Consider the following 141693-nt stretch of genomic DNA (forward strand, 5'->3'; position numbering starts at 1 on the left):
ATATATATATATATATATATATATATATATATATATATATATATATATATATATATATATATATATATATATATATATATATATATATATATATATATATATATAAGCACAGGAAACAAGTCTGCACCTTTTTAACTTTAGAAGCGGGTCGTCAGTTTGACTCTCTGAATTCCCTCTTAAGCAGCTTGGGTTGAAACCGTTGTATGAAATAAGTGTAGTTTTGTGCTGAGCAAAAGACCTAACTAATACATGTTCTAGTGAGTCCACTAACATAATGATAAGAGAGCCAGTCTCTCCACTCAGAGGGCTGCGTTTGACCCAGCGGCCGCAGTTGAAATTTGTGCACTGACATTTGTTGCCCTCTACTGGGCATAAATCTGAACTGCAATAAAGGAATGTCTTCTGCTAGATTAGACTTTGAATGTTATATATTTAAATCAAGATAGTGTGTGGTTTATGAGAATATTTAGATAGTTTTAATGTAATGGGATAAAACATACAATCGTCATGCTGTACTCCAAAATTTAAAGTACAGAATACTAAAAGAAAATACTGTTCTTTGTATTGTAATTGTATTGTTGTTACAGCAGCAGTCAGAGCAGTTTCACTGTACAGACTGTCCTCTCTGTGGAGTTAACTCTAATCATCCAGCAGTGATACTGCAGGCTAAATGATAACGTCAAGAACTCGCTTATTTCTCATGTAGCATTTGCTCACATGGTCTGTGTTAGAAACTGCGAGGACATTCATGAGAAATTCAAATTGGTATCGTTGAATTGGCTTCTGCACAATGTGATGGAAAGTCTAATTGTGACGGTTCTGTTGGTCGCCAGCTAGTTTAATGTGCTCAGGTTTGAATTGTCCCAAACAAGGTGAGCTTGTTTGAAACATTTGTTTGATAGAGTCATTCATGTATGGCCTGTAGGTACGATTATTTCAGAACCTGAAATCCCCTTCAGGACACGTTCGCTGTCTTCGACACAATCAACACCTTGTAACTCCATCGACCAGACCGACTGCATTTTTCAGGAGAAAAGAACCAAAAGTAGGCAAGATTAGATCACAACCTAAACAATGCGTGCCCACACCCCAGGTCACACACCCTGAGGGGAGATAAGGGGCCACATTTTTGCATCAGGGCCCCAAGCAGTACATTCTGGCTGTCAGACCACATTCAGCCCCTGTGCAGATAGCAACACTGTTCAGACAGCAAGTTGTAGTTGCCACTTTGGATACATTTTCTCAAATCAAACACAGAAGAACACATTATGGTGTCCAAACGTCTGAAGTCCAGTTGCCTACGATATAGCACTTAGAATTACCATGACCTGGATGACTGAGAATCTTCATCAGCACGAATATCAGTTCAAAAATTTGAAAGAAGAAAGTTAGATCGTTGAAAAAAATGTCCATGAAATTCAGAATATCTTGTGTTTGCGTTAGTGTTTGGTAATTCAAAGACAACATAAGCGAGCTGGCAGGGCCTCCAGTTTGTGTAAAACCTGATGAGATATGTTATAATGCTAATCCAGCATGACTCAACAGATTTCCACAAAGCCTTTTTTTTTGTGATGTCACAGAACACTTGACCATCTCAGTCGTCAAGCAGCCTCATGAACGGTGGAGGAAAGTCCGCGACGTCACGACTCGCTGGTCTTCAGGTAGTTCTGTCAGAGCATCGAGGTGCGTTTGGGCTCTCAGTATGAATCCTTCTCCACACTGATCAAACCAGAGGGTGAAGCCTGTCTCTGGAGAATGGAGTGGTGCTTCTCCTTAGAGGTCAGTGTGGACTAAAGTGTCCAACTCCAGAGGGGCCAAAACATTCAAACATTTGGCCTCGTTTCCATCCTGAGAAGTGGTTTAAAAACTGCTACTTGTCCTCTGAGACGCCACAAGACAGTCTTCTCTTGACAGGCCTTTTGCTGATTGTCGAGCGAATTCCCGTCCTTGGATGAAGTTGCTTTTCTGTCTTTCAAGAAACTAGGTGTATTGCCCTTGACGCATCCATCTTCTGATGGTGTGTTTGTCTGCCTGATTGTACTTTGGATGCAACTGATCCAGTTTCCTGCAGTGTGTTTTTGAGCTACACCCACCACCTTCTTACAAGCCTTTGGTCTCGTTATGGTTTGCCCCACGAGGAAGGCCCTCTTAGTTCTGATGCCTTTTTTCCACTACCACAGTGCTACACAGTAAGCAATGACCTGCCGGAGACTTAAGGCACGATCGTACTTATAACACTGGCCTGACATCTGAAGATGTGCTTCGGTGGATACAGTTCAAGGAAATACAAACAAGAAAAACAAGAAATTTGCTTAAGATTGTTTCTGACCAGGAAGTAGTGCAAATCAGGATCTTAAAAACATCTGCATTTTATATGTCCTAACATAACTCTGTGAACGTTTCCTAATCCTCAGACTTTGATTATTGCCAGGTTTACATAAAGATATACGAGATTTTTAATGTGGTCTCCAGTGTTGGACCCCACTGTACATAAAGCACACACATAGCATCATTATGAATAAACTATTACACATCAAATAAAACTTACAAGCAAAAGCCAACGGGTTTAGTTGTGAATCCACAGGTGAACTGAACTGTAACACAATTACAGAGACTAATCTCTGTCTTTGGCTTGATTAAACAGTGTGTAAAATGGGACTCATCCGTAATGATGTCATGCCGTGGTGATTTGTGCCTGCCAGGCTCTGGAGGAGTTGGTCATGTTGCCACTGTTGACCACAGGTTGGTTAAGTCGTCCAACATGACATCGACGAGGAGGCGGCCTGTGATTGGTCGCTCCGTCATCAGGAAGTGATGGGCTGACTGTTGACAGCTCTCTAGTAAAGTAAGATGGTGTAACATTATTATCTAATAATGGCGAGGCTCTGATCCCACGGCAGGTCGCTGCGCTCCAACTTTGTGTCGTCCCCTGTAACGTTGTGGGTACAAGGTAGTGTGGGATACAGGGGTGGCTGATATTACGCTTTGTGTTGAAACATGCCTCACTGCTAGCTTAGCTCGCTAACTAGCTTAACAGTAGCGTAGAGGGGGATAGCTCACTGTGAATGTTCTAGCATCTGGCTCCGTCACCATTCATCCGCTTACAGCAGCTTTGTGTGTCGGTGGAGCTCTTGTTGTAGCTAACGTCGATGTTATGTTTTCGGGAAACTTATGATTGTCAAAGCTGGCGAGCATAAATGACAACGAGGCTGCTAACCTCGCCCAGCTGTAACATAGTTATTAAACTCTCTGTAGCTAGTTATAGCTAGCTGTTTATCCAGCCGGCTAGCCAACGGTACGTTATCCTCAAATGCTGGAACTCCTAAAAACTTCATTGTAATACTTGAACTCCGCCATTGTGCTGCCCGACACTGTACTTAAGCATGGCTTTAGAGTTCCTTGCATTGTAAGACACATTTTTGTCGCCTTTATTACAAAAATGATGTAATGTTCGACTTAGAGTTATTTTAAATGCAGCAGTAATGCCATTGCTTTTCTGTTCCTAATTTGGCGACGACATGATATCAAATCAACATTAAAAGTTGAAAATTTGGACAAATTTGTTAGGCCTGTTGGATTGCATATGTGCCGAATTATAGACGAATATATATAACTGTAATTTATCAATGTTTACTCTACATAGAATCATTATTTGTGAGGCTTTTATAGAGCATCAATTAAAATGCCTGCTTTTTTCAGTTGAGTTTGGATCTAAGTTTCCACCATAGCTGGCAGATTGGATCAGGACTGACTGTCATTGTATCAAAGTTGCCACATGACTGTATGCCTGTAAACATCAGGCTCGGGGTCTGTCAATGATTGGTGTGGCCTGTCAGTTCACTTGCAGCCTGGCCGTCTGAGATGGACGGTGGAGAAGAGATGAGAGTAGAAGCTGCCCCATATTGCTGCTCCACCTGTGATGGAGGGGAGGTCTCTGGCCGCAGCCTGGCTAGACGCAACAGGAAGACCCGCAGCCTGAGCACCTCCTCGGCCGGCAGCGCCTCTGAGTACAGGTGGGTGATGAGCAGGGGTCCACACGCGGAACATGATTCTTCTAGGTGATGTTAAGTCATTTTCTTTGGAGGTTATAGGTCATAGGAATTTTATGAGCAGATAACTAAGGGATACCATCCTTTCCAAGACCATAAACAAAAGCTTTTACTAACTCTACTTTCTATACTGTTTTGCTGCTTATGTGGTTATGCTGTTAATGTGTTGCCATAGAACGATGAGCTGAACGAACATGTCTAGGTGTTCCTGACAGGTAGACCACACAGCTACAGCACAGACGACTGACTATTGCTGTGTGGTACTTAAGAGCAGCTGCTGTTGCTTTAGGTTCCATGTAATGAGAAGCATTTTCAAAACAGACTTGTGACATGATCTGTGTTGCGCCACCTCGGGCTGTCGAGAAATGCAAATGCATGCGTACAACCCCTTTTACCGGTCACAGGAATTGCGTCAGGCAAACATAACGCTTGTGGCCTGAAATGTTTGTTCACTGTGGATGTGGCAAGAGCTTTGTTTGTGTGTTTTAGCAACAGCGATGGGGTTTGCCATCAAGGAGAAGTGAAAAGGCATAACATGTCCTACGGGCACGAATCGTCCCAATCGTTCAGTTACTGATGAGGAAACACGGAAGTGAGCGGTCATTTAAAGATTACACTTTTCCAAGTTGTTGAAATACCCTCCCACAAACACATTCATTGAGTACATCCTAATTTTGGAAAAAGCCACTCATTTTGTGACATTTAACAGAAAGGTGTGGCCATGAATCTAGGTCAACAAACTACCGTACTGTATCTGCTTAGAAGGGTGATGAATTCTCTTGGGTTACTTCCTGATTATAGGGCAGTGACTCACAATAAGAAGTGGGAAGGGAGTTCACTTTGGCTGAAAGATGCTATGAGTCTGTGTGAGTTTAATTAAAAAACCTGAAATAAAGAGTTTAAGTCAAGCTGAGTGCAGTCTAACATTTTTATTATTTAACATGGCTGGATAACCTTTGATTGTGGGTGATATTTGAAGAATGTCATTAGCTTTTGTACAAATTAGCCTGTTCTTACATTTATGGGATGGGATGAAACATTTTAATAGCAAAGAGGAGATAAAAATAAGATGATGGAGATCTAATTTTGGATTGGAATATTTTTATTCTCTGGGTAGACGGTAAAAATGCAGGCTTCCTTTTCTCTCTGATCACTCTGATCCCTCCAGATGATTATATCAGAATAACATTCGGTGTGGATTTCAAGTGTGAGCATCATGACGTTCAGTAATACGACAGGCCCATGAACCTGCCTTTGTATTTGTTTGCACCAGAATCTAAAGTGGCGGACAACTTTCAGCACATTCTCATGTTATACAATACATTAGATGGTCCACAGAAATGACCCTGGTCGTATAAAAGAGTCTGACTTCAGCTGGTGGAAGTCCCTCGGCTCACGCTCAGTCTCTATGTCTCGCTGTGGCTCCACTTCTCCTTTTTCTTCAAAAATGAAGAAATGAAAGTTGGATTCATTTGATGAGAAACTTTGTATGTGTAGATGATGATAGAGACCTCCATTAGCAGCCAGCATCGACAGTTCTCCAGTTCGTCCCGTAAATAACGGAGAAGTGATTTTACATATCACAGCTGAAACAAAATTAAGCTTGTGCTTCTTTTCTTTTTTTTTTTTTACTACCTGTTTCTATGTTGTCGAAAGCTGTCTTGTTTTTGTTCTTGTGCATTCTTGTCTGACAGCTTTGGTTATTAAAACCTGAATGTTTGTCTTTGTCATCCTGTCTTTCAGGAGGACTCAGTCTCTTCATGGACCAAGCCCTGTGACAACGTTTGGGCCAAAGGCATGCATGCTCCAGAATCCACATGCAGTGATGTAAGTCAGACAGAGCAAACAGGTTATGCGTCAGTAGGAATGTTTGTGTGTTTGTTTGTGTGTTTGTGCGTGTGTGAGAGATCATGGCACAATGTAGTCCTGGGGACAACAGTAGTAACTGAATCTTTGAAGTGGCTTTGATTACTTGTACCAGGTGTTACATGTCAGTCTGTAGACACGATAGCATCTCAACCACAGGATGCCATCACAAACCTCGAATGGTGTGTGCTTAAAATCATAATATAGGCCAAGTTAGAAGATGGTTATGGTAAACAAGTTGATAGTTATTTTTTTGTTACAGTCACAAGGCGGCGTCGTTTCCAATTCTCAAGTGTCAGTTTATTCTGTGCAACAACAGAGATCATGAACACCTCGCTGTCTCTTTTAGATCTTGTTGGGCCAGTAATGACTCTGAGATGTGGGGTCAGTTGTGACACTGTTAATAATGAACTTTTCTTTGTGTCAGCACTGATTTACTAACTCTCATTTTAACTTAAACAGGTAGCTGTCAAATGCAGATTACTTATTTGGTAAAGACATGCAGTTTCCCCAGACCACATGAAATAGCAGATGTAAAAAAAAACCCAAAACATTCAAACATGCAAAATGTAAAATCGTTGCAGATATGGACTGATGAACAGTCTTCTTTTGATTAAACTTTTGCTTGACTAACAAGGAAAATCCAGTTTTAAGTGGATTAGTACTCAGGCAATATATTGATATTATATTGTGATTAAAAGGATTAAATGTTCAGTCAGTGGTCATTTTAATGCACTAGAGGCCTCATTTACAAAAATAAATCTTAAATTGCACTTTCTTTAGACAGTTTTCTTATGTTGGATTCATAAAAAATGCTGAGCATGAGAAAACTTGTGTCAGCAGATTCTAAGAATCCCATTGGTGACTTATACACCTGTGATCAACAAATATTGTCTCTTGAAGGTGGTAGAGTTGCATTAAAGCAATCTTGCCTGTAATTAACATTTTAATAAACCTTATATATTTGTGTTTTTATATTTTTCATATGATCTATTTTATTATTAGAATTCATATTAAAAGGACTTAGAACTCCTGTAACTGAATGCAGTAAACTGATCTATATGTTATACTTCTACGATACTGTTGATGAGAAGCTTTTAACCTCACGAACCCAATCTTCCTCATACATTTCCTAATATCCTCTCATGTCACTTCAGAGTTTGAAAAACAAAGTATTGCACACTGTTTGGGAACGTCACATACTGTACTGTCCCATCTAAAAGTAATTAAGTGTCATCTTTAAACCAAGGCCGTGATTTATAGCTGCACTAATACAACTGTCAAAGGCGCCATACTTATATTAAGGAAGTGTTTATCAAGCTACTATGTTACAGAACTGCATCTGAGGTCATTCTTTTCTTTTTCTCTTTTCTGTCATTTTTTTTCATTTCAAACTGCAAATCAAGCCGTCAAACATGTTTCATTTTTAATATGATGCCGGGTCAAGATGCCAGGTAATATATGAAGGCTGTGATGTGTTTTTCATTATTTTAGCTTGACTAAATCTAACTGTTAATGTGAGTTCGGAGTGCAGCAGGACAATAACACTAAACATTCAGACGAGGCAACCAAGGAATTTATAGGGTTAAACAGGCGAAACGGTCACCTGATCTCAGTCTAACTGAGAATGTTATTGATTTTCCGATTACCAGACAGAAAGCAAACAGCACCCGGAACCAGTAGAACAGCATGTCTTGGACCTTTTTGATTCCATTTTGAAATGTCAAAGTTTGCATTGAATGCCTGCTCAGATTCGGTATTTGATACCATGCTCGATACAACGGGCAAAATGAACATAACCTTGTGACCAGCTTCAAATAATCACTCTCAGTATTAATCCATATTTCAGTATTTTTGACAACACTACTTCCTACACAGTTTATGTGATGTGAATGTAAACACTGTCACATTAAAGCTGACACTTTTAACCTCACAGTTCAGTTGGATCCACTGTGCGAATCAGTCATTGTGTAATATTTAGTGAAAGCACATCTAAGAATTCCTACTTCATTGTCTCTTGTATCTTGCAGTTGCAATCTTGCAATGCATGATATTGAGGTATTACTTAGTTGAAGTTGTTGTGATATTTGATTTTGAACCCAGTCCGACCAGATTTCAAAATATCATCACACTATGATATTACTTAATTTATTATATGACAAGTAAATGAAATAAATCCTCACATTTCAGACACTGGAATAACAAAAAATGATTAATTATATATAGGTCAGCAAACTACTAATTGATTATTTTCCAGTTTTTATTAAACTCAGATATGAAGTGATTTAATGAAAAAGCCCTGCAATAAACATTTCATTGAATCCATGTGTTACCTTCTGACCAACAGCACCCGCACTTAGCAATGTAACAAATGTGGTGTGATGCAATACAACATGAATTACTACAGAAACATATCAAGATCATTCTGACACATTATCGGTAAAAGCTGAACGCACCTCCTGGAACTTTTGCATAGATCTACTTAATAAGTCAGTGAGCAGAGTTGAGAAAGACTCTTGGTGTTTTCCCCTCACAGCGTGGTCAGACTGTTGTCCTCATGACCCCTTCAGTCACATAAGTGTCTCCCAGCCATGTTTGCTTTTAGCAGCGGCAGTTGACAGATTAGTTTCCCCAAAGCTGCTAGACAGGTTAAAAGTAGCCACCAGGCTATTTTTGTTTCAAGCTAAAGGTGCTGCTGTAGTGCTTTCAGGTAGAGGAAAGGGAGGAATACTGACCACTTCAGTCTTTTTCTGTGGAAGGGTGTGGTTGTGATACAGATGAAGCATTTGTTATGTGACCACAGTGTGTCCACCCATCATGACTGTCCCTGTCCCCAAACACACCCTGAAACTTAACACAGCATTAACCAAAGGGATTATTTCAAAGCGAGCCCTGTCAGCGAACTACGGTCCACATTCTCTGTCATTATGCATTGCTTAATGTAATCGGCTACTCAAACAAAACCATCACGTCACCCCTCTGTGACTCGTCATGATGAATCAACATTTTTGATTATTTAATATCCTCTGTTCAGTTAACAGATTTTATTGTCAAAATATCTCCATGCAAAAGAAACTGCAGTAGTTTCCACATTGGATGGATTAGATTGGATTGTTCATTCTAAAGCAATTCTGCTTTTTTTTTTGATAACCTTGAGTTCTCTTCTTCACTCCTCAAATGGTTTAATATAAATAGATATCTGAGGCTCTGAGAGGTAAAACTCAGAACTGTTACACAAAAAAGCCAAGATTAGTCTAAAGTTCTGGAAAAAAAAATAATACAAATTTGGGTAGGGTACGCCATCAACAATCTCAGGACCCCTCAGATTTATCTTGTGATACTTCGGAGGGGCCCGACCCCTAGGTTGGGAACCAGTGAATTAAACTATTTCATAGTATTTAAAGTACTGACAACTACAGCAGAATTGATGCAAATATTAATGATCTATTGATAAATTATCTGATAATATATCAGCCACAGGGCCAGTTCTCTACAGGATACATTTTCTTTGATACTTTAAGCTGATAATACTGTACTTTTATTTTCATAGGATTTTGAATGCAGGAATTTCACATTGTTGTATCGCTACTTTGACTGTAGTAAAAGATTTTAATACTTCTTCCACCGCTGGGTATTTGTGATGAAATTCCTGCATGGCACCCTCCTAAAGCTCATCAAAGTGTAATATATTTAATTTGTAATTTTCTCACTGGCTTTGTTTATTGGTCAAATACTATTTTCTAATGGTTTCTTTCTAATAAACCTTGCATTGGGTAGGTCACTCAGGTCATGCTATTGTGCTTTGTTCCCACCTATATTTGAATTATGTTGTAATGATAAGGAACAAACTGAGACTGGTTAGTTGTGCTATCTTACATGAGGTCTTAGAATGAATGGATAACTCTTTAAAGGTACTAAATGTAACTTTAGCATTCCTGCATACACCCTGTAGTGCCAAAAGTGCTTCTCAAAGTAAAAAAAAACAGGATCTCTGGAAGACAGTAGTGTAGAATAAACACTCAAAGGTCAAGCCAAACACAGCGAAGCCTAGACTAAGGAGAAGTTAAAAAAAAGAAGACAACATGCAAAATGTCAATATGATATAAATAAAGAGATAAATACAAGAATAAGAGCAATAAAAGACAGTAAGAAGATGGGAATAGGTACAGGTATGTTGCTGTCCTGTGGAAATAATCACTGTCATGCAAATGTGCAAGAATATTTTGCAAGAGAGGAAATAGAAACCGGGATACTGGAGCACATTTATGGCATTTTTGGTCCAATTAAAGTGAATAACACTGCATGCTCCCTTTGTTACAGTACATGATCTCATGCACCCACTCCAAGTCCATAGTTCTTCAGATAAAGTCTGTCAATAAGTTATGCAGGAACGAGTTTATTGTTTACCAATGAACACGTGGTCACGTTTAAGTCATTATATGGTGACTGTGGCAGGTCAAAAGGAAGCTCATCTCCATCCTGTCGTATTCCCATAACATGTGATGACGCAATTCACCCACAGAGCTCAGTTGATACATTCTTCTTGCCCCGTACTTCCCCTGTCTGCACATCAGCTGGCTGCATTGTCTTTTCTTGAAAACGGTCATATAATGGAAAGGACGTTTCGTTATCTTTGCTTTAATAAACAGGGAAATATCAAGCTATTTAAAAAAGTATGAATGTGAACCTTTCAGCGTTAATCACGGTGATAAAATGTGTGATTGGACAGATAGCTTATTGTGTGGTCAAAGCTCTCATCACAGTGGATATTCTAGTTCTAGGTTAGAGTTGTATTTCAGTAAATCACACCTGTCTAATAAGGAAAGCCCTTCCCTGAAATGGGCGTGCTCAGCCCTGGTAGGCGGGTGCTGAGATGAAATCATGCTTTAAGTTGAGTGAGAGCTTTAACACCGCAGCACAATGCACCAGGAGGGTTTTACTGTTAAGTCCTGAGCGGGGATAAATTTAGCCGCGGTGAATCCCGCTCGAGGAGCTGTCAGCTGATCCCGGAGCCCCACCGCAGCGCATGGAGACACCCTCAGCCTCTCAGAAAACCGGTGGCTGACTCAACAGCTCGGCCGCAAGAAGTGATCTGACTCAGTCGCTCCAGCTGCTCTACGATGTGCAGCATTCGAGGAAGTTGTTAGAGGCAGAATGTGCTTTTGTTTTGCGTGCACGTGCCACCGGGACAGAGCCCCGTTCTCCAGCTGAGTTGACCTGACGCAGCATCGTTGTCGCAGTACATGTGGACAGCCATGAAGTTCGACCAGTGCATACAACAGGACACTGCTGGGAGCAACAGTGAGAACAAAGTGTGGAAATGGTGAGAGGAGCGTCCCAGTGTCTTTCTTTTTTGTTTTATTGGTGAAATATTTACTGGCAGCACCAGGCAGCGTGTGGGTCACTGCTGCAGATGTTCAGAGGGCTTCACAGCAGGGAGCAATTAGTAATATCAAACTGGTGTGTGATGTCAGAACCGTGTTTAAAAAGTTAAGTCTAGGCTCTTTTGAATTGAGAAAATGATTGTGTGAAGATGTGTGCAGGGTTGGACTGATATGGTTTCCAGAGGCTGAATTGATGTAAAGGTTCAGTGGCTGTATCAAAGCGTAATCGCAGTTCAGACATGTTCCTTGTGGCTTTGTTTGCATGTTATCACAGCCCGGCTGTTGTAACAGCCCGGCCCTGTGGTTTGGACGGAGCGGGGTTGCTGAATGAAAGGGGAAGGTCAGGGCTGTGATGCTTTGAGGTTGGTCAGAGGAGAAGTTGTTCATGAATAGATCACAGCTCGTCGCCGCTTCACATGCTAATGAAGTTTTGCTTTGTGTCCCGCGAAACCGGGCCTGCACACAGCTTCACTTTGCTGTTTGTACCTGTTCAGGTTTGGATCAAACAGGTTCACTGCATTGAGGAAGTGTTGTATTAGAGGTGGATGTTTGCCTCAAGCTAGTGTAGCCTGTGCAGTATAATACAGTCTGATTCTAGTAATTACTGCCTCATGTAAATAATCCCTGGCAATTTTCCAGCTGTAGCTGTACATTGTATATTTTGGGTGGTTTTGGTCCTTTTTGAGTCATAAAAGAAACTGGAACAGAATATCTTAATGTTCTGCTTTCTTGTGTCAGAACAAACTATATTCAGTCTCATAAAAGAGAAGTTTTATTCCAAACAGTACAGCAGCAGATTGCACTAGATGTAAAATGTTCTCCTGGTGATTTCCACAGGTGGGTAGAGACTCACAGGGTCTGGGTGGCATTTTTTCAACCTGTTCAGTCAGTTTTATGGAGTGAGATTGTGTGCGATAACTTTAAGATCTATTCAGAGCCGAAGACAGTAGGCATTGACCAGTCTGTTATTTCAGAGCCAATACTGGTTATTAATGATCGAGGAGACAGAAAACCAATAATTAGGAGCGACATGCATTTAGAGAAAAAAATCAAAATCTTTATTCATAGATTTATTCAGCCTCAAACACCACCTATTTCAGGTCTCATATAAGGCGCTCTAGGAATCCAAGCAATTATCATTATTATTTTTAATAGTACTTTAATTCCACTCCATTCATTTGATAACTAAAGCTACTTGTTACTCTGCAAATTCAGATTATTCAGTACTGATCGGCTCTTACTCTTGACATGAGATGGTGTTGTGGGACCACAGAGTGGTGACCACTAACAGAGAGAGGGTGCTGCATCAGAGCCAAAGTACTGCATTTTAAAATGTATTTATTTATCTGCAGTCAAACACAAAAAACACAGATACTAATAATAGGAAAAGTGCTTCGGCCGCGATAATTAACCACACAGATGTGACCATCTGTGACCACATGTGCTAAGACACTACAACAAACTGTTTGTCTGCGTAGAGATATCATAGCCCACAAAAAATACAGTTTAATACCAACAATACTGATACGGTGTGGCAGTCACCGTTTGAAGGCTAAGGGAAGGGGAACTGCTTGTGTTCACAGTAAAGCCAGCAAGACAGCACATTGGTCTCGGTGACGTCCACTGATAGCAAGGCACGAAACTGCCATTCTCCACGAGTGATCGGTGTGATTGTCCTCATGTGATACTGATGCTAATTTGCCAGCAGAGATTACTGATTGTTGTCAGGTACCATATCGTGCGTGTCGGCTATGTGTGCCGCTTGCATCGGAGTAACCCTTCATAGTAAAGGAAGTAAAGAGATGTGTATAAGTGGTACGTATCAAGTAAGTTAAGGTAACACTTTGAAATACCCATCATTTAAAAATGGCAAATTTATAGTTTAGTTAGTATAGTTTCTTATGCAGTTGTAAAGGTTTATAAACAGCAACTACTTAGTATTCATTTAACCATTTTCCCAAGTATAATAAACATCAGCTGCAACCTTACAATAAACATTTGATAATCATTGATTAGTGAGACATGCATGCAGCGGTTCTACCTTTTAACGCTGACATTTAACCAATACAAAACCACTCTTTAGAACATGATTGCTTCGAGGCTGCAACAGTGTCAACAAAAATAAGTTCTTATATAAGGTCTTGACTGAGCCTGTTGTCCAATCAGTAGCTGCTTAACATGTATGACAGAGCTGAGACTGAGAGGCATGAACAGACTTTGGTATCGATACATCAGCCCAGAGTTGTTCCCCTTGGCTAGGTCCGCCTCATTGTCCATATGATTCGGATTCGTTTCAGCCCCTTGGCATTTCACTCTCCCTGTTAGTTAAGTCATTCTTGTGTAATGTTTTGAAAATATCCTCACAAGTTTTAGAGAGATCTTTGCCCCTTTTTAAATCTCAAAAGACCACTCCAGCTTTTCTTGCCTCAGTCTTTGTGTAAGGCCATGACCCTGCAGGAGACACGTGGGGTCGGCAGTATCTGGCAACAGAGCCAGACTATAAGCCAGAGACACTAATTGGACAGCTAGTTGGCAAATCCTGGTTATGAATGATTCTTCAGTTGGATAAGAGATCTTACATCAGCCAGGATCTGGTTCAGGTCTTTGCTGATATAAGTAAGAGGGGGGGGATCCTTATCAAGTGAGCCTTGAGTCTGTTTTGCCCTCCTGAGGTTAAAGTTGTGTTTGTGTGATCAGGCACATTCAGGACCCCGCCAGCCAGAGACTGACGTGGAACAAGCCACCCAAAAGTGTCCTTGTCATCAAGAAGATTCGAGATGCCAGTCTGCTGGAGCCTTTCAAAGAGCTCTGCATGTTCCTCACCGAGGTAAGACACCTGTGTTCATGACAGAATTAGCAGCGTTTGCTGGTGGGAAGCTGGTGAGGGATCACTGTAACACCACTGTGTGTGTTGCCCTCTTGCATTCAAGTCCTCTTTTCAAAATGAAAAAAAAAAAAACAAAGAAGAAGAAACCAGTTGATCTTGATTAACTTGCGACCATTCCATGAATAATAAAAGCGTCTTTGTGAGCAGAGACACTGACTTTTGTAATATTCTGGGGTGGCTGGTGCTAATCTTGTCTTTCTGTCGTGTGTTGCTGTAGGTGAAAAACATGATTGTTTATGTAGAAAAGAAAGTTTTGGAGGACCCAGCCATTTCAGGTGATGAGAACTTCGGGGCCATTACTAAGAAATTCTGCACTTTCAGAGAAGGTACAAAATCTAACCAGTCTCTTTGAAATGGATGTTTGGACACTATATATTTAAAAAAGCCAGTAAAGATCTTTGTTAGGATATTTAAAAGGTTTGTTGTCCTTGTATTTCTCAGATCTTGACGACATCTCCAATCGCGTAGACTTCATCATCTGCCTTGGTGGAGATGGAACTCTGCTGTATGCGTCTTCGCTCTTTCAGGTGTGTGTTCACTCCCCCAGGGTTTTTTTGTTTTTTTTTAAGACAAACAGCTTTTGTGGGTATTTTTTAAACGTAGTGGTTCTATATGAGAATCGTGTCATTCCTTTGTTGATTGCAGGAGAGTGTTCCACCAGTTATGGCCTTTCATCTGGGCTCCTTGGGATTCCTGACACCTTTCAAATTTGACACATACCAGTCTCAGGTCACCCAGATTATTGAAGGTAAAGAATGCTCTTAAATCCTTCTGTCAGCCCCTGGCTTTATACGGCGCTCCTGATGTGTTTACAAATGCTTGTGTTCTTCCAGTTTTTTAATCGCAAAAGAAACGTTGTGCATTTATATCTATATATATTTTTGATTTGAATAAAGGTAATGCTGCCATTGTCCTACGAAGTCGCTTGGTAGTCCGGGTGCTTAAAGAGAACTGGGAGAAGAAGGCCAGAATGGACGAGAAGGGCATCATCCTGACCAATGGGGATGTTGAAAGTAGCCGTAAAGCCATGCAGTATCAGGTAACGTCTGCACCACACACCATATGGCAGTATATCAGTATGTCATGACATTTTAACTTTTAACATTGGTAATCTCACATTCCTTGCCAAGACGTAAGGCTCTAATTCTTCAAAACAAACAAACGTAAGGTTATGAATAAAAATAGGAGCAGCCAGTCAGGGAATCATAATAAAGCAACGCATGCTGCAATTTTACATCTGTCAACAGTCAAAACCTGGACTGTGATTAAGTTAAACAGGTTACCCGTGTTTTGTCATAGTGACTCGGCTCTATTTACGCTGGATGTTTGAGTGCTTTGAACGTGTTGTGAAGGGAGCACTTGAGCAAGAACTGTCATTAGCGTTTCAGGTATGAGGTTGAAAGTCTTTGTCAGTGTCTCGTCTCGTGTAGACGTGGCGTTAACGAGCATGTTTACATATAATTATTCTGCTGGTGACCTACTTTGGAACATGACATTTGTATGGAAAATGAGAAATCTTTGTGTGCATAATTCTTGATTTCTCACCGCTTCAATTGTTTTCTGTACAAAAGAAGAATGGTTGGCACTCTGGATGTGGTGTTTACAAGCCGCAGTATGTTTGTTTCTGTGGGAGTACGAGGACATCCAGGTTTCTCAAAACTCAAAAGCGGAGGTCACAAATGTTAACGCGTGTTCCCTGTGTGTGTTTCAGGTACTGAACGAGGTTGTGGTCGACAGAGGACCGTCCTCCTATCTCTCCAATGTCGACCTCTTCCTTGATGGACACCTCATCACTACAGTGCAGGGAGATGGTGAGTGGGCACACAATCTGTCTTCATGCTGGCTGGTCGATAAATGTAATACTTACAGTGCACGGGGTCAGTCTGGTCTGCACTGTACCGCCAACATTCAACGAGTCCAGAGTCTGAGGGTGCTGACACACAAATCAGACCAGTGTTGTATGTTGATACTGTATGGCAGCCAGGCTTTGGACCCGGTGGTGTTAATACGCACTGACAGCCCAAACAAGAAAATCTGTGGATAGTGCAAAGTTTAGTATCTGAGCTTCTGGCTGACATTCGCCTCCCAGCATGCAGTTGGACTTTGCACAGATGTTTCTAGATGTTGCTGTTGTGTTAGAGAGGGCAGCCATTCAAAATGCAAATCCAAATATAATGAAGTAATACATAGATTTAAAAAAAAAAAAACAGCCATTCGAAAGAGTCTAAAAAATTGTCACTGGTAAACAAACTTTTGACGATGATTCATACGCATCGTGTCGTGTCCTTGAGTTTCTTGGGCTGGCTGCAGACAACCTGCAGGTTGCATCAGTTTCATGCAGCTTAACAATTACACACAATGTTTGAAAACAGCATGTAGCAGATTAACACCCATGGTGGGTCAACGTATTGACGTACTTGCAAATGAAGATACCATCTGTTAAATTGTAAGCTCGACACCAGGGAAGTGAGTCCAAGCTAAACTACATGAAGTGACATGACTTTTGATTTTTTTAAGAGCAAAACCAAAGTGCCCTTTGTTTTCTTTCTTTATTTGATTAAGTCCCTCGAGTCCTTCAGATCTCTTTTTCTGAGGATGACCCGGGTGAACTGTCACACACTGAATTGCTGATACTTTGCAACTTGAGTGGAAATTAAATGCATACATGTTTAGTCTAAATTAGTGCTAAAACAATCAAGTGACTAAAACAGAGTAAAATAGGGAGAGTACACTTTTGATACTCAAATAATTAAGTCAGTTATTAAAGTTGTCTTAAATTTCTTTGTGTTTTTTTATAGGTTTTCAGATCATTATGTAGCTCCCCAGTAGTGTTCCTTATGTATCCAAATCTGAAAAATTCAAATCTTTGTTTTTTAGTCAAAATGGCTTGAGGTATCTTTGCACAGGATTGTTTATGTGCCGTAGAAAGTAACCGCCGTCTCACAGTGAGAAAATAACAACTAAATTTAACTGCTGTTACTAATGGCTGATTGGGAGCGTCCTCCAAATAAAAAGCCCAGAAAAGAACTTTTAGTAAAATGCCAAATGTTTTCTGGTTCCAGCATGAAAATTTGATGTTTTCTACCATTTTCTCACTTTCTGACAATTCATAGTCAAAAGAATAAATATTTAAAAATATATATATATATATTAGTGTGAGATAAAACACTGGCCAACAGGAGATTTGTTAACATATCATTTGTTTCTGTGCCGTAAGCTTTTAGAGTAGTTGACATTTGTGGAGATGATGCTTTTATTGTGAAGGATGACTAACTAGCTGCTTTTAGGAGTAATATACATAGTGTTTGTAACTTTGCCCTGATATCATGCTTTAATTCACTGAGTGCATGTGTCTCTGCGCCCACTCAGGTGTGATAGTATCGACACCTACAGGAAGTACAGCGTACGCTGTGGCAGCAGGAGCCTCCATGATCCATCCCAACGTCCCAGCCATCATGATCACCCCCATCTGCCCACACTCGCTCTCCTTCAGACCCATCGTGGTGCCTGCTGGGGTGGAGCTAAAGGTGTGTGTACATCCACTGTTTGTAATTAAAGAATGAAGAATTCTCATTTCATACTTTCTCTGTGATAAAAAAAATAAAAAATCGTGTTCCTCCTGTGACTTTTCTGTATTCATCGCTTGTCTTTTTTCTTTAGATAATGCTCTCTCGGGACGCTAGAAACACAGCCTGGGTGTCCTTCGATGGGAGGAAGAGACAAGAGATCTGTCACGGAGACAGGTTAGTCCACATACCTGCTGGTCAGCACACCTCAGCCAAACAAACAGCCTGTGAAGCCAAGCAAATGAAGCAAAGCGAAGCATGCAGATTCTGTAACAGATAATAAGTTTAACTGGTCCTGCAGCTGCCTCGACACTTGCAGGCTTTGTTATGTAACCTTATCAACCTGTTAATAGGCTTGTGGCCAGTCAGTCTTTATGTAACGCCTCCAGGTGTAATCATCTTCCTAGTGCGTGAAATGAGCTGCCCGTCATTTCGAGCTGTGGGACCCTTCACAGAGAAATACTCAGTGTTTCTTCAGAAGGAAGTTGCTGAATCTGATTTCAACACCTTCCCTTTGCTTTCATGATTGCAAATACCTGGACTTTCCTTTCCTCATTCAACCATTGTGACACAAAACCTTGTCTGGTTCTCTCTTTTTTTTTCTCTCCTTCCTTGTTCCAGTATTACCATCACCACTTCCTGCTTCCCCGTTCCTTCCATCTGTTCACGGGACCCGGTCAACGACTGGTTCGAGAGCCTGGCCGAGTGTTTACACTGGAACGTGAGGAAGAAGCAGAACTACCTCAGCTCGGAGGACGAGGAGTTCTGAGGCCGTTTCCAAGATCTTAGAGGTCTTGTCCAAGGTCTCCAGGACTCCTGAGGTCCTGGTCTTAGCTTGACCGTGCTCTGTGCCATTTTGTCTTTCACGGATATGGTCGGGGGGTGGGGCAGGGGTAGGGGGGGGTTGGGGGGTGTCTCACCAAACTCCATTCAACAAACCATCACTTTAATGTTGCCTTTCATAAGAATTTAAATGCTAAAAAAAAGTTTGGGGGCCAAACAGCACTTGTGCTGCGGCCTGCCATGTTTTATTTTGGTGGTACACAAATGTGGGAACTATGGAACTCCTAAGTGTCCAATTAAATAAAATGAAAACAACATGAAATTTTATTGTAGGTATTTTAAGATCCATAATAGCATGAAAAAAACAAAATATAAACCAATTCATGTTAAAATAACTTCTAAAGCCTCAGCTTCTGTGGCAGTGGAGTAACTCCACTCTTCAGAGTTGACATTTTGAAATGAAATTCAAGATTCAAGATTCAAGAAGACTTTATTTATCCCGAGGGAAATTGTCTTGCAACAGTAGTAAAACAAAGTGAGAAAGGAATACAAAAGTAATAAATAATGGTAAAGTAATAAATAAACTAGTTACTAAGTACACAGAATGCAATCCAACCGTGAGCAGCATAAAACTGAGTAAAAGTAAGTACACAATAAGATTGAATAAAGTGACAAGTGGTATAAAGTGAAAAAATAGTAAATTTAGCAGCAGCATGAAACAGCAGCAATTTACTAAGTTAAATTACCACCAGGAAGAAATTCTGACATGTCATAAAAACAAAAGACAAAAAAAGTTCATAATTTATCTAAAAAAATGAAAAAACATTATCAAAAAAAACCCCAATGAATTTCAGGGGTTACAAACATGAACGCCGAGCCTCATCAGACTCATCTATTCTATTCAAAGAACCAGGGTCACACATGTAACCTACCCAAGTTTCTGTGCTAGTATGCAACATTAGAGAGGAGTCTTTAAAATTCCCCAAGGATAATATGTCCTGCTCTAATGTGTAAGCATGTTAAAGTGGGGGATTTCTGAATGGAGTTTGGCCACACGATTGTTCCAGGACTATCCCTGTGTTTTCTTTCTTTATAATGTAAAAAACTGGCCCTCTGAGCTCAGTTTGTAAAGAAAAGAATTTTGACTCATAATCAAAAGGAAATGCAGGGGTCTGGACGCACAGGGTCAGTTGTGGATGGCAGTTATTGCAATACTCTCGATGGGTGTTATCAGGTCTGTTCTAGCACTTTTTAATCTTGAAGACAGATTGCAGGGACACTTCCACTACATATTTAACAACAAATGATAGTTCTCTCAGTAAAGCTGAAGGCCACATTGCAGTGCTCTGGAAAATTTAACAAAAAGATTCCGTCAAATCAAAATTTCCCTATTACTGTTACTCAAATCAGAAAAAAACAAATTTAATTCCATCAACAAATTAAACGGTTTAGATGATTTTAAAGTGGGGAAGAGTAGATTTACAGTGCATCTATAGTGGCCCGACTGTACAGACTGTGCCTTAAACACTGGTATCTTTAATGTACAGAAATCTTATTTTTCAAGGTTTACATCATGGTAATGTTTTTTAATCTCGCACAGATCTGTGATTTATGCGTTTCCATTTTAACCACGTGTTGACGCTTGATGGGCCAGCCGTATTACGCAGCGCGGCCCACAGTGTGTGGTCAGTGCGTCGGGATGGCGTGTCAAGAGTGAGACGGGTTGATTAATTCCAAGCACAGTTTGGATGTCTTCAATGTATTTTTAACGTCTCCATTTTAAAATGTCTCCTAAGCCATAGCTGAACTCTGTGTAGGTTTTATAGACCAGGATGTGTGTGTGTGTGTATGTGTGTGTGTGTGTGGGGGGGGCTGTGGGTGATTTAATACTCGGTGTATGTATGTTGAAGAAAATTGTTATTTTAGACATTGGTGCATCCATTCTCGTCAGTTTGCTACTTCACAGTCATTGCTGAATACTTTAAGGTGACCCACCTTAACCTTACATATCTGTTCACACATAATGTCTCGATGTTAATATACACATTGGCTCAACTAATTGTGTCAGGGTAAAAACACATCACCTGTTGTAACTCTCAAGTGGACCAAGTCAGTTTTAAAAGGCAATCATTCCTTTAACACTATATGTGTATATATAGTGTACACTATATATATACACACACACACACACATCATATATATATATATATATATATATATATATATATATATATATATATATATATATATATATATATATATATATATATATATATATATATATATATATATATATATACATACACACACACACACACACACACACACACACACACACGTGATGCTTGAATAGGATGTATTTTGTAAAGTCTATATGTTTATTTACCAGTTTACAATGTATCATTGTTGAAAAATAAGTCTTTGGTACTTTTTTACATTAATTTCTCTAGTTGGTAACTCTGTTGATGAAGAAAATGTCTGTTTTTAGAAGTTATCAGTCTCAGTCTGCAGTCGATCAGAGTGCAGCGAGGTCCAATCAGATAGAGCCGAATGCATTCCACGACAACTTGAATGGTCTAATTTTCAGATGGAAGCTCTCGTGACAAAACAGAAACTGGCAAAGCGATTTGTTTGTTTCCAGTCCAGGTCGTCAGAGTAAAAAAACCCAGTTCTACAAACAGCTTTGACTTCTCCTTTCTATGAAGCGTTGTCAACTCTTCTCTTGAAGTGCTTTTCACTTTTGTAACTCTGAGAGCCTCTTACTCTGACTTTTGTATCAGTGAGTTTGTTAATATTTCTAATATGAATACTGCTATTTTTTTCTCCAGAGCACTTTAATAAACAGAGAGAAAACGTACACCAAGAGTGTGTGTGTTTTTGTGTTCAGTCAACGGGCTTCACGCCTGAAACCAGTCACTCTGAAACTTAAGTCTTGGGAGTGTGACGGAGGTCATGTATCCTGAAAGCAAAATCCACCAAGTTAGGATCAAAGTATATAAAAATATATTTTTATGGTAACACATTAATTAATGGTAAATGTATTGTTATACCTTAGTGAATAGTTATTACCATTAATTACTTTATAAATGGTTAAGAAATACTGTGTAGTTCATCTATAACATTATTTGGATCACCTTTGTTTATGAACTTTATAATTGCCTAATAAAAATATAATATAATATAATAACTATTAAATATGCAATATGTAAGAATTGACTATTATAATAAATAGACAAGCATTATTGAAAGTGCTTAAAATTGATATATTATGTGCAAGTTCTTTTAATATTTCTTGATAGTTGTCTATGAGCTTCTGTAAAGCTAGTTCTCATAAAAAGTGTTTTAACAATTAACCTTGATCCGTGTCTTCAACTATAGTTCCTGACACGTGAGGGTAAGGGGCCTGGATAAGAACTGAAAAAGTCCCTGAATTGGACGTTAAAGCAGGTGTTGGAACCCTAAAAATGCAAATAACTTCCTCCCCTGTCAAATGAAAACAGTCAGTGTTGGTTTGATAGTTTATTAAAAATGATGATGAAAAAACACTTGGTTAAGTGCATTAAGGTGCTGCAGAAAGTTAAGTTAAAAAATATCCCAGTGTTGCTCTAAGAAGTGGTCGAGTGCACAAGATTCAAGTTCAACAACAATGATGATTTAAAAAAGGCAGACTGAAGTTGGTCAGCTTGGAGCATAATTTACAGGAAGGAAAGAAATGGAAAAAAAGGCCTTTTTAATAAAAGCTCCTTTTCAAATGGAGGCTGCTTTAAAAAAGTCTTTGGTGATGCCTACAAACACCAATGGAGAAAGATATTACAGTGCATGGAACAGTAAAAATAGGAGACCTATATGAATCCAAGTACAAAGGCATTTGATGGAGTTTCATATAAAAATGTTTAAATGCAGCTAAACTGCGGAGCTGTACCTCCTGTGTTCAGGCACGCTGACAAACAAGTGTCGAAATGAAATGGATACAGTAAACAGCACAGGGCTGAACAAAATGATGAGCTCTACAGTCGGCACCACCGGGCTGAGCTTTCTACTTGAGGCCTTCAACCAGCAGCTGTGTCCTTGTTCCACCACCACCGGAGGTCTTATCACTTGCTGGGTGCCGACACTGGGAAAACAAAAAAGAAGGATTAACGCCAACATTGTGTTTTTTCTGCTGCTTTCTAGTCAACATTAGACGGGCTCGAGGCCAGTCCAGGTTAAAGCCAGGTTTGAAGACAACATAATAACGGGAAGTAGCTCTGGATAGAGATACAGTCCAGACTCTACTCATGTAGCGTCTGTTTAGTCTTCTGATCAGAGACACATTTGACTGAAACCAAGACCAAACCAAGAAAGGCGGTTTACTCACTCCTCTCCCTCAGGCCTTGTCCGAAGCTGTGCACCAGCCTGATGAGGCCCCAGAATAAACCCACTTTAATCAGCAGTGAAATCAAAGCGCTGGTGACAGCAGCCGCCTCCAGGATGTACACGCTGTCCTCGGACCACTTCTTTATCACCTGCAATTAAAGCAAAAACAGCGTTTTCCAGCTGGAATCCATGCTGAAGCTCAAAACACTTGATACCACTCAAAAGTCCAGTGATATTCAATCAGGTTCTGTGCTCGAGTACAGTTCAGAGGGTACCTGTACTGTACCATAATATATCACTTTTCTGCTACTTTATACTTCCACTCTCCATTCTGGAGACAGATATTGACACTTTTCATTCCACTCCATGCATCTGATAACTTGAGTTACTAGTTATATTGCAGACTGCTGCACCAGAGCTGAAAGCAGCACTTTTTTCAAACAACTGATTTTGTCTGTGACAAAAACAAAAACAAAACACTGGTTCTAAGAATCAGAAAATTACGCTAATATTTAATCACACAATGCACCAGGCCGATCATAGGTCCACACACAAGATGTAGTATATACACACATGTAAACACAGTACACTGCATGAAAAAAATGACTTTTACTTTTGTCACTTAAAAAGGCGCAAGAGGTAACAATGACCACTGTCAAATTCATACTTAAAGCTAACAGGTGGCAGAATATCACCAGAAAAACTGCTGTTAACCGTTGCTGCTGTTAGCTAGTTGGCTCAGTTAGCCGTGCAGCTAGCTAGTGGTTTGGACTGGGAGCTCGGGAGCAGGGGAGTGTTGCTGCTTACACTGTTACAACGAGAGCTTTTTATAACCCTGCAGGCCTGAGATAGCTGTTAGCATCATCATTTAAGTGGATATCTCCATAACAACACAATAACGTACTTACAGATGTTATTTCTGATTCTGATCATTTGAGCTTTGTTTGCCAATGATTTAAACTTTACCTTTAAGTACATTTAATATCAGATACTTTAAGAATTTTGCTGAGGTACTAATGGCTTGTCACCTAAGTAATGTTTCAACATTAATGTTAACATTGTTTCAACATTACATCTTTATTTTACTACGATATTGGCCCAGTCACACATACATCAACCTGCTGATGTCAATGCACACGGAAATTTCAAACACGTATTAATACCCTGCAGAAAATAGTCCCCAACAAATACTCTATTTGTGCCTTTTCTAGCACCTTTTGGTAAAAATGACCAGTTGCTTTAGGTTGTTTTTTCAAAGGGATTTATACATTTGTGGTCCATATTTAAAGACGTAGATTCAGAGAGAAGCTCACCGAGTACATCAGATATACAAAGAAGGCAACTTGAGGAAGATTCTGCACCATGAAGACCCAAACTAACGCCTTGGCTTCCTTTAAAACCTGAAAAACAACAAGGAGTTCATAAAATGTAAAAGGAACCACAACTTGTATATTGTATATTGTGACTATAGTGACTTGTATATTTCACCATGTGTGCTTTCGACCATTTATTGTACATCCTGTATGATATTTTTCTCATTGGTTTATGGTGAAGATGATGGATGAGCACTCACTGCAACAGCCCCGACGGCGGCCGTCAGGCAGGCCCAGAACACCCCGACGCCCAGGATGATGTAGTTGTCAGCAGACATGGCAGAGTCTGACGTCGTGATCAAGATGCACAGACACAACTGAAAACACACCAGCAACACACCGTGAAGTCGGCAAGTCACTCAAAGAGACAACTGTTGGTTTCCCGAGCGCTCCATTTAGTGCCGACACGTGAGGAACAGCGAGTTGCAGTAGCATCACACCTGAGCGTCTGTTGTGTTCTCACTGACATGACACACACTTAAACCAGAAATGCTGCAGGTCCAGAAATGTTCTCTTAAGAGTGTGAGTGGGGCCGGGGAAATAAACCTTGGTTCATTGCAGAAATCAAGTTGTCCAGCACAAGGAATGTACCAAAATACTCTTGTTGACTTGTATGATTGATTAGTTGTAAACACCTCATGGATGTAAAAAAAAAAAAAATCACTTTTTAGGGATGAAGCACATCCAATAATAACCAGCCTGTCACATTTTGTATAGTAAAATGAACACGTACCTGAGCCTGCAGGTCAAAGGTCACCATGGAGAAACAGAGGTTGAGCAGGAAGTACTGCTCCTGCAGGCTCTCCAAGGCTCCGCCCACGCGGAAGGCCATCATGTTGGGCCTCCTGATGAGCAGCGTGGTGCAGGCAACGTGGATCACGCCCAGACACATGATGCACACGAAACGAACCTGTGACCCAAAACACACCACAGATGATTTCAGGCGAAGTCGTCAAGGTTACATTACATTCTAAAATTAAAAAAAGATGAATTTGTTAATTACGTAGCTGTCGTGGGTCGCGGGTCTACAAGTCGAACATCTACTATGCAGTTGGGATTAATGTACCGAGCAAACCTCTGGATACATACGGAGCTGGTGTTCATAAACCAAAGTGCTTGGATACATTTAAATTCTGACATGATGACGGCACTAAACGAAAAAAGTCAGATCACCAATGCTGCAACAATTCATCCTGAGGGGGACATGAATGTGTGCACTGTAAGTCAGAGTATTTAAAAACTGAGATTTCACTGAAGAAAACACAAATGTCAACCTCATGGTGGTGCTCGAACAGTTTCTGCTGCAGGGTGTCAGAGCCTGTGGAACATTATTCAGGCCAGGTGTCAGTCACTGTGTGTCCTGGACGGTGGAACAGCCACAGGAGATGCAGCACCTGGTTGTACGTTCAAACCTGTTTGGCTTTACATTCCGCTAACTGGAAGAACGGCCGCTGCAACCCATGGTGGCGTTTCCTCCTTCTGTACGAGCCAAAATCAGTTTCTCACACATTTCTATCAGTTCACGTTCACCTCATCAACACGGCAGCTGATAAGACGGTTCAGCATCAGCTATCAGCCACAACACCCAGTCAGAGATATTGTTTGGTTTTTTTTTACATTCACTTCATCCACAAACACTTCCACACTCCTGCCCAGATGCGACTCGTACATACAACAACAGTGACATCAAGTGGTGACACCGCGACTCCTTCAGACAGGATGAACGCTGTGGGGATCTACAGTTATTTCCCCTGGCCCCAACAGAGTGGGATTATTAGAGGAAACCAGAAGATAGTATAAAATGTTGATAGGTTCATCCCAGTTCCTTTCACTTGTTAGGAGCTCACATCAAAAAGGGCTTCACTAGCAGTGACAGTGGGTTTTAGTCACATTTGCCCTGGGTTTTGCCTCTCAGGCAACACCCCGGCTGGCTAACTTCTTCTAAAGATGTATATGCAGCTGGAGCTATTTGTAGTCTTCAAAGAAGCCTGCAGACAAAATCTAGAGCTGAAAATTTACATTAGCCTTGTCTGCATGTTTTAGGGCGACAAAAAATTAGTTATGTGTTTATTTGCAGTTGATTTTTGCTGAGAAAAGGCCTTAGTGTTTAACCTCGTAAAGTGCAGCTTGAATGCATTAATAATGTAAGGCAGCATTTTACATTTTTGTGTGGCTGTTTTTACAGAAAGCATGATAATTACTTTCAACATAATTTGTAATTTGCCAGACTGATACAAATGTTTATAAATGCACCAAATGCATTCCCTTTGTGCTGGCCAAAGAGCATCTGATGACACTGCATCTCAAACCAAAACGATTATGTCTTATCTCATATTTACCATCGAAGGACGCAGTAGATACATGGTTTTCGAGGATTCTTTGCTTGTTCTTTTAAATCCACATGTGAAAATCAATAAACCAGTCACAGGAAGAAGAATCCGGTCTTTGAAGGATCTACAAACTGTGTTATTCAATATAAACACGCAAACCATTGTTAATTCTCAATATTCCACATGCAGTGTGTTGTCCCAGGGCGTCCAGCAGAGGGCAACCTACCAGCAGCTCCTGCTTGCCCTTCGACCCCAGCACGGAGAAGTTGACCACCGATCGGACCATCACTCCCAACACACTGAGCACGAACGCCACCAGCTCCTGTCTGTTCTCCTGCAGCACGCCCCGGCTGATGTAGTAGATGCAGAACACTGCAGACAGACAGACCACACCAGGCTCACATACCACAGGAAGGATGTGTTCTTTATGAAGCTTCATTTCTGTATTGGCACTATGACAAGTGGTCATCAGTAGTTTTTATTCCTTTAAAACCAATTTCCATAATATTTCTTGCCATCTTATTAACCCCATCATCTCTGTATGTCTGACTGTACAGCCCTTACACTGTGGTGATTATTCACACTTTCTACTTAATACCCTAATACCACAGGCAACAATTACTTTTCTTCTTATCAATCTTAAGGATCTTCTCTATTAGCTGTTTAGTGTTTACACATTTGGGTAACAATGATACATGCTTATTACAGGCGACTAAAGCCCCCACTTTTACTTAATTTTATTTATTCATAACTTAGTCAAATCAGCAGCAAACAAACAAAAACGGTATTGATTTCAAATCAAACTATTAATTATGCTGATGATCAGCTTTCTTGCCCGGTGTGTGCTGTGACGGGCTCCGGCCCTTCATCACTCTGCACCGTGATTACTGAGTACAGAGGCCGGCTAATTAACAAAAATCAATACCTTGCTGCTCTTTGACCACATTTCTCCACAGAGGTCGTCCCGCAGCACGTTACCATGGTGATCTTCCCCCAGCTTCATGATAACAGAAAACCTGAATTAAGAGGACAGCTGGCTAACGTGTCTCGCTTTGTCATACAAGCCTGAGGTGTCTGAAACCAAGATATGAACTCTATGTGCACAAAAACAAAACAGGATCGACCAAAACATGAAAAATATACACGATGATTGTGCACTCACAGAGTGATGTGCCCCTGTAACTAGCATAGTATAAAAGAAGATGTGGGAAAAATAGCGAGCGTGTATGCAGAAGTTGAACAGTGTGTGTATTCAAGTTTCCGGTCACATGTCAGACAGCCGCTACAGGCAAAACATCTGAACTCAGGACTGTTAGTGAGATTTAAAAAAGAAGTGCATTTTGAAGGAACAGTTCACTCAGAAGTTGAATTCAGTCATTACTCAGCCCAACGCTGATGGAAAGTCAGGTGACGTTTCGTAGTCCACAAAACATTTCTGGAGTTTCAGAGCAAAACAGTTCGGCAGCATTTAAACAGCTGAAGTAGACAGGGACTTAAACGTTTTGAAACAGGTGGAGAAAAAAAACAGAACAGAGAATGGCCGGCATGATCTAGGTCTCAGGGAGCCCAGAGTTCCCCAATTGATTTGAAAAAACAATATGAGCACCCGCCTACACATGGTGAATTTCGTGCGCCCACGTCATGCTAATGTTTATAGCTTGGCATTGTTTTTCCATTCTGCTTTTTAAAAAAAGGCCCAAATAATGTCTTTTCAAATCAATTTTGTGATCTCAGGGCTTCTGGATACTTGGATGAATGTTTTAGCGACTGCAAAACTTCACCTGACTTCACATCGGCATGGGGATGAGAAGATACTGCCAGAAATTTCCCTTTTTTGGAGAACTGTTCCTTTAAGACTTTACCATGGGCTCTATGAACCTGTCAAGTGCAAGACCAAAAGATCCATGGAGACAATAATGAATCATTGGGACATGATGAAATCATTACTGGGAAATACCAGTTGAAGTCCCTGCATTAATTTCCTCCTGAGTCTTCGTCACACCACAGAAACTTCTTCTTTTTGCTAACTTGCAGGTGTCTTCCTGAAGACGCTGACAGTGAATGTCTTTCTTCGTGCCGATGGAGTGATGGTACTCACGTATTCCGATCAGCTGGATGAGGGATACGGTGAGGTTGTCATCATCCGTCACCTCTGTGTCCATGTGCTGCTTGTAGACGCTGGATATGGTGAGGCCAAGCAGCGCCAGCAGGGACACGATGGTGAAGCAGAAGTAGAGCTTGAGCAGACATGAGAGCTCCGACCAGCGCTTTATCTACGGGAGGATGGAGATGGAGAGACAGCCCGTCATAAGGACGAGTCTGAACAAGACTAATGTCCTGAGTGAACACAGAAATTCAAGTAGCGGAGAGACTGGGATCTCTGGGACTTTCTGACCTACTGTTTTTTTTCAATTTATTTTATTTGTAGTTGTATTAAGTGAATATTTAGATGATATTTGAGTCCAAAGTACGTCACCACACCCACAGGATTTGTTTCAGTTTCCCTCCGGTTTAACACGCTACAGTTTACAGTTTTTGTTTTTGCTGCAGCGGCTCACCGGTCCACATGGTGTTGGGATCAGTTCCTGGTGTCTCGGCCTCAGGTTTGGAGAGAGAAGATCCGGACCCTCCCGTGGTTGACCAGAGGGCTGGTTGCCCAACAGAGGACTGCGTGCAAAAAAAAAAAAAAAAACATTATTATTATTATCATTATAAGGGAAGTTTCTTTAATGCATTGCAAATGACTGCAAATATGTCTTCTATAGCGCTGCATTAGAGATGTGGACGGATTATGAGACCAAACCATGTTGAGAATATGGGTGACCCTGGAGAGTCCCTTATTATTTATTGATGTTTTAATATGTTACTTTTTGCGGAGAACAGCAGCCGTAAATCAACACACAAACTGAAAACGGAGATATTAAAACGCTAAATCAAAACGTATGAAAGGAGCAAAGCTACAAACCACAAACCCAGGATAATAAACATCAATCAATGGCATAACCATAAGCACAAGAAAAAGAAACATTTACATGCATGTGTGTAGTTTAGAAACAGTTCAGACTAAGAGGAAATACAATAGGTCTTTACCACGTGTCATGTCAGAGCAGGAAAAGCATGGGTGATGATGATAACTGTGCTTCTCCTACTGTGACATGTCAAAATGTCTTCTGAAAGAACGTACAAATAATGAACAAAATGAAACGATCATGTACTTGTGACACAGTGTGTTACCACTGAACAGATGGACTTTGATACAAACTAAGCAAATAACTAAGCCTTTATGACAGGTATCTAGAGCCAGCGTCATATATTGATTGCACAAGCTAATCAAATGAGAGCAGGAGACACTGAACAGACACCAACACAGCACACGACCTGTCAATAATAGCTGTATCTGTACAAAAGGATTTCAGGCACAATGTAAACAGTCTACACTGCTGATCGACCCTGTGTGTAATAGGAGGGCCCCACAGAGCTCAGGGGCCACAACAGTGAAGGCTTAGTCAGGAAAATTCTCAAGTAACATCAGACCCATGACTGACTGTTACAGCATGGTGAGCTGGAGGGTTGTGCCATTTGGGGAATTTCCGTTGCTCAAGGTCAAAACAGTGCAGATCTTTACAGGATCCGTTTTGAAATCAAATCATCAGCATTGCTCATGATAACCTGAAAGTCTTCTTGTAAATGATTCACTGAAATACAATCAAAATGCAATATTTAAATCACAGAGGCTGCAGTCATAACGTGCCGTGGAGACGCCAATGGCAAACAAATCTTGTTTTCCAGATGCAAGAAAAGATCTGGTTGGTAGAAACCCTAGCACATGGATGATGATCATTCTCACTAATCTTGAGTAAAATTCCAATATTTGTCAAAATAATCTTTTGAGGTGATTAATAATGATTTTTCCTTTGCAGCCCTGGAATTTATTATGAGTGCACCACGAGGCTGCAGCTCTTTGGACCGGCACACAATGGTGGTTTTCCTGAAACTGACTGAAGTGACAATTTTGCAAAAGAAAACTAAACACATAATGAATGAATGAAATGGCCAGATACATAAAAAGAAAGTTTTAACACAAGTACAGACAGACTAATAATGCATGGTTGCAAATATATTACTGACACACACGAATTACCAAACCAAAAAATAGGCATTTATGTTTTTTTATCTTGAATACACAAGTCAAGGCAACGCTTTCTTTCATTTACATGTACAAACTTGGTCAAGGTACCACAAGCCTTTTGTTTGATTTAATCAGCTCAGTTACTGTAGGAAACTACTGAAAACACTATCCCCTATGCAATAGCAATTAAAAATATTTGCAGGGCTAATAATTAACCTCAACTTGCCTACAGTGTCTGTATGGATGGAGGAATAAACTAGGGAGTTGTCTGCCCACTTAAATAAAGCCCAATAGTAGTTAGAAGGCTAAATAACTATTAAAATGGACTTAACTCTCACTTGCAGATGTTTCCCAGCGTCTTTAAGCATTCAGTGTGTTGTGTACTGAGCTACTACACCACTGAAATGAATATAATGGTAATTATTTGACAGTTCTGTGGCACCATCAGTTTTAACAGCTGATGTTAGGTTTCGTCCTCCTCCAGCAACATGTGGTACTTTAACAGAAGTCAACAGACACTAGAAATAACGACTTTGACATGGACAAATCTTTTCACATTTCATTCAAGTGAGCTGCTGCCTGACACAAAGTTGTGACTTCCCGTTATAACAGGGTAATAACGACCAGATTTCATTACCATGACGCAAACGTCACATAAACTGAGAGAAGTGAGTCGAGAAACTTGTCTACTGACCTGAACTCGTCCATGTCTTTGCGGACAAGACTGTGGGTCCGGCAGTTTACATCCCTGCGACTTATCTCTGTCTGTCCATCTCCAGCTGTCACAACTTCAGTTTCTCTTTCGACAAGGTAAACAGGAAACAAGAGCCGCCTCCTCCTCCTCGTCCTCTTCTTCTTCTTCGTCTTCTTCCTCTTCTGCTGCTGCTGCTGCTGCTGCTGCTGCTTACAGTTCTTCTTCTCTGGTTTGGCGTGGCTGCTCCAAAGTGCTGCCCCCCCCCCGGTGAAGAGCAACAGAGAGGCATTCGGGACATTAGCAAGACGGATATTTGTCATTTATATGTCTTTAAAAACGATTATGAGTTTGTTTTTCGTGTGTTTATTTAGCGGTTGGTCACATATTAGCATACTACTGTTTCATTTGAGTGTTTTATTTATTCATTTATCAAATTAAAACCAATTAAAAATACGACACTTTACTGCTATCTGGTGGCCATATAGAGAAACTGCAATTACACATTATCATGTAGGTGTTAATAATCAGTTAACGCTTAACAATCCGTCTGTAAAAGTTTTAGAAATCACTTGGTTATCAAACAGTATAATTTGATTAATTTAACAGTTCTGTAATAAATGCCCTACTATCACTGTTACAGTTTTTATGTTTTTTACACTGAAAACTCTTCACATAGTCAGAACAGCTGCGGTCAGTGTGGATTCAACTGTGGGCCACTTTTTATTGCTTTAACACAAACTGGATTGAAATGCAATGAACGGTTTTCTCATTCAAACTCTGTATTTACATTTCACATTTCACACATACTGACATACACGCTATTCTCAAAACTGTGAAATCTTCCTTAAAAAAAATGACCCCAACATAACAAAAGATTAGTGTTATTTGCCACATTCTGCATTTGCAGAATAAAATAAAGACAATACAACTGCATAAGCTCCAGCTGAGACATGCTGACTGTCAGTGAAGCTTAATCCACAACAATTTTGTAATTATATGGTGTTTGGTTTCACAGCCCCTCAGGATGGTGTCACTTTTCCTTCAAACTTTCTCTCCATTCCTCAGTCCTACTGGGGAATTGTGTATATCATGGAGATGGAAAGTTTGTAAACATCAGATAGGGGATCAAATGTCCCTCTTGGATGCACAGGATGAGAGAGAATGTCAAAACACTCCCGGGTGTATAGAGATGTTGGCGTGATGTGGACGACCACTTGAGGCCAGATGCAGAAGACAGGGTGGACTAGCACTGTTGGATGTCTTTACTTGTTAGCTCTCCTATACAAGTGTCTTGTGAATATGCATAGTTGTATATTGCATCACCAGGAACATTGCTTTTGTTTCATTTTGTAATGAAAATAAACTGTTGTTAGTCAGTTTTATAATCATTGAAGAGTATTCACTCCCCTCTAGTGGCCTAGTGGAGAACTACAACAGAGCTATAATACAGCTCCCATTTGCCTAATTTATCTATTTAGTTATTTTTTAAAATCAACAATGAAAAATGGAAATTAACTTTTTTTGAACCGCCACGCTGCCAGTATCCCACGGGTTCCTGAAGGCATCTTTTTGAGAACATCTATTGTGTCTCGTGGCAGCTGCGTCAAGTAAGAATCACCGGAAACGCCGCGATTGTATCATGTAAAATAAAAGCATGTATGTCTTTTTGTTTTGCTCTGGCGACAGTTAATAAATGAGAACCAACTGTCACTCACAATTAAATATACAGCTATAGGAAAAATCACAGCAATCATTAGGTTAAAATAGATTTAATTCAGGGTTAGTAGTGACTTTGTTTCCACAATGGAGGTTTTAATCTGAAGCTTTGTCATTCGCATTCGGTTGTAGTTTGACGCTAGCTTGACGCTGCGACTTCATTGTTTTTAGCAGCCACGTCTCGGGTGGGCAGATATGGACAGCCCGGATAGATAGCGACATATTAGTTTGTTGTAGGTGTAGCCTCAGTGAACACTTCCTCGGGCTGTGTAGCATGACCTGTAGCACGGCTGGCTTTGCAGGCTCCTCTCGTTTGGGTCCCATGTCCCATGCTAATGTCAATGTTGAACTTCCTCTTTAACGAGACTCGCTGCTGTGTCGTTGACCGGCTGGGTTCACGGTGTTTTTTGGTCCTCACTCAACCACCCGGATTCAAAGACAGGTAAGAGTTCGTCTTCCTCAACTACATTAGCAGTTTACATGTCACCCTGAAAGAGTCCTCTGCGTGCGTATAGTTAACGTTACATTGCTTTGTTGTTGTTAGCACTTGAGACCAAAGCTAAGCACGTCTGTACACTTAACACACCACACAGCACATAACGTTATAGACTCCAGGGTCGTGTCTGGTTCACGTCTAATGTTGGTTTCTTTTCAGCATCATGCACAGTTTTGGCTCAAGCCACTGCTGCCTCGCACACGAGGAGCTGCTGTACCAGAGTTTGTGTGGATTGAGAATCCGAAATAGTGATTGTAACTAGGTGTTTGCAGCATCAGCCTACTGTTACGGTCAGTAGCATAAGACCTAACACAACAGAGCATAGTGAAGAGTGAATATGGATGTCAGTGCTAATTATGCATGGTTTTAGTAATAATAAATATACGAATCCTAATGTTAATACATTTATTTTACCTATCACTTGTCAGGGTGCACAAAGACATTTTACAGGTTAAAAGAGATAGAGAAAAAGTTTGGTGAGGGTTTTTAAGGTTGTTAGGTCTGTACAGTCTCTGATGTGTTTGGGGAGGGAGTGCTGGTGCTAAGTCAAATATAAGACCAGTGTGAGATAAGAGACACTTTGTTTGATATTTCAAAAGCTGTTACAAGTGGATGGGCACTTACTATATGTATGATTAAAAGAATAAGTGAATTTCAAGTGTAAATATCACATTTTTCCTACTGGTGACCTCCAGTGTTTCACATGACAGAAAATTATTTTTGGTCTTCCCCATCTCCTGCAGATCTGGGGACACCAGAACTCAAAGCATTTGCATCCTTTCCTGTAAGACTGAAAGCTGGATCAATTGCCAGACCAGTCAGAGGATGGACTGACATTTTAAGCTCTCATCGACCCCCCTCACCTCCCTCCCATCACCCACCTGTGGGGCCCACGGGGGCCCTCGGGCAGTGGACGAGATGCCAGGCGGCAGGCACTCTGCCAGGCACTCGATGTGGCGCCTCCTGTCGCCGTTCGCCACCCGCCAGGAGCGAGTGGTGCTGGCCCGTAGCGAGAGCCTGCCAGGGGAGCAGGTGCTGAAGATCACGGTTACAGAGACGACGGTTATCGAGGCAGAGTCGGGGGTGTGGAACTGGCGCTCCATGACCTACCTGGGCTTGTGGTACTTCTTCAGTTTCTGCACCCTGTTCCTCAACAAGTACATCCTGTCGCTGCTGGAGGGGGAGCCCAGCATGCTGGGTAAAAAAAACAAGAATACTACACTTCTTCTTATTAGACCATACCAGTGTTTCTGCAAGTTTTTATCTCTTAAACCATAAATTGTGTATGTGCTTTCAAAGCACACCATGAGTCCTAAGATTGACTTCTGTCTTTTCAGGCATGAGAAACAACTTCCAGAAACAAATGAATGAAAAGTCTTGTCTGTGTCTGAAATATCCACTGCTTTCAACAGGAGCTATACAGCAACAGATTTTAAGGACGAACTTGTTAAGCATACACCCTGATTGTTTTTTTAGTGGCCACTTGATTCATGAGATTACATTATCATGTGATCATGTGAACCACACGTACGTACAAAGATGTTTCCCTTTGTTGATCTTGCTGTGACTGAGCAAAGTAAATGTAAATATTTGGTCGCCGTTGCAGTTCTAGTTGGCAAAGTTAATTTTTATATTCATGCTGCAGGTGTGCATTGTCTTTCTTATGCTTCCCAGGTGCAATTCAGATGCTCTCCACCACCGTCATAGGCTGCATAAAGATGTTTGTGCCCTGTTGTCTGTACCAGCACAAGTCCAGAACCGAATATCCGCCCAACTTCATCATGATCATGCTGTTTGTTGGACTCATGAGGTGGGTCCCCACCCTCTACAAATATATTTTCTATAGATCAACAAGTGAACGCCCACTTTTTGAACTAGTTCCTTAAATGTATTTTCCATCCTTCCCTCCCACTGATGTTTCAGGCATAACAAGTTTTAAGGCCAGAGCCAGGCCAACCAACTACAAGGTGAATCATGACCATAACACATTGATTCAGGACCATAAAAACAAATTGAAATCAGGAAAAAAGGCAAAGGTGCAAGACTGGTCATAAGTATTAAAGAATGAAGCACTACTCTTCCGTTAAACCATTATGAATCGTGTCAAAAACGGAAATCATGGATGCTCTTTGTTAAATGTAGCATCATAGTTCTGATCATGGTAGTGGTAACTTGCTAGCCATCATGGCTATTTTGGATGCATCTCCATGGTAACAGTGAGCTCAACCAATCACGGACATTGCTGTTACACTTGAAGAAGTGGAGAACTTCTAAGTGACAACAGTGATTTCAAACGACACTGATGTGCATATTTATGGCTTCTACAGGTGCATATATCATAGTTTCATAGTCTCATAGCTCATCGTAAGTCTATTTTCAATTATAGCCTATAATCAACATCCTCAGTTTAAAATATGAAAGGGACTTTCACTTCTGCAACCTCACTGTTGAATTATGCAGTTTCTCTTGATAAGTGGTGTCACCATCGTCCAAAATCCTCGATTCAATTTGATTCAATTCTCTGCCATTTTTTAAAGCCATTTTTAGACTAGTCTAATCTAGGATCATTGTTTTTTTTATAACTTTTTAATTCTTATTCAAAAGATGGTCTTCATGGTGTAGTGGGTAATCTCCTTCATTCATTTGCAAGGTACCACACTAAGGCTTTATTGTCAAAGGTTTACTTATGTCTTATACTTTATAATGCCTGCGAAGATGTCCTGCCATATTTGTCATTTGTTGCCTGTGGACGCCTGTGCTACACGCACGTAGCGTAACGTACCAGCTGTGGTTTTGTCGACAATGACAACTCAACCAGTACACAAAATACTTCCACACCACTGATTTCAGAGAAGCAGGAGGGGGCTCGAGTTCAGTTGATATGTCTCCTGTATCCAAATTGCATGGTGTCTTTTAATTGGTTGCAGCTTCATGGTAACGTTAACTCACTTCATTACAACATACTGTGTTTGTTTTGTTTTGTTTTGTTTTGTTTTGTTTCCATCTTGGCATGCCTGTCAGCTTCCTTGATTGCAGGAAATCCTGGATCCTTTGATTTCCAAGGTCGAAATTGTGACACCCCTTGTTTTGATACTATGAAATGTCTTCATAAATGTAGAGCAGAGTAACAAAATCAATTATTGCACATTTTTTGGCCAAATACCTTTTTTCAATAATATAAAATATTGTAGGGATTAGTTTTGTTGCTTTGAACAAAATATCAACATGATGATATTTTTGATCAATAAATATCAGTAATGTGGATATAACGATTAATTAAAGGAATATAGAACAAGTAAAAGAGTCTGCTGAGTTAAGAAAATGACATCACTTTACTGTGCTGCAGCCTTTATAACCAGGAGAAGACGACACACAACACATGATGATCTAACAATATCCAAATTTTAAGACGAAATATAGTCAGATATAATGATAGCAATATAATACTGACGTATTTCCCTGCTCTGCTCTGCTACTGAAGGTTTTACTTCAAAGACACCCCCTGTATTTGTTGGTAAATCACCAGAATGGAACTGGTGGCTTCGAAGTAAATAGCACATACTTGGATTGATTTACACATGCTGATGAAAGCTCAATGTTGATGCTTTATTTAATCAAAAGTGCAGTATTAATGAAATATTTGCCTCCATTTGTCAGGTTCATAACCGTGGTGCTGGGCTTGGTGAGCCTGAAGAATGTGGCGGTGTCTTTTGCAGAAACGGTGAAGAGCTCAGCGCCCATCTTCACCGTCATCATGTCCAGGCTGATCCTCGGAGAGTACACAGGTACATAGTGCACTGACGTGCTGGACGGTTAACACTGCGTTGTAGGTGTTGGGATAATTGGCTGGCTGACTTTTTGTATTGTGTGTACTGTCTACCTGCAGGGCTATGGGTGAACCTGGCCCTGTTCCCGGTTATGGGTGGCCTGGCTCTCTGCACAGCTACGGAGATCAGCTTCAACATGCTCGGCTTCTCGGCCGCTCTGTCCACCAACATCATGGACTGGTACTGCAGCACTCAGCACAGCTGTTCCCTCAGCAGTGTGGTGCTTCTGATGTTTAACCCTTTGTCTCTTATCTCAGTTTACAGAACGTATTCTCCAAAAAACTGCTAAGTGGAGACACATACCGCTTTAGGTAAAATAACTGTGAATTCTCCTATTACAACTGTAACAAGACATAATTTGATGCACCCAGACATTTGTTATAATACTCTGTTGATTTATTTCAGCCCTCCTGAACTGCAGTTTTATACGAGTGCAGCAGCAGTCATCATGCTTATCCCTGCATGGGTGTTCCTCCTGGTAGGTCAACGCACAGCTGCTACAGCTATTATTGTATCGAGTTACGTTAAGGAGAATTGTGTACGTAAAGTTGGTGGTTATTAAATGAATAACAGCTGTATGATAGCAGTTGCTGTCAGATGTTGGACAACACAGTAACAACAGTGACAACAGGCTGGAAACTGTAAAACAGATTACTGATAACAGATACAGAAACGTGGCAGGCCTGAAGGTAAAGGTCGAGGTTGTTGATGTTGATGGTTGTTGTGCTCCGTCTCCATGTCTCTAGGACCTCCCGGTGATCGGGCAGAGTGGGCGGAGCTTCATCTTCAGTCAAGACATGATCCTGTTGCTGCTTTTCGACGGCGCCCTGTTCCACCTGCAGAGTGTCACTGCGTACGCTCTGATGGGACGGATTTCTCCCGTTACCTTCAGGTAGGATAAAGGCACAAAACCTATTTCTAACATAATTCTTAATTTGCAGTGAAACAGCTGACAACCCTCAGGTGTACCACTTAATTAAGTACATCTGCCTAGTGCTGAAGGCAATCTCTTTAATCTCCAGCACAGTTGAGTTCTTGCTAGTGATTATCAGCATGGTAGATAAAGCTTGTGCTGCTGCGATCAGCTGAGTTGTAAGGTACTTGAGAGTACAACGGTATATATGAAAGAGTTTCAAAAAAGGCCTCTTGTGGCTCCAGGGGGAGATGACATCAAGTCTGTGGCTGAAGACTGCAAGTTTGAAAAGGAAGTACCTGGGGGTATGAAGTTTGAACAAGCTGAACCTGCCAGACCTCTAGCCTGCTTCTATAAACTGTCGAGGCTCGTGGCTTAATGAACCACTGCTCACACAGCACGCAACTGTGGACTGTTACGTCAGTAATGTAGGGATCAGGTTTTGACAAGCAAGTGCGTGGAATAAGAAAAACTGATATTTTGGGTTCTGTTGAGCCGATTTTGATGCCTCATTAAAATAAATATATGTCCATTTAAAAAATTGACATTTGAAAAATTGGTGCTGAACTCTGCTATGAAAATGTTCAAGTCTTTGAATTAAACTGAATTCTGCTGCTTCTGATGTTGAAACCACCACATGTGGCACCAACAGTCATTCTGTGTTCAGAGTCACTCATTCAAATGCAGAGGTGTCAGACTGAGGATGAAAGGACAGAGGTGAGGCGCGAGCCATTACACCAAAAGACTTGATTCCTTTTTGAGGACATTTTCAGATTCGCTGTGCTTTGCACCTCCAAAGAATACCGTTATCAGCTGTTGTCATTGTGAATAAACATCAATGAATCTGTTTTGAAATGATTTAGAAAAAAAAAAAAGAAAAAAAGATGAATACTCCTCTTACTTCAGAGCTTGTCTGTGAATAATCCGGTTTTCTAAGTCTCCTTCAGTATTAAAGTGATCCAGAGGTGGTTGTCTGTACATCTGTGGAAACAATGCAAACAAGAACTAAAAAATAATAATACCCATGATATGAATTCTCATATTACTGTGTGTGAAAGAAGTTACAGTGACCAGTTTAAAACAGGTGTCCTCACCATGTTTCTCATAACAGATAATGTTCTCTTTCAGGCTGTAATTGTATTAATTTGATGTTGATTCTGACAGTAACAGCCCTCATCTCCTCCTTAGTGTTGCCAGTACTGTCAAACACGCCCTGTCGGTGTGGCTGAGCATCATTGTCTTCAGCAATGAGATCACCATCCTCAGCGCCTTTGGCACAGTCCTTGTGTTCATCGGGGTCTTCTTGTACAACAAAGCCAGGCAGATGCAGAGGAGAAGCTTACAGGCCATGGCTGCTGAGCAGAACCACAAGCCACTACTCCAGGACCAGGACTTTCAGTCCTCTCAGTCTCACTGAGGACTCTGCACTAGAGACTGAAATGCTGCCTAAAGTGGGATCAAGGTATTAATTGAATTCAGGCTGTCAAGAAAAGATGACTGTATATTTGTTTGTCCTTCACCATGCACACCACTCATGCTTATGTTTCCCTGTTTCCACTTAGTGTCACTGTCATGTCTTAAACTCTGGTGACTGGCTTGGTAAACGTCAGTGCTTGTTTAACTAAGCCATCACAAGTCCTGTAGAACAGTATATACAGTATTTTTTTGTCCCTAACCTATTAACATAGTTTCACTTTAAGCATCGTTGATCCTTTGTTTTGTCTGTGAATAGTCAGTAAAAGGAGAAGCTCAGGGTGTCCTTCAGCTCTGTGAAGGAAGTGACTTCTGTAAGCTTTTTTGTCTTACATTTGCATTCCAGAGTATGCTGGTTTATCTCTCATCTGTGGTACAGCTGCTTCTGATTGTATGCTATTGTGAATATCTATAAAGGTGTAGGATTTTAATCATGTGACGGTGTGTCGCACTGTATTATACAACGTAAAAATTGGTCTTGATTGCCTCAGAATATAAGATGTAAAGATGGCCCCAGTGCCTGAGATGGGAGGCCTTGTGGAGGCTCGTCCAGCCAAAGCTTAGACTAGCCGTTTGACACATTGTTTAAAAACAATGTGTGGAACACTTAAAAGCCACATACTGCATTCTAGGAATGCTCATCGTCTATCATGAACTGTAGGTGTAGGTGAGGTTTATGTACCTGCCTTTTCTTCTCGTTTATTTCTTTGTAAACTGCATGCTGGGATGGCAACCCTGAACAGGAGAGGGGCCTCAGAGAATGAATGGAGTGATGGGCTGCTGTATGTTACACATTCATAATCTTGGGGAAAAAATAGACCACTGGGGCTTTATTTTGGTTGCTTGGCCCATCGGCTCTGTTGCTTTTGTCCGCCAGTCAAAAGATCAAACAGGTTTTAAACAAACCCCCTAAGGTATTGAAATAGGAAAGTAAATTGTAAAATGTTACACAAGCAGCCACCAGTTTACAAACCAAATAGCTCGTTCAACTTTGAACATCTGTACTCATTGTACTTGAGAAATGAGGGGTCATACGCAACACAAGCTCACATTTGGTTCCACTGGTTTAGGTGCTGATTGCCTGACTCTTCAGGTTTCTCACTCTGTTGGATCTACTTTCAGCAGTGTCATCACGGTAACCGCAAAACCAGTGGGTCGAACAACAAAACATAAAAAACCCACCGCATTATGAAACCAGTTGCAGGATTTCTGTAAAACCAATGACACTGATGAAATTGTCAATTCTATGACTTATCCTGTGGTTGTTGTCGCTGCTACTAGCTTCCCATTAATGACTTCATGTGTTCACAGACTTGCAGTCTCAGCTCCTGTGGTGAATGTGAACTTTCCTCCACAGATGCCTTTCAGTCATAGCAACAAATGAGTACCATTTTGTCAGCTACATGGTGCCTATAATCCAACAAATACGTGAATCCTATTCTCACTATACTGCAACAGCCATACTGCCTCTAATGCAGTCTGGTCCAGGCTTCTTGATTGATTTTTATTATGTTCTGAGGTCAGCGACAGACAAAGTCCATCAGGTGTCTGATAGAAATAATCTGTGTTAATCATTCCAAGTCTCGCAGATAAGTGCTTGATTCTTTTATGTTTTTAATGTCCTTCTTTTGCTGCAGTGCCCAAGAAGCAGTCTTTTATTTTATTTTCTGACACATTTTGAGCCTACACTTAAACATCTCTTTAATGGAACCAAAAGGGTTGTCTGACCTGATTTTTTTTTTTTTTACATTTCAAATGTGCTCGTAATACCTGATTGATGTTTCTCAGTCAAGTGCTTATAAAATCAAGGCTTGTGCATACATAGTTTTTCAGTGTATTTGTATCATTAAAGGTTTTAAAAGTGGAAAGCATGGAGGTAGGAGAGGGAGTAGTCATGAACTGTCTGTTTGGGAAAGTGCAAATCAAGGATGTCAAAATATTAATTAAGACCAGTCTTTAGCGAGGATGTAATGATGTTTTGATAAGACTGCAGAGAATAAAATATTTTCTCCTCAGACATTGTGGAAGCCTGTTTTGTATTTGGAGTGGTCAATCAGTGCTGATCCACTATCCGGATTATAACTTGTTTTGAGAAATATCCTTTCTTAACCTGCATCATGTATGCCATTAGCTTTGTCAGCTCAATCAAGAGAGAATCAACCTGTTGCCACAAGAAAAGAAGGGTCATCAGATTACCTAGGTCAAAGTCAAGTGTGATCAGATGATCATGACACTGCTTTTGGAATTCTCTCTCTCCAAAGATTGTCAGAAAACACAAGTCGTTTCATTGTGATGAATTATTCCAACCTTTCATACATTAACTCGTCCTCACAAGAAACTAAAACAATCATCTCAGGTTTTACCTCGAGATTACGGCATGAGAAAATTATTGAAAGGATGGCCCTTCTCGGCTTCTGTAGAATTGTTTATTTATATGGAAGCCACTTTCACAGTGATAAAATGAAATTAAGAAAAAAAAAACTATTGTGAAAACTTAACATGTTTACATTCACATTTCCTCATCTTCCATCATAAGCGTTTCAAGTCACAGGAGACTCTGCTGGAGCTGAATATGAACATTTTTATCACATAAATATCCATCATAAAGTGTGTTGAGGTTTCTGACACTAGCTGCATTAGAGTTGACTTAATCCATTCAGACTTTAAAAGTTTAAAAACAATATTTCAGATTCAATATTTAAAAAAAACTAAAATTGAGACTGTTTCAACTGCGTTAAAATACCCTGAGATTGTCTGACCCACAGTCAGTTTGTGTACTTAAAGTGAAATGTCCAAACCATGGGAAGACCTGCAAGAAAAGGAGTGTCATTGTCAACAGTGAGGTCATGTCGCCGGTGGACAGAAGAGCCTCATCAGTCTCTCGTAGCTGAGGAAGGTGACGGCGTTGACGGGGAAGGCCCTCAGACCGTTCAGTAGGAGGCCTTTGAAAAAGACCCTCACTCCCTCCTCTCTGACGCTCACTCTCATGCAGTGGATGAAGCCGGTGTACACTCGGCCGCCGGCCCCTGACATCTGCAGCCGAGCTTTCACAACATCCATGGGGGTAGCGAAGGCCCAGGTGATCACACCTGCCATGCCACCAGCCATCAATATTGCAAATGTACCTAAGGACAAAAAGGTTTGGTGCATAATGTAAATATGTTAAGTCCTTAAGAATTATTGTAAATACCACGATAAACCAAGCTAAACTAAAACCAAACTTTCTCCTGGACCGTAGTTAAAGTGAAACTCTCGCCAAAAAGCAACCAAGGCTTTATTTGTGTATGTATATGAGTCAAACCTTCATGTAAAAGCATAATTACAATCAAAGAGGCACTTTTAAGATTTACCGTAGTTTCGTTTTTGGGCTATTTTTAAAATGCTAAGAAGGCTCGACACAGCATCAAACTTTGCTCGTTGTATCACCAGAGTCTCTACACATGAACACGAGCATTGAGAACATTTCAAAAATAGCAATTACAGTACGGTAAATCTTTAAAGTGCCTCTTTTGTCGTAATTATGCTTTTACGCGAAGGTGTGACTCCTATTCAATTGCAAATAAAGCCTTGATTGCTTTTTGCCGTGAGTTTTACTTTAACAAAAGCTCTGTCCAGCTTGACGTTGATCAGTGAGGTTTCTGTTTCATCCAGAAAAAGGACAAAACTCAAAGAAAATTATTCTAGAATACACAAAAGTGTGCGTTACTAAAACGTGAGATACTGTGTAAATAGGTAATACATGTATTAAAATAAGGAGATTTACTAAATTTACTTTACTCTTAAGTCCAACTTTAGCATCTTATAATTAGTCTTGAATCGTAACGATGTGTCAACTTATGATCTCTACTTAAGTATCTCACGGTATTCTCATAGTATCAAATCAATTTTACGAAGAAAGTTAAGCGTTTGGTTTAGTTTCTCATCATGTTTGATTTTGTATTATCTCAAACATTTCATCTGTTATTTTGACAGAAGGAAACTGGCTGACCTGGCTCTTTGCCAGTCTCAGTCAGAGCCTTTCGAGTGACCTCGTAAGGCAGGAAGTAGAGTCCATAGCAGGGTACGTCCCTCAGGGCGAGGGCCAGCCCTCCTCGGTACAGACCCCTGGGTCCCTCCTCCCTCAGGATGACACCAACACAGTGAATGGATCCACGGTATCGCTCAGCTGATGTTTGACCCTGCAGACGCACCTTCACCAGGTCAATGGGTGCACATACAAACACCTGAAAGCGATCACATTAAAGGGTCAGTCCACCCAAATTATAACTAGACTTAATCTGCATAGCATATTTCATACTGTGTCACTCTCAGCTAACACTTAGATCGATGACATAGTATCTCAAAGACTTATGGGCCGATTTTCCTTAAGTTGCACTTAAAGTATAGTATTCATGATTTTCTTGGAACAAATCCTAATATTTTGGTGCCCCCTGACTTAGTTTTTCAGCCCAGACATTTCCCTGAAAAGCAGCAGGCAGTCTCTGTACAAGTGGCCCAGTGAAAAACAGACGGCAGACCTCCAGGGGACGTTCTGATTGTGAACAGGGCTAAAATACTGTGCCAACAAAAAGACTGTCCACACACTCTTGGACTTGCTATCTGGTTCTTCAAAGCCGTCATTGTGGCTGATTCACAGAAAACAGGCTCAGGCTGCCAATCTGGAGCCGGTGCCAGTTCTGAAGGGACTGTTGAAGGCCCGACTGCGGGTGGAACATGCTTATTATCGAATGATGGGGACTTTTAAATCAAGTACCAATTTTCCCCTTGAACTCACGCACTATTAAAACTTACATGGGTGATTGCTGAACTTTTGATTCTCATGAACCCTTGGCCTCTACACTGATGCCTGTCTCAGGTCAAACAATATTCGTAACCCTGTTCTGAACCATGACTTTTTTTTTGTGGGACTGCAACCTCTTGAGGGCAGTAGCACTCTACTTTTATTTTCACACAACATCTGAGCGCTCCTTAGAGGTCTCTAAAACAAGGAATAAAACTATAAAACTACAAATCATTTGCTGTTCTCTCTGTGAATGAAGAGGCTTAACACCCTGAGAGTGAATATCTGCACCTATGATCCTGCAGGGGGCTTTGGATGAAGCCAGCCAGTGAACGTCAGGTGTTGTTACCTGCACCAGGCCTGAGAAGCAGCCGGCCGTGAAGATCTGTGCAGCAGTGGCTGGTTTGACTTGACTTCTGTCACTGCGCTGAGACTGCGTGAGGTAATCTAAAGCATTACTGTAACTGCCAAAGACAACGGAATTGACGAGGCCTGTAGTCATCACTGGAAACGCCATGCCCTTGAAGAATCCACGGAGCTGAAATCATACACAGATAATCATGCATCAATCCTCTCCTGTGATTTTTAGTGGAGACTGAGTGTTTATGCAGTGATATCTGGTGAAACAAGTTAAGATAACAGGAAACCTACCCCTTCATGAGAGTATGTTTTAGCAACACAGTGAAACATCCCTTTATACACAGACTGGGCCTGCAGACGCACCTACAAATTAAACATGAGGAGTTTGAAAAAAAAAATGTTTAGCGCATTAGACATGTTCATTTTTTTCAAGTGTTTTACAACCTTCACAGTGTCTATTGGATGTCCAACTGCCACTCCCGCTGAACCTGCAATAACCAACAAGGACATATCAATTCTCCTCATATAAAGGCATCAGTGTTTCCCCTACATATAATCAGAAGCTGATGAAAACTGACCGCTGCTGCTGAGGAGGGGGAGAGAGGAGAGTGTCACCTCTGACGTTATATTATTTTGCGCTATGGACGCTTCATATCTCAGTCAATGAACACACCTGTGAGTAAAAGCAAGTAAAACAAAGGAAAGGAGACGAGAGGACTCCGTCTCATAACTTTAGAGTCTTAAGTTACATTTTTATTCTTGCTACTGATGCTTCATAAATGGGATTCAGGATTCATAGAATATAACCATGGATTTAAGTTTCATTCATCACTGAAGTAAATCAGCACTGTTTGATAATGCTAATTCATTTTAGAACAAAAGGAGCATTAACAATGAATAACTGGGAGGATGAATGAGTGACAGTGGATATAATCTGTCACCGACTGGTGGTAAACAGTCAACCAGCAGAAATAAATGACTACCACGTGGGTGATAGGATCGAAAAAAAAATTAAATTGTTTGTCAAATCGCATAGGCGTAAGTCCTGAGGGGTTTGGGGGGGACAGGACCCCCCTATCCTGGAAAACAAATTATTTTCCTCGCCAGTTTTCTGCTGTAAACCCAACTACCAGTGTTGGCAGTATGAATGTAGTTCATTCATTTGTTATCTGACGAGGTGTTTGATATTCACCACTACATTTGGTGTCCTCTTCAAGTCGCTCTTGAGAAAATGTGATGCAAGTTGTCCCATCTGAAGGTGATATCAGGTTTTCGCCCGTGCAGACTGACATTTTCAGATGAGTTCAAAAGACTGGCTCATCACAACTCATATGTGCTTTATGTACCCCTGCAGAGTTCCTCTGCTGTCAGCAGACACATAAAATAGAGAAAACCTCCAGTTTATTTTGCAAAGTGCATAGACTTTGCAAAATAAACTGGAGGCGTGTGACACCACCTACAAACTACTTCATCATGGGGAAACACTGACTACAATATATTTACTGTTACAATAACTATTATTATATTATATTATATTATATTATATTACATTATATTATATTATATTGCTTTTACCTGAAATGCTTCCAGCTATGAATTCCAAAAAAGGCATGACTTCCACAGCTCCACAACCTGCAATGACCAAGTGTCTGACCTGTTACAAAGAACACCTGAGGATGCAGATATACAGCAGGCAGCCTATAGAGCGACCTGACCGGTCTGGCAGCCGGATAGTTAGTACTGTTTATGACTGGAGGCAATGTCCGGCTTCGAGGTGTTGATGACACCAAAGTACTACAGAAAACAAGATTTAACAGTGACAATTAATTATCGAAACATTTTCCACAACTCGTCATTTGACTTTACCTCCGTTAGTGCTATGCTAGCCTGTCCAGTTGTAGTATTGCAGCGGCACAAAGGAGTTAGCCCGGGGTGACTTTATTGTGAGTCTGTTAACACATTAGTTAGCAATGAAAGAGCTGCACTTAAAGCACACAGAGGACCAAACAGTGCATTAGCTTAAAGCATTAACGTGCACCGGAAGACTAGCAAAATCTCAAAACTATTGGACACACATGAATGCAATGAATTTACCTGTGTGACCCTCTCGACTGATGCTAGACTCCTGTTACTCTCTCTGTGAGTTATCACCGCCTCTCCCTCCATGTTGTCACTTTCTCAGTTTGCAGGCACATAGGGCACTTTCAAAATAAACTTCCGTTTTAAAAGGAAGTAGAACATTTACTTGTCTGTTTTTGGATTACCACTACTGCTGCATTGATGTGTACGTGTCATTTTACCTCTGTAGATGTTTAATGTTGTGCTCGTGCTCAACGTTGACTAGGTTGATCTAGAGCAATGCATCATATTCTCTGAGATCACTATGTTTGTAGCTTCACTGTCCTGCTGAGAACCACATTATCTATAAAGTAAGAAAAAAAAAGAAACGCTAATGCCAGAGGGTGTTAAAGAGTTTATTTATCTTAAGAAAGAAGATAAATTTTACACAATTCATCACTGGCATTGTGAAAGGATTTTTCAGGTGAGTGGTTGGACTTGTCAGAGCAACACAAGCTCCAAGCTGATAGTATGAGGTCCAAATTGTGGAAGTTTATTTATTTAGACCATCACCATTGCCTCTGCAAGGACATCGGTTCATGGCTGATATCTGCTTGTGGATGTTTTGCAGGATACAGGTCTAACCACAGGTGTGACTGGGCATAGTTCATGGCTGTAGGATGTAAATGTATTTAGGGGATCAAGTTCACCATGATTATCCTGTGATCTTAAGAAAACAACATTTATTTTTTCATGATACATTAAGTTAGCTCGACAAGCTTTAATTTTTTTCAAGAAATTTTTTTTTTTTATCATTTGAAACTAACATAACGACTTTACAACATACTTAACATGGGATCTCAAGATAACGTCATTTTAAAAAATTTGCAAGAACAACCATTCTCAGTTGTCACAGTATTTATAAAGAAAAAATCACTTTTACTTTTTCTGGCCAGTTGACAGAATTAAAATTATTTTTGAAAAAAAAAAACAACAAAACCTAAAGTTACCACCTGGCAGTTGTTTGCCTCAGCACACTGGTTGAGTCGCTGTTCCTGAGCGATGATGCAGAAAAATGGCCCGAACATTTTTTGCAGAACATCATGATGTCACTGTAAAACTGACCTTTGAAGTTTTGGATATTAAATGTAATTGTTCCATCATTTTATCCTATTAAGCATCTTGTACTCATCATATATTTCATTAGATAAAGGTCACAGTAACCTCTGACCACCAAAAAGTAATCTATTTCATTCCTCAGTGCAAGTGCACATTTGTGCCAATTTCAAGACATTACCTAAAGGTGGTCTTGAGATATTGTGTTCACAAGAATGGAATGGTCAAACTGAAAACACAAAGTTATACTGTTTGCATTCACATTTTGTCAAGTCAAATTGAAGTGATTTCCAGTAAACATGAGCATCTTAAACCTGATAATCTTCCATCAAAAGACTCTGGAGCTGGAGCCATTCATTCAGACTTTAAAAAGTTTAAAACAGTATTTCAGGTTCAGTAACTGAAAACAACTAAATCTGGCACAGTTTCAACTAATGATGTTGAAAAAACACAGGGAATATCTGAACTACAGTCAATTTGTGTATGTATGGGGAAATTTTCACACCATGGGAAGTCCGCTCACTTTGTATAATCAGGAGTGTCATTGTCAACAGTGAGGTCATGTCGCCGGTGGACAGAAGAGCCTCATCAGTCTCTCGTAGCTGAGGAAGGTGACGGCGTTGACGGGGAAGGCCCTCAGACCGTTCAGTAGGAGGCCTTTGAAAAAGACCCTCACTCCCTCCTCTCTGACGCTCACTCTCATGCAGTGGAGGACCCCGGTGTACACTCGGCCGCCCGCCCCCGACATTTGGAGCCGGGCTTTCACCACGTCCATGGGTGTAGCAAATGACCAGGTGGTCACGCCTGCCACGCCACCAGCTATTAATATTGCAAATGTACCTGAGGACATAAAGGTTTAGTAATTTAAATCTTTGAAGTCACGTGTGCTTTTTTTTTGTACTACCAAGCAAGTAGTCTTCACTTATTTGTTGATAACACTTATCTGGTAGAATTCAAATCTAGAGATAAGCAAATACACATTGTAAGGAAAAAAGAAAAAAGCTTAACATGTCTCCTTTAATACATCTTAAGGTCCCTTAGAGAAGCTGAGATGAACCAGGTGAAAGGAATCTCCCTTTATGTGTCAGCAAAGGTGACCACCGAAACCCCTGGGGCCCTCACGGAGCTCTGCAAGCTTTTTCATTTCTTATTCTAATGTGATAACATACCCGGGTTGCAGATTTATATATTGGAGCATACTGTCACAAATTTGCACTACTTCTGGCTTTGAACAGTTTTGATGCAAAGTTTTGGGTTATTTATTCTGTCACGTCCACAGTGAGTGATATGGCACTGCTGGAGTGCATCGTCAATGGTGGTCTGTGCTGTTGTCTCCAAAACTGACCTGGCTCTTTGCCAGTCTCAGTCAGAGCCCTTCGAGTGACCTCATAAGGCATAAAGTAGAGTCCATGGCAGGGTACGTCCCTCAGGGCGAGGGCCAGCCCTCCTCGGTACAGACCCCTGGGTCCCTCCTCCCTCAGGATGACACCAACACAATGAATGGGTCCACGGTATCGCTCTGCTGTTGTTTGACCCTGCAGACGCACCTTCACCAGGTCAATGGGTGCACATACAAACACCTGAAAGCAGATCAAGTTAAAGGGGCAGTCCATCCAAAGTAATAATCGTTATCACCCTATCTAGTTTCAAGCGTTGGCAGTTACAACAAATCCCATGAAAAGACTCAAACCAACTGAGACTAAAAACTAACTGACCTCTCCACTGGCTGCTGTCTTGGTCAAACACATTCTTAACTGACCAGGACTTTTGTTTGTTGGTATGTAATAAATATTGCAACCTCCAATGGCCATAAGTACTTTACACTTTTCTCTGAACTTTTTTGTGGTGCTCTTCCTCTACACCTGCCTTATAGTAGGTGGGAACACAGAATACATGAAACTAGAAATAATTTGCTATTCTCTCTGTGATTGAAAATGTTTCACACCCTGAGAGTGGTCAGTTTCATAGCACTTGTTGTCCTTAAGAGCCCTAACAGACATCATGCCTGTAATATCTGCACCTATGATCCTGCAGGGGGCTCTGGAGAAACCAGCCAGTGAACGTCAGGTGTTGTTACCTGCACCAGGCCTGAGAAGCAGCCGGCTGTGAAGATCTGTGCAGCAGTGGCTGGTTTGCCTTGACTTCTGTCACTGCGCTGAGACTGCGTGAGGTAATCTAAAGCATTACTGTAACTGCCAAAGACAACGGAATTGGCGAGGCCTGTAGTCATCACTGGAAACGCCATGCCCTTGAAGAATCCACGGAGCTGAAATCATACACAGATAATCGTGCATCAATCCTCTCCTGTGATTTCTAGTGGAGACTGAGTGTTTATGCAGTGATATCTGGTGAGACAACTGAAGAGAACAAGAAACCTACCCCTTCATGAGAGTATGTTTTAGCAACACAGTGAAATATCCCTTTATACACAGACTGGGCCTGCAGACGCACCTACCATGGAAACACGAGGAGTCAGAAAAAGATCATTTTATGCATTTAGTCACGTTTATGTGTTGTGTGTGTCATGCAACCTTCACGGTGTCTACTGGATGTCCAACTGCAATTCCCACTGCACCTGCAATAACCAACAATGGGATGTTAATGTCCCAATTCTGTTAGCTTGTGTAGTAAAGTAAAATTTAATTTAATTATTTTCTTTTTACCTGAAATGCTTCCAGCTACAAAGTCCAAAAAAGGCATGGCTTGCACAGCTCCACAACCTGCAATGACCAAGTGTCTGACCTGTTACAAAGAACACCTGAGGATGCAGATATACAGCAGGCAGCCTATAGAGCGACCTGACTGGTCTGGCAGCCGGATAGTTAATAAATGGCAGACAGTATGTGTTCAAACTCAAAGGTGAGGGCAAAACCCTGTTAAACTAATAGAAGTGGAAACACCGAATGGCTTTTTTTCCACACAACGGCTATTCTAAGCGTGTTATTTTCCACAAGTCTTTATTTGACTTTTGTGGTGACAACGTTAGCCTGTCTTAAATCCTAAATCTATCTATCTTATCTATCTTAAAAGATACCTGTCGCGTGTAAAAACTGTTAAACTGCACATATAGTTAACCAGGTTATATGTGCATTGGCAATACGTCATTAAAAAAATAATGTTTGTTGAATTAGACCACCCTGCCTATCGTCTGAAAGTGTCACCTCATTGTAAGAGTGTCCCTAGTATTAGTCTTGTCTTTGCCAGTGAACACATTAAAAGAGTCAGACTTTGTCCACATAACTGGAGTGAATCAATAGCGTTTCAGTAAAAAAGCCAGTGGTGGTGCACCTGACCCATCACCCATGACATCACTAAGGGATGATTTGGGGCTGTCACTAAACAACATAAACATCTCTCCCTTGAATAGAGCTTTTATTTGGGTGTGTTCATTTGTCAATCCTGCTGCTGAATAAAGAAGAAAATTATGTCATGTCACGGTCCGTAACCGCTCATCCCTTTCCATGGGGTGGCAGGGTGTTGCTGCTGGAGCCAATCCCAGCCTTATCTCAGGGCGAGGGCAGGGTACTCCCTGGACAAGTCAGCATCTCATCACAGGGCCCTCACTGATGAGCAACATGGGGTTCAGTATCTTGCTCAAGGACACTTCGACATACAGCTCAGCCCTGCCTGGAGCCAGGATTTGGACCAGCGACCTTCCGATCACTAGTCGACCTGCTCTATCTGCTGAGCTACAGCCGCCCCAGAAGAAAATTATTTCAAATAAATACAAAGTTTTAGTGAAATTAAAACAAATAAAAGAATAAAGTCAGCTACACTGCAGGATGAAATAAATCGAGCACAGAAGAAGAATTAAAATACAATTAAATAGTCATGCAACAGTGATGGTCTGACTTTGTTTCATTCACTTTGAAAGAGGTTTAACAAATAAATGTGGCTGCATTAAGAAAAAAAGATGCTTTTCTATGGAATCCACATCCGAGTCTGGTGTACTGAAGATGTATTTTCTGTCAATTGTTCAATAAAACTTAAAATAACCTCCAGAATCACAAAACAATTGTAAGGGGCCACCATGCAACGTCATCACTAGTGGGCGGTAAGCAGCTTGTAAACACAGTGACGTCAATGTAGTGCGCCTCGATGCTCTAAGCTTTTGTAACGGAGGGAAAAAGCCGCGGATCGCGCCGTGAAATTAATTATATCCTCAGTTCGTTTTTAAGTCTGCATTAGTGTTTTTATTCATTCACTGTTAATCGTTGTTAAAACTGGCATTTTTATCTTCCTTTCCCAGTGGTTGTCATCGTCGTTCTGACAACAAAAACAAGTCGATAATGAACGCTTGACGGACCGCTGCTGTGCTAACTTTAGCTAGCTAGAAAATTGGCAGTTTCATTTGACAGCTTTTAGGAAAGAAAATATGACAACTCTGACAAGGCAAGACCTCAATTTTGGACAAGGTAAGATGACCAAACTAACCATTTGCGTGAAACTGTGAACCGTCCTACCTCTTGCCGTGGTACATAGCCCCTATTTTGTCAACGAATATCTCTACAAGATCCAGTTAATTTCTTTGGCTATTAAATTTGACCCTGCTTATGAGTAGAAAAGCCACTAACATAAATGAGATCAATCATGAATATATGCTGGTTCATTCGGCGTAGCTCAATACAAGTGGGCTGTTTATATCTGTAGATTCTCCCTAAATTTACTTGCTGTACCCTGTAATCTTAAACCAACATGGAGGTACTAAATTGCCGGAAATTTGCATTGAGTTTGGTGGAAACCTGTCACAATACAAGAACAAACTTCTTGCAGAAGAGATATTATTATACCGTTAATTCCTCTTTTCCAGTCGTTGCTGACATCCTGTGCGAGTTCCTGGAGGTCGCTATTCATCTCATCCTGTATGTCCGTGAAGTTTATCCCTCTGGAATATTTCAGAAGAGAAAGAAATATAATGTACCTGTGCAGGTAACACATGAATTACTATTTACCTGTAATTGTAAGGCTTTCCTATTTGTATCTCCTCATACTGCTCTTTTTGTTTTTTCTGTGTTTATTTCAAGATGTCATGTCACCCAGAGCTGAATCAGTATATCCAAGATACACTTCACTGTGTTAAGCCACTTATTGAGAAGGTAAGTCTTGACCTGATGCTGAGGTAAATGTAAGGGTCAAGTGTCATCTCTTACCACATTTGTGTGCACACTGCTAAAGTCTTCTGTTTCTCTGTCAGAATGATGCAGAGAAGGTGGTCGTTGTCATCATGGACAAAGAGCATCATCCAGTGGAGAGATTTGTGTTTGAGATTTCCCAACCAACACTGCTGTCTATCAGGTTTTAGTAATTTGTCTTTTTGTAATCAATTGATATTGAGTATAAATGCTTATCATGTGGTACATTTGTTGTGGTTATCACGGTCCTTAACTGCCTGTGGTTTTGTTGTTACAGCTCAGACACATTACTGACACATGTGGAGCAGCTGCTGAGGGCATTCATCCTGAAGATCAGTGTGTGTGATGCTGTTTTAAATAACAACCCACCAGGTAATGGAAGTAATGTTTACGTAAAGAGAAGTACATGACAGACACATACGACAGACCTGTGAGGTGTAGTTTAGGACGTGACATTTGTCTGGCTCCTACACAAGTCTCTGAGACACCTTATTGACCATTCAAAGAAGTGAGTGACCTCTCATAAGCTAGATGAGCTGAAATTTCAGCGAGCAGTGATTGAGAAGCAGCTTGCAGTGACAGTGACTTGATTAAGTAGATGATATGACATGTAAAAGATGTTCAGGTGTGACAAGACTTAGTTGTGACCTGTGGTTGTTTTGTTTTTGTTTTTTTTTGTCACAGGTTGTTCCTTTACAGTCCTAGTACACACCAGAGATGCCGCTACACGCAACATGGAGAAGGTTCAAGTCATCAAGGTGAGGTTTTTAAATAAACCTTAGGATTAACTTGTGATGTACAACTTCTGATATTAACAGATCAGCATGTTTGTGTATTGATAGTACTGTAATCAGCACTGATGATATATAAACAGTAAATGGTTACACTGATGTGTTGGCTCAAATTTTTGCTTTTCCCCTATTAAGGATTTTCCGTGGATAGTTGCTGATGAGCAGGAGGTCCACATGCAGGAGCCAAGATTGATCCCACTAAAGACAATGACATCTGACATAGTAAAAGTGAGCAGAAACATCCCACTCACTGTTCAGTATATCTGGTCAAAGACAAATATCTAAGTCACCAAATTTAAAGCGAGGTTTAACTCTAATTCTTCTTCTTTTTCTTTCCTTCTTAAATTTAATGTCTTTTCACCCAGTTTGCTGATATTGATTGCCGATCATTCTCTGCCTTTGACAGATGCAGCTCTACGTGGAAGAGAGAGCCCAGAAAACGTAGCTCCTCGCTCTTTAGAAGGAAGTGACTGTCACGGTGGAACAAAGTGTAAAAACATCATACAATTTTGAAACACGTTTTTGTTGACATCAAGAAGGAAGTGTGAGGTGTGCACATTATGCTGCAAGGTAAAATTGATTGAAGGACACAGCTGAAGTTTCACTGAGAATCAAATCTGTCCAAGACTATTTGACATCTTCATGTGATTTGACTGCAATCCATACAACTATGCATGTACATGCTTGTTTTTTATTGTCATGTATTGTGATTAAATGCTTTCAGTTCAGATCTTCAGTGTAACATGATGATCCAAATGTAGTTGTTGCACCATGGCAGTAAAATTACAGGGGACATTGAATATACTGGTACAAAAATACTCTTCTACCACCACCAGCTTCTACAGCACAAACCACTGGTGTCAGTTCAATCCTCAGCTGTGTGGTATCTTCACTGTAAAAATATCCTCCCTCTGTGTCTCTTTTGCTAATGCTCCCTAGATGTTGTCTATTCAGCTGCAGAGGTTAGATAATCTTGTTCTGTTTGAAGGACAGTTTTCTTTTCACCCACTATCATGTCCCACTGAGTCACAGTGTTGGTCAGGAATACAGTGTGAAAGTTTTGGGTGGGTTCCTATGGAATGAAAAGGAGCTTGTTGTGTTTTCTCATGCACATTTACAACATGCAGTAATGGTTGTGTCCATTGTGATGTGACATATTCAAAGTTTTGATGGTTTGACAGAAGAAATAATGTAATTTTTACCTCTGATAAGTAATATGTGTAAAAGTATTGAATTGTAATAAAAACATCAGCAACCTCTGTCTTAAGGTGTATTGAAGCAGGAATTTTCTTTTGTATTAGTGTTCTTAACAACTGACTCCTTTTATTCTTCCAAAATTTAACCTGCTCGGCCAATAGGAGGCTGTTATTTTGACACAGGTTTTCTTGCATAAAAAAAGCTATATCATTCACTTTTACACCTTTTTACAGCCTTTTTTTCTCACCTTCTGACATTAAATAAGATTAAACTTTTCCTGTTTTACATCAGTTAGGATTACCAAAATTATTTATTTTTGCTAAATGCCAGAAAAATGACAGAGAACATGTTTAAGACAATTTTTTAATTACAAGTCATAAGTTTACATACACTAATATTACTTTACCTTTAAACAATTTGGGAAAGCCCAGATGATGATGTCATGGCTTTTGGAAGCTTCTGATAGGTTAACTGACAACATTTGCGTTAATTACAGGCACACCTGTGGATGTACTGTAAGGCACACCTCAAACACACTGCTTCCTTGTGTGACATCATGGGAAAGTCAAAAGAAAGATATCAGGAAAAGAATCATGGACTTCCTGGTTCATCCTTGGGTACAAATTCCAGATGCTTGAAGGTGCCAAGTTCATCTGTCCAAACAATTATACTTAAATATAAATACCATGGGAATGTCTAGCCACCATATCACTCAGGAAGGAGACGGGTTCTTGAGATCAATGTGCTTTGTTGGGAAGTGTGTATCAACCCCAGAACAAAAGCAAAAGTCCTTGTGAAGATGCTGGCTGAAGCTGGTAAAAGAGTGTCATTATCCACAGTGAAACGAGTCCTGAAGCAACATGGGCTGAAAGGCCACTCAGCGAGGAAGTAGCCATTATTCCCAAAGCAACATAAAAAAGCCAGATTACAGTTTGTAAATGCACACAGGGACGAAGATAAAAACACATTTGGAGACATGTCCTGTAGTCTGATAAAATTAAAACTGAACTGTTTGGCCACAATGACTGTCGTTACTTTGATGAAAAATGGGGGAAACTTGCAAGCCTGAGAACCCCACACCAACTGTAAAGTGTGGGGGTGCTTTGCTGCAGGAGGGACTGGTGACCTTCACAAAACAGATTGCATCGTAGGGAAAGAACATTGTACAACATGTACAAATATTGAAGCAACATCTCAAGATGTCAGCCAGGAAGTTAAAGCTTGGGTACAAATGGGTCTTCCAAATGAACAATGACCCTGAGCATACTGCCAAATGAGTTACAAAGTGGCTTTAAGTACAACAAGGTTAATGTTTCGGAGTGGCCTTAACTGTTGTGAGAAGCTTGTGGAAGGATACCCAAAACTTTTGAGCCAAGTCATACAGTTTAAAGGCAATGCTACCAAATACAAAATACTGTAAACATGGGAGGAAATCTCTGAAAAAGTTGGTATTGAGCACAAACTGAGAAGACCCCTCAACTGCAAGTCACAACAGTGAGGCCTTGAGCAGTTGGACCCTCCAACAAGCCCACAGAGGAAATGACCGTGATTCTAGAGACAATGGCAGCAGCGTGGTGATGCAACTCACTATGAAGCCCTGCAACACAGTGCTTTCTACAGTGGTGATTGATTTGATAAAGTGTTTTTGTTGCACCATATAAAGTATACGTAAACCAGACAGTATGCAGTATAGAATGTGTGGTTAATATGACCGCACTTGCAAGATGCAGTTTGATACTTTTCTCTTTAACATTCAGCTGAGTCCTTGCTGATGCATGTTGCAAGACTCAATTTTCCATTAAGGCAAGAAGAAGAGGTAAAATCTTGATCACATTAAATTGTACAAAGTAGTGAAACTCGTTATCTGCATGTAACCCATCCCTGAGCAGAAACTAGAGCACTCAGAGGAAACTCACAGAAACATGGGGAGAACGCGTAATCTCCACACAGACGGGAATCAAACCCAGGACCACTGGGCCACAATTCTGTCTGTATATTTTTCAGAATAAATAATACTTTACAAATCTTTATATTACTTTCAATATGATGTGTAAAACTGAAGACAAGGACGACTGAGTGTCAGTGAATGAAACAAAAATCCTAAGTCAGTCTTCCCTGTGAGCACGCTGTTTTTAGGTTCTGTCTTAAAAGGGTTTTGAATCTAAATCGTTCCAAAATGTCCTTCCTCTGTCAGCAGGGCTCCATCATCAGCACCTATGGATGTAGTACCCTGTCGTGTATCCTATGATGTACATGGACACCAGCGCAGCCAAAGCCCCTGCTGCCTTCACCGCTATCCCAGTGCTGCCGACACACAGTCTGCTGTAGATCCTGTGAATGGAGCAGAGAGCGAGGCAGAGTCAGTTCAAGCAGCTTTGGTTTACTCCCTGTGTTACTCAGTTGGTTTGATTATAAAGTCTTTACAAAGCTTAGAGGACTGAAGTTACTTGGGAATTTAATGCTATGTTTTCATAGATGGTACAGTGTTTGTTGGGTTAGTTGTCATAAAAATAACACATTCATGCTTGCAGTTACAGCATGTGTCCTTGTTGATCAAAGTGCAAAAGGGGGAAGTCTAAACGGAATGGATGGATGAAATTGCTTCTCAGCCAATAGCCTTATCAGACATATACAACTCTGACTAAACCATATTTGACCTTTTAATGAAAGATCCATTTGAGCCTATATTGTTAATGTAATCCAGACATGTCCCACTGTGTGGTTTGACCTCATCCACATCTTCCTATAACTCTATATCCACAGCAGCATCAACCCCTTTTTTAAGCTAAACAAAAACATAATATTTGATCCTTGCATCTTTTTGTCAGCCGTCAGTTCGTCTCACCTCATCATTGTGGACTGTGATCCCTCTACATTCATGTTGATGTTGTCCTCGTTCCAGCGATCGTATTGCACGCTGCCGGTACCATGGGAGTCCATGTGGGTGGTCATTTCTCACTCCGATCAGAGGTTTATCTGCTGCCTACAATCGATGGTCTTTCACTCAGACACACTGAGGATGGAGAGAGTCTGTGTCTGACAAAATGTCTGTTAAGCCCTTACAGGAATCTTGACTAGTAGAAATAAGAAAAGGCAGAGTTGAATAGGACCCGATTGTGTGTAGAGGTGAAAGGAGACTTAAAGCTGTTTGATAACTTTTTTGTGCTTTAATCATCTACATGCAGTGTAGTGAAAGGTACCTACGTGAGTAAAAGTGAATATATTGTGTTTAAATATTACTTGGATAAAAAATGAAAGTACACAAAACGTACTTCAGTGCATCTGATATTACATTGATTTTAATATCAACTGTTATTTTTCTGGCAATAAATGTACTTGATTAACAAATGCAAAAGAAGAAGTAAATTATACATGTATGTACATATATTTCTGATCATTGAAATCAGTAGGGTTTTTTCTGATAAAATGACTTCATTTAAAACTGTGCTACTCTGGCTCTGATGCAGTATGCAATCTGCAAAGTAACTAAAGTTACCAAATAAATAAAGTGAGTAAAAAGTACACTATTTGTAATAGAATTTAGTGGAGTGGAAAGTATAAACTGATAGAAGAAACATAAAATAGAAAAACTCAAGCACAAGTACCTCAAAACTGTAAGTGCTAGAGTAAATGTACTATTAATCACTGCCTACATGTAATGATGCAGTTAAAGTATTGCTATATGTCTTTTACATAATGTGGCAGTATTCACAGTGTTAAGGAGCTAAATCAACTAGATTAAGATAATCTGATTCCTAAACAGTGCTTTAGAGCAGAATTCACTTCATATCCCCTCATTCCGATAATTCAAGCTGTGCTCACCTGTATGAGTGTGAAACAGTCAACAGCCCTCTTGGAAAGCTCTGCCCTCCAGCTCTTTTATGCCGCCTGCTTGGTACGAGACCTTGATCATAGTTCATGTGTTCACCGAGGTCAGCCTGTCGATTGGTTGTCCCTAAGCTCTCCTCTTTCACCTCCTTTATATGAGTCTTATATGAGTGATAAAGGGCAATTAAAGCCCTGTGTGGATCCTTAGTCTCCAGTTGCATCACAGTGAGCTCCAAACACATAAACACTTTTAGATTTCCTCGATACTTCCTCCCCCTCATGAAAATAAATGTGTCTTGGTTTAATTCAAGGTCACTGTGTTGTCTCACAAGTTTGTTCCTTGGGTCCAATGAAGCAGTTAAACAAGCTGCACCTCTGCTGCTGCTGGAATAACAGCAGCGCCCTCTTGTGTGTGAGATTGAAAAGGCAATTGCACAATCTCAGCTACGCACTCATTTTATCTCTGTAGATGTATCCACTGGCCTTAAACTGTCACAGATGCCTCCTTCTCAGCAGGAAACCAGAAGGGATCTGTTCCTTGAGGCTTCAGTATGCACTCACGATACCCACTTTATCTGCAGCACATGTCTTAGATATGCACTGTCTGAAGAAAATATTCAGTGTGAAAAAGATTCATTGTTTTTCTATCCTGGTCCCAGTACATTTGTTAGATCAACAAAATAAAATTATTCAAAGCAAGAAAGTAAGTTTTTCCTCCACTGACTGTCCTTATTAAATTGCAAAATACAACCATACACCTTCTGAATTAAAGTTTCTCTCTTTTAATAGCGCTCCAGTGAAAGTTCAGTCAGGAACATTATTCTTTTTGTATGCTAAGGCCTTTAGTTTACATCATCCTGTCATTTATTCCTGCCACGCATAACCCTAACCTGCTTATTAATGATTGAATTACCTGTCATTATCTAGGGTTGTCAATTGACATATCAGCTGGTTACATCTATCCAATAGCACAGCAACACACTTACACTGTACTTCCTGTTGTGTTGCTGCTGTCATTTTTTTTTTTTTTTTTTAAAGTAGATAGCCTACTAAGTGCCACAGACTTTTTGTCAGTAACTGTCTCATCACATATCAACTGCTGTAATAAACATGATCTTTATTTCATTAAGTAGTCTCTCCTAATTCAAACTGCTTTAATTCATTCTCTGTCCCCACCCGAAACTGGCTGTGTAGTTAGAATGTCCTTGGCACTGAATTCCCTGAAAATCCCCCCTCCTCCCTCCTCCCCAGTCCATAATGATACCTGCACAACAAACTGAGATAACTTGCTAATGGCAGCTACACTTAGCGGCAGTTAGCAGTTACTGTGTGACACCCTGCCCACTGTTTTATTTGGATTAGAATGAGCATGCATTTGACAGGTGGAAAGTGTTTCATATTGCACCTTCAAAGGTGGCTACAGGTTTTTAGGGCCGAAGGATTTCCACAAAACTAAGATGTATGAATGGAGTTCAGCTCAGAAGAGGAAGGATCGGGCAAAACAAAATGTACATAACTAATATGGGTTTCTTGGTGATTTTATAAAGACATTTGGTTGAAACTTTGCCTTTGTGTTGCATGTTTGACCCTAAATTATCTTGTGTGAATGAAAATCATAAACGCCCCTCTCCTCTTTATAATGTTGTTCTCTTGATATTGTATTGCAGTTTGTCCGTAACGTAACTCTACCAGGACTGTTTGTGTACCTACACCATATGGCACCTGCTGCATGTCTGTCCTGAGAGAGAGGGGCCTTCATGTGTTGGTCTCTCTGCAGTTTCAAGGTTCCCCCCTTTGCCCTCTGCTGTGTGTGTGTGTGTGTGTGTGTGTGTGTGTGTGCTGAGTTTCTCTTCATCCAAATCAAATATTAATTATTATTGTTTTAATATTTTAGATTATACAGCCTTCTGAAATTTGTATTTTGATGATTCATAATAATTGTACAAACTTGACTTGTAATATTGCTCTGGGCTAAACATGATTTTTCAGAGAGCTATGGGAGAGGAACTCCTTTTCAGAGCGAATGAATATTTTTACTTCAGAGAACTATCGGGCCTGCCATAATTTACGAGTCTTAAGTATTTCCCATGGTGCAGTAACCTCTATTATCATGTTATGAGTCACGCTGCTGAGGGCCTCTGCTTCGCCGGCACTCAGACGACCTTTGGTACAGGCTTGTGCATGAGCAAAGCTCAGTGCCGAGGCGCTGAGATAAACAGAAGAGCTACGCAGATACTTCACGTTACTGCAGCCTGATCTGGAATAACCACAAAACATGGTTCCAGAGTGTGTGATTGTCTGAGAGAAAGAGTGTAAAATGATTCATCACTTCAAGTAAAAAGAGGCAAGATGTTTTCGTTTATCACGTCGCGTCTTCCGACTTCCTTCCTACCAGGGTGGCTGACTCTAGAGACAAATCCACTGGACTGTTTGCTTCAAGGTGAGATCTATTTATTTTCTCTGGCGTCCATATTGCTACAGGTTGTTTACAGAGGATGGCTGGAGCATGTTATTGGTTGCAAATTCAGTGTTATGTGACCCCGCAGGACTGGTAGGAGCTTGTGCGATCTCTGTGCTGTGCTCCCTGCTGAGAGTGCACTTATTTCTAGAGGAGGAGAGGTGAGGGAATGGTCTAATTAGCAGCTCTGTGCATGAATATGCATTTGGCATTACGCTGCATAACCTGACCGGTTCACAAGATTTCCACCATCATCTAAATAGTTCAGACACTTATTAGTTTTACTTGTGTCCTTACTTGATTTCTTCTCCTCTTCTCGTGACAGTGATCAAAAAGATAAAGACACATCAGATCAGAGGACACCCCGAGGACAAAGGAAAACTAAAGTTGGACTTCCTGAGACGCTCCAGTTTTTCTTCGTGACTGGGATTCTGGCTGTGGTGGGCTCCCGTGTTGCCTCCCTGGTCGTGCTGGAGTTTTGTCTTCGGGCACTCTCTGGATGGGTCACAGCTGGACCAGTAAGACACCAAATATGACAGAAATATACCTGATACTCAAGTGTATCGCCTGATTTGCTTGCTGCTTCTATGGCAAACTTACGGCTGAGTTAAAGGTGCAATACGTCAAAAGAGAGAGAGAGAGAGAGAGAGAAAAAAGGAATTGTTAAAAACATTTTTAAAAATAACAAGGATATCTAGCCAGCCCCAACCTGTCCCAGTCCAGAGCTCCTGTGCTAGCTGTGATAACACTTCCCTGGTCCCTGAGCTCCTGATCCAGACAGCTAGCTGCATGGCTAACTGAGCTAATTGGCTAAATGCAGCTACAGTAGGCAGCAGTTAGCACTTACTCTGATGACATGCTGCCCCCGATTTGTTCTGAGTGTGAATTCGACAGATGGTCAAGTCTTCCACGCTGCACCTCTAACTCCTGCCATCTATCATGTCGTGTTGACTCATGATATCTATTGTAACACAGAGCCAATCATCTGTTTTGATTCATCCATCACTTCTATTCATACGCTCCTTTATTTCCCAGGAGTCCAAGAAATTTCTGCAGCAGCTGTTAGTTCAAAGCCAGTTCACTCTCGGCTGTGCCCTGAGCTGTGGTTTGCACTTTCTCCACGAGGGGGCGTCCCAGCGCTGGCTATGCTCGCTCCTGGCAGCAGCCCTCAGCTGGTTCCTGTCTCGGCAGGCCACCCTCCTGCTGCACCATGTCATGGCTCTGTATAGACTCCACAGCTCGCAGCGCTACTGCGGCATTTGCATCGGCCTCCTCGCGTCGGGCCGCTGCCTGCTGCCAATGCTGTGCAGGGCGATGATCATTACTTTCTCTGTGGCTGTGGTGGCCGCAATATCAATCATCAATAAACACTTCCTCTCTGCGACAGAGGCCCTCAGGTTCTGGACACCACTGACTATCTGCTACACGCTGTTGGTTGTGTACATGCAGGGTGAGAAACATGTAAAGTAAATTCAGAAATTAGGGGGCAGAGCTAATAAGACACTGATCAGTCTGGGATATCAACCCTTCTCAGGGCAGAAGAGAATTATTAATTAGTCTGATGCCTCCCTCCTGTCTTGTCTGACTGCTAATTCATCCATCATCACTCCTCTATAGACGTCTCCTGAATTGTATACGTTTTGGCCAAACATTTGCCTTTTAACGCTGCGTCTTGCCTCTGCAGAGGAGCAGCACCGTCTGCCAGGCAGCCAGGCTGTCCTGAACACAGTGGCGGTGCGTCTCGGCGGTTTGATGGTCCTGATGCTGACTGTCGGACGCTGGGCCGACGTGCTCCACATCCTAATGTGTTTCCTGGGTGAGGCCAGCTGTCTAATCCCCACTATGGATCTGCTGGATGCAGCAGCCTCACAGGTCAGTGAGTCTCCCCGGAAGCAGCGCGCAGGGCCGAAAGCACTTTCTGTCCATCGGGACCCCAGAACTGGGGCAGAATATCAGTGTGTTCATTAGAGTGGGTCCCAGGATGAGACCGAACTTCTCAAACTTGTATCCCAGGTGGAGAAGGTTTAAGATCCCCACGACAGATTCAGGTCAAAGTATTCTCCGATTCACAAGACCGAGCCTACAGTGTATTTCACCGCCTGATGAAATAGTTTGAAGAGTTTTGAATAAAAGCACTGTTGATGCAGTGCTTGAAAAAATGTTTATGTGAACTGGCAAAAAAATGTTGAATCATTTCTGCAAATCAATGTATTTTTAGTTTTTGTTTTTTTAGAGTAACCTAAAGGACATTTATTTAATGTTACATTATATTTCTGCATCAATATAATTTACATATAATTTATCATTTATATTAGTATGATGTATTATTCTGGTGAACCGTGTTAATAATATTGGTTAATCCGACTTCATAGTCTATGTTCTGCATCTCATCTGTCATATTTGTTATGCATACACAGGGTGAAGAGGATTATACGGACTACGTACAAAGGGACCGTAGACGGAGACCACAGGCACAAGAGAAGCAGCATCACAGATAGCCACACTGGGATTTTAAAGACTCGTGGCACCTCTTTATAATGGCACTAATTTCTGTGAGTCCTATTGGGGCTACATCAAAAATTAATGCTTTTGTATTTAGAATGTAATATTTTTTCATTAAAAAGTCCAATATTATAATTTCTTGGGAATTTCAATCTTGTGAAAAATGTTTCCAGCTCTTTAAATCATAGACAGAATGCTTGTCCAACAAACCCTGCCTGTGTGGAATAGTAAAATGACCCACGCGCTACTCACATAGGCCTGACTGTCTTCCTGTCTGTTACATCTCCTTTCCTTTGTGACTATCAGTGCATCAACACTAATTCAGGTGACGAACGTGCAATTCTGGATGTTATTCTAGCAGTTCTGTCTGAGCTCTGGGATGAATTAACGCTGTAATCTTGGAGAGGTTTGGGCACACCAGATACTCCTGGAGAGAGCCATTGTTCCAGATTTTTCTTTGTGGGGCCCCAGAGCCAAGGGGGCTTTGTAACCCCGTCCACGGCCTGCTGATGGATGGGGGTCAAAATAAAATAGATTTATAATATCAATGTTATGTTGCTGTAATCACATCTAGAGATAATCTGTTTCTTATGATCCAGCTCTACTGTATTGCATTTTCTTTTATTTTCTTCAATTTTTTTAACAATTGATGTTTTCTTTAATCAACAATAGACAATTTAAAAAACAACAACATAATAATGCACATTATAACTTAATGTAACCATGTCTAGACTATCTTACATGGCTCACATTGAGGGTTTACCATGAAAAAAATACGCAATTTGCTCGAGTACAGAGAAATGGATTAAACTGAGACAGACGACAGGGTTATAAAGAGTGTCACAGCTCGACTCTTCCACCTGCTGTGCACAGACTGACAGCTGCAGACGTCAATAACAAACGCAGACATTAACACCAGCCCACACAGGGTAGGCACTTGGGGGACGTTTATTAATTTTGGCGTCGTTTTTGTCGCTAAGCTCGATTCAAACAACTTCCTGAGTCCGCGGACGTGATTTTCGCCTTTGTCGTCTCACTCCTGAGGTTGTCTGGTTGGAAAAGAAAAAGGCAAAATGGCTGACGACAGCGTTCGTGCTGAAAAGTCACACAAAATGGCGTTAGACAAAGGAAAGGCAGTGTTACTCGGCTTCACCCTCACTTCGGTTCCGTTTAAAATTCTTGCACACAAAGCTGAATTTATTTAGTAAAACTCCGTCTCCCATATGAAAACACATTATTCTTGCATTGACACCGACTTCTCTTTAACACACGAAACGATTATGACAGATTTGTAGCACAGTAAGCACATCTACGCAAATCTCTGCTGTGTTTTTCTCAATAACGTCAAAGCCAAGCTTCTTGTGACAATTTAGGTGTTCCCTGACACACACACACACCATATTAAATCCACATTTTGACGCCGGTATTGTGCCCATGAGATGTGTCTTTATTGAGAGTTGTGGGCTGAGACAGAAACATATTCCATGAGAAAGGTTTTTGGATTATCTGTCCCGTCATTCCATGTCAAAAAAAGGCGTGTGAAACTACAGTGGGCACATTAGCCTGGCGGTCCAGCTCCCGAGATAATCCAGGTCTGAGAATCACTGACGAGGAAATTTAGATTTGGTGTCTATAGTCGATCCACCAAAATAGGAAATTGTACTCCCATGGGTTTATTAGATTTTTGACTGAATATAGTTCCACATCAGGACGAATTCAGTAGCAGACACAGGGAGGACGTTCTCCATGAGCACCCGAATATGGTGAAAATGCCCATTGAAATGACTGAGCAGTTGTTGACACCTCCTCTGGGCACTTCCACACTTTTCTGTTCTCATCTGATAGGCACGCTGCACGCATGCGCAGAACGCTTTTTTTTTTTTTTTTTTTTTTGCCAGTCCCCTGTTACCGCATTTCAACGCAGGCGCACTTCTGCCTTCAGTGTGCGTGCTTAATATAGCAACAAAAGCAGAATAATGCTGTGGTGTAGTAACAGAGCTTTACTATTCCAAACTTTAATCAAATAATGGTTTTCTATTGGCCGCTCAGTTACAGTAGGGACACAATGTACTGAGGTTGAAAGTGACCGGAGACTCAGTTCAGCCACCATTTTATTAACACATGTGGACACCTTGATTAGGCTGAGGTAATAATTTAAAGGTAATCTCGGCTGCATGTTGAGTAGTTACTGTAAAAATTGTAGGCGACCAACAGGGGTAGTCATGGCAAAAAAGACATCAAAATGGTGCAGCTATTATTTACCCCTCATCAATGCTTATCACTACTGGTCTTTGGAACCTTTGGACATAGGCCCAATCACTCATGTTACTTATTAGCTTAAAGCAGAGATCGGACCAGGTCAAATTGACTTTAGCCTCCACACCATTTTGTATCCCACTTGTAGAAGATTTGTCTTTGCAGACTACTACAAGCAAAAGGCAGATATGTTAAAATGTAGAGCAGAATCAAAACTCATTATGATGAGGTGTTTTATGAATGACTTTTGCAATCCCATGACTGTGGCATTGCTCTTCTTCCCAATCCTGATTTTGTTTATCGTTTAGCATCTTATCTTGAACAATCAGCAAAATCATCTTAAATGTGATTGTTTTATTTAAGAGGTGTTTGTTTTATCAGCAGCTACAATGCATTGCTAAAGACTAATGGGGCTTCTCCTAATGAAAATATCAACTCAATTTATTAACACATAAAAGTGATTTGGTTTGAATACTTTTCAATCTCACAGCTGCAAGACCTTCTTACTTTTTTAGAGTATCCTTTAGAATTGGCTCTCTGCCATGTTAGTTTTAGTTGGACTGATAGAAAGTAAACCCACTTCTTCATTCACAGCATCTTCCCAAAATGGGGCATGCTATAAGGTTATATTTGGCTGATGTTTCTAGCGAAAACAAAACTAGAAATTAAAAAGAATACATAAATATATAGTGCTGTTTGCATTTTTCTTTTGTAAAATGATCTTTACTAGGTAGCCTACCTATTTTTATTTTTTTTATATGAGCACAGCAGGAACAGTAATGCGCAGGAAGTCAGTCAATTAAGGGAACATTAGGGATTTGGTTTAGGACCATGACTGACAAGTCATGTTTAAGTTTTTGTCCTCCAACGTAAAAAGGTTCGGATGTCCCTCTTAATAACTAATGTGTTCAGGGCAGCAGTTCTGTGATTAATGGATGAATAAGCTTTGGTGATAAGTCACTAACTACATGATCCAGTTCCCAAAAACTTGGCTTAATATAATGGGATTGTTAGCCAACTCTTTAAGTTTACAGAAGTGGAATATAATTATACGGCTAAGAGACAAACTAGAGGGGAAAAATGTGTCACAGTAAGTCATCAGTGCATTTTATTTTGTTTTAAATGTATCTGTAATTTCCTGTTAATGCTATAGGCCAAAAAATACAGTTAGTAATGAATAATGTAATGGAGATTCACGACTGATATTTCTTACAGAATCACCAAATCGTAACTGAGCTTTACTGGAGTTTATACAATTTGAACTGATGCCTCAACCTTTTGTTTTACTGAAGCTCAACACAGCCTCAAGTGATCTTACCATAAAGTAGATGTATTATGCTCAATTTCAGGTTGAGAGTTTCATTTTATGTCACTACTAGAATAGGTTTAAATACTTTAATGCCCAAGAAACACATTTTATTTTCTCATACTGTCCAGTGCTGAAGCAGTTAAATCCCCCTCTGTCTGAAATGCTCTGTTTTAGCACCTGTCTCTTTAAGCTTCCCTCCTGAACACACAGTCTGTTCTGATTGGTCAGCTAACACGTGCCTGAGCCAGCACAGCTAACAACAACAGAGCAGCTGTACTAAATCATTTCTTACATGCCAAACTAATCACTGGGCATAAATCATGCAAATGTGTGACTCTGATGTAGTGTGATGTCAAAATATAACAGAGTTCAAGGTGAGACTACTGACGAAGCGTTTCAGGAGCAGTGTTTTCTGTGGGAGAGAGGAGCTTATGTTGGTGCAGACTTTGACCTTTTTATGTTGCAATATTCACATACACAAGAACCTAAAAAAAAAAATTGAAAAAAACTGGTCTCCTTTAACATTACTGTGACCTATGAGTAGCTTATGACTAAATCCTTCCATGTCATATCTTTTACTGATGTAAACCTATATTCTGGAGACAAATAAAGCAATTAGTGGTGACTTAAAGGTTATCAGTGCTCATTCTATCCAGCCATTTTCAAACCCCTCATTCTGTGTAGCTCCAGGGGAGGCTGTAACTGAGCACAAAAGGAGCCCTTCCCGATTACACTCTGTAATTATTACTATTTAGTCAGAGTGATAAATGGTTGACACACCTCCACAAACAATGAGCTTGCTACTGTTTTAAAATGTGGTCTGATGGCTCACTTGATCATGTTTTTGTTTCAGTTCATTGAAAAAAAAAAAACCACGTAGCTCTAGAAATCTATATCTAAAATTATTCTACTGGTGCTCTGTTGATTTGACTGCATGCAAAGCGTCTCACCTTGCCATGCCCAACTGCGATGGGAGCCTCCTGTGAGTCAAAGCCTCTCAGATGTCAAAGCACCTTCATTCAACCAGGGGTTTTCTCACGCATGCGCAGCGGCGGAGGACTATCTCATCGGGGAGGAAAAAAAAAAAAAAAAGAAGTTCACACACAAAGCCACGCCTGCGCGGTGTGCCTCTCATTACAAGCGAAGTTGCTGCATCTTTTTAGGAAGCTACATGCTCTCTTTCGACACCCAAAGGTCGCATGGTGTCAGGGACGCGCCTAGTCACGGGAACAGTCCGGAGCGCGTTCATGAGGTGCAAGATCGCGCTTTAACAGTGAAGAGTATCAAACAGCGTGCGGGGATCCAACCTAATGGTTTACATTGGGTCACAACGACCAGTCAATGATTTGCGCCGAGCATTTTTTTCCCCTCGTCCGGCGTTTTATTTTGCAAACCTTTTCTATTTTGCACGGGGAGAGACTGACATAGAAAACTCATCTGTATGATAGGGGAGCAGGAGCACACAGTATGGTCCGGGAAACCAGACATTTATGGGTGGGAAATTTACCCGAAAATGTACGAGAGGAGAAAATCATTGAGCACTTCAAGCGGTGAGTAGAGACACTTGTGAGCGACGTGTGTGAGTGCGTTTTGTGCCCAGTGCGAGGACGAGTGCACGGCCAGCATCTCTCCCTGTGTTGTGTGTCACATTTTAGTGAAGTCGGGATGAAGCAGGAGGTTCCCCCCGTAGCGAAGTCCCATTTGGCAACTGTGCTGTCAGCTCTCCGTACGCGACAACACCGAGATAAGAAAGAGAGAGGAAAAAAAAACAGCTAGCACGCGTCAGCCACCCAGCTAGCGGACATATGGTTTTGCCATTTTGACACCAACTTGTGGGCTGTAGGTGATAACTTTACTCGCCCTTTTCATGTCGTGTGGCTTCACATTCGCGCCGGGCAACCGTTTGACTTTTTAGGAAGCCAACCGTTTCCCCACCTGGCGACCGTTGAAGGAAAAAAAACACAGCGTCTGTGTAACGTAGCCGCTAACAGCACACCGCCAGTGTAAACAAACTTCAGCCTACCTGGCGAGCTGCTAGCTTTGTACAAGCTGTGTGCATTTCACGGTCTGCATCTCTGGCAGGCTGTGAAGTCTGCAGCCCGAGCGGATCACGGACCCGGTGTTTCACTTGACTCTCCCTTGAGTTTGTCAGGTCACAGCCTCCAGCCAGACCCGTGCACAAAGTGTGCTCAATTAGCATACAGTATACATGTCTAGCAGAGTGCACGGTGGCAGCTGCAAAAACCGGATTGTTTTAATTTCTATATATATATATACACACACACACACACACACACACACACACACACACACACACACACACACACATTTATTTGTCCTGAATTCATCACAAGTCGGTGAATCCTCCGAGCTGACGCGACATCAAGCCGCCGTCCAAGCTGCAATTGTTTCAGACTGGCCGTGATTGAACAGGCTGCTCCGCGTTAACGCTGATGTGCAGCGTCGCACCGTTGCAGGAGGCTACTTGTGCTTACTTTGAGCGCAGAAACGATCATCTTTGCCACATTATCACCGCGGTGTCCCCCTCCCCTCCTCCTCTTCCAGCTGCTGACTCGCACAGCCTGCAGCGGGATCTGATTTAAGGGGAATCAGACAGCATATCGATATTTTAATTACGATATTCAAACTGAGCTCCGCTTGTGCATTTTTTTTTCAAGTGAGTGTGTGTGTTTGGTTTATGGAGCAGACATATCCTTTACGCATTAATCCCATATGCATCCTATAAGTAATCTTGGTCTTTGTTGTCTTCCTTGGAGGGAGAATAAAAAAAATGTAAATATGATTTGTGTGTGTGTGTGTGTGTGTGGCTTTCACGGCTGCCTGCGCGCTCTCGCCTCTCTCTTCTCTTCTCGGCTGTCAAGGAAATAGCAGCCCGCCTCTCCGTCCATATGTGCTGGAAGAGCAGACTGCCGAAAAAAACATCAGTCTACCTATATGAGCGACGTCTCCTTCTTCGCGGTGTAGGCGTCGCCATATCGGCCGAAAGCTGCTAAATTACCAGCCCTAAATCATTCATGTCTGTTCAGCAACGTCGCCACCGAAAGGCGCGTTTGTCCCGGCGTGCCCCCCTCCTCCTCCTCCACACCCCCAACATACGACTGTGCTAGAAAAAATATAAAAGTCAGGATATTAATGTCGTTGCTTCGCATTCTCGTCTTTTTTTTTGTATACAACAGACGGATGCAGGTGAGCTACAGACATGGTTCGTGTCCGACTCACGCAGCCTCGCTGCAGAAAGCACGATAACGGGCTACCTATGTGCCGTTTTTATTTACATTAACCCGATGTGCGTAACGTTATGTGTTGTTTTTCTTTTTTTCTGGGGGTGGGGATGGTGATCCGGCTGCATGTTGTTGCAACAGCGGAGGAGGAGTGAAAGTGTGTCGGCGGGTCCTTTTTAGCACGCTGCCTCGGCTCCCGCGTTAAACCCAGAGGTAGTCGGGAGCATGCAGGTGCATGACAGCCCCAATGTGTTACAGAAGTCATTGAAGATGGGGGACGGCAGAATGAGTAAGCAGTGTGAACAGCTTTTCTAAAATGGCGTCGGAGGCTGTTCAATGTTGGGAACTGGCATGCCAATGAATTTATGGGCACCCCACTGTCTCCTTTGGACAGTGAAATACACTCCCGAAAGATTCTTGGAGGTGGAGGAAGAAGAAGAAGGGGGGGCGTAAAGATGATGGCAGGCTTTGTAATCCCGGACTAGGTTTGAAAATTTAGGGTGATGCACCTCCCATCATTCAATTCAACCATCACTTAACGAGGTGTTGACATGCTTATTAAGAAAATCAAAAAGGATGCCATTGAAAAACACTTAATTATATCTTGATTTGGGGAGGAAAGTGGGAATGATGTAATGTATGCACAATTGTGCCAAAAACCCTTTGCTTCTTGTGAAACAGAAGGAGCCACATAGACGATATTGATTGTTTTTCTTCTAAACCCACACACTCTCACACACACACACACACACACACACACACACACACAGAGTCAATCAGGAAATGTCACGTCTCTTTTATATGCAGCCCAGGTTTCATCTCTATGCCTTCCAGCAGCTATAAGCATACGGATCCCCCCCCCCCCCCGAAAACATGCTAATGTCAGAAAATATATGCAATGCATTTATTAACATGCAGTGTGCCATGGTTTTATGTCCAGTTGCTGGGTTACTGTTGCCTTGTAAGAAAGTACATCAGAGCAGGGAGAAGAAAGAAGAAAAAAAAAAAAGGAGCAAAGCCACCTTAGTTCCCGCCCCTCCTTAGAAACACACACACACACACACACACACACACACACACACACACACACACGTTGACATAATTGAATCCAGCACTATGCATTTAGATAAAAGGTGCTTTATTGTCACAAATAATCCAAACAGAACAACCCTGTTTTGATAATCATAAACACTGATGCAACATAAAGTGATCACCTTGTCTTCTCCCCGTTTTCTCCTCAGATATGGACGTGTGGAGAGTGTCAAGGTCCTGCCTAAGCGGGGTTCAGAAGGTGGAGTCGCAGCCTTTGTGGATTTTGTGGACATTAAAAGTGCTCAGAAGGCTCATAATGCTATCAACAAGATGGGGGACAGAGACCTGCGCACTGATTACAATGAACCAGGCACGATACCTAGTGCCGCGAGGGGGCTGGACGATAGTCTGTCCTTAAGCTCTCGTGGCCGGGATGTATCAGGGTTCACAAGGGCGGCAGGGGGGGCCGTGTATGGGCCCCCCACGTCGCTCCACAGCAGAGATGGACGCTATGAACGCAGACTAGACGGGTAAGTGGACAAAGTTTCTCTGAAGGCAGGGGGAACCGTGGTTTCTGGTAAACACCTTACCTCCAAGCATCTTCCCACCATCTATTCATTTACTTGTTTAAGGGGGAGAGGAGAAAAAGAGTTCATGCTCAAGAATTCAGTCTTATAGGGATCCCCTCTCAAGTTCTCAGAGTGTGCCCAGCGCTCCTGGATTCATAATTGCAGGTAGAGATATTCCATAAGTGAGAGCATGTTCACAAGTGAATCTATTATTAAATGAATAGTCAATAGTTAAACATGGCTGTTGGGGATTATCTGTGATCTTAAACATCTCCTGTGAGGTGGATGTATCATTTGCGGAAAATGCGGGGCAAAGATTGGATATCGTAAAATTTCCCAGGATTATTGGAGATTGCTGGAGAGAGAGAGAGAGAGGGAGAGGGAGAGAGAGAAAAAGAGAGAGTGGTCCAGCGGCCATCCCTGGGATTCCCCTAATCTGGAGTTACGTGCCCTGCGCGGTGGATTAATGTCACCCTTTTTTTCCTCATGTAACAAAACATCCATTATATGTATAAGGCACCATTGTTTGGATTAGTCTAATTTGGTTTTCAATTATCGTGCACACCTCACGGAGGTGTTCACTTCGCTTGCGGGGCCGGAGTCACGAGGATAACCATCACAGGATATTTATTCCCCTCTGTTGGATTAACACTGGCCACACACTTTAAGGATATGCTATCATGCTAGAGGTATGGGTTCCTTTCTTGGTTCTTTTGGGTTTTTTTTGTTTTTTGTTTTTTTTTTTGTTTAATTTGGGATTATATCTAAAATCAGGGCATTACAGTTTGAGTGCTGGGAGACCTCTACTGGTGATCCATCTCAGTAGAGACAACAAACAGAAGTGAGCAAATGACTCTTATTTTTCCTGCCTTATTTTTGTGGAGATTATTTTTTACTTCTCAACAGCTGAGACTAGCAGATTTATTGAGGACCAATACGGACTATGTTTGGATCGTACAATGCAAACAAGAATGCTGGAGACTGAGACTGGAAAGTTGCTGCTGGAGATAACCTACCTCATGTCTGTGGATTACCTGCACCTTTCTTGAATGTGGAACTATAACTAAACCTTGGATACAAACACATACAGATGAGGAGAATGAAGTTGCACCCATTAACTGCATTTCTTACTGACTCAGCATTGGTTTGGACTGCATGCAGGCCCTTCTGCTTGTAAAGGAGGCAGAGAACAGACATGAGCATCCGCAAGCATCAAAACCGGACTCCATCCCAGGAATGGAAGCTATGAGCAAGCATCTGGATTACCGTTAAGAGACATGTTCTTTATTCTTAATCTGTCATTCCCTCTGCCAAAGGAATTTGACTACGTTACTGCTGAGCAGAGTGTGACCCAAGAGGGACGTGCTGGACTTCATAAATGAAGATGCAAGACTTTTTTTTTTCCCCCCGATTTCCTCTGTCGCTTCTGGGGAATCAATGGTGCACTGCTTCCTGAAGACGGACTCCTGGATATCATGTGCTTTTTATTTTGCTGTACTCAAGTGCAACTTTTTTTTGTATGGATGGATATATTGACTCAAATGGACATTTTCCAGCACACAAAACATCCCAACATGGATTCGTACAAGGTCGTGTTTGATTACAGCATTTTAATCCAAACGGACACTCCAGCTCATCAAAGTACACAAGGTCCCCTGCCCTGAAGATGAGGATTACATTTTCTAACTTGAACAATTTTGCTTCAATTTTTTTGCCCTCTCCACTCAACATTTTTGCCCACATTTTTCTGCTCACAAAGTTCTGTCTCCCTAGATTGTATTTGGAATTATAGGTCAAGTTACCACTCTCTCAAAAGGTTGGTATGTCCTGCCCTGTGTATTTTAGCTGTCCTCTCTAACCCCCTAGTTTGAACCCCTGTCTCTCTCCATTTTCCCCACTAACCGAAGTAGCTGGTACATAGACTGTTATCACTGCCTGTGTGTCTATGCAGAAATCTTAAGCTTGTATTGTTATCCTTTCTCTTCCCCCACCTGATCCCACCTTCAGCTCCTTTCCCCCGCTCTCTTTATGATGAATTGAGCCATGTTGCAGCTGTTTATTCATGACGAATGAACTGAGTAAAAAACAAAAATAACACTGCCTTTAATAAAACACAGTGATTGAGCTGTGGAATCAATACAATTTAAAGAATTGTCACATGAATATAATAAAGAGTTGCAATATGTGCAGTAATAGTAATAAGTGGAATAAAAGTGGAGAATAAGGAGAAGTATTTCTACGTTTCCATGTCTGAAAAACTAGAGAGACAAACTTGAATGATTTTGATTAATAGATGCACATTAAAATGGGATTTTTTTCCTTTATGTTGAAATTATTAGTTGATTTATCAACAGCTAATAAGTAATAGTCACTAATATAAGTCTTTAATTGAACAAGAATACAGGTAATTTGCATGCACTTTTTAAATGACTGTTGGTTGGACAAAACATTTGGAAATGTCACCTTCAGCTCCTGAAGAAAAATGTCAACTAAAGCATTTATAGACTTAAATGATTAATCAGTTCATTACAAAAATAATCTGCATACTCATCAATAATGCAAATAGCCAATAATTCCAGCCTTGCAGGTTTTTTACATGTCCTCAGCTTTCTTTTTATAGGACAAGAGCAGAATTTGAATGCCATATAACTTGACACAGATTGCAGACTCAAAATTAGATTTTTAATTTTAAGCCTCTGAGAAATATAATTATTCAAGATTATTTTTGAGCATTAACTTTTATTAGAGAGTTGACTGTAAACATAGATGGGAATAATGCAGGTACAGAGATTACATTCTGTACATCCAAAGTGGATTAAAAGTCCAGCCCCACCAATACTCCTTTTGGGGCATCATTTAGGAGTTAAAAAAAAAATCATCACAAACATTATTGGCAATTAAATAATTAGAAATTACCCCAAGCATTGTGTTCTCCATCATGCTCTGTAAGGAAGTGTTAGTATTGGATCACAAATGTGCCTTTACAAACAAATCTCAGATATATGGATCAGGCTCTAATTTTTAATGTGTCCATTTTAGGGATGGTCAATAAAATGATAATTGCTATGAGATGGTAGTCAGACTTTTGTCTGGCATTTATGCTCTAATATCAATGGCTTTTTAGAAATGTGGGTTCTATTTGACTGCTGCAGGCAGATTTGCAAATCTGTGAACAGGACAGGGTCATGGCATTACTGGGATTACAGGATTGTTGCATCAGTTGATGGGTAACCTTGATTTGTCAGGTATTTAATTCACTGGCTTAACCAAAAATGGATTCCAATGAGGTTATTTTGATTTTATTTTATTTTTTTAAAGATTGAGTTCCCAGAAGTTGTTCTGTGTCTCAGTCTGTATCAATATTACAGCTGAACAATTGATCAAAATATTTGCAAAATCACTATATGATCAAGAGCAATATCAAAATTGCAATAGATGCAATTTTAGGTTAAAGCTAAAATGTGTGATAAAACAACATTATAATGTATTTCAGTGCTAGAGAGATGCCCTGGCCAACAAATCTTATTCTCCAGATGTAATGAAACATGTTTGTTTGGTACAGAGTCAGACCCCAGCAATAATTTTTCAGTGAAAATCAAAATTGTGACTAATAAAATCGCAATTGTAATTTTTGTTCTCCCAAAATGATCATGATATGATCCCCCCCATTCTTACATATCGTGCAGCTATAATCATTATCATGATGTGAAGTAATAGATTTCTGTTTCATGGTTCTTGCTTTAGACGTCAAGGACAACAAGATGCTCCACAGCTGCGCAGCTTTCAGTCAGGATGCATGGCTTAGGGAAATCTAACAATAGACTACTAATAACAGTTTTGGAAATGATTTTGAAATAAATTGAAATGCATGTAAAGCTCACACGCGACTGAGCCACCACATAAGACTCCTTTTTAGCATGCTGCTGGAATGCATCCTCATAATTATGCTGTTCACGTAATCCCAAAACAGTTGATGTGCTCAGCATGCACCAGAGCAGACTAATAATCAAACACTGATGGAAATTCAGCCAGAAAAAAAGTCTAACTGAATTATTTTTAAGCTCCATGAATAATGTAGAGCCTGTTTTGTGTAAAGTGAAATTGAAGTGAAATTGAAGGCTATCTATTGAGCAGTGAGCCTGCACCACCAAATTAGCATTTTCGAGAGCATCTGGGGGTCAAGGTAATCCATCACTTTCACAGCAGACATCGTTGTGCCATAGATGTTATTCATGAATCCAGCACACAGATGATTAAATCAAATAAGCTGAAACAAAATTTGCCCCTGACCCGCTGTACTTTACGTATAGCGCAGTGAAATACAGACATAGAGCCCGTGTCTTAAACCAATTTATCCTCAACATCCAGGAGACCATCCCTTGCAGCCTTTTGTTCTCATGACCTGTGGTGCAAAAGCCTTTCATGGAAAGACTTAATGACAGCCACTTATGGCCTCAAGCAATGTCGGTATCTGTAGGTTAGATTTATGTCAGATGTTTACGCTGAGGAATATTTCCACCTTGGCCCGACAGAGTATCCAAATAACGTGTTATCAGATAATTGCACAGGGACTAACCCTGCAAACCCTAATCAGTAATTATCATCTAAAATTAAGAAAATTTTGGTTGGGGGTGGAAAGGATTAAAGGTTTTTTTTTTTTTTTTATTTGGAACAAAGGGTTAAGTTTAGGGGATGAATGCAGTCTATCAAAGTCCTCTCAAGTATAGCGGTAAAATGTTAATAGGAATATGCGTAACACATTTCTGTCAGGTGTAAAGGTCAGGTTGGGCATTTTAAGAAACTCATCTTATGGATCATTTACCAAAATGCCTTTCAGGACATCACAGGGCATTAGTGATGCAGAGGAAGACGCTTGTGTCATATATCTTCAGAGAAATGGCAGCAGCCAGCTGCCAGCAGCTCTTGTAACCCGTTTTATGTGGTTTCTGAAGCCGAAACAGAGACATAGGCAGTTCACTCTGTAACCATTTTTAGCCACGGAAACTCACGTACAGTATTTGAGTCCTCACGTTTTACTGAAAACATTAAAATGTGTCCAGCTATTATCCAAAACAACTAATAAATCTTTTCTATCGGAAACGCCCCACTGCACATCCTTCAAAGTTGCGAAGCACAAGAAAGTTTGAAAATCATAAAACTAAAAATATCCCAAAAGGAAGCCTGTAAACTGTGTGTTATGTTGATGAAGGAACTAATTACAAACATTTGCTTGAGATTGAGAAAGCTTTGTGCCTTTGCTTAAGAAAATACTAACCAAACGCCTCTTTAATGACATGAACAGTTGCAGAAGTTCCTCCACGTTGCCAATGCTTTTTGATTTGTACTTACAGCTCTTTGTTGCTTTGGACAGTGTAGCAGCATCAGATAGACACATTTTCACACTGATGTAATCAAACTGTCTCTGATGGTCCAAGTCGGTCAAAGATCTACAAGATTTGGATGTCTCTATTAATTATCCAGGGAATTTTGACTTTTTTTTCGTGATTTTCATACCTATTTTCTTCCACTTGATATTGTAAACTTAATTACAGCCTGAGAGGAAGCAGAGTATCATCGTCGTTTGGTTGAAACTTAGGTTATGTTGTTGGTTAGGTTAATATTTTCGATTAATTTGCTGGTCATATTCATGATCTACCGTTTAGTTTCTGAAATGTCAAAATCATATAAAATGATCATCATAATTCCCTACAGCCTACAGTGATGTCTTCAAATAGCTTCTTTTGTCCAACCAACAGTTCAAAACCCAAAGATTCCTAATTTACTATCACACATAACAAAGAAAAGCAGCAAATCCTAGCCGGTTAATTTTCTCATGATCAACTTGTCAATTAAACCACCCATCATCACAGCTCTAGTTATGCAACACTTAATTTCATACAGTAGTTTTTTCAGTCATCCTTGCCTTTTATTGGATAGTTGAAAGTAGGAACCAAATCTTAGGGATGGGAGAAAGAAGGAGTGAGGGTCTAAAAGGCTTCCAAAAAGGTCCCAGTACCAGGAGCCAGGAACTTTTTTCACTGCCCATGTTCAAACCAAAAGACGTTTGATTATATGGACAGCCACATTAAATATTGGTGTGAATTCCTCATTTTCTTTTGAGATTTCCATCTTCAAAGCTTTGATTTCTATGGTTAGATAGGAATATAAGTAATTGATTCATTTAGTCTTAGACACTGGTAAGGGTAATCGGAAGTATCTTTTTCAAATTACGTATGTACATATATACAATACAGATGTTTCACAGTGTCACACAGCTATAAAGCTGCTGTATGTTTTTTGTAGTAAATTTTAAGATAGATTAATTTTACCATTAAGTTTTTACCACGGCAGTTTGCCATTAAATTTCTTCTCTGTATATCTCAATATTATTTTTCCCCTTTTTTGAAATGGAATAAGAATAAAATGTAGTCTCTTATTTAAAGAGCCAGTTCAATGAGGATTTGTAACTGTAGTTATATTAAACCATATTCCACCCTGTGTTAGAACATGATGGTTAATTTGCTGATTATAATTTGATCTGAATTCAAACAGTGGTAATTGCTGTCCTGTCCCGCTCATTACGGGGAGTTGGGTAATATGACTGCTGTAATGACACAGCAGTCGTATTACCAAATTAAATTCTGATTGCTTTATTCAGTAAGAGGATGCTCAGGTCTGAACAGAATGTCCTTATTAGCACCGCTTCGTCTGTGCATCTTTTATAAAAGATGCTTTGAAGAGCTTTCAGGAGAACAAGTGGTGTCAGATTGTGTAACATTATAAACAAAAGGCTTGTCGCAAGTCACCTCCAAAGACATTCAACAAAGCCTCTCAGATGAATGATCAGACGCCTTAAAAACTGGCCTTTGTTACAGTCGCTAGATAGTACAAGACGAGAAAGACTTGAAAATCCATAAAGGCATGAATCTCTCTCGTAAATCCTTGTACAAATCTGTTATATCCTGCAATTAAACTCTTAAATAAGCTGCAGATTTCTGTTCTGTTGAACACTCAATGCATGCCCTGTGCTAAAAATCTCTTCAGGGTCTTATCCTTATTACATCTGTTGATATAGTGTGTTGCATTTTACAGTACGGTATACTACTTGTGTATGTCTGTGATGCTTGAACTGGGAACAAATTTAACACCTGCATTCAGAGATAAGTAAAAAAGTTAGCAAAGCTACCTAACCGTTTTTTTGTTGTAGAAAGAGGAGGTTAATATGATGGCAGAAGAATGGGATTCATTTAATCTCCAAGTCATAAATGGTTAGGCTGAGAAAACGTGTAAGACCAGATGCTCAGTTGTCTCTACGAGTTAATTATTTAAATCCCCTTGTAGTTCAGTCTGTAGGCTGGAAGATAATTCTCTTTTCAGATGTTTGAAAACTACCCTTCTTGAAACACTTCACTGCCCCGTCTTCCCATGTGTCTAATTAAGGAAAACCCACCAGAGACACCTGATAATTTTGTTTGTCCTTTTTTGATGCTAACAGATTTCTTAGATATCTTAAATGTATCTGTAATGTGATGTTGTTCTCTCCTTTCTTGTTTGTTAGGACGACTGAAAGTCGGGATCGGGCATATGATCACAGTGCCTACGGACATCATGAGCGTCCTGGTAGCAGTTTTGAACGCCAGCGGCACTATGAAACAGACTATTATCGTGATGCAAGAGAGAGGACTCTGAGCACAGCTGGGAGCGGGTCTGGTACCTCCAGTGGAAGTGGCACAACAGTGTCGTCAGGGGTCGTTGGAACTATCGTTAGTGCTGTTGCTGGCAACACAGGGACAGGTGGATCAACAGGGGCCACGACGGGAGGAAGCGGAGGATCTACATCCAGCACGGTCGGCTTTTACCGCTCCCACAGCAGGAGCCCTTGTCGCTTTGAGACACCGGAGCCTCGCTATGAGTCTCGTGCCAGGGAACCCTTTACATTGGCCAGTGTGGTTCACAGGGACCTTTACCGGGAGGACAGGGGTCGGCGCGGGGAGCGCTCATACCGCCACAGCCGAAGCCGGTCTCCACACTCAACACATTCACGGAATCCCTCTCCTCAGAGACTGGCGAGTCAGGCCACGCGCCCTCCACGCTCCCACAGTGGGTCAGGCTCTCACAGCCGCTCCTCCAGTTCAGACTCGGTCAGCAGTACCAGCAGCAGCACGAGTGGCAGGTGAGTGAAGCTGATCTGGCTGTCAAGATTTCTCCGCTTGCGTATGGCTGTTGTTTACCGTTGTGCATCCCAGACTTCAGCAGGCGCTGGTTAGAGCAGAGAGTATTTCAAGAAATATGCACACTGAATGCTGCTTCAAGGGATTATTTATTTCACAAAATTTAAGCAGTACGTATTAGTACTGTTTATTGGAGCAATTCAGAAGATTATTAGTGCCATCTGTATGTCAATTTCTGCTGCTTACCAGGCCACAGTTTTAGTAATGTTAAGCACTTTTTACACAGAGATGGCACAAAACTACAGCAACAAAGACCCTTCTTTACCCTTTGTTAATTTGTGCCAAATGAAACAATGTCAGTATAATGTCCCCTCAGCATGTGATTTTTAGATAGCGTGGCACCATTCTGCAGGCAAAAGAGGAGTGACGTGTAACAGTACAGCCTGACCACAGCCTGTGGCATTTTACATACGCATCATTATATAACACGGCAATAACAATCATTTACCCACAGCTGAATACCCAAAGGTAAGAAGGCAGCACACACACAAATCTTCAGGACAAAGTTGACAAATCTCAATTTGACCTACTCATACAGGACATGTCAATATCTTCTTCAGTCACTGTCATATTGTCAAAATAGGATGTATGTGGGACCTTAGGAAATTAATTCCTTAATTACCATGTGACCGTTTAAGCCAATCACCTGCCAACTCCTATATATAAATGACATCACTTCCATTCAAATGTTAGTGTGTTTGTTGACATGGACAAAGTGAATTGGTGAAATTGGGACTCGTGAACTTTGTCCCAAAGATTTATGAGTGCTACCTTTATACCTTTGGGTATTTAGCAGGTGAAATATACTGTGTGATCATAAAACAAATTACTGGGAGGGCGCATCCGTTCAAAGATCAACAATCATTTATGGTTCCTGTTCTATGGCGGTTGATCTTGTGTTTGGAGGGTAAGAACCTCCCAGTCCTCGCATTGTATCTTCGATTTGCAGACATTTCCAGTCCCTGTTGTTCTTCTTTGAATTACATATAGTTTTACAGAATTGTTGAGCTTTTAAATCCACTATTATTCATAATTCAACGTTTATATTACATTTTAAATAACATTTCTAACATTACCACTTTCGATTATTCAAAGCATAAAAAAAAAAACCATGCACTGTCACAGTTTTAAAATTCACTCAGCAAGAGCCAGTCTGTTTCTTTAGCACTATTCAAGGATGATCAAAACCTTCACTGGTGTAGGATATTAATACTTTGTGGAGACATACATCAGATCTGACAGAAATGCAGCAGGTGGTCGTCCAGAACAACTTCTTAGGCTTTATTTTTCTGTTTTCAACATTTTGACATACCTTCACCCAGCAGGTGGCACAAATTGCATCCAAGTTTCTTCATGATTAAAAACACTTTTGTAGGATACACCATGACAAGAAAGATTACTGTGTGTGCACCGAGCCTTTCAGCAGCCTGTGAAGCAGTGTTACATGAGCAGATTTCCACTGTTCATTTTTGTGTGATTATTAGCTAATTTCTTGAATGGCAAATCTGTTTTTACAAGTTTGTTGACTAAGTAGTAGATTGCCGGTATGTATCAAAGCCTGGAAAATGACCTTTGACACATGTAACTCCCGGTATGACAAACTTTGCTTTCAAGATTTGATCTGAATTGATTTATTGCCACTATTACTTTGGATTGAGTTAAAGTCCACTTTGCGTATTACTAAATTAAAACTCCAGGACGACATGTCCAATACTCTAAATGTTTCCCGATATCTTGTCTTCATCAGAGTGGTGTTAGGTTTTTTCTGGTTTTCAAACACACAGTCCATTGATCAGCCTTGAAACGCAAAGATCACCATAGTTACTGAGTTTACAAAACATCTTCTTTTAAAAAATAGTTTTGACAAAATTCATCACTTTCTTTTTTTCTTTTTGTCCAAGAAATATAATTTTTGAGGCGGTATTGTACATTTGAAACATGGTGAAATGTTTATATGCACAAATTAAGATTCACTCACTTATACGTAGCCAGTAAGATCACAAGCATCTTAACCTGAATTTGGATCAAAAAGTACATTTGCATACAGCAGCTAATCTAATTGCACTTGATTTCTGCAATTAATTTGTTTTGGTGGCAAGCTGTGAGTGTGTTTTTAACTACTGTGTTGGAACCAAAAGTCAGTCTGTGAAGCTGGTCACAGCTCTGGTTTGGATTTGACATGCTAATCTGGCTGTTTTTGTGCACTGCTGAGTATCACCACATTTGTGGTCATCATACTGTCAATGCATTGCTTCTTCTTGTTGTTATGGGTTGTTGTTGAGGAGCAATTGCACAAAGAATGAATAGATATAACCAAATGTAAAAAAGGAAAAAAACATAAGCATGTCTGTCCTGGGATTTACTCCACTGCAGAGATCCACCTCACTCCTCTTCAGTTGTGTGTTTTTCAGTTAACTGCATCACCTTTGGACACAGCAAAGTCCACAGTTCTGAACGGTGTGCAGCGACACATGTGGTTTGACGAGGTAGTGCTACGGGGGGAATTTCAGGAGACGGCTGATGTATTTTTCTCACTGCCTACCTCTGTGTATGGGTAATGGCTCCCCCCCTCCGTGAGATCCAGTTGGAACTGGAAATTTCTGGCCAGTGCTGGCTGCCTGCCCACTCCCACAGGCCAGGCTCCGTCAGCAGCACTTCCGGGAGTGTCTGAGCACAGGAGGAGAAAGTGAGAAGGAAACAAACAGCAGAGGGCCTAGAAAGCTGAGACAGGCATGGGAATGGTCTGAGAAAAACGGTGCACGAGGCAGTCGTGAATTTGTCTCTGACGTGCAAATCCATCTTTTTGATAACGAGTTCCACTGTATAAATATAAATTGGGGAGATGGGGGATGTTTTTCTCCTCTGTAGCTGAGGGACGCTGCTGTTTTTGAACAGGAGAAAGACACATTCATAGCACATTGAATGAGCTTTTATACAAATGCGTTTGTGTGTATTTATCAAAGCTGAAGTGTGTGCATAATATTGCCTTTTTAATGCAATGTATAATCTAATCTCCCTTACTTTCCTGGCTCTTTGGCCACAGCAAACACATTTTCTCACCTTTTTTTAAATCAGAGTTTAAAAAAACATTTTATCTGCCGTTTTTTGGAAAATAGCACGTATTACCAATTTATGAATGATTTCCCAGAGGCAGAGCATCTAGCACTTTTTGCACCACTGCAGAATGATAAATCTCCTTTAAGTGTGTTCCAATATTTACAGGTTACGTAGTATATCAATTTATGATTTCACTGAGGGGAAAATGTTAATAACTAGATTTAGTATTACTTGGATGGGTAAAGGCCGTCACTGTAACACACAAAAAAGCTTTTTTCATCGTATATCTGTAGTGGTAGACATAAAACGGTAAGCTCTAACATCTAGGTTCATTTTCCTCTTTTACTACAGTGATTCTAGCAGTAGTTCCAGTGATGACTCTCCGGCACGTTCAGTGCAGTCTGCTGCTGTTCCTGCACCCTCAGCACTTCCTTTATCCTCCCTTGACAAGGATGAACCACGTAAAAGCTTTGGCATCAAGGTCCAAAATCTTCCTGTGCGCTCCACAGGTTAGTTAAAAGAAGCTCCAGCAGAGTGAGCACTTGAAGAGCTTTTTTCTGCAGAAACAGCTGTGCAATTTATTTCTGTGTATCCTTTTAAATATTTACTCTTTTTATTTAAAGACTTTACCAATAGTTGATCATTCAATAATGTTTTTTTTATTCACTATATGTACTTAATAAACATTTTTTGTTTTTACTACAGATACAAGCCTGAAAGATGGTTTGTTCCATGAATTTAAGAAACATGGAAAGGTAACATCCGTACAAATCCACGGAGCTTCAGAGGAGCGCTATGGGCTTGTCTTTTTCCGCCAGCAAGAGGACCAAGAGAAAGCACTTGGAGCATCAAAGGGGAAACTTTTTTTTGGCATGCAGATTGATGTCACAGCCTGGAATGGCCCCGGTAAGTTTGCATATATAACTGTATTACAACAAAAACAGAACTATTGGGAAAATGTACAGGTTTCCAATGAAGCTAACTTATTTTTCAGAGACAGAAAGTGAAAATGAGTTTCGGCCCTTGGATGAGAGGATAGATGAGTTTCATCCAAAGGCCACAAGGACATTATTCATTGGAAACCTGGAGAAGACCACCACTTACCATGACCTGCTTAACATTTTTCAGCGCTTTGGAGAAATAGTGGTAGGTTAATGGTGTGAAAAGATTGAGAACCAGGCTGTGCCACACACAGTTTGAGATGATCATGCTTACTTACAGGATATCTCTATTTTCATTATTCCCAAAGGACATTGACATTAAGAAGGTGAATGGAGCCCCACAATATGCCTTTCTACAATACTGCGACATTGCCAGTGTCTGTAAGGCCATAAAGAAGATGGATGGCGAGTACCTTGGTAACAATAGATTAAAGGTGAGAGTTATCATGTTAATTTAATTTTAAATTTCCCTTCACAGCACTGTGTCATTCTTGTCTTTTACAACCATACTCAGTATTATTTATGAGCATAATTTGTGTGATGTCATAAAAGATAATTGCAGTCTTACATTTTAACCTTCCTATTTTCAGCTTGGCTTTGGAAAGAGTATGCCCACAACATGTGTTTGGTTGGATGGCTTAGCATCAAACACAACTGAGCAGTTTCTTACTCGTCATTTCTGTCGCTATGGACATGTTGTCAAGGTAAGTAAGTTTATTTTTTCTCTCATAGTTGCCCATTGTTTACTTTCTGGCACATTGGGACTCTATTTTCCTCGGTCTTCCGCAGGTTGTATTCGACAGAATGAAAGGAATGGCCCTCATCCTGTACAACAACATTGAATATGCACAAGCTGCTGTCAAAGACACAAAGGGGTGGAAGATAGGGGGCAGTAAAATCAAGGTAATTGGAACATAGCTTTGCTTGTTTTGAAATGTTGCTCTGTAATGTCTTCTTAATGTCTGACAGGCTGTAAAAAATGCAACTTAGCCTCTTTTTTTTCTTTTTAGGTGGACTTTGCCAATCAGGAGAGTCAGATGGCCTTCTATCGTTCGATGCAGGCATCTGGCCAAGACATTCGGGACTTTTACGACATTCTCTCTGAAAGAAGGTTTGTGTAGCTTGCTTGAGAAATAATGATTTCCCCTCAGTGCTGTCTAAAATTAAATGTAATATTATTGATGCCAGTGTATCGCGAAATCATCATTAGATTTTTGTTGTTTATTTTTTTGCAGGGATGAAAGACGAACTCAGTATGAGTTTCAAACAGAAAGACAATATTATGAAAACGTACGGACACCAGGAACCTATACTGAAGATCCCCGTCGTAAATACCCTGCCAGAAGTCGGGAGTTCTACACTGAATGGGACCCTTATCAGGGAGATTACTATGATCCACAGTACTTTGAGGACCCCCGGGAATATCGAGAATACAGAGCTGATCCTTATGAGCAGGACATTCGCAAATACAGCTATTTGCAACGGGAACGTGAAAGAGAGAGGGAGCGCTTCGAAACAGATCGTGGACGTGATCATGGGAGAAGGACCATTGAACGTAGCCAAAGCCCATCTCACATTGCCTCTCGTCGCCCTGCTAGCCCTACTGCATCTCCTTCACTCTCTGAGAGGGTACCCAGCGATTCAGACCGCCGTATTTGCTGCCGATCTTCTGAAAGAAGTGGTAGCTGCAGTTCAATCTCTCCACCCAGATTTGAAAAACTTGAAAAGGCACGTACCGAAAGGTACAATAAAGCGGACAAACTTGAGAAGGACCGAGTCTTTGAAGTTGAAAGAGGGAATTTGGCTGAAAAGGAAAAGCGGGCTGGACGAAAAGATCGAGGGGACAAGGACAAAAGTGAGAAACAGCGGCTTAAGAAACTCAAAGTCGCATCACCTATTATCCAGCCATGTGAAATGGAACCTGAACTTGAAAGAGATGTGAGTCCCGAGTCTGTCCTTCGAAGTAAAAACAGTAAGCTTTCAAAGGAAGGCTCAAGCAAAGGAAGACTAGACCTTCTACCTTGTGTGGTGCAGTTAACACGTGTTAAAGAAAAAGAAGGAAAATTGATTGGTCATTCTGTTCAAGAAAAACAAATACCAAGGGGTGGGAGTGGCAGTCCTAGATTGGCATCACCTACTGCTGACCAGAGAAGTCCTCCATTCCGGACAGAACCATCCAAAAGTGAAATCTCTAAGCATGGAAAGGTGCCCAGAGACAAAAACATGCACAGTTTAGTTGAGGTTATTGACAAGGATGCTAAAATCAAATCCAAGAAACATGGAAAATCTGAAATAGGATTTGACAGTGGCATTTCTGTGGATATTGACCGTCTTGCTGCAAGGAAAAGGCGTTTTGAAGACTCTGGGAAAACTGAACGACAGAAGAGAACTAGTGAGGAGGACCTTGTTAGACCTGGACTTCATAAAATATGGAACAGTACTAAGGATACAGACTTGGACAAAAACCTTTTGATGAAAGGGGTTCATAAGAAAGAGCACCACAAGGATAAATGTGTCAGGATGGTTTCAGTTAACAGTCCTAAAGATGGACAAGACTGTGAAACCAACTCATTAGACCTTTCTCTGGAGCGGCAGTCAAGGATAGGGGAGATGCCTGATGATTCTACAGATCAATTGGACTCGCCCTACCTTAAAATGGATTTAGAAGGCTCAAAAAGTGAAAACAGCTCCAGTCTAACAAAGATGTCAGATGATGGCAGCCTTGACTTGGATGAATTAAAAGAACAGCAGAAACAGATGTTCACTGAAAACGAACAAGGTAGAGGGAAGTGCAGAGACTCAGATGATGGAGATGAACACTTCGTGCATATTGACCAGAATAACATATCAAAACAAATCAAACAGAGTCAATGGTTCCGACCTAAGCCTGGAGATCCTGATAAGTTGGTCAAGTTTGAAAACCCACCGAGTAATGAGATTCGAGACTTTGAGAAGGATTACATCATGCATGATGTTGGAAAACCAATTCAGGATACGCCCAATGATGACTTCTCTTCCAGTAAACGAAAGAAATTGGAGAATTTTGGCTTTGAAATAGTCACTGCAAAAAGAGAGCGTAACTTTGCAAGTTCCCAAAAGTTGAATGAGGATATTTATCAGAATATAACATCCTCAATAGGACATGGTCACTTTTCTGCAAATGATGAAGATGAAACTGCCCAGATTTCTGTGTCCGTTATAAACAAAGAAAGAAAATCTCCAACAACAGATGATAAATTTTCACACACAGAGTCACTGAAACACCGTTTGGGCCTGACAGCCACTCATTTTCACTCCTCTGACCCTGAACTTCCAAAGCTGAAGACAAACATGCTTGGCTGCGATGAGGAGTTAATGCAACGTTGGGAAAGACGGATGAAGTCTGATTCCCTTAGAATGGAAATGACTTTCCCAAGTGATATTGCGAAACGTGAAAGCATACGCAAACGCCTTGGCCAGGATTTGGAACCTGGAGAAGTGCAGTCTGATTCAGATGATGATGGAGAAAACAAACACATCTCTCCCAAGTCCAATAGTTCCTTGTCTTATATCCTCAGGGATCGTGATGAGAGGATGACAGACCTGAAGCTTTCAGGCTCTTTGGAAAAGAACAAGTTTTATTCTTTTGCATTGGATAAAACTATAACTCCTGACACAAAAGCACTCCTTGAAAGAGCCAAGACACTTTATTCCTCCAGGGAAGATAATTGGTCCTTTCTCCCCTCACGCTTTCCAACCTCCCACAGCTGTTCAGATAAAGACAAGGTAGAGCTAGCCCCTCGACCTATTCCTTCTTGGTATAAGAAAAAGATTCGTACAGACTCTGTTGAAAAGCTGCATGACAAAAAAGAGGAACTTAAGCCACAGGACCAAGAGCGCCAGGACCTGTTTGCCTCTCGCTTCCTGCACAGCTCAATCTTTGAACAGGATTCTCGGCGTTTGCAGCATCTTGAACGTAAAGACCAAGATTTAGAAACTGGAGTTCCTAGGCCTTTTGCAAAGCCTGGAGCTGCTGAGGCACAGCCTGAATCTGGAGTCGGTGACATCCCACAAGAGCCCAAAGTGCTTTTCCATAGTCGTTTTTTGGAGCTTCAACAACAAAAAGACAAGGACCATCCCCCAGTTGATACAGAAAATGATTCGATAGTGGAGATTAAAAGAGATGAAGTACAGAATTGTGATGATGTGCTGTCTGACAAAGAATCTGAGCCAGTTCTGAAGGTTGATGACAAATCAACTAGCCCCCCATTAACCTTGTCAGTTTCACCATTTGTTCCTTCCCCTAAAGAAATGTCTCCATCAGAAAAGAAAGAACTTCTGTCTCCATCCTCAGATCAGCCTATGTCAATTGTGAAGGAAGAAAAACTAGAGCCAGTTCTTGAGGTGAGCCCACCTCATTCTCTTCCTATGGAAGACTTCAAACCAGTTGCTCCTAAGCTAACCATAAGCCCTCCACTTGCTCTTCCAGAGCCAGAAAATGAATTGGAAACAAAAGTAGAGTTGATTGAAAACAAAGTGAAAATTGGAGATACTTTGGTGGTGGAACATAATCCTGTTGTGGAGGGCAAGCCTCCCACTCCTGGTGGTTCCCTGAGTGGCTTTGAGAGAGAGACTGCAATTCAATTGACTTTCTCTGACTATCCAAAGATTGAAGAAAAACCTGAAAGTATTCAGACAGAACCTAAAATAGAAAATCAGGAAACAAAACACTTTGAAGAATCACTTAAAACTGAGGCAGACAGCGACGTGTGTATGCCAGAGCTGGAGGCTGAAATGAAACCCTTACCAAACCGCAGACAGCCCAAGAGTAAAAGGGCAAAACCAATGTCAGTATTGCGCACTTCACAACCTTCTCAGATAGTCGCCTCTGAGAAACCTGCAACACGAAAGAGTGAACGGATTGACAGAGAGAAACTCAAAAGGGCTTCATCTCCTCGAGCAGAAGCACCAAAAGCATCGCTTGAGTCTAAAACCACAGCTAAGTCTCCAATCCATGCCTCAGATTCTGAGCAAAACCTTGAGTCAAGTTTGATCCATGGGAGAACACGTCGCAGGAATGTAAGGTCCGTCTATGCCACGCTGCATGAAGATGACCAAGCTGGCAAAGAGGTTGTCGAGTCATCACGCTCCATGCGCAAACGTGGTGCTGATAAAGAACCAACACAGCAAGACGTTCAAATTCCAGCTACCAATGCAAGGCGAGGACGGCCACCTAAAAGGGGTGTCAAACGAGGTGAGGATCTATCACCAGTTAAGGTAGATCAACAAAAAATAATGGAGGAAGACCCAGAGGTCAAAGACACCTCAACCACTGTAGAAGTAGTGAAAGCCTCTGAGGGATGGCGCTCACCCCGCACCCAGAAAGTGCAACAAACACAACTGACCTCACCTGCTCCACTTAACAAGAAAGGAGGTAGGATAGACAAACAGTCTGGCAACACTACAGCGCTGGCTGAACAATGTGATCTGGCAAGTCATGATGAGTCAGACTTTAAGTCTAAAGCTGATTCTGAACTGTTTGGAAAATTGTCAGAAAAGGATGAAGACACAAGCTCACCACTGCACAGAAAGGAAAAAGACTTAAAAGATTTTGGTGGAAAGAAATCTACTGATGGGGATTCTGAAAAGGTAGACGCCAGCTGCACCGAGAGGAGACAACAACCTGAAAAGTGTATTAAAGTGAAAACACCAAGGCTGAAAAGAAATACCAAACAGGTCACTGAAGATAAATCGCACAGCTTGAAAAATCTCGAGATCCGTGTAAGCGTTGATGATGTAAAAGGTTTACTCCGTTCAGAGGATGAGCCAGAGTCTTTTGAATCTCCAACTATTACAAAAACAAAGACAGTTGTTCAAGAGAATGAGGAAATGAAGATTGTAGGCTTTCCAAAAGAATCAACAGAACCTGGTGCACAGGAAATGGAAGACACCTTATCAGAACCTGAACTGCCTGCTGATCCAGCAGCTCTCTTAGCACGGCAGATGGAACTAGAGCAGGCAGTTGAAAATATTGCTAAACTTACAGTAGAGCAACCTCCTCGACCGTATAAGGAACCACCTCCTGAGCAGCCTACCATATTGCCTCCTGTCATAGCAGAACCAGAAGGGGAGGTTGAGGAGGAAAAGCGAGCTAATCCTGCTAGTGAAACGGAGCTAGCAGCCGCCATTGATTCCATTACAGCTGAAGAAATGTGTGCAGATGCAGATAGTTTCACAGCTCCTCCTACTTACACAGCTCTTATTCGTACCCCTGATTCTGTGATTTCCCCCTCCTCCAATGAGATTATGGAACCTGAAACTCACATGGTGATCAACAATATTCTTGCAGCAGACTCGGATGATGGTCCTCTGACACCCAGCCCTAAGGGGGTAATAGCAGAGTCTAAGGCAGCTGAAGATAACCTTCTCCCTGAAACACCCAAGAAAACAGTTAAAGCGAGGGCCAAAACCCCTAAGAAGTCGCGAAGTCGTAAAGGTGCAGCTGCCAAGAAAGGGGATACTGTTGAAGAGGTTTCACAACCAGAGCCCTCCCCAGTCAAGTTACCAGAGTCCATCCCAGAAGACCCAGAAACCATTAATTCAAAAGCAGTTACAGTTGCAGCTGGGGCAAGTGCAGCAGCCTCTGTGGTCACTGCTGTTGCAACTTGTAGGCGTGACGTCACAAGTGCCATAACTGTAGACACGCCCAAAGAGGCAGAACAACCTGAAGTGGAACAGCCTGTACCCAAGGAATCTGCCTTTCATTCAGGCACAAGCAACTCCAGTTCTAAAAAGCATCCCCAAGCAGCAGAGCCATCTACCCCCTCTCTTGCCCCTGCTCCCGCCCGCTCACAGTCTGTATCCCAGTTCAGTGTACCCCTGCTGCGACCGGCCAAAATGCCCCTCTCACCCGACTGGCCTCCTCGAACTGAAGAAAGTAGAATCTATGTTGCTCCTTCATGTCACGTCACAGTGGTAACTCCTTCTGCACCAGCATCAACTACACTTGGAACCCCATCAGCAAATCCCCCAATGCCTCCTGACACCAAGGCCTCGGATATTGACCCTAGTTCCAGTACCTTAAGAAAAATCTTAATGGAACCAAAATATGTGTCTGCATCAAACAGCAATTCTAGACCTACCACTATGGTGACATCTGCACTGTCAGATACTTCTCGGGTATCAGAGAATGAAAATCCCTCAGATACAATAGTTTCAAGACAGTTGCATCCTGAAGAGAGACCACCGTTGCCCCCCCAGCCTATACACCACAAACCCTTCCCACTGACAGAGTCTCAACAGAATTGTGGAGAGAAGCCCCAGCATACTGTTATTTCTCCTGCTACCTCAGTAATAAGTCGTATTCCAATGCCTTATGACACAGAAGAAACTCCAAGAATTTCACTGAGCAACCGAAGCATTGGCATATCCATTCCCAAGCAAAAATTTAGATCAAACTCTAATGAGAATAATCGATACCATGGCATGGATATAGTAGAAGATAGTACTCGGGGGCGCTCTGTTGTTGAGACCACTCCCTACAGTACAGGTTCCAGTCCTGGCCTAAGGGTCAATACATCAGAAGGTGTTGTTGTTTTGAGTTATTCAGGTCAGAAAACTGAAGGACCTCACAGAATGAGAGCCAAAATTAGCCAGATTCCTCAAGCTAGTGCTGGTGACATAGAGTTTCAGCAATCTGTGTCCAAATCTTCAATGAAGCAAGACCCACTCATCACATCCTCCCAGTCGCCTACTCCAAAAGTGGTCCCAACCCCCTCACCTTATGGGCACACAGGAGTTCTCTTGACAGGCCAGTCTTACAACTCTCAACCTGTAATTTCCAGTACTAAACAAGAGAGTCTGGACAAATCTGATGCTCCGTATCACACAGCACCTCAAGGTGGCGTGGTAAAGATGTTCCAGCAGCCAGTTAGTTCTCCGCAAGTCTTGATGTACAACCAAGCTGTGATACAGCAACAGCATGGCAAGAGAGGACTGGGAACAGAACCCCTACCAAAAAAGATGGACATTGGTAAAGCTGTTCAGCAGTCTAACCTCAGCCCAGTCATGAGTCCACACCACCCATCGCTATCTGGAACCCGCATGAGCCCCAGCCCTGGCATCTCAAGTGATCGGTCATCTCTACACCTAAAGCAAGAGCCCCAGTCCCCACGAACAGCTGTTCACTCCCCTTCACCCTTTGTCAAAGCATGTCCTCCAAGCGGTTCTCCCAGAGGAACCTCTGTTATGCTAGGTCATGGTATGCCAACAATGTCTACATATCATTCTAGTATGCATCACCCGCACTCAGAGCAGTCCTCTGTCATAATTCAGCCTCACAGTGTCACCCAGTCAATGGCTCACGAAGCAAGGATGAACACACCACCAATCTCTGGGATAAATTATGGGAGGCGGGGTGACTCCCTGTCTTCTCCCCACCCAGGGCCTCCACAGCGCTCAAACACACCGCAGCCTAATGTCATCCGAGATCTAGTTCTGCAGTCTCATTCGAGTCCCCAGGGTTCAGTATCAGGTGGCGGTGGCAACAGTGGAAGTGAAGAAGATCCCAGACACTTTAACCAAGCCCTTAGCAGATCCTCTGTGCCACAGCATCAGTCAGACGTGATGATGATTCATAGCGATCACCGAGGGCACAGTGATCACCGAGGGCTCCACCCAAGCATACGCATGGACCAGTACAGAGACATGCACCAGCGCATCCTCATGCACCAGCAACTGGGAGAGCAGGCCGCTGTAGAAGCAAGACAGTCACGTACCTCAGAGACTGGAACGTCACCTTCAGGCAACATCTCTGGGCCTTCGAAGAGTCCTATAGTGGCAAAGAGCATTGACCTTTCTACAAAGGAATCTCACAAACCACTCGAAGGAAAGCTAATACATCCACCCTCCAGCGAAAGTAGAATCAGGGGAGTCCATGCATCTAGTCCTGTCATGGTGTCTCCTCACCCTCATGGGGTTCAGCTGATGCATCCAGGAGGTGCAGGATCCTTTCCAGTATACCGGGACATGAGGGGCTACCCATCCCAGTTTCCAGGACATCCTTCATCGGGACACAGCCTGGCTAACCAAGGCATTACATCTTCACAGGTCAGTTGATATGGGTTTATTATTGACTTACTGCAAGTATTCCAACACTATATTATGTAACATACATTATAAAACTAAGGATCATATGCACATACAAAATACGCATAGCACTAATAAGTTGGTATGTATTGTCTTCATCAGGTCCCTCCAGAGCCTGAGTTGGGTCACAGGAATAAAATGTCTCAGTCACATGGGGGAGGAAGTGATTCCAAACCTGAGAGTTCCCATCTTCGCCATGCTACCTCTACGGACCTCTCACACATTTCTCGAATACAAGGGGATACAGTCTCGCCCTCATACCAGTCTCCAATGACGTCGCCTATGGGTCTTACTCACAAGTCAGATCTTTCTCTACAGAAAGGCCCTCCAACCTTCCTGCCAACTACTCTGCCAACAGTACCTACACCAAGTTCGCTGCAGCCACGACCCGAAGCTAAGCTGGAACATTCAGGACATCGCTCCATCGACATGGTGCAGCTTTTGACGGTAGGAAGATTGATTGACCGGCATTGTCATTATATATTGAATGCTGGTTTGAATCAAAATTCAAACCAATTTTCCCATTTTTTTTTTTTTTTGTGTGTACAGAAGTATCCTATTGTCTGGCAAGGTCTGTTGGCACTGAAGAACGACCAGGCTGCTGTCCAGCTGCACTTTGTTTCTGGCAACACCATACTGGCCCAGCGCTCCCTGCCACCCCCAGAGGGAGGTCCTCTTCTGCGTATTGTCCAGAGGATGAGGCTTGAGGCCTCCCAGTTAGACAGTGTGGCGCGCAGAATGACTGTGAGTGTTTTGGATTGTACTTCCTCTGAAAATCAGGTTCTAAAACATTAAACGAGATGAATTCAATGGAGACTTGATAACAAATGCATGGATTTAAGCAATGAACCTGATTAACACAGTTTATAAAAATAATTGATCTTAGTTCCTCTATGGATGTTTTTACATTTATAATTAAGACTTATCATTAATGGCAGGTGGAGAATGACTACTGTTTGCTACTGGCTCTACCCTGTGGTCGAGATCAAGAAGATGTCCACGGTCAAACCCAAGCCTTGAAAAGTGGCTTCATCACCTACTTGCAAGCTAAACAGGCAGCTGGAATAATCAATGTGCCCAATCCTGGCTCTAATCAGGTCTGTGCTCACTGAACCTTTTTTCTGTTCTACTTTTTTTTTTGCAAACTTTTCCTGTGTTTCATAAATAAATATCGCAGTTCCCTTTCTCATCATATTGTGTTTATCTTTGGATTTCACAGCCGGCTTATGTGGTGCAGATTTTCCCGCCGTGTGAATTCTCGGAGAGCCACCTTTCGCGCCTGGCCCCGGACCTTCTCAACAGCATCTCCAGCATTTCTCCTCACCTCATGATTGTCATTGCGTCTGTTTGATTACCTCCATTTTTCGTTCCTGAACAAAGCCAACACCAGCCCTTTTGGACTTGTCCAGTCTCGTAGACTGGAATTGCCTCATATTTTTTATGAGTTTGAATTTTTGAAAAATCTAATTTAGCATGCGCACACTTTTTTCTCCTTCACTTTCACCAAGTCCTTAAGTCACTCAATGACATTGAATTCCAAAAACTATACCTTTACAGAGAGGATCTGAAGGGTTGAACGGGGATTTTTGATGATCATTTCTGATTTGTCATTTCATTTTTGCCATTTTTGGAGGTGTTGTGCATAGCCTTTTCTAATTCATAGCATCCATGAAGCTATGGATTGAGACCTTCCTATGGGATATTTTTTACCTTCATAAAAGTGATTGTGATTTTTTTTAAAAAGACAAAAAGATGTGAGAAGTCATTGCACTATGTTAAGGAAAAAATTGTGAACTCTGTACAGATTTGAGTTTAAAATGATACATGTTATGGAATTACTCTTGTGATCAGCCATGCTTGCGCAAGTGAAAAGAAAATCATTGCCTGGAAAATGATCAAGGATCATTTCAGTCTGATCAATCATACTGCTTTTGCTCCTTCACCATCGGCCAACTTCTACATCATTTCCGGACTCAACTCTCCATCCCGAAGTGTTCCGTGCCCCAGGAACTCGTGAGGGGACGTTTAGAGTTGTACAGTTTACACTCAATGCCTCAACAGGGGACTATAAAGAATATTTAATTTGTTTATTTTTGTTTGCATCTTCTTTAAGCCTAAGGGTATTGTGGACAATTATGAAACTGTAAATATTATAAATATTTAAAGACTGAAGCAATGTGGAGAGACCAAGTGAATTATTTTACAAGACAGATCATCAAATCTCAATGTTTTCTTTCTTTTTTTCTTTGGTCAGGGGTATGAGGGGGGATGGTGGGAAGGATCTATACAGGATCCAGTGATAAAATTCTCGAAAAAAAAAAAAGTTTTTTAAATTGATTCTGTGCCAAATCGTCTTTTGCAAACGCGCAACACACGCAATGTATCTTGAACAGAAATTGATCTGAACCTATTTTCATATGTGACTTTGTATTTTGCCACTCAGCGGGCAGACTTGATTCCTTTTTTTTTTTTTCTCGGTATTGTTCATCAACCCATCTCTGTTACTACAGTGCTTTTACATTATGAAATTGACTCCTCATTTGAAGGAACCGTTGTATTGTAGGGGTTGCATTTCCGTTAGTATTCCTGTTTTCCTTCTCCCTGATGTGGTCCTCTACTGCCCCCTGCTGTCTGAAAATCATCGTCTCACATATTAAGGACTGCACCCTGAGGTCATTAAAGCCATGACTTCATGGCAGATGTGCTATAGCATGCTTTATTTTCAAATCTTTAAGGGTAAAGTGAAATCATTGAGGCAAAGAATGTGACTTGAACTTGACGTCATGCCGCTAATGGATGTGTTGATCATCTGTCTCCATGTCACCCCTTAACTGTCTTCTTGAGCCAAGCTGTAAATACTAATCTCCTTAATCTGTGCTCTTGTGTATTTTTTCCCCTTTATAATTGTCTTTCTTCAGGGTCCTTATTTTTGTTTTGTGCAACAAAACAAAGCAGTCTGAAAGAGACAGGAGATGAGATGTGTAAAACCGATGCTGAAAGTAAAAAAAAAAAAAAAAACCATGCTTGTCAGTTTTGTGGTGTAAATATTTCTGACTGCAAGCTGAATACTCTCATGGTTATGTTGAAGGCACTTATAATTTTTGATAAACAACAAGAAAATACAAAAAACAAACTTAAAACGGTGATTAATATGAAAACTGTCTTTTGATCAATCTTCATTTTGAGTGTATTTTGCTGTTCCTCCATGAGGACATTTTAAACTGTAAAATAAATGGTTGTTTAACTTACTTCTGAAGATCATTAAATGGTCCGTCACTCTTTGTTTGTGTTTTTGTGAGTTGCTTTTCAGGACTAAAGTTATTTCGATGCATTGGATGGTGAAGATATACAGAATCTTGATTGTGTGTTTTAAAAACCAAGATTTTAACTCTGGCTTAATCTAAAGTTTGCAAGCTATGGCACCCAATGTGGTCCCTGTCTATCTGAATCTGCAGTCCATTCAGCAGTCAGAAGATGTCAGTATCTGCCTGATTTACATCGCTGAGGTTCAAGCCATGACGCAGCTTTGTGAAGCGAAGCAACTGTAGAACTCAACTGACATTTCACTTCGTTATGAAACCACTTTGTTCTCTGGTGTTTTGACCCTACCTTCTGCTGTGTGTCCCTGAGCTTAGCTTGTATTTTTCCCACATCTTTTATTTAAATTTGGTAAAGAAAATGACGCGCTGTTGGGAGAAGAGAAGCTTTGCTTAGCCCTTAAAAATACCTTTAAGCAAGTAAGAATTGGTCTTTGATTTTATCTTTGGTTGCAGTCAGCAACACCAGGATATAGTTCTAGTCACCACACCACAGAGGGTGTTGTCGGGGATCTTGTATGCTCAGCCTTACAAAACCGAAGTTTATTCAAATCCGTTACCAGTGTACAGTACTTCTGTTGGACTAAACGTTAAGAGAGTATTTGTTATGTTTACTTTTTACTTATCAGAGATAAACTAAACAAACACATATTTAAGTGGACTTGGTTTATGCTGGCAAGTATACAGAAAATAATGCCTGTATATACTGTAAGTGCACCTTACTGAATTATTGTGAGTAGGGTTAGGGTTAGGGGTTTCACAATACGTGTACTTAATTGTTTGATCAAGATATACTAAAGTAAAGTATGATTAAGCATTCTCACTCTATACAGAAAGTTTCTGACCATTAGGTCTGTATTTATACTGTGTGTGTGTTGGTTTTGTGTACTTTCATAACCCCCATCCCCCCAAAAAATAATCCAAAACAAACAACTGTTAATTATTGGAATCAAATTTTACTGCTCTTACCCATAGAGAATACTCAAAGTATACTTTAATTGACTAAAATGTGGACTTCTATTATATAACTGTTAAACTAACAGTGTTTGTATGTACACTTATAAGTATGTATTTGATAATGATGAAACTGACAAAGACAATACGACCAACATTCAGGATGAACAGGCTACATGTGAGCACTGTGTTAAATATTCATGAGGTGGCAAAATTCTAAAAAGGTTTTTCGTGGCTCTGCTTTTAGAAAACGGAATTGAAATGGCCCTGGAGCGAGACAAATGAGCACCGTGGCTGTCGAGGCTACAGTTATAGACTCATCCCTGAGGAAAACAGCTCCATGGTTTCAGGGAATTTTAAGACCGTGCCTTGTACATTAGGGTTTCCGGCTGCGCCCGTCAAAATTCGGCAGTACGCTAGCCGGCAGATTCCCCCAGAGGGAGGCCGATGGGGATTTGGTGGTGATTGGAATTCTATTTGGGAACATTTGGTGGTCAGGGCTGCAGGATCTTTCATTATTTTTGGAAGTACTCCTTAGAGTGCAATTAATTACTATCAAATGCAGGCGGCCTGTGAGGAGACACCCGCTTACTGCATGACTTATAGTTCACAGTGAACGTCTTCATCATCAAAAAGATGTTTATGTAACAAAACAACTGTCTGTGATGCATTTTAGACTGCTGTGCTTCATCCTCGGCCCGCAAGTCCTGATGCAGCAGGTCGGTGCTCCCCTTAAACAAAGCATGACACTGAGAAACACCAGCTGCTGCAGCATAAGCTGGTGATTGAGCACCCACGGGAGGATAAAGAGTGCCATGCCCGTGCTTTACTCATTTTTCTCCTGTCATTCTGCCTACAGTAGAAAGAAAGGAGTGTGACCACGCAGAAGAGGTGAGGCCTAAATGATTTATTGTGCCCCGACAGGCCAAGACTAGGAATGATAATTGTTGCTCTGTTTCGCAGCGTGAGAAGAAGCAGATCGGACCGGGACGCTGCAGCAAAGACGAGGAAGACTTGAGGAGAAATTCAAGATACTTTGCCTGCATGTTGTCCCACCTCACTTTCGCCAGATTTGCAGTTCTGCTAAGATTACAGGCTCTGCCCTTGGGCGTCGAAGCGGAGTCGAGGAGGAGTCACGTGCCCCCGTCCTTAAAGTAGACTATTCGTATTTCTATTCCCCCCTCTTGAATTCTTTGCCACAGGATGACATTTGGAAAGCCCAATTTTAGCTGTGAAATGAAAAGAATGCTGAAAATTCAGAGGTTGGGTTTTCAGACACTGATAAGTGCTTGTTTTCTTGTTTGTGTGATTCTGGCATTGAGCTCCCAACATTCCTCGCTGGTGTTTGGACACTTTCTCCTCGGATGAGAGTGCAGAATAAACCAAGGAAGAGGGTTAGTTTGATTTAAAAACACTTCCCTTGGTTTGTAATTGCTTTGCTGCATATTTCGAAAGTGTGTGAATGAAGTCGTTGATGAACCTTCAGCCTGTGCCCAACCAATGCACCAACAGGTGATCTACACCAGTCGCAGTTAAGGGATATAAAAATTGACCCAATAGGATGAGTGGTTACAATGTTGCTCAATAAACTTAAAGGATAAGTTCGCCCAAAAATGAAAATTCAGTTATAATGCCGATGGAAGTCAGGGGAAGTTTTGTAGTCCACAAAGCATTTCTGGAGCTTCACAGCAAAACAGAATTGAAGCAGTTTCCTACACAGTTGAAGTGCACTAAAATAAAATGGCTTCACACGGCTTGTCCAGCGTAATCCATGTCTGGGATCTCAATTTGATTCGAAAAGGCAACATTTACAGGTGCACCTCAGAGTTAGCTCATTTAGCTAAGCAGCTGCGGTAAAGATTTCGGCTTTAAAAAGAGTGTAAACAACTTCCTTTGTCATCAGTTTTGGTTATTAGAGCCTCAGGAGGCCACAGATGACTTGTATGGAGCCATTTTGATGTTTTTTCAGGAGTTTTTTTCCCATTTTAAAACAAGTCCCCATCTGACTTCAATCGTTCAGGGGGGAATGCTGCAACGCTGTTTCTCTGTGAAGCTCCAGAAATGTTCTGTGGGCTACGAAACTTCATCCAACTTTCAATCGACAGAGTGAGCACATGATGACTGAATTCTCATTTTTTGGGCGAACTTGTCCTTTAAATGCAAGACGCATCAACGTGGTTTTGACAGGCACACACCCATGCATGTGTTGTCTCAGTGTTTACCCAAATCTACTAAACAAATGATTAGCAATTATGGAAACTTCTTTACAGAAAGAGCTGTTGAGCGTAATACAAAGGAAGCATTAAAGGTTTTACAGCGAGGCTCTGCTCAGCACACAGTTGCCAGGCTGCTTTTCATGCCAGGAACCTATAAAAGGCCTTAACCCTCCGAACAATAGGCAGCAGTAATATCACCATTTAAAATGTCCTGAGGTGCTTCAGCAGTTTGTTTTTTTTTTCCTTTTTCTGTTCAGCGCGAAGCCTGTCTTGTGTTTGTAGCTGGTTTTACTCACCCCACCGCTGCGTGGGAGAACTTTGATGCAGCGGTGTTGTGATTTGTTCCAGGTCATAGACGTTTGGAAGCTTTAGTATTTGTGTGCACTCTTCTGAGGACAGCGACTCCCACATGCGATGCCGGGGTTTGGGCTGTTAATTGCAGTTGTTAGCTGTTGGGAGTATAAATCACACTTTCCACATACTTGGTGGATTTTTTTTTTGTGTTTTTGTGGATTTTTTCTTTCTTTCACAAGACAAAAAATTAAAGACACTCTTTAAAATATGTGTTCCAGCATTTTTGTAAGCTCATCCCTGACACACAAAATAATTTATTAGGACTCATTCGTACAGTGAATGATGTGAAAATAAATCCATTAGTGGACTGCCATTTTTTTCTTTGACAGATTGTAAAACAAACATTAAACTGGAGACAAATTTGGGATCATGCTTTAAATGTATGTATGTCTGTATGTATGTATTTATTTGTTTTTGAAAGAATGATTCTCAAAATAACCCCACTTTAATGCACTTAATTGTTAATAACCACTTAAAATGATAAATGAGGGCTGCCTCTTTTTTTTATTCGTAAACAAACAACATTAAATTTATACGTAAGAAATGTCAATTAAGTAATTTGCGGCTTGTGTATGCTAATTGTTGGTGCCTTGCATTATCCTAACAGGACAACATGGAGGGATGGTTACTTTATAAAAGACACTTTTAAACTTGTTGGACTTGTTAAGGGAGTTACTGACAGAGGGTTTTTTTTTTTGTGAAATTATCCTTGCTGGCTAGTCCTCTTCTCTATTTTCTTCATTGCTTCTTTCTTCAGTCTTTCTAAAAGGAAGCTTGAAACTCAGATGAATTTGTGAGCTTTTTAAAAAGGTTTATTTTTTGTTGCTCAGGCACCACATTCACTTATACACCATGGTGACTGTTTCATGCTGAATTATTGTTGAGCTTTTTCAACTTAATCTCTGGTGCTGTTCATTGTTTTCACTGGAAACAGTGAACTGGCCCTCTATAAGTTGCCACCAGACGACCCCTCAGTCCGTAAAGATGTTTGCTCTTAACCCACAGCCATCGTGGCCTTGTGGGAAATGTTGTTTCCCAAGGGAAATGCTTAATTGCAAAAGTAACTGAGGTGATTTTAGTCGTGGCCTCCCCAGACTTCCTCTCTTCCAGGTAACCAGTGAGATGTTGCATTCACTGGCAGCATGAGCGCTGATGTGGAAACAGGAAACGCACTGTAGCACTTTCTAATGAAACAACCGTGTTTCCATGTTCCATGGTAGCACAATGAGGTGCTGTCACACAGAATGTGATGTCTGTTTATCATGCTAACATTACTGTTTGCCAATAATAAAAGATATGGTCAGACTGTGTTTGGGTGGGAAACACAGCCTGGAGCCGGAGTGTAAATGCTTTAATCTAGGGGATTTAATGTGAACATAAACTGTATGCAAAGCATGTAATGAGTTAGATACAATGCCGTTTTAGTGTTTTACTAGGCCTGTGGCAACATTAGAGCCGGGAAGAACAGGAGGCAAAAGTCATGTCGATAAATACACACAGGCACTATCGAGTCATTTAGAAGGTTTACAAGGCGCTCTCAGTAAAATCCCTTTCATTTACAAATGAATTTTTAAACTTCCTTATGCACTTCAACTCTCAATCCATCCTGTAACCCTGTAAACAAGCTGTCATGCAAACAATATGATGCATAGCTGACTTATAATAGCTGTTCACGTAAAGTGAGAATGCCTCTCCAGGCTGAATTTGAAAGGTCAGCGTCAGGCAAACCCCGCTGAATGACACGGAACGATGCGATTGCTGCACTTTACAATGGGCAACAGTTAGAAATAGATCAAGTGACTGATGGGGTCACAGTACACATTAGGTGTGGACGGGCAGCGCCACGGCTATATGGCCTCACCCTGGTGATTCAAGCCTCATAAACACAACTCCTTCCTCTGACATCATGGCCTAGTTGCAATCTGATAGCAGCGATGTGGGTTAATGTCTTAGCTTTCATTCTATTTCTCACTTGTTTCAGTTGGGTTCATTCAACCTCTGTATTGCTGTTAGAAAGCATTCCAATTCTGTTTTTTTTTTTTAAAAGGGCAAAATCAAGCAATTCACACACACTGTAAGCACATTTGATTCCTCTGCAGCTGGAAAATCACTGTTTTAATACAAATCATAGATGTATTCTGATAAATAAGTCCAAGCCTATGACTTTTAACCTCACACAACTTAACTCGAGTAAGTTTTCTTTGGTTAGAATAGTTGCAAGTACCAAGTTTAGTGCTGACATCTGGGCACACGGCAACAACGCTTCACTGAAGTCCAACAGGGCAGGAAAGATTAGCGGACAATCAGTAAATAAGTCAACAGTTCAACCTGACTGTCTGAACTGCCGCGATGGAGTTTGTTAGCGTCATGGATGTATCGAGGAGAAACAGCATTCCGAGGACAGTCGCTCAGCGACACACGAAGCTAAAAAAAAATTTTGACTTCCTGTTAAGTAATTACAGTATGTGGCTCTTCTGCCCGGCTTCCGGACTGTGGGCTAGAACATGCACACCAGGCACCCATCGGCCGAGCAGCGATGACTTTGGGTTTAGCTGTCGGCTACCTTAAATGAATAAAATGACTTAGTCCTGCAGCTTTTATAGACTTTACGATTTTCTATCAGACTTAATGGATCCCAATGCAATTAATGTGAGACACCCAAAAGACGGTCCACTGTTTTACTGCTGCTTCTTTCACAGTGTAAGTCTAGTGGGTAGAGTATTTTGGGGCCAGTGATCATCATGTGATCTTTACCGGGACTTTTACCCAAGTTGGTCGGTGCAGACTGTTCTTTTTATGTTGACTTGCTCCTTAAATGCATTTTAAAATAAAACAAAGGGCTACACACGTACAGTAGGCATGAAATATGTTAAGACAATCATTTCCTGCTATTGCACTCAAATAAGTAACAGTTAAATATAGTGCTATGGTCCATATACTACAGTGGGACTGTGTGCATGTCTTGTTCCATTCCTTCTTTTCCCGGAGCGTTAGGGTTTGGATCGTGATCTGGCTCCGGGGATGATGTGAAGTTGATTTGCGGTTCTTTCACTTTTCAGCAAAAATAAAAAGAGAGGCTTGTGTGTTGTGTTGTCTTTTTTTTTTTTTTTTTTTTTCACTCTCCATCTATTCTGGATTTAACCACTCGCCACCTCCAGAATTCGATCTGTCAGCCAGGGTGAATAAGTGTGAGAGACTTGACATCCGTCGTCCTGTTGTCCTGCTCGGGTGGCCAAACTGGGCCCGGGTCACTTGTGGTGGGTGTCGGTTTGAAAACAGTGCGTTTGTGCCTGACTCACTGTGAAATAGGTTTCCAGCGGTTGGTCGGTGGGGGGAGTACAAAGAGCTATTATGCCAGTCGGGATGTGTTGATTGTTCAGCGTGCTCTGCCCGCCCGGCGCTGAGCACACTTGCGGGGGAAAATGATGGGGTTGGGTTTGTTTTTTTTTTTTGTTTTTTTCAAGAGTGGAAAATGTGCAAGTAGAATGAAGGAGGAGATAAAAGACAAAGGAAGGCATTTAAACGAGCACGGTCAGGATCCCTGCTCTTTTCCATCGTGTGTCTGTTTGTGTTTGTTGGACGGCTAATTGTTCGAGCTCTGCATTCGCTGGTTTTGGAATCTCCTCCGCTATCATCCGGGGCACTAACAAGCTATGAGCTGTTTACAAGAGTATCACTGCTGCCCTCAAACCTCAGCCTTGTTGTGATTTATGGAAATCTGCGGTCTCACCAGAGATTAAGGCTATTACCGAAGTCTAGTTTCACATAGATTTATGTCTTGGTGAGGGACTCTGGTGCCTTTTAAGTTGTGTAAACTGGAACGCTGTGCCTTTGACAATGGTAATATTCGGCCACTTTGCATTCTTAAAGGAGCTTAGTAAAGTTGGTCTTATTTCCCAGATGTCATTTCATTCCCCTTTATGCCTTTTCTGCCTTCAGAATATGTATTTTCAGCGGGAACAGTTTATCATTTGTTTGAAGGGTCTTGTCCCCCCTCTTTAAGGTTATGGAGCACTCATGTGTAGCAAGGGGCCGTGTAAGGTCTCATGCAGACAAAGGAACATTTAAGTGAGCGTTGACTTTAAACAGCAGAACATTTCATCATTCGTACTTTGTTGCAGGACAAGCTGCCAGCTCGCCTGAAAAGTTAGAACGTCATTACCGAACCACTCTCTGATGTGTCATATGGAGAAACCAAAAGTACATGAGAGGCTAAAGATCTAATTTCCAAAGTTCTCAGGAGGGAGGAGAGCTGATCATACCTGACACCAGAACCACATCTGGGCCAAACCAAAGCAGCGGCCAAAAAGCTGAAGTCAGTGCAGAGCTGCCTTAAGGTGCTGCGCCACTAATGGGTAGCAGATGCTGGCTCCAGAGCAGCTCCCACAAGTTAAACCTTTTTTTTGTTTTTGTTTTTTTAAAGCCCACTTGAAATATAATATGAGTAATGATTTTTCACATAAAATGACAGACTTAAATCGTCGTTGCTAAACTGACCTGTATCAAAGTTGTCAGCCGTCACAGTTGTTGAATGCCTAGTTTCAGATGCCGCCGCTGATGTTTTGTCACCCTCTGATGCTTTGATCGCAGTGCACGCATGTTCATCAAGCTCCATTGTGTTTACGTGGCGGCAGAAATCTTAGCGATGGGTATCTCAAAGCGTCAGCGGAAAAACAGAAACTGTATGAATGGTTACACCCCCATAAAGTTATGTAATCAAATGTGTGCTTTTGTGATTTTAATGGGAACTCGAGAGAGATACCGATGGACGATGCGCTATGTTTAGAGTCACGCTCACAGTGTTTATACTGGACGTACATTCACGGTCACTGAAGGATGAATCACAGAGATTTTTGGTCATTTCACTGCTGCCACCGTGTCTGAATCAGGACACTGATTACCTCAAAATTACCAAGGAAGCTTGACTACTATTTTTAAGTTGGTAAAAACGTTTACGCTCATACAACCTAAACAATTTATGTCTATAATTCGCATCCTGACTTTATTTTTTTCAAAGTAAAGTCAACTTTTAACTTGTGTTGATAATTTTTTCTTCTTGTGCCATCAGCATGTTGACATGTTTAGCTAACAGAGAAACATCTACTGGATGGACTGCTGAATTTTGTTGCAGACTTCTCTGTTCCCCAATTTTGTCATGGATTATTTATATTAAAGTAGGTGAGCATTTCATGAAGCCCAATCATTAGGTCAAAACTTCAGTGTTTGCCATCAGCCTTACAGTACACTTTACACTGAGTGCTAATGTTAGCATGCTAACATGCTACACTGAAATGGTTAACGTGGAAAAGGCCCCATATTGTAAAAAAGGGAGATTTCCTGTGTTTTATTTTGCTTTGTAAAAAATTATAAAGCAGGTTGTGAACTGTAAAACTGTGCCTTTAAATAAGCTGTCAGGACTTCCATCAGGTTATGATGTTACAGCTATACAGCTACCGACCTTAGCAATGTCAAAAGTGCAAAAACACTGGCAGAGCTGAAGCGGAAACACTGCGTGCAGTGGCTGCTCAGGCCTGTGTGAGCCGACCAATCAGAGCAGGCTGGGCGCTTGGGGGGGGGTCTTCAATAGAGAGTGTGGACTTGAGGGTCAGTAGAGGTCTTTGTGAACATTAGAGCATGTAAACATTTTCTAGTAGACATCCAAAATTAAAGTATGAACAATGGAGACTGGAGACCATACAGTATTCATGTTTACATAAACTCAAGAAACCAGGTCACTCCAAGAAACCAGAGCATGTCAAGTACTCAAAAATATCTTTAAACTTTCTTAAAATGCTAAACCATCTAAACTGTCACAGGTCTACCTGGTGATTTTGGCTGGAATCAGCGGATAAAGCTGGACAGATCCCCCCAGGTGCATGTGTGGGCGGAAATTACAAAGAACATAAATGCGCAGCTCGAAAATTCAGAGTCACTGCGAAGCTCATTTTCTCTTTTATTCCCGTCTCACACGCACACGTGCTAGCAGGCAGACCTCATCAGCCCCACAGGTGCAGAGAAAGACTCGCTGTGGTATTTGGTGTTTGTTGAAAGAGATCAACAGGCAAGAACAGGCTCTCAGTGCGGCCGTCCTGACAGACAGGCACTCAAATAAGCTGCCATTCCGCAAACAGCTGTGATAGGCTTCGCCCGAACTAGAACACCTTCACCACCATCGCCAGCACCAGCAGATCCCTCACCGCTCTCGTCCGCTGACTCTCTAATATGGCAAAGAGGCAAGCAGGTACATGAATGCACCGCGCCTGTACTGTATGTGCTCACACACCCACAGATGCGAGCAGGCGACACACACCCTGCATTCTCGTACTTGAATCTATGGATGCAACAGCTGCAGGCAGGCCTGTTTAAACACTGCAATGCGACAGCCTCCTCTGACAGCGCTGCAAGTGAAAGTGCGTGTTTATAGTAATTTGCCATCTGGAGGGTCATTTTAGGTGCGTTTATGGTGGCGAAAGGTTAAAGGACCCGGGAAGTTTTATACCTAAGACAACAGTTGCATGGCCCCACCTGAGTTCTTCTGTAAACGAGGAAGTAGAGAGATAAAATCTCTTATGCAGGCATTTGAGATCTGCCCACACGCATACATGCCTCACCTTGCACACCATGCCACTGGCATCTTTATCATCATTGTATCTCCTGCTTTGATTATTTTTTGTTTTATTTAGACAAGTTTTTCATTCTCATCGGCACGCCCAGACGGAGCAGCCTGGGAGGCTTCTGATGTGGGTGCCCTGCGTTGCTCAATTAAATACTTTTATTTTATCAGTTTGGTGAAAAATCTTGAATGAAAAACATCACAAAATGTATCATGGGATTTTTTTTGCTGTCAGAGTTCAAAAAGAAACAGCATTCACATTATAAGACAGAAGAACTGCTATTCTGCACCCGCTGCTGCTGCTGCTGCTGCTGCTGCTGCCATCAACACATACATCTGTGAAGTCAACAGGACTTCTAATAGACAATCACTGTAGAACTGACCAATTTATTAATAAGTGATTAATTTGTCCAATACTCACTCTTTTCTAGTTCTGACAATTGTCAAACAATTTACATTTTATATCAAAAAACAGTTTTGTAAGTATACTTAAATACACTTATAGCCTGTATTACAAAGGACTTAAAAATAAACTTTTCAAAAGTAAACATACCCTTGTAAGTATTCGCGGTTCCATGTGCTTTTTAAAGTACAGTGCAGTACGTCTTAAAATGAACAAACATTAAGGCGCACCATTTGTAAGATTACTCAAGTGCTCTCTATTCAGTCTAACTTTTATAATTACACATGCACGCTTTGAGATACACTTACAACAAAGTACGGAGAACTCTTTTTGGGTTGATTTGAGCTTGTTGAATTAGTATATTTATTTTTAGTACATTGAAGTTAAGAATTAAAGTACAAAGTACATTTTAAGTATGCTTCTGTTATAAGCCCAAAAAGTAAAAGTACACTTGTCATAATGTTTCTAAACTTAATTTGTGTTTCTAATGCAATCAAATATACCAGTTGTTTTTGTAACCAGTATGTTCTCCGTCACTATGCACATTTTATATTTATTTTTATAGCCCAAAATCACAAATCCCATTGCCTCAGTGGGCCATACAATATGTACAGAGCATGTCACCATCTGTACCTAGGACCACCTTTTAGCAGGGAAAAGATATTGAAGACCCCTCATGAGGAGCCAGACAGGATGGATCCCCCTGTCAGGACGGACAGACACCAAAGAGATGTCGCATATACAGAACAGGTGAACTAAATCGAAGGAGCATGGTGTGGAGGGTGGTACAGCTCCTTTTTCTTCACATTACCACCCAACTCTTCATGTCACAGACACCTGATATGACTTTTGGTTAGCAGTGTCAACTTTCCAGATGGTTTCCTATAATTATCCTATAATGGTTTACTGCAGTTTGTCTGCATCGATCTGTTCTTGAAGAATAAATAGAATGTGTTTTATTCAACCAACAAAACTGGCAGTATCACGACTGAGTGGCTCTCGCCATCTGTACCATCATTGTTTATATGATGTGACATCATGCTGCTGACAACTTGTGATTTTCAGTGCTGCTGGGACAAATGTGAAAATCCTTAAGACAATGTAACTCTGTGTACGTGTAATTCTGTGTTGTTTCATCTGGTGTTGAATCACACACGCATTGCGTGCATAAATGGGTTCATCAAGAAATTCCCATCCCATTAAAATGACATTCTTCAATTTGTCCTCGAATTCCATCTGTGCTGTTGAGAAAAAACTGGAATTACTTACCATTTTTGTCTATAATGATTAACGCGTCCCATGGGAAAGAAATGATAATAGTAAGGAATTTAAATGCATTTCTTTTTCAAGGGCCCTCGCGGTGGAAATGGGTTGCTGGTCCAAGACATTTTCTCTGGCTACGGGGCTGGGTTTATCAGAGCTTTGTTTCAGCAGCAGCACTGCTTAGAGCGGTGAACCAGAATAATAAAGTTGTGTGTCTGAAATGTAAATAATGAGCTAAAAACATGCTCCAAAGTGCTGAGGAGCTGTGGGATCCTTCCTCTGCGGGTGCTTCATGATGAGTGACCCCTTTCACATTACATTGTTAGCATAGAAATATCGATTGGTGAGTCCTCAAAAAAAACAGATCATGAGTTCATTCTGTGTAGTGTAGTGTCCTACATATTTGTGTATTGGTAGTACAATATTTAGCTCCACTGCTGTGAGTATCACCATCTTCAGTTTCATTAACAATTACTAGAACCTAAAATAATCTCTTAGAAGTGGAAAAGATTAAGCTTCTCAAATACAAATCCAGCCTACTTACAGATCAGGACACATGGACACACACACACACACACACACAGCTGTCCCAACACTTTCATTGGCATAACAGCCCTCCGCTACTTGGAGTCAGAGTTAGACATGCCTGACGTGCCTACCTCAGCAAACCACAAACCACTGTGGGGAGGTGGGCTCCAACCACCAGGACAGGTGCTGCTGATATGACATCACCGCGTGCTGTGGGTGGGTGCTGCTCGACAAAAAGCTCTCGCATATCCGGGGCTGCGCGGCGATGACAGCTACGACTGGGAGCTAATGGGGATGCAATAATAAAGAGCGTGTGGCCAACAGTAAGGTGCTAAGGCCGCTGTAGCTGTACTTCAGTTTTAGAGTTTAAGTTCTGAAAGGAAAGTTTAACAAGTTGATATTCTGTGTGAGCTCAGGAGAAGTACAAACATGCAAACATAAATAAGTGTCAGAAACTTGGCAGAGCTCGCAGTCTCTGGTTTGCTTTTAAAGTTAGATGCTCAGCTTGGGCATCTGACCAAGTGCGATCAACAGTGAAGCATGAAAACCGTGTTCTGTGTTGTCAATCAACTGCTGCTAATTGCCGCTGGCAGGGCTGCAGCGGGGAGGAGGGAGGGGAACGGAAACTGCAAGTGTTTATCTTACTGTTGATCTTTAAACTTACCTACCACAGCCTCAGCATTCGAGGCACCGTTTTGGGCAAGTCGATCATACTTTGTCAGCTGCACTGGAGGAGACAGAGCCTTTATCCAGCTGAGAGTTTGCTCGCGCACCGTCGACACATCGGGGTTAGCTGGTCTTCCTTTGGGAAGTCTAATTTAAGTGCGAGCTGCTCACTGCGGAGTTGTGTTATTTATTAGATGGTGCAACCAGTGGAGGCTGAGGTGGAGCGCGAGGTCTAAGGGTCTTAAATTACCAGTTGATTTACAACCCGACTTTCACCTACAGTATGGTCATGAGCCCTAATGACCAAAATAATGATATCATGGTTACAGGACGCCAAAATTAGTTTCCCTCACAAGGCGTGGGGGTGAGGTCAGAGGGGGGATGGTCCTCAGAGGTCCAGGAGGAGGTCAGAGCAGAAATATTTCATGTTAATGTAAACCAGTTGAATTGGTTTAGGCATCTGATTAAAACATCAAAATGTTAAATAAAAAATTGGGGTGGAAGTAATCTTCTGTAATTTTTTGGGGTACTTTTATGAGAATTTTTGCAAGTGTTACTCATGCACTACACCATGTAATCTACTTAGTTACTTTTAAAATAATAGTTCAGTACTAAGAAGTACAATCTCTGGGACTTTGACCAACAGATTAGTACGGAGAAACGTCGAGGCATGCTGGACGAATGCTTGTACCTAAAAGCTCATTTTCACACACTCCTCGTCCAAACACAGCTCTCCATTTCCTCTCCATCCCGTCGGATATCACTGAGCCCGGTCGGGTCATCTGGAACTGAATCAACAGGTGGCTCTCAATGGCGGCTCTCATCAGCCCAGGGGCCCCTAGTTAGAGCCCGGCGGACGTCCCTCCTCCTCAGCCCCTCCAGGAATCCATCCCGACTTTATTCTAAGCCCTGTCTCCTTTTGCTCTTTCCTCTGCGCTTCCTTAAACGTCCACAATGGCCTTTGGGCTGGCAGTCACTCGATATGGAATGGAGGAGAGGAAGGAGGCGCCTGAAGGAGCAGGTCATTCTACATGGGTGAGCAAATGGGAACATCTGCCACTCCAGTTTGACCCACGTCTCCAATAAAAAAACACAGGAGGCGTCGTCTGAGAATATGAGCACGTTCCAGCTCAGGGCATAGGAATGCTGAGATAATGTTGTGATAAGGAGCTGAATGAATGGAACGGTGCATCTATTCTGCCTTTTCCCCTGCAGGGTAGAGGAGTGCTTTCCAAAGACAGTGAGCACTAATGGGGAGGAAGAGGCGGTGAGGAGGTTTTGTGAAATACTTGCAAGGTTAGGTAAGCTTCTAAAGAACTTTGAAATGCTGCTATGGGGAAGTTTTTAATTTGAAATAAATGTGGACATGGGGAGGGACCGAGTGAGACGTTAACTGTCAGTTTCCTTTGGAGATATGGGATAAAGGAAAGATCTGTGAGTAACTTCAAAACAAATGGAATCGTTTCCTTTTAAGAGTAAACTTCATGTCGGTCAGGTCTAAGTCTCATAACCTTATCTCTAGATACAACAAAACACTGTAGGTGTCAGGACAAACAGCCAACAACTCCAACAATAAGTTCTTAAAGGCAGAAACAAAACAAAACAGAATTAGGTTCGCATTTTGAGCCAAGGTTACTACTTAGAAAATGCATGAAATAATGTCTCTGGTCAAGACATGGTTTGGTCAACAGGTTTGTGTTTCCTCCTGTCAGATAATTAATCATTACAGTCAATAAGTTTCCCTCCTGGGACTGAACTGTGAACAGTGTCCTGTACAGTTCTCACAATATGTAATGAATTTTAGTTGAAAGCATTCAAAAATTAACCAAGTTAGGATTGTTGCAGAGGTATCTACTGAACCTTGCATGCTAACCGGCTAGCCTCAGCCTGTCTCTGTCAAATGTTCCCTTGCAATCGAGATAGGCTAAGCACCAACACAGCTAGCACAGCTACTGAACTAATTAGCTAACAGTAGCTACACTTAGCAGCAGTTAGCAGTTACTCTGGTGATATGTTAGGTTAGGTTAGCTAGCTTTGGTCTGGTGGCATTTTGAGCAAAGTTAACTTTGATTGACTTCCCAGGTTAGAATTACGTTAGCGTTTTATATACACTTGTGAAAATGTTGTGTGTGTTGCCAAGTCAAATATACTGTATACTCTTAGTATAAACAACTTTCCAAAACCACATTCAAAAAGCCACTGAAGACAAACACTTTGTTGGGCTGTAGCCAGTTTTATCGGAGCAACGGTGTATTTTGTCTCGGCCTATGAAACTAATCATGAATGGACCCTTTTTATTGTGTTACATATTTGTTGTGCTTCATGTAAAAGTAAAACCAGATAAAAACATAGATAACTTATAAATTTCCGTATGTGATGATAAAGCCTTTGAATCCTTTGCTGTTTGATTTTGTTTGGATGTTACTGCAGCTATGTTGGCCATTTTGCCACCATTTTTATTTTTCAGGCAATTTGCTTTTTTTTTTTCCAACCATAGCTGTCAAAAGTGGACATATTTCTGTATCTGCTACTTTGATTTTGACCATTTGTAAGCAGTCTTTTGTAAGTCCCCCAACTTTTTTTTGTATCTTGAAGGACATGTGGTTTCTTTTGAGGAGTATGTTTTATTAAATAAGGATTTCAAGATGTCGGACATGAGAACACAGTCCACATTTTAATTATAGAATAACAAAGCAGGAGAATACAGCAGTGTAGTATCCAACACAAATAAACACAAAAGGGAAAAATACTGTAAACGCACTCTACCTTCCTTTCTGCTCAGTGTGTAGTATATGACAATAAAGGTTGCAATGGAAGACTACAATGGCACTCAGAGCGCATACCTTCACCAAGGCCCAATATGCCCCTTTTATATGCAAAAATCATAAACACAGTGTTTTTTCCATCAAGATCCTTGTATTATTCTCTGACAAACTAATGAAAATGTTATCTCACAATGTTAAAGGTGCAATATGTAAGAATTGGCAACCTGTTGAATTTATACTTCAAACAAATAGGGGTCAGCATATCATCAGAGTAACCACCAACCACTGCTAACTGAAACTGCAGTTAGCTAGTCAGCACAGTTCACTGTGCCGCTAGAAGTCATATTAGTTGACTTTGCCTGGACTGGGAGCTCGGAGCAACAACAAAAAACTGGCTAAGGGCTAGCTGGTTAGCATGCTATCTTCAACAGATTTCTCTTTTGTCACATTCTGTTGATAATTTTAGTTATTTCTTGACTCTTTTAAAACAAAAATTCTTACATATTTATTTACCTTTAAAGAAGGAGAAGAACATTCCTGGACCCGTCCCTATATCTGGCTCTGCACCAAAAGTTAATGGGGTCTATTCTGGGCTAAGACCCATCCCCCATCCAAGTTTTGTGGAAATGCGTTGAGTCAATTTTGTGTAATCCTGGTGACAAACCAACAAACAAGTGGAGTCAGGCAGGAAACAGCCTCCTTGGCGGAGGTAATAATAAAAACAAAAGGAGAAAACTAATAATGGACCGTTGACTACATGAGGAGTGTCCAGTGTGGGTTGTTTCTTATGAGAGCCAGACAGATCTTATTGAATTGTGACTCTCTCTATTCTTCAGAGTTAACCTTCATTTTTCAAGTGGGGGGTAATGGTCATGTCATTGAGCCACGGCTGAAAAATGGGAACGTTCTTCTTCTTCCAGAATGTCAAAATGAATTTCCTATCTGTAATCAGACTGTAGAAAATAAGCTGAGACTGTCCTCTTTTTAATACAGATGCGGAATCTGAAGCTCCCAGTACAATTAAGGCTGAATCAGGCTCAGCGTGGATATTAAGAACATCCTAGAGATGTGTTTCCTTCAGTGTGGAAAGTGCTTGTAAGAGATACAAAAACTGAAGAGGGTTCCACAAAAGAGCATCTTTAATGGAAACTTTCCAAGTGTTAAAGTGACTGAAAAAGCATATACAGCTTGACTGGATGAACAAAACATGACAAGTTGCCCATGGAAGGCACCGCAGGCCCAACAATGAAAGTAAAGCGAGATTAATCTCAGCATCAGCTGTCAGCGAAATGTTTCCCTTCAGCGCCGGCCTCTTTAGCTGTTTGAAATACAAATGACCACACTGAAGCCAACCACACATGGTTGGTTTATATTACAACTCAACACGGAGGTCACACATGCCCTCGAGCTTCCCAGCCTCTCACCTCAGTGCACACACACACCGGGGCCACATTACCACCAACATTTGCTCATTACCACATACACACATTTGTATGCATAATATATACAACTTACAGATGTCTCGCTTGTATGTTGATTTGTGAAATTCCAGCTGCCGTGTGTGCGGCTCCTACAGTGACTGATGAAGACTTCAGCACTGTGTCGTTTCAGGACCGGGTCGTTCCAGCTGGCAAAAAAGAAAATTCATGATCGTTATCTTTCAAACTGTGGACTGTCCGAGCTGAACGCCGCCTAAACAGGCAATTTACAATTCATCCGCACAGAGAAAAGCCTGATGTAGCGTGTACCTGCTTCTTAATTCCCCCTCACCGTCGCCCTTATCAGGTAGCAGTAAATCTGACAAGGCAGATGGAACTACTTTCTCAGGCTGGATCAACAGGATCAGGTGTTGTTTTGGGGCTATATAGCTAATCAGACTAACAGATGAGCCAATATCCTGTTCTCACATATGCTGACTGCATGGGCCACACTTGTTGCTCGATGTGTTTGTGTGTGTGTGTGTGTGTGTGTGTGTGTGTGTGTGTGTGTGTGTGTGTGTGTGTGTGTGTGCGTGTGTGTGTGTGTGTGTGTGTGTGTGTGCATGGGAACAATGGCCCTGCTGTTTGCCCATCCGCCACTGCTGCTGTAGTTGCCTTACACCTGTGCTTGGCAGCCCTTGCAGCCTGCATCCCCCACCTCCTCCCACCCCAACACACATATAACCCCAATCTAACCCCCACACCACCGCCTCCTGTCCCTCAACCACACACCCCAACCCACTTCAGTTCTCGGTTTACATCCTGCATTAGCTTTTAGTGCTGCACTACAAAGAACAATGCATATTCAACAGGCTTAGCAGGTCGGGTAACACACATGTGGCCCCTCAGACGCGTCTCATTGTCTCATATCAAAATGGGAACAGGACCTTATCAAAGGTTTATTCATCCACCCCACCACCTCCTCACTCGTCCCGTCATTACCTGAACCCATAACCGTGCACACCTTCCCTTCCCACTCCTGCTCCAACCAGGGGTGAGGTGTGAGAAGTGGTGAGGGTGAGGGGAGCGTCAGGACGTCGGGAGTGGGCGGGTGAGCAGTTGGATTTTAGGGGTTCAAAAGCTCACAGAGAGCCGCGGCGTTCTTCTGCGGTTTGCGGGGGCCTTTGTGAAACCGGAGCCCGAGGGCACAGGAGGGGGGGTGGAGGGGCCCGGGACACGGCCCCTGCTAGGCAAGAAGCCCACCTCTTTTCCCGCAGTGTCAGCGTCACAGGTGTGTGAACGACAATGCATGTGTGACCCATGTCCAATCAATGACACACTGTATTGTAATCATGTATTGTGGGGCTCAAAGGTAAACACCAGTGTGAATAAACTGTTAGGACCAAGGTACAACCCTTTGGGCTGGAGCGCTGCATTCACTGACTGTGGATGGGGGGGAGAAAAGCAACATGTTCAGCACAACACAACACTTATTATCGTTTCCATAGCCGTTGCTTAACATTTTGCCATAGCAACACCGGGCAACAAATAATCAAAGTAAGGCAGATAAAGCTGGACAGTGAATTCCACTCTGCGCCAGTTGCTAGGTAAAGGTCTTTTCTTAATTCCCCATATTCATACTGGACTCCCGGACTCCCACTCCCACACACCCTCCTGAGACTGAAAAACCAGATTAAACTTTTTTTTGTTCATAACTTGACCACTGTCTATCTACAGGGTTGGCAGGGTGCAGCATTTTTGGGATATTTCCCATAAATTATGACGGGCTATCAGTAGGCCAGCTGTACTCTTGAATTCTGGTATTCAGAGTTGCTATTATGCTGATATGAATACATCTCTCTGCGCCTGTCACCATGATTCGGCCTCTGTATGTGGGGATGCTCAGAACAAAGCGACGTCAAGTAAAGCAGCTCCCGCTCCTTTCTCCCTCCTCATTCAACGAGGCAAACAATTCTAAATCAATACCTCCATGCAAATGATTGTGTGGCCCTGCAGGCTGCAGGCTTGATAGCCAGGTAGGCCAAACTGTAACAGGCCTTGTGGTGCCTTCAAGTGCCCCACGTAAACTTCCATTGCCTCTGCATTTTAGGAGGGTGGCTGACACTTGAAAGTCACAGATAGTGTCAAGATAGTGCAAACTAGGGCTGCGTTTATTTATTATTTACATTATTCATTATTCTTTCAAGTATCTCTTGAGTTAAAGCAACATTAAGTAACTTTTTTAATCTTAAAATATCAGCTTCAAAATCATGTTGATGGTACAGTGTCTTGTCATGGTGAATGGTGTCTCTGTCACTTGTTTCTGCATGAACTTGAGTGAGAGCACAGATCACAGCGTTACATGCATGTTTACTTCAACATACAAGTTTTCAACACACAACAGTGTTATAACGTGACAAGTTTTGTTTGTGGTCAGCACCTACATGACATCTGAGACTATTACAGACCTGGGTTAGTAGTTACAGCCGTGGCGTTGCACTCAAATCACACAAAAAGACAATTTCTACATAATGTTGCTTTAAAAAAATGAATATTTTATCCTATAAAAGATTGTCTTTAACATCCTCACGGTTTCCCAAGAAGTCTGTAAGTTCCTTTTCTTTATTAACAGATATGCTGAATGAGATAAAAACAGAAAAGGCCTCCATGGATGAACCGCAGGTCTTGAATAAATAATGCAGCAGATTCTAAATCCCTGACATGTACCATGTCATCGCTTATCTGTGCCGGGGGTTAGATAAGCAATGACAAAGTACAGCACTTGTTATCAGTGTTTGAAAGTAACTGACAAGTACTGTATTGTTGTACAGTCTCAAGATGCTTTACATTAGTGTTTACCTCCCCTGCTACTTTTTAGGCTACTTGTACTTCATCACATTTGACAGGGAAGTGCACTTTTTTACAATAACTTTTGCACATTTGATCTGATGGATCGTATTGCAAAATATGTAATTAGTACATGTAGAATATCTTTCAAATCTAATTACCTAACTACATATAAAGAAGTTCAAGTAACCTTTCCCTCTGCCCCCCCGCTGCATGAAAATACTGCTCATTTATAAATGCAACAGTAACAATCATATTACAGTTGCAGCAGGCACTTTTCTGCAGAATGAGAACTTTCACTTTCGGTACTTGACGTACATTTTGATGATTCCTCTGTACTTGTACTCGAGTGAGATGTGAACGCAGGTCTTTGACTTGCCATGAAGTTTGGTTTTTTTTCACACTGGAATATTGCTTCTTGAAATTGAGTAAAAACTCTGAAAACTCCTTCCACCACAGCTCCTTCTATCTCAGTGAAACCCACAGGGTAATTTGTTGTTCCTGTCAATTCAATGAGGAACAAAAGACAAAAAACAGGGTGAAATATTTGAGGGGGGGGATAAGTAAAATACATTTAAATCCACACAGGCAGCCTTCACTGTAACAAGTCGATGATTTACAGCTCAGTGATTTATCATATTGTCATAATGACATTATTCTGACCCTGCAGTTGTTGCTTCGCTCTCTCCCGAGGCACTGATAACAGCTTGTTGGTGCAGTTTGGGAGTCAGGCCCAGAGATGGTTGTAGCTGCAGATCAAACTATACTCGATCGACGCCTGAGACAAATTGGGAAGTTTCCGACAGTCCCTGAAAGTTGCAAAAGTTTCTCATGCGACACCACCCGCCACCCTCCCTCCACCCTCCACCCCCGCCCCTGGAAACGCACCGCGATGCACACCCACACTCACACACGCACGCACACACACACACACACACACACACACACACACACACACACACACACACACACACACACACACATTCCAGCAGGCGGAGTCTGTGACGCGCTGGCCCGTTTGTGAATGAGCAGCAGAGAGTAGCGCAGCACCTCAGATCAGAGTCCCAGCCAAGCCCAGGAGCGGAGAGAGAGGGAGAGAAAGAACGAGAGGAAGGAAAAGTTGGCCAAATGGAGTTCTTTACAGGAGTCAGACCTTTATTATTTTCATATGTACTCATTAACGGCATACTAATCACTTTGCAGACTAAAGAAGGTGAGTGTCTTATTTCCTTAAAAAATGAATTTGCTTGATTTGGAGTGAGGCACGCGTGCCATGCGGGGAAGCTCCCTGGGAGAAACTTTAAACCTGGGGAAACACACGCTCTTGAGCTCCTGACAGTGTTGAATCGCACTTTACGCAAAGTTTCTAGTAGCAAGGACATCTCTCTGGCTAAATTTTGTTTAAGTCATTATGGACAGTGAGCTGGTCTGAGAGTTGTCCTGCATGTGCGCTGCGCAAAACTTAGTAAGACCAGCAGGTGAATTGTGGAGAGGAGTCTGTCAGTGCGAGGCGTTTATGAAAAAGACTTTTAACACTGTTTGGTGTGTTTTTCTTTTACATTTTCTAAATCGTGCACAGTGTTTTTCTTTTCTTTTGCCCATTAGTTCAACATTCAGATGATCAACAAAGTCTGGCCAACAAAGTTTATTTTTGAACAACTTTTTTTTTTTTTTTTCCCTAAAACTGTTAATTTTGTTACATTGGATTGATAATTACATGCTTTGGGGTTATTATGCAACACATTTAAAATTATCTGTGCGTTTTTCAAGTCACAGAAGTCAGCTGATGTCCATTATTCTGTGTCAAAATAAGTGTTTCCTGAGCAGTTTAAAGGTTTATTTTAATGCACTGACGGTGTTCTCATGTCTCCACAGAGGTGCTTTTGGATATGAGGGCAACAGGAGGAGAGCTGGGCTGGCTGACATGGCCTTTAGATCAGGGGGACAAACCCGGGGTGAGTATTGCTCCAGCCTCTCCTCCGACTCCCACGTTTCCACTTGGAATTTGCCCGAGGATAAATCTGCATGGAGAAAATGTTCAGGAAGGGCTCCGCTGAGAGCCTCCGCTGCAGAAACAGTTGACCGTTTGACTTGTGTGGTTGGCTGTGTGTATAGTGTACATGTCAGGTTTCTATAAAATCAGCCTAATGGCCGCTGGAGTGTATGGATATGAGAATGAGCTGTAGGATCCTGTCAGGAGCTTGCCTGCAGAGCATGTCTGGGCCCCACCAAAGCTTAGGCAGACAGAATAGCTGCTAGCTCTGAACTGGGAATACTTGTGGCCTCTTGCGGTTTCAAGGCTTCAGCTCCAGAATTGTATGTTAGAGAGCAATTAACTTTTAAAGTTTGCAGCATGTGGTACCTCTTTTTTCAGGGGGGGGGGTTAAGACAGAGTTGAAGCTACCTTTTTCTTTAAAACCAGGGTCTAACGCTTTGGGATGCGTCTAGAGAGCAGCTACATTATTACACCCAAATGCTGTGGTTATCTCCTCGCCAGGCATGTGTGCCTTCTTTGACACTGCGGTTTCCAAGTAATTGTCCAGCCAGGCTCATGCAAATGTGCTGTCAGTGGCCTCATCTCTCGTGCCGATGGCTCAAAGGCATGTGCAGACGTGCTGCTCGCCAAATTTCCTCTAAGGGAGGAGGTTTCACTCCTTAAATAATCGATCTGGCACTTTCGTTTCACTTTTTTTTGCACTAATAGGTGTCAGGTGGAAAGTTTTTTTTCTTATCGTGCACACTTTCTCATGTAATTACCGTCGCTTATGATAATTATTATTCTAAGTTTAAAAGGCCCCTCATAAAAAATGTCCACCAGCTGTTTAATAGAGGTGTCTGCTCTGCTGTTGTGCATCAGGTTTATACTGGGGGAGCCAACAAAGCACATTCCTTTAATTAATAGCACAGTGGCTACTCGCAGGGAGCAAACCACAGGCTCTGCCTCTGTGGGAGCCCGTTGTTCCTCAAGAGGCGAGGTTTTGTTAAAACTTGCTGTCAGTGTTTTCAAAAATATTTGTGGCAGCATTTAGTATGCGAGCTGCTGCAGCGCTGCTTGGGGACGATGCCAACAGTAGCAAACGGCATGTGAAAGGCTGAATCGGAAATAATTTGGTATCTTTGCAATGTCGGTGCAATGTCACATTAACTCCCTGAGGTTTCCAGCATTGTTTTGCAGCAGAGCCTCATAAAGTGGCGTCCTCCATGTTACAGAAATGTGTTATTGCTGTGAAGGATTGTAAAATATTCACAGGGAGTAATTAGAAACGTGAAGAAGCATGGGTTCCCTGACATACAGTCCAATTTTGTTCCCATGGATCAGATTACAGTGGCTGAATCCACATGTTAGGAGTTATGGTGCCCCTTTATTTTGTCTTGGTTCAGCTCAGTATGCTCGGGGGCTCTCCAGGGGTTACTGTTTGTACCTCTAACCTTGTTGCTTTGTGTGGTTTTGTTTCAGTGGGAGGTCATCCAGCGAACCCTGAATGGCTCTCAGTTCTACACCTTCTCTGTCTGCAACGTCGGAGAGCGTGAACAGGACAACTGGCTTCGCACCACCTTCATCCAGCGCCGTCTGTCGGCTTCGCGGGTCTTCGTGGAGCTCCAGTTCATCGTACGTGACTGCAACTCGTTCGACGGTGCCTCGCTGACCTGCAAAGAAACTTTCAACCTCTTCACGTCCGAGTCGGACGCGGACGTGGGCACCACCTTCCGCAAGGGCCAGTTTAAGAAAGTGGCCACCATCGCGCCTGACGAGATCACCAGCAAAAACGAGCTGCGCATCAACACCGAGACGAAAGTGGTGGAGAACCTGTCTCGGAAAGGCTTCTACTTGGCCTTTCAAGACATCGGAGCCTGCATCGCTCTTCTCTCCGTCAGGGTCTACTATAAAACTTGCCCGGCCACAGTCAAGAGTCTTGCTTCGTTCCCCGAGACCGTGGCCGGAGGTGAGAACCAGGCGCTGAGGGAAGTGAGCGGGGTGTGCGTGGAGAACGCCATCAGCGAGGAGCTGCCTCGCATCTACTGCACTGTCGATGGGGAGTGGGTGGTGCCAGTCGGACAGTGCCAGTGCAAACCAGGCTATGAAGAAGTTGAAGACGAGTGTCAAGGTAAGGGCGTGCTCCTGAATCTTTGGTATTTGGAAAGGTCTTTCTGCCCCCCGGGTATTTCGACCTGTCTGGGTGGATGCAGTTCCCACGAGAGTGTGTTTTTAAAGCGACCATTTGGCATGACTCATCATTACCTTTCTTTTCAATTGCCACAGGCTGTAAAACAGGTCCAAATGGTAGACTTTAGATATTTATCATAGGGGTTATGATCATTGTTCAGAGGAATTCTCCCCCTGGCTAACGTTGCTCCTCTGCGATGGAAGGAATGCTCAGGCCTACTTGTACATGTCCTGGCATCATCCCTGACCCTGAACCGATACCTATAAAATTAGGAAGCGTGCCTCTGAGTTTCAGCTATGATTCGAAGGTGCCATTTGGAAAAGTTTGTGCGAGCCATGATTGTTACGCCCCTTATGTCATCAAGGCTCGAGTTGGGCAGCGAGAGAAGTTCTCAGTCTGAAGGTTCCACCTACAACCCAAATTAAGATATTACCATTGAGTTGTGAAATGAACAACTCCCTCTAAACTCTTATTGCGAAAAATTGTTGTCCAAATCTTCTTTTATAGTGTCTAATGAATGTTTAAAGTCGTGCTCAAACGCTTCAACCTTTCACAACGCCTCTCTTCGTTTATAACTTACAGCCTGTTGCGTCAGGTGATTTCCTTCTCTCTCATTATCATCTCCTCTCTTATCTTGATATGGGTGTGCGGCAGAGTCCAGCCATAACTCAGTCCTTTGACTTTGTAGCTGTGGCGGAGTTGCGTTTTAACTCCCTGCGAAGAAGGCTTTTATTGTTGTGGGGAAGGGCTGTCAGGGTGACTGAAAGTGATCAAAGAAGCCACGGGGGCTACTGTACTGTGATGGATTAGCATCTTCAAGGCTGGTGGTGTTGGTGGTCGGGGTGGGGGCGGGGGAGGAAGCGCTCTGAGCCTCCGCGACTTTGTTCATCTCCAGCGTCGCAGAAAAACCAGAGGAGCTGTCCGTGTCCTCATGCATCTCTCCTGCTTCCTCCTGCTCAGCTCTGGGGTGTATTGTGTGTCAGAGCAGAAGTGTATGTGAATATACAACACAGGCTGGCATGCAAGGACCTGTTGAGATCTGTTCCATGACAGAACACCTAAAGACTCCCATCTGCCCCGAGTACTCCTCCTCCTCCTCCTCCTCCTCCTCCTCCTCCCCTCCTATGCTGCTTTTTCTTGAATTCTTGTTTGTACACACACACCCACACACACACCTTATGGAACACACACATTGGACTACAGCTGTAAATCCACATGCAGCCTTGCCTATAATAGGTCCGCTTTCCCCACTTAGTTTTCCCTCCCATTGGCAACAGAGCGATAAAAGCGATGAAGTTTTCTGTCAGTACATCATTTTTAGCTGCGGGAAAGTGCCAGGTAAGATGATTAGGGAGGAGGCGGAGGAGGAGAGGCAGGAAGGAATGAAAGAAAAGTCATACAAAAAGCGACGCGTAGGTTGTGTTTAGTGGAGGGGTGTGATTTTAAAACAGAGAGAGGTGAGGAATGGAATGTAAAGGTAGGAGAACAATGAAGCGCTGTGTTTCCCCCCAGTGAGGCCGGAGGAGCCCACCTCCACCTCCGCCATCTCCTCCTCCACCTCCTCTTCCCCCTTGGTTGGTACATTCCTAATCAGTTTGCCGAGGTGGAGCCTCTCCCAACATTACTCCAGACCTGTGGAATTCCCAGGGGGGGGAGAAGAGCGAGCAGCTCCGGGTCAAGACCTCACATAAAAATGACCAAACAAAGAAAACCCCCCCCAAAAAAACCACGAGATGAAGTCAAATGAGAGGTCGGAAGACGCATGAGGGCAGGCGTAGAAGGAGGTGGAAATGAATCACAGGGTTCGAGATGAATGGTTCGAAGGGCTTTAAGCGGAATCTCGTACAGACACACAGTTAATCATTCTCCCCACTTCTTTCCTGTCCTGCGTGCTGTTCGGTGGAGAAACCACAAAACTTCAATTGTGGCATTTCGTTCTTACTTAGGTTGAGAGTTTCCATGTTCAGCGATGTGTTCGCTCAGTTTTATGACCCCTCGGCCCCGTGGGACCAGTTAAAGTAGAAATCTGTGACTTTATCTGGTTTTTGTCTCCCGTCTCCTCATCTGCTCCCATACCACTGTGGTGTTCTTGGCTCCGAGATCACTCGCCTGCCAAACCGTGTTTTTAGGATCTCTTTTTCCTTCAGCTCCCCGTTGGGGCTCTCGTAGGTGGCGCGTGGCGCTCTTCTCTCGGTGGCCGCCATCGCTCATGTTAACTACAGAGTCCGTCTTCTGGACAAACAAACGCTAAAGATAAAATGCATCACTTCCTGTTCCACAGAAACCTACCACAGTGTTTAGAGCAGTAAATGTAAAAGCTTTTATTAACTGGCTGTAAATCATATCAGTTGGCAGCAGTTGGGCACGAAGCAGGCTTTTCTTTTTTTTTTGTTTGTTATGAAAGCAATAAGTCACTCTATACAAGAGAAATATTTTGGCTCTCAAAATGCATGGGCGTCAATTATAAAAATGCATTGGAAACAGAGAAAGCACAGTAAAGCTGTTCTCATGATTTATGTTTATTATTACCACAATCCGCAAAAGGCTGATGAAGGCCTGAGGAAGACCTTTTATGTCAGTATCATTTTATATATACATATATATAATTTTTTAAAAACTCTTTCTTGCTGTCTATTGCTATTTTTCACAGCTCTTATTGCTTAACCAGTAAAGCCACTAAAACTGGTTATTACCATCATTTTCTATTTATAATAACATTCAAATAAAATCTTTCGCTGATGAAAGAAGCAGTCAAACCTTTGGCCCTAGTAACATGTAAAAGAGTTTTTGTTAAATCATTTTTATTATACTTATAAAATATCAAGATGAAAATGACTCATTATGCACACTGACTCCTTTTCAGAGTGTTATAATCCAAGACAGGCTGAGGTGGAGAAGATTTTAAAAAACTTACTTATGTAATTCAATCTATACCAGTGCATCATAATTTGAAATGTTGTAGGTATAAAAAGCAGCATATAATGGAAACTACAAGAACACACAGCACTTGAGTAAAGGTCATTTTTAAAAAAGATGCATTTTGTAAGTAAGAATAATGAAAAACTTGGTGCAGGCAGCTTTGTGACACCTGCTTTAGATCAGCCTGCTGTGCTTTCAGTTTCCTCAGTGAGAAAATAAACATTCTTATTTCTGGAAAAAAAAAAAATCGAACTTAACTTTCGCAATTAGGTGGTTGACTTTTAAATGGACAGCAGCGCTGCGGGTTTCCACTTGTGACTCACTGTTGACACTGACGGAGCTTTCCTCCGTTCCCTATCACGCCCTTCCTTACCCATGATCCTTCCTGGCACAATGGAACAGCATACCGTGTGTCACCCCACAAAGGACCACGGGCTGCCTTGGCTGGTCCTCGGGATTGTGTTTAACGTCCAGGTCCACACCTCAGCAGCTGCTCTAAAGCCTCGACAAATAAGGCTTAATCCCACATTATGGTTTCCATGAGGCCGTATTTATAAAGGGAGACACATTGTGGAATATTTGAACTGCCGAGAGCTGTTTTGAGTGTCTCGGTGAAAATGGCGTCTCGGTGGAACAACCGTCCACTGAGTTCCAGTAAAGTTATTATTCCTCTCGCCAAAGAGGTTCCAGTAAGCTATCCCTGCTCTTCCCCTCCTTTCCTCGCGTCCCTGTCTCTAAACTCATCCTCAGATGATGTAACAAACAGTTGGTGACTAAGTTGTAGTTATGTGACTGCACGCTGTGGTGAGTGATTTGTATGGGTAGTAATTGACTTGGGTGTGTTTGTGCTTTTTACGTGGAGTAACTACTGGTTCTGCATGCTTTTTTGCCTTTGTGCACTCTCTTTTGCCGTCCTCTACCTCTCTTCCCCACATCCTGCCTGTCCCTAAAGTCTGTCTATTTTCGTCAGAATTTTCCGCCTCTCGTCCCGGATTTATTTGACGGTTTCTTATCTCAACACATGATTTCCCATCGGCCATTTTACAGCCTTTAATGCAATTTATTTGAGAGACGTCCACTGTTGTGCGAGCTGCCCCAAGTACAACAAACCGGCAAACAGAAAGATTTTTTGCTGTGTACTTGTTGTCCGTGAAATCACAGAGCGATTGTTATTTTTGGCTGGTGAGCGGGTCATGAATATGACACCAATAGAGTTTAAACATCCCGTTTCACACGGCCCTGATCGGACTATTTAGACTGTGTACAGTTCTCCTCACTCTCACTGGTAAATACATTTGTCCACGACTGACGCGTAAAGATAAATAGAGGCTACATTTGAACAATGCTGCCAATCTGAGAGTTTTTAGTGGCGAGGGACAGAGAACCAGCTGGCCCTATTCACATAGTGGTTAAGGCATAAACATTTAGCGAAGGTGAAATGTAAACTTCAGCCCTCAGTTTATTTTTGTCTGAGAACTTTATGATGGATGGTGGGATTTGGACGGCTGATTGTTCGCTCGAAAATACATCCTACTGAAAGCTAGAGATCAAGTGTTTCACAGCCAATCGCCTTTAAATCTGCTGGTACCTGGAGCCAACCGGTTCGTCATAATCGCCCCAAACCTTTTAAGACTGGAGTCTTGTGAAATTTCTGCTTATCTGATGGGGAGTATAAAGACACATGAGCACTGCACCACACCTCAGGATCGCAAGGTTTTGATTTAGTTGGCTTACCCTGGATTGCACATAATGAAATCATCTCAATCCTGCAGGATAATCCCCACATTGAAATTTTCCGCTCTACCAAACATCGTTGGCTCTTGATCCCTGTAGCTGAAAAAAAGTTGTAAGTCTTCGACTTAACGGACAGCGCCGCTCATTTAGATGCGCAGTCAGGATATAACCTCTCTTTTTCTTCCCCGGCTCTTTACAGGCACTGTGATCACTTTGAATGTTTGGATTCCTCAGATCTCGTGCCAAGGTAACGTCTGCCCAGCGGGCTGAAGTTAAGGGAGTTGGTTAGATAATGGGGGGACTCTCAAGACACTTTCAAGTGGTGTCATGCACCGTCTTGTTGGGCCACGTTTAGAGTCAATGTAACACTGGCAATTACTGCAAACAAGATGACAGCAAATGTAGCAAAGAGGAGATCTTGTGTCCCCCGTGACTCTTTAATGTGGATTAGAGCAAATGGCACTGTTGTGGTTTTTAAAAAAAAAGTGTGATGATGGTTTAGCCTTTGAGGTGTCAGAGGGTGTAGAATAGTCTTGTTATCAACTGTTATGTCAGATATGTTACCTTTTGTATGCACTGACAATAATGACCGTGTGTTTCTCTTGGATCATTTACGCTACAGTGTTAGCGTGATTTTTTTTTTGTTAGCATACAGTGAGAATGGCTGTTAAGAAGATGTGACATTTTTGGTCACAAATGAGTTTAAAGCTATCTATTGTTGTTGACTTATAAGGTTGATACGGCTAATGTTAGCCTATTCAGTCATGCAGAAGACACAACTCTAACCCTAACCCTAAGCAACAAAAATTCATTTTGAGTTTCCACTGTTCTTTCAGCCCTGGTTTGGGCTCCACTAACCACAGGAATTTGGTTCTTTGTTAGCTTGCTACATGCTCAAATTTGTTTAGCTGGCTGCCAATGGTGTTGATGAGCACAGAGTTTGTGTACCATGAAACAAAAATGATAGTTAGCCCCTGGCAACTAGGACCATGTTTGTCTATCATAAAACTAAAATAATGACAGCTAGCAGCTAGCAGCTAACAGCATTGATGAGAACAAAGTTTGTGCACTGTAACACAATGTGTGAGTGAAAAGAGGCTAATAGGTTGGCTAATCAAAAATGTTGCGCCGGCACAAATGTGGATCTGTTGGAAAATGTACAGAGTATCGGAGAGCTTCAGTTGCTGCAAATCTTAGTCAAAATGAGCAAATTCTTTTTCACAAGGAAGAACAACAAACAATCAATTTGTGTATCTTAATTTAGGTTCAAAATGTCCACCTCTGTTTAAATGTCTGAGCCTCAGCAGTTCATGGTGTTCGTCTGTGTGTTGGCTGTGTCGAGGAAGTTGGGACATATTTCCTCTTGGTGACATTCCTGAGCCTCGAGGCTGTGTGTGTGTGTGTGTGTGTGTGTGTTTATGTATGTGTTGTGTTGGGGGAGTCCAGAGCGATGTGAAGCACATTGTATTGTGCTGCTGGTGTGTGAGGTCAGCACTTTCCTTCCCCTATGTCAGTCAGTCACCCCCCCCCCCCCCCACCCAGCACAACCCCCCCACCCTCCACCGCTAACAGGACGAGCTCGCAGCGGAAACCGGAGGTCACCTAATCCCTCGGTGACTCCCCCGACCCGTTGGCTCAGGGCTTTCCATTGTCGCTCCACGCTCAGCGGCCTCGCTCAGCCACTTTCCATTTTGTTGTCCTGCCTGATAAGTCAGTCAGTTTATTGGTGCATTTGGTTCCATTTTGGCCCCTTCGCCCAACCAGGAAGCAGACGTCTGTCGGCATCCAGCGTGTGACACGCTGGCTCGACGCGGCGCAGTAAAGCGGTGCTGTGTTTGCCACCTGGCTGTCTGGATTTGACGAGGATCCAGAGGAATGCGGCCAAATGACCATGACTGTGGTCCAGCCGAGGCCTCTGGAAGCTGTGACTTACATGTCGGCCAGGATTGTTTTCCTCAAAGCATCCGCCTCGCTTTATGTTGAGCATGTTTTGGGCCTCCTTGACTCCACTTCTCACTCCTGCTGTCGATGAGCCTGAGTGGACAGAGGGAGCGAGGGGAGAAAGGGGATCAGGGAATTTATTGTGTTTGTTAACAACCCCAGATGAAAGCCTGAGTGCAATTGTAAAACAGATGTAATGCCCTTACAGCTGCTCCATTGGTCAGCTAATCCTTTTGACTAATGCCCCCCTCCCTCCCACACGCACACACTTCCATCAGCCCCTACACCTTTACAGCCCCCTGCCCCCCCCTCCCCTCCCCTGCTCTACCTCAGTGACCTCTTGGCTCGTGTTACCGGCTCACCTCCCCCGATCAGAGACCCCCTTTGTTTCCACTACAACCCGACTCCCCCAAAATGCTAATGACACGTTGTCAGTCCGCATACAAACAAAATGACATGACATATTGCAATTACGGGTCTGAGCAACCCGGGAATGAAAACGAGGGGGTGGGGCGGAGGAGTGAGGTAGATGAGGGCACGGACAAAAGAGAGGACTCGCTGGCCCAAGATGCATTTGGGGAGCTGCCCTGATTAAGATCTAGAGGTTGTATTTATTTCTTATGGATTTATTTTTCCAAGATGTTTTTTTTTTTTTTGTTCTCTGGCCGTACTTCTGAATTTAACCTCCCTCCTCATGAGACTGGCCACCGACTGCTGCTGCCTTCGCCCTCCTCCTCCTCCTCCTCGCTGAGAGCATGTGTTTGTTTAACTTGGCCACTGACTCCCTGTAAGCCATACACAGTTTAACTCACAACTACCCTGAGGCAGACATGACCTTTCTGCCTTTTTAAAGCCCAGCGCCGGACCCGATTGCGGGGGCCTCCCCCTACCACTTACTCCTCCAGTCCTGAGGGCAGTTTCTGTTGTCAAGCCACCATGTTACCCCATTCATCCATCTATCCGGCCGTGCATTCATCACTGTCACCAATCTCATCCATCTTAACTCCTGCCGACAAACTGGGCTGCCCATGGAAGGGGTGGGGGCTCCCACTCCAGAGCCACTCGGGCTCCCAGAATGTAACGGGCCCCTGCACTCACTCTCGATAAACAAACACGGAGCCACTCAAGGCACACGGGGCCTCTCAAATGACAAACAGTTCTTTGCGCTGTAGCAATGGGGAGTGAAAACATGGCCGGCCCAAGTTTGTCAGATGTTCTAGCTCAGAAGAGGCTGACAGACTTTTGTTTATGAGAGCAAAAGCGCTCGGCTCAGTCCCCCCCTGGGTTTGGTGCCCGCGTTCATGTCAGGTCAACACATTTCAGCTTCCTTTACGGTTATTATTCAGTCTCTAGTCTCTGGTTGTCGCAGCGCTGGTTCTTCGTTTGGTCACGCTCCTCCGTGTTTCCATGCTTTGATTGGCTGCTTTAGGAAGGAAGGCTGCATCAGCCTCGCGCTTCCTGTTTCCTGTTGTGTCCAGCAACAGTCCAACAAAAGTCCCCCCTCCACCTCCGCCATGGAACCAAGAGGTTTCCTTTCACCGGACTTTGCTCTTTTGTCGAGGAATCTTCATGTTGAATACCTCAGCTCGGGCGTCATCGAGGCTCATTTACCGTCATTGTGACTAATATGTTCGGGACACACAAACTCCTCCAGAGAGAGCTGAGGCTGAAACTGAAGCTGCAGTGAGGACGCTCTGCCACAGGCCTCCTGTTGGGTGGTGTGCACTGGAATGCATCTTGATTATAGAGGCAGCTCACAGTGTAAGGCCATCATCTCCGCAGACCTGACCACGATGCATTGCTGCCTGCACTGTTGCGCCAAAAAGAGGCTAGTCCTCCTCTATTCAGTTGCCATGTGGCATTTCGGCTATTCCCATCTGCAATGCTTGTGTGTGTGTGTATGTTTTTTTCTTTCAGCACTTGAATGGCATGGCATTCTCCTTGCCTGCTGGTCAGTGGTGAATAGCAATGTTAATGGGTTTGCTGGGAGCCTTTTTAGAGAGGACTGGGAGGAGAGAAAGGAGGGGAGGAAGGAATTTGGGGATTACGAGGAGCAGAGGTAGGGGTATGAATTGGGGTTTGAGGCAGCAGCTGTTCCCCCTTCTCAATGGAAGAGTTCGCCCTGGCCTGTCCCTTTTCTCTCTCCCCTCCTTTCTTCAGTCCTCAGCAGGATACAGTATTCCTCTCTTTCTTTTCTCAAACCTTCTGCTCCTCCGCGACACCGCTCTTCTCTGCCTCGCCCAACCTCTGCCTCGTTCGCGTTAATGAGTAGCGGTGGCTGTTAGTGAAACAGCTGGCCGAGGCAGAGCGCCGAGTGATGCTGCCTTTGGGTGGGGGGGGGGGCAGAATGTGCACCCATTGGTACAAACTTACAGATTAGTCTTGTGCTTTGAGTGTGTTTCTTTCCACCATTGTTGTCGCACTCATCAGTCAAAACACGCTTCTTCGTAGCAGCGCCGCCGCTGGACCGCAGCAGAAGACGCTGAACGGAGCCGGAGAGGAGCTCACGGTCAATCAAGAAAATCCCCTTGATATGACTCAAACGGAGCGGGAGCCGTGTGCTTTCCGTCTTGTGTGTGGTCACTTGTGGCTTCCAAATGAGCTACGTTCAAGTGAACCGCACAGTGAAAGGCAGCCATGGAGGGAGACACTGTATCTCCCAGTGAATCTGATATTGTCTTTGTCCTTGGCTCTGCTCTTCAGCTCGTCTCTGTTGGAGTCTGACATCCAAACTGTGTTTGCCTTTGCTTGGCCCTGGTCACTGGCATGAACTTCAATCTTTTGCTTTTATTTCAATTGGCTATCACGTCCTCTTTCTACATTGTCTCACCCTTTCTTTCTTTTTTTTCTTGCTTCTCTCTCTCTCTCTCTCATCCATTTTCCTTTGTTGACCCTCATTTGCATTGTCAACATCTTCTGGCATCTGTCACAAGCTATTTAAATGCTCCAGGCAAACGACTTGGAGGGAAGGAAGGAAGGAAATGAGTGTGTATGTTTATGTATGTGTGTGACATGGCAGAAGGACATGAACAGGTGACAGGCAGTGGACATAATCCCCCCCTTCTGATGTCAGATTTACCCATGTGTCCACGGGTGTGCTTTGCATACATGTACGTGTATTTTGTGCATACACGCGGGTGTGGGTGCATGTGTGCAGTGCATACATGAACGTGTGTGTGTGTGTGGATGAACGTGTGATGGTGTGAGGGCATGAGCAGCAGCCGTTGGAATGCTCTTGCACAGTTAGAGGGGGGCCGTCTCATTTTCACTCTCCTTTATGGCGCGCTCTCTCCAGAATTTCACACCACATTAAGTTCCTATTTCACCACTGCTACGCACAGCTGGATCCTCTACCTGTATTTCTTTATTCCCGGTCGGACGTGTGAAATTCGGTGTCATCTTATCTAGGCGATACAGTTTCAATAGTCCTCATGTGGGTGTCTGACAGAGACAAATACACTGTGATTGTGACTGTTGGGTGCAAACGGAAGCTCCACTTCGGGCTGCCTCGTGTCCATTTCTTGGCCCTTTCCTGATTTTTGTTGCCTTTATTTCTCGCTGACTTGCTATGGCGGAATGTAGCATGACTGGTTGCGTTGGTTGAGACAGAGACGGTAAGAAGGCAGCATCAGATGGGGGGTTGGTGGTTGAAGCAGTAATGAGTAGGAGTGCCGGCGAAGGCAGGGAGTCGGCGTTTTTGTTTCAGGGTTGGGCCCATGCGAGCAGTGTCTCAGCTGGAATGGACAATGTTTTAATGAGCAGAGTCAACACGCTGCACTGTTTTCCCTCCCATATCTCTGACACTCATCCAAATCTAACCTTTAGCCCTGACATAATAACATATCCACTCAACCCCGCTGTGCTGCGTGCGGGGTGAAAAGTTCACAGCAGGTCCGATCTCTCAGAGAGGTTTGAGGGATCCGGAGGAACTGGCTGTGCATTGTCTCACATGGGGTGCCGCCTGAAGACACTGTCGCACTCGTTCACCTGCTTATGCAAATGTTTATTTTTGTGTGTTTGCAGAGTGTAAGACTGGCTTCTTCAAGGCAGAGGCGTCCGGGGACAAGTGTACGCCATGTCCAGCCAACACCCAAGAGCTGGACTCTGGAGCTGTGGTCTGTCCCTGCATGGATGGCTTTTACCGGGCCCTAAATGACCCCCCTACTGGACCCTGCTCAGGTATCAAGCTCGCCTTGATCTCTATGAGATGCTTGAAATAGGGCAGGGTGATCTGGCCTTAAAAGAATATCTTGATATTTTTAAGCTATATAACAATACATGGTATATAGGGTTAGGGTTCAGGGGTTATGGGCAAGTAGAGGGTCAAGGTTAGGGGTTAGGGTCCTGTATCTTGATATTTTGAAATCTCCTTGAAAGCAGTTGCTAATATTTGGTGTATAACATGTATGGCAAAATTTTAATGATGGTACTTTGATACCCTTGGTACTTTCACAAAATGTTACCAAATTAGATTTCGATAAATAATTATCTGTGACTCTGGTAAATTCAGAAAATTACATGACTTTACTGTAATGCAGCCTATAAATTAACAAAATCTGAGATGATACATAGTCCCATGTGACGATATCAATATAATTTTTCATATGTTTCCCAGCCTTACTTTGCAATAATAACATTTGGAAACTTTAACTGTCAATAAGCAACCGAATAATGTGATTTTAATGTGTGAATTTCTTTTCATTACCTTTTTTTTATCTAACATCCCATATCATTTCCCAATCTGTGTTCATCAGGACTCCCGTCTGCCCCACGTGACCTCGTTGCCACCACCAGCGCAGGAAAACTCCTCCTCACCTGGAGCCCGCCTGAAGACACCGGAGGTCGCACGGACATCACCTACAGTATTGAATGCCAGCGCTGTGAGGGGATGGTGTGCCAGTCCTGCGGAGAGAAAATCCGTTATGAGCCGGCCAGCGTGGGTCTGACTGACACCAAGGTTTCTGTGAGCGAGCTGGACGCTCACCTCAACTACACCTTCACCGTGGAGGCACACAGCGGCGTGACGCTGCTCACTAGCCAGGCGGTGCCACCAGCTAATAGACCGCCATCCACCAGCGCTCTGACTACATCCCTGCTCTACACAGGTGAGTGCTGCTGATACGGGGCAGCGGAGTGATGCTATCTATGCTGTTGCAATGACAGATGCTATCTGTGAGGCACTGACAGCTCTGCAAGCGGAACTGTGCTGCGGGAGTGAGATAAACTCTCACATAATCAGGAGAGAGCGCAGTAATATTTTTCACATATTTTTGGGAGTTTTTCTCATTCCAAAGATGCTGAAGTATTCTCTACTGGCTGTCCTCAGATCCCCCAAAGATCACTGCGATGCGAGTGATGGAGAGGAGCTCCACAAGCTTGTCCCTCTTCTGGGATGTAAAGCCACGGGTCCACGCCCGGCCCATCCGCTATGAACTTACCTACCGCAAGAAGGTGCGTCACTCTCGTTTTTTATATCCTGATATGTGTTGAGGTTCATTTCATGTTAGGTATCTACTGATAAGCATTTATCTTTGTAGATGATTAAGATAGGTATTTGAAGTTATGGACATATATTATGCTTTCTGTTTTATATGGCTATATGTCCTTGTGTGTGTAAAAGATCTTGAAAGTTTAAAAGGTCAAAGTCCACACCAACAGAAGCTCCTCTCTCATACAGAAAACACTGCTCCTTAAACCCCTCGTCATGTCATTTTGTGGCTTTGCGATATCACGTTATGTCAACATGTCAGACATTTGCATAATTGACGCCCAGAGGCTAGTTTGTTTTAGCGTAGCTGCTTTGTCGCTGTTTGAAGGTGCTGCCTCAGGCATGTGTGAGCTGACCAATCAGAGCAGTGACCGATGGCTGTGACGCTCAGAGAAATACCAGATGATACGCCAGACATTGAGGGGCGAAGTTAGCGAACGTAATATAAATGTCACGTAAATGTAACCTAATCGTAACCTAAACGTAACATAAATGAAACGTGAATCACGGTGTCATTTGTCAACATCTCTGCCTGAGTCACATTAGTTGTACAGGCCATGTTGCAGTAATGAGCACATGCCACCATTAATGTTTGGAGTCATCCCACTAACATAAATGCTAAAACTTAATCCGTGGCTCCCATCGCTTCTCTTCCCTCCAGGATGATAACCTGGATGTGACGACCTACACCGTGCTCATACTGGAGAAGAACTCTGTACAGATCAAAGACCTGGTCCCGGGCACGGCCTACCTGTTCAGGGTGCAGGCCCTCAGCAGCGATGGCAGCCCTGGAGGCTCCAGCATGGAGGAGCAGTTTGAGACCTCAGGTACGGATGAGGACCAACACGGAGAACGCTCCACCTGCTTTTGTTTAAAGAACGAGGCGTCTCTGATCCGTGTCTGTGTTTTTCTTTCCAGAACACCTCACGCAAAACAACACGGCAGTGATCTTTGGCGTAGCCGCCGGAGGAGCGGCCATGTTGTTCATTGTGATCGTGGTGCTATTCCTGCGCAGACGGTCAGTATCCGCCCCCCCCTCTGCTGCTCTCCCTGTCTGTCTGTCCTGTTAATCAGTCGGTCCTTCACTGGCTTCCTCTCTCATTCTTTCGCCTTTTCCTTTGTGGGGCCTCCAAATGGCCTTTGCATTCAGTCTCTCCTCACCTCTCTCTTTCTCTCTTCCTTCAGCCAACTTTCTCTTTCTCTTTATCTGGATCTGTGTCCCGGCGCTCACTGGGGAAGAATTTGCGTTGAATGCGCCTTGTCATTGCTCAATGGTTAAATTCTAGTGAGTGCTGGAGCCTTTGAAAGGAAATCGGTCTGGGGTGGTACATTGTTGGTGATAAGAGGCGCTTGGTTCCCTCTGTACCAGACCGCAGGCACTTTGTAAAGGTGACCTCGGCCTGTACTGTAGCAGGCTGCAGCCCGTCTGTCCACCTCCCTCCCGCCTGCTTGTCTGTCTTTCAGTCTTTAAATCGGCTTGGCAAACACAGTCTACCGTCAGCCTTTATCAAGAGGCCGCCTCCGGATGAATGGACGCACTGCACCAGTGTCGGTGTCCTTTTGAAAGCTTTAGAACGTCTTGAAAAATGGTTACAAAGGTTTCTATGTGCTATTGATATTAAAGCAGGCAAATGTTACAAAGACAAAAGTCCATTTGTTCTTTTAAAGTGGGATATTAATTTGCAGATGGTTTTTTTTTTTTTTTAAATCTTTTTATTCAGGAAGAGGAACTCTCACACCAGGCAAGGACCAGAGGACACCTACTTCTCCAGCTCAGGTAGACAACAAAATTCCCGTTTTATTTCACTCTATTCAATTTACTTGATTTTGTGCGTGAACGGGAAAAAAAAAGAACAATTTTCTTTCTTTTTGTCGCAGAGCAACTGAAGCCTCTGAAGACCTACGTGGATCCACACACATACGAGGACCCCAACACAGCCGTCCTGAAGTTTGCCACTGAAATCCACCCCAGCCACATAACCAAACAGAAAGTCATCGGAGCTGGTGAGTGACAGCTCCGCTCTGACAATATGCTGTGGGGCTTAGCTCTGAGATGTTGAGAGATTTTTCCAATCCTCAAATTCGCTGTTTATATTGTGCCTTTTCCCCAGCTTAAGGGGCTGAGTGACAGTGGTTACTTTAGCGAGATTAACATCTAGTTGGCTGAGTTCTCACACAACAAGTTGAGACATTTTGTTGTGTGGCAACTCTTGGCTGTGAGATCTATGTGTTTTGGCTCACGCTGACGTTGACAATTACACAAAGAAAGTGTTGCAGAGACAGTATTTTGGAAGGATATCAGAGCACCTTCCGGGGCCCTGCCCAGATCTTTCATACTTGATTCATTTATTCAAGTGCGGCCACCTTTACCCTTTGAACCCTCAGTCTTTTCTCAATGTACACCCCCTCCCCAGTTCCCACGACCGTGGCCCCCCCCCCTCCCTTTTCTCCTCATGTGACAGCTGATTCCCATGCTTTAACACCACAGGCCATCCACCAGTTATACAACATCAGCTCTCTCTCAACACCCAGTCAGAACACACCTCTGTGAGAGAGCCTCAGGCAAAACAGCCGCAGAGACTTCCTTGTTTTCACTCTGTTGCACAGCAAACCCCCTGTGGCTTGAAACGTGAGAAGACCTATCAGAGGCACATACCTCGGATATCTCTATCTCTCTAAAATGATTGTCGTCCTGCAGGAGAGTTTGGTGAGGTGTACCGCGGTATTCTGAAGGTGCCGGGGAGGAAAGAAGTAGCGGTGGCCATCAAGACATTGAAACCAGGCTACACAGAGAAGCAGAGGCAGGACTTCCTGAGCGAGGCCTCCATCATGGGCCAGTTCTCCCACCAGAACATCATTCGTCTGGAAGGGGTGGTCACCAAATGTAAGGACTTCTGTGAGTTTTGGTCCCCCCCTTTTTTTTATTTCACTCTTATTTCACATTTCTTTTGCCTGTTTTGGGCCAGTTCTGGCACATAATAAGTCCCTTTTTTTGTGTTGTTGCAGTCAAACATGCCATGATTGTGACAGAATACATGGAGAATGGAGCACTGGACAGGTACCTTCGGGTAAGTCTGCCACATACCATATGTCTCTTCTTCAACTATGAAGGCACCGGGAATTTTAAGTTAAAGTTATTTAGCCGCACTGAAATGTCATGTCTTACTGGTTTTAACAAGCATTTATTACTGATGATAGAACTGCTGGATGTAATATACACTATAGTTTTTCGGACAAGGGTCAACATTATAGATCCAATTGTGCTATTTTCTGACAATTAGACAGAACTGGAACTGGAAAATTGGAAAAACTTATTTTTCTTACTTTGTGTTTCTTCTTGTTCTGGTCATAAAACAAAAAATTAATCTGCTGCCGTTTTCTCCTTTCAGGACCACGATGGCGAGTTTGCCTCCTTCCAGCTGGTGGGCATGCTGCGTGGCATTGCTGCGGGCATGAAGTACCTCTCTGACATGAGCTACGTGCACCGTGACCTAGCAGCCCGCAACATCCTCGTCAACAACACCCTGGAGTGTAAAGTGTCCGACTTCGGCCTGTCCCGGGTGCTGGAGGACGATCCTGAGGGGACGTACACCACAAGCGTAAGTAGTTAAGGGACTTCCTGTTTGCTTCAGCGAGGGTTTGCCATTGTTGGTTTAAAGATTCTTGAATCCTATCATTTTTTTTGTTGCTCAGTCTCTAACTTGAAGTTTATTTTCCCCCAAACAGGGAGGTAAGATCCCCATTCGCTGGACGGCTCCAGAGGCAATAGCATACAGGAAGTTCACCTCAGCGAGCGACGTGTGGAGTTTTGGCATCGTCATGTGGGAGGTCATGGCCTTTGGAGAAAGGCCTTACTGGGACATGAGTAACCATGAGGCAAGTTTCGATGATTACAGTTTACAGATTGTGTTTTCACTGTGGTTTTGCTGTCAAAGCATTCCAAACTTGTCATTAGGTCAAGCCGGCCAGCGAGATAAAAATCTAATTTTTGCCCTGAAAAACTTCTTACAGGTGATGAAGGCGATCAACGAGGCTTTTAGACTCCCGGCGCCGATGGACTGTCCCTCAGCCGTCTACCAGCTGATGTTGCAGTGCTGGCTCCAGGATCGCTCCAAGAGGCCGCGCTTCGGAGACATCGTCAGCCTGCTGGACAAGCTGCTGCGGAGCCCCGACTCCCTGAAGACCATCGCAGACTTCGACCCACGGTAAGATTTATTTACGTACCAGACAAAGGGCTCGAAATGAATGTTTTTCCAGTGCTGACCTCTCAGTAGCTGCCACTATCAGCAACCAGTTCTCAGAAACAACACTGGAATCCAAATGTTTGTAATACTGTTACTGTAAATTCAGTTTCCAGTATCACTAACTGTCTTGTCATTTTTCATTATCGTGGATCTCATCAGCATAAAACTCTGATACTATACACCCAAGGTCATTTGTTCTCCGCCAACACCAGAACTTTGCTCAACTTCCGGAAGAGCTACAGTATGTTAGCCTGAAAAGACACAGCAGTATTTTGACTAGCGGCCACATTCAGACTTAAGTCCCAGTAAATTAATGTTTACCTTTAAACTCACTTTTACTGGACTACCGGTCACGACTGACTTTAAACTTGGACTTGTCTTGGCTGACTCAAGACATGACGTGGAAATTTTGACCTTTGACCTGATTTGACCAGAGTCTTGACTTGGTTTTGTCTTTATCGACTTAAAATTTGACTCTGACTTCTCAGCTGACTTGAAACTTGACTTGTGCTTCACTTTGACATTTCTTGTTCGAAATGGACATTTTGTGATCGAACTGAGACTTGAACTTGTCTCGTTCCGCTTAAAACTTGACTCGGACTTTTCAACTGACCTAAATCTTGGACTTGATGACGTGACTTGGACATTTCTTGATCAGCGTGAGGCTTGAGTTGGACTTGTTTGACTCTTGTTTGACTTCACCTGGACCGGCTTCAAAACGCTCTGGCAGCAGCTCCCCATTTACTGTAAGCTGAAATGGGGCTGTGTGTTTATGGTAGTTTGGTGCAGAGAGGGGAATGGCTTTAAGATGTTCTACTTAAACCATTAAAAGGACTTACTGACACCTTGCCTTCCAGGCTAATGAAAGAAATGTGTGTTCACTCCTGGCAGCTCTGCATTCTGTAATTGTGCGCCTGAATGTATATTTGATCCCTTGTGAGGGAGCATTAAAGCCAGAGACGGTGAGACAGGACAAAAGGCTGTAGTGCTCGTATCTTGAACAGCTCTCGCCCCGACTGCTCCAACTGGTTTTTATCGCTCGCTGGTTTCCTGCGCAGTAATTACAGTCCTCAGTCGTCCGCCTTTGTTGTGGGAAAGCTGTTGATAATTATCATTTGGATCTACTTTTCTCTGCTCGCAGCATATCCATTCGCCTGCCCAGCACCAGCGGCTCAGACGGTTCCCCCTTCAGGTCGGTGTCGGAGTGGCTGGAGTCCATCAAGATGAGTCAGTACAGCGAGAACTTCGCCTGCGCCGGCGTCGTCACCATGGACCAGGTCCTGCAGATGAAGAACGAGTAAGTGGGACACGATTCCGGATTTGGGCACACCACATGTTGGGTTCAGATTTTCTTATTTTATTGACTTGTTGGACATATTTTTGGCGAGGAAGAGAAACATTATGTTGTCAAATTGTGCCATGAGTTAAAAGCCATAAAACAAATATGCCACAAAGATGTTTCTCCTCCCGACATGAAGTCTATTATGAACTTCCCAGTAGCAGTTTCGTGCGCGTTTTCCTAAAAAACTTTGTAACGGCCAGCAGAATAGTTTTCGCACAATATAATCCCTCAACCTCAGTCACAACTCGAGAAATGTTTGAGATGGAAAAAGTAATGGGGGGAAGGAGAATAGTGGGCTCATTTGCGGTGCACTGGTGGTGGTGGCTTGTGGTCGCCGCAGTCCTTATTCTTCTTTCCCCTCTTCGTTCTTCCTCTCATCCCTCCCTTTGCCCTGGGCAGCACTTTTGCTCAGAGCCCCCCTAGAAACCACCAGTTTTGTCTGTTAAGGGCAAAGGCCTTTTGCGGTTTCTGTGACATTAAAGGAAGGAAAGGAGGAGGAGCGAATGCACTGAGGAACGGGAGAGCGGCAGATTAAGGAACTGAAATAGATGGACGAGATTTAAAGCCCCGTAGTCGGCACATTTGTGCCTCTAGAAAGATTGAAGAGGTGCGCTGAGAATGTACCCCCTGAACTCATCACAGGGTATTTCAGGGTAATTGGATCTCCTCAGATGTGTAGGAGCGCCGAGGGCACATTTTGATGAAATCGACTCAACCTTTTGGGGAAAAAAAAAGACTTAGTGAAGCCCATAATGTGAGGTTGTTTAGGGGCAATAATGAGGGCCAGAGCTTTTTCTAACCGCGTGACCCCCCCCTTCTTCCTCCTCTGCCACGGTATACGTACCTCAGTCGGTGATTTGGGAAGATGGGCAGACTGTAAGGCAGACGACAAACCCTTTTGAAGCATTTGTCATACAGAATGGTGTGATACCGTGGCCCTGCGTTTCCATCTCAGGGCATCTGGTAGCACTCTCGGAAAAACCAGCAGTTATTTACAACCCACCCTCTGCTCGCCAGACAAGTGATTCATGGTCAACAGGGAGAATCCTCGTTAAGTAATTAAAGCTGTAATTAAGGCTTTGACTTTAGGCTGCTGTGTTGCAGCGCTCTTGCAGAACTGCCTCATGTGCCCGTGAAGAGCGAAAAAACCCTCCGTATTTCAGTTTAAAGTCGAAAGATTTATACTGTCTTGGAGCACAGCCCGCCCTACTGTACCAGTTGTCAGCCGGCTTTTTTTTGTTTTTTTTTATCGCCTCTGACGAGTGAGTTATTACTACGGGACAGGATGCAGTAGGAAGGATGTGCGAGTGTGAAAAGTGTTGGAACGAGACCAAAGTGTAAATCTCATGCGCTGTCTCTCTCTCTCACAGGGATATTAAGAACATCGGGGTGAGGCTGCCCGGCCATTTGAAAAGAATCGCCTACAGCATCCTGGGCTTAAAAGACCAGACAAGCACCCTGAGCGTGTTTGCCGTGTGATCGTGACAACGGAGTGGAATGAAATTTCGGGGCAGGGACGCAGGCAGCCCTTTGAACTCTTAAGCTGAGCTGGAGCAAAACTGCAGGGACGGCTTCGGATCGGCAGGACCAAGAGAACTGTGCCATCCTTCGGGGGCCGACTGAATCGGACTGACTTACTGTACATTTTTTTTTTTTTTGATTTCTTCATCTTATCCACACGGGAATCAAGCAAATATACAACAATAGATGTATCAAGTAGACTCTGTATATTTAGATTTCTATTTTATTACCCAAGTCGTCTGTACAGATACAATTCATCGCTCGTACATTTATTTTTTTTTCTCTTCATTTCGCATTCCTGCTTTATAAGAAAAATCAACAATCAAACCGGTTCTGGGAAGAGCTTCAGAATTGCACCCAGAGCCTGTTGCGTCAGTCGTGAAACAAACAAGGGAAGCACAGTAAGTGTGATAGCATGGGAGAGTCCAGCCCCGGCTCAGGTTGTGGTCGGCGCTGATGTCACGGCGTCTCCCTTTAATTGGCACTTTGGTCCATTTCCTGTCAGACCAATGAGGATGGAGAGCGTCTAGAGGGGCTGAGGTGAGCTTGAGCTGGCCCGGTTAAGTTTAAAGAGTTTGGCGTGTAAACGCAGATGGACTTGGTGTTGTTTCTGGCCTTCTGCTGGCTCTGCGCAGAAATTAAGCTATAATCATATAAGTGATGTTATATGAAAAAAAAAAAAAGAGAGAGGATATATATGAGGTACTTCGTGTGTACAGATTCACTTTTTTTTTGTTTGTTTGTTTTGTTTCTTTGTGTTTGGGAAATTTACCAAAAACAAGTTATAATGTAGCACTTGGATTTAGAGATTCTCATTGTCTCGGTTTGTCTCGGAAGAATTGCAAGAAAAAAGGGCTATTACACACAAAATCCTGAATGAAAAGAAATGATGTGGAAGTGTGGATGGAATCAAATTAGAATGCAATTCATCTGCTTTGTAGCACGACAGCAATGAGGAGGAAGAGTTTGCCAGAACGGAGATACCCTGAAAAAAAAAAAAGAAAAAAAAGAAGAAGACCTTAAAGATGATGACTCTTGTTGTGGTTGAGATGATTTCATACTTAATAATAGTTTGGTTTGCAATTTCAACGTCTCATTTAGTTTTGTAGATGCTGTAAAAAAGAAAAAAGAAAACATTCATGCATATTTCTGTTGACGGGATGAAGC

The 141693-nt window shown here is 42.3% G+C and overlaps 9 protein-coding genes and 1 long non-coding RNA gene across 19 annotated transcripts in view; 6 read left to right on the forward strand and 4 right to left on the reverse strand.

The window, feature by feature from the left end:
• The first annotated feature begins 2753 nt into the window (after positions 1 to 2753).
• On the forward strand, positions 2754 to 18626 carry nadka (NAD kinase a). 5 transcript variants are annotated; one of them, XM_037103964.1, is made up of 12 exons: positions 2754 to 2845; positions 3837 to 4013; positions 5793 to 5876; positions 13997 to 14126; positions 14404 to 14512; positions 14628 to 14713; positions 14832 to 14934; positions 15083 to 15225; positions 15898 to 15997; positions 17556 to 17713; positions 17847 to 17929; positions 18374 to 18626. In XM_037103964.1, the coding sequence occupies exons 2-12, from the start codon at positions 3862 to 3864 to the stop codon at positions 18519 to 18521; spliced, it is 1296 nt and encodes a 431-aa protein (XP_036959859.1). In that variant the 5' UTR covers positions 2754 to 2845; positions 3837 to 3861; the 3' UTR covers positions 18522 to 18626. The 5 variants fall into 5 exon arrangements, with proteins under 5 accessions (XP_036959859.1, XP_036959858.1, XP_036959860.1 ...); XM_037103963.1 differs by having other exon boundaries at positions 2805 to 2950; XM_037103965.1 differs by having other exon boundaries at positions 2827 to 2939.
• Positions 18627 to 22039: 3413 nt separating this feature from the next.
• On the reverse strand, positions 22040 to 31593 carry LOC119022739. Its single transcript, XM_037103969.1, has 9 exons — positions 31418 to 31593; positions 29153 to 29261; positions 28693 to 28867; positions 26821 to 26966; positions 24998 to 25174; positions 24465 to 24581; positions 24205 to 24291; positions 22893 to 23040; positions 22040 to 22649 (listed from the first exon to the last, which is right to left on the reverse strand). Exons 1-9 carry the CDS (start codon positions 31429 to 31431, stop codon positions 22630 to 22632), a joined length of 993 nt encoding a protein of 330 aa, XP_036959864.1. The 5' UTR covers positions 31432 to 31593; the 3' UTR covers positions 22040 to 22629.
• A 1655-nt stretch (positions 31594 to 33248) lies between these two features.
• LOC119022674 (solute carrier family 35 member E2A-like) lies at positions 33249 to 41859 on the forward strand. Its single transcript, XM_037103829.1, has 9 exons — positions 33249 to 33575; positions 34373 to 34827; positions 35304 to 35439; positions 37287 to 37414; positions 37516 to 37636; positions 37714 to 37767; positions 37862 to 37934; positions 38203 to 38348; positions 39558 to 41859. Exons 2-9 carry the CDS (start codon positions 34548 to 34550, stop codon positions 39784 to 39786), a joined length of 1167 nt encoding a protein of 388 aa, XP_036959724.1. The 5' UTR covers positions 33249 to 33575; positions 34373 to 34547; the 3' UTR covers positions 39787 to 41859.
• A 390-nt stretch (positions 41860 to 42249) lies between these two features.
• LOC119022675 (solute carrier family 25 member 45) lies at positions 42250 to 53025 on the reverse strand. Of its 4 annotated transcripts, none has more exons than XM_037103832.1 (9): positions 47077 to 47181; positions 46849 to 46931; positions 46558 to 46614; positions 46175 to 46343; positions 45427 to 45470; positions 45274 to 45345; positions 44972 to 45160; positions 43831 to 44065; positions 42250 to 42967 (listed from the first exon to the last, which is right to left on the reverse strand). In XM_037103832.1, exons 4-9 carry the CDS (start codon positions 46272 to 46274, stop codon positions 42687 to 42689), a joined length of 921 nt encoding a protein of 306 aa, XP_036959727.1. In that variant the 5' UTR covers positions 46275 to 46343; positions 46558 to 46614; positions 46849 to 46931; positions 47077 to 47181; the 3' UTR covers positions 42250 to 42686. The 4 variants fall into 4 exon arrangements, with proteins under 4 accessions (XP_036959727.1, XP_036959726.1, XP_036959728.1 ...); XM_037103831.1 differs by having other exon boundaries at positions 46175 to 46346; XM_037103833.1 differs by lacking the exon at positions 46175 to 46343.
• Positions 52234 to 55350, forward strand: mad2l2 (mitotic arrest deficient 2 like 2). Its single transcript, XM_037103834.1, has 8 exons — positions 52234 to 52571; positions 52967 to 53085; positions 53181 to 53252; positions 53351 to 53451; positions 53566 to 53660; positions 53973 to 54046; positions 54215 to 54307; positions 54486 to 55350. Exons 1-8 carry the CDS (start codon positions 52532 to 52534, stop codon positions 54522 to 54524), a joined length of 633 nt encoding a protein of 210 aa, XP_036959729.1. The 5' UTR covers positions 52234 to 52531; the 3' UTR covers positions 54525 to 55350.
• A 273-nt stretch (positions 55351 to 55623) lies between these two features.
• Positions 55624 to 59252, reverse strand: smim1 (small integral membrane protein 1). The gene is made up of 3 exons (XM_037102767.1): positions 59099 to 59252; positions 58122 to 58289; positions 55624 to 57607 (listed from the first exon to the last, which is right to left on the reverse strand). The coding sequence occupies exons 2-3, from the start codon at positions 58226 to 58228 to the stop codon at positions 57484 to 57486; spliced, it is 231 nt and encodes a 76-aa protein (XP_036958662.1). The 5' UTR covers positions 58229 to 58289; positions 59099 to 59252; the 3' UTR covers positions 55624 to 57483.
• Positions 59253 to 61258: 2006 nt separating this feature from the next.
• On the forward strand, positions 61259 to 64216 carry tmem82 (transmembrane protein 82). Its single transcript, XM_037102766.1, has 6 exons — positions 61259 to 61544; positions 61651 to 61723; positions 61888 to 62080; positions 62598 to 63012; positions 63247 to 63434; positions 63980 to 64216. Exons 1-6 carry the CDS (start codon positions 61454 to 61456, stop codon positions 64058 to 64060), a joined length of 1041 nt encoding a protein of 346 aa, XP_036958661.1. The 5' UTR covers positions 61259 to 61453; the 3' UTR covers positions 64061 to 64216.
• A 450-nt stretch (positions 64217 to 64666) lies between these two features.
• LOC119022175 lies at positions 64667 to 69879 on the reverse strand. Of its 2 annotated transcripts, none has more exons than XR_005075845.1 (3): positions 69653 to 69879; positions 68580 to 68688; positions 64667 to 65113 (listed from the first exon to the last, which is right to left on the reverse strand). It is a non-coding gene; the product is annotated as an uncharacterized LOC119022175 (long non-coding RNA). The 2 variants fall into 2 exon arrangements; XR_005075846.1 differs by having other exon boundaries at positions 64667 to 65159.
• Positions 68724 to 97108, forward strand: spen (spen family transcriptional repressor). Its single transcript, XM_037102765.1, has 15 exons — positions 68724 to 69179; positions 72113 to 72433; positions 80031 to 80645; positions 84112 to 84269; positions 84466 to 84666; positions 84755 to 84906; positions 85010 to 85135; positions 85292 to 85405; positions 85491 to 85604; positions 85712 to 85812; positions 85937 to 93788; positions 93930 to 94274; positions 94377 to 94571; positions 94766 to 94924; positions 95047 to 97108. Exons 1-15 carry the CDS (start codon positions 69097 to 69099, stop codon positions 95176 to 95178), a joined length of 10668 nt encoding a protein of 3555 aa, XP_036958660.1. The 5' UTR covers positions 68724 to 69096; the 3' UTR covers positions 95179 to 97108.
• Positions 97109 to 118178: 21070 nt separating this feature from the next.
• epha2b (eph receptor A2 b) overlaps positions 118179 to 141693 on the forward strand; it is a 24081-nt gene continuing 566 nt past the window's right edge. Inside the window, exons 1-17 of one of the 2 annotated variants that reach the window (XM_037104841.1) lie at positions 118179 to 118384; positions 119047 to 119126; positions 120629 to 121277; positions 131955 to 132110; positions 132686 to 133036; positions 133258 to 133382; positions 134081 to 134246; positions 134338 to 134437; positions 135141 to 135196; positions 135298 to 135423; positions 136118 to 136315; positions 136426 to 136487; positions 136809 to 137018; positions 137146 to 137295; positions 137431 to 137624; positions 138805 to 138960; positions 140376 to 141693. The exon at positions 140376 to 141693 is cut by the window's right edge and continues 566 nt beyond it. In XM_037104841.1, coding sequence (XP_036960736.1) covers positions 118300 to 118384; positions 119047 to 119126; positions 120629 to 121277; positions 131955 to 132110; positions 132686 to 133036; positions 133258 to 133382; positions 134081 to 134246; positions 134338 to 134437; positions 135141 to 135196; positions 135298 to 135423; positions 136118 to 136315; positions 136426 to 136487; positions 136809 to 137018; positions 137146 to 137295; positions 137431 to 137624; positions 138805 to 138960; positions 140376 to 140484 — 2973 coding nt within the window. In that variant the 5' untranslated portion in view covers positions 118179 to 118299 and the 3' untranslated portion in view covers positions 140485 to 141693. The remainder of the gene's footprint in view (positions 118385 to 119046; positions 119127 to 120628; positions 121278 to 131954; positions 132111 to 132685; positions 133037 to 133257; positions 133383 to 134080; positions 134247 to 134337; positions 134438 to 135140; positions 135197 to 135297; positions 135424 to 136117; positions 136316 to 136425; positions 136488 to 136808; positions 137019 to 137145; positions 137296 to 137430; positions 137625 to 138804; positions 138961 to 140375) is intronic. The other variant, XM_037104842.1, reaches the window with a different exon arrangement.

The sequence above is a fragment of the Acanthopagrus latus genome, chromosome 7 (assembly GCF_904848185.1).
Source record: "Acanthopagrus latus isolate v.2019 chromosome 7, fAcaLat1.1, whole genome shotgun sequence".
Lineage (NCBI taxonomy): Eukaryota > Metazoa > Chordata > Actinopteri > Spariformes > Sparidae > Acanthopagrus > Acanthopagrus latus.

Excerpts from the sequence above, each read along its gene's own strand:
- LOC119022739 (XM_037103969.1), bottom strand. Across the intron at positions 24,582-24,997 it reads CCTTTGACCTGCAGGCTCAG|TTGTGTCTGTGCATCTTGAT; the intron begins GTACGTGTTCAT and ends GTGTGTTTTCAG. Across the intron at positions 22,650-22,892 it reads ACAAGGCCTGAGGGAGAGGA|TGTCGGCACCCAGCAAGTGA; the intron begins GTGAGTAAACCG and ends TTGTTTTCCCAG.
- nadka (XM_037103964.1), top strand. The coding sequence starts at position 3,862 with ATGGACGGTGGAGAAGAGATGAGAGTAGAAGCTGCCCCATATTGCTGC. Across the intron at positions 5,877-13,996 it reads CAGAATCCACATGCAGTGAT|GCACATTCAGGACCCCGCCA; the intron begins GTAAGTCAGACA and ends TTGTGTGATCAG. Across the intron at positions 14,935-15,082 it reads GGTCACCCAGATTATTGAAG|GTAATGCTGCCATTGTCCTA; the intron begins GTAAAGAATGCT and ends ATTTGAATAAAG.
- tmem82 (XM_037102766.1), top strand. The coding sequence starts at position 61,454 with ATGTTTTCGTTTATCACGTCGCGTCTTCCGACTTCCTTCCTACCAGGG. Across the intron at positions 63,013-63,246 it reads GTTGGTTGTGTACATGCAGG|AGGAGCAGCACCGTCTGCCA; the intron begins GTGAGAAACATG and ends TTGCCTCTGCAG. Across the intron at positions 63,435-63,979 it reads TGGATGCAGCAGCCTCACAG|GGTGAAGAGGATTATACGGA; the intron begins GTCAGTGAGTCT and ends ATGCATACACAG.
- LOC119022674 (XM_037103829.1), top strand. The coding sequence starts at position 34,548 with ATGCCAGGCGGCAGGCACTCTGCCAGGCACTCGATGTGGCGCCTCCTG. Across the intron at positions 34,828-35,303 it reads GGGGGAGCCCAGCATGCTGG|GTGCAATTCAGATGCTCTCC; the intron begins GTAAAAAAAACA and ends TATGCTTCCCAG. Across the intron at positions 37,415-37,515 it reads GATCCTCGGAGAGTACACAG|GGCTATGGGTGAACCTGGCC; the intron begins GTACATAGTGCA and ends GTCTACCTGCAG.
- mad2l2 (XM_037103834.1), top strand. The coding sequence starts at position 52,532 with ATGACAACTCTGACAAGGCAAGACCTCAATTTTGGACAAG. Across the intron at positions 52,572-52,966 it reads AGACCTCAATTTTGGACAAG|TCGTTGCTGACATCCTGTGC; the intron begins GTAAGATGACCA and ends CCTCTTTTCCAG. Across the intron at positions 53,086-53,180 it reads AATATAATGTACCTGTGCAG|ATGTCATGTCACCCAGAGCT; the intron begins GTAACACATGAA and ends GTTTATTTCAAG.
- smim1 (XM_037102767.1), bottom strand. The coding sequence starts at position 58,228 with ATGACCACCCACATGGACTCCCATGGTACCGGCAGCGTGCAATACGAT. Across the intron at positions 57,608-58,121 it reads TCACAGTCCACAATGATGAG|GATCTACAGCAGACTGTGTG; the intron begins GTGAGACGAACT and ends CTCCATTCACAG.
- spen (XM_037102765.1), top strand. The coding sequence starts at position 69,097 with ATGGTCCGGGAAACCAGACATTTATGGGTGGGAAATTTACCCGAAAAT. Across the intron at positions 93,789-93,929 it reads AAGGCATTACATCTTCACAG|GTCCCTCCAGAGCCTGAGTT; the intron begins GTCAGTTGATAT and ends TGTCTTCATCAG. Across the intron at positions 94,572-94,765 it reads GTGTGGCGCGCAGAATGACT|GTGGAGAATGACTACTGTTT; the intron begins GTGAGTGTTTTG and ends CATTAATGGCAG.
- LOC119022675 (XM_037103830.1), bottom strand. The coding sequence starts at position 53,010 with ATGAATAGCGACCTCCAGGAACTCGCACAGGATGTCAGCAACGACTGG. Across the intron at positions 50,877-52,946 it reads CTGGAAAAGAGGAATTAACG|GTTGTGGAGCTGTGCAAGCC; the intron begins GTATAATAATAT and ends TGGTCATTGCAG. Across the intron at positions 50,732-50,819 it reads TGTAGCTGGAAGCATTTCAG|GTGCAGTGGGAATTGCAGTT; the intron begins GTAAAAAGAAAA and ends TGGTTATTGCAG.